The sequence below is a fragment of the Myotis yumanensis genome, unplaced genomic scaffold, assembly GCF_028538775.1.
Source record: "Myotis yumanensis isolate MYYU_CA2020_CCGP unplaced genomic scaffold, mMyoYum1.0.hap1 SCAF_5, whole genome shotgun sequence".
Taxonomy (NCBI): domain Eukaryota; kingdom Metazoa; phylum Chordata; class Mammalia; order Chiroptera; family Vespertilionidae; genus Myotis; species Myotis yumanensis.
This window is the reverse complement of record NW_027223756.1, coordinates 2,914,428-3,043,023: the sequence shown is the minus strand read 5'-3', so window position 1 is coordinate 3,043,023 and position 128,596 is coordinate 2,914,428. Positions and strand designations below refer to the sequence as shown.

At 51.6% G+C, this 128,596-nt stretch overlaps 2 protein-coding genes across 6 annotated transcripts; one reads left to right on the top strand and one right to left on the bottom strand.

Annotated features, from left to right (window-relative positions):
• The first annotated feature begins 16,417 nt into the window (after nt 1-16,417).
• On the top strand, nt 16,418-53,319 carry USP42 (ubiquitin specific peptidase 42). Of its 5 annotated transcripts, none has more exons than XR_011471480.1 (18): nt 19,023-19,266; nt 20,651-20,900; nt 23,889-24,089; nt 32,995-33,105; nt 34,360-34,462; nt 34,593-34,660; nt 35,887-35,957; nt 37,369-37,451; nt 38,293-38,404; nt 39,158-39,298; nt 39,484-39,584; nt 41,313-41,466; nt 43,988-44,707; nt 44,806-44,900; nt 46,559-48,046; nt 49,334-50,632; nt 51,369-51,411; nt 52,317-53,319. XR_011471480.1 is itself a non-coding variant. In XM_070414332.1 (18 exons), exons 2-17 carry the CDS (start codon nt 20,660-20,662, stop codon nt 51,374-51,376), a joined length of 3,999 nt encoding a protein of 1,332 aa, XP_070270433.1. In that variant the 5' UTR covers nt 19,023-19,266; nt 20,651-20,659; the 3' UTR covers nt 51,377-51,411; nt 52,317-53,319. The 5 variants fall into 5 exon arrangements, 1 of the variants encoding a protein (XP_070270433.1); XM_070414332.1 differs by having other exon boundaries at nt 49,334-49,635; XR_011471478.1 differs by lacking the exon at nt 19,023-19,266 and adding an exon at nt 16,418-16,449 and having other exon boundaries at nt 49,334-51,411.
• Nucleotides 53,320-53,522: 203 nt separating this feature from the next.
• Nucleotides 53,523-106,018, bottom strand: CYTH3 (cytohesin 3). Its single transcript, XM_070414333.1, has 13 exons — nt 105,913-106,018; nt 65,425-65,507; nt 63,413-63,477; nt 63,085-63,151; nt 60,656-60,774; nt 60,254-60,334; nt 59,541-59,653; nt 59,263-59,411; nt 58,941-59,052; nt 57,495-57,571; nt 57,338-57,409; nt 57,052-57,206; nt 53,523-56,207 (listed from the first exon to the last, which is right to left on the bottom strand). The coding sequence occupies exons 1-13, from the start codon at nt 105,947-105,949 to the stop codon at nt 56,135-56,137; spliced, it is 1,203 nt and encodes a 400-aa protein (XP_070270434.1). The 5' UTR covers nt 105,950-106,018; the 3' UTR covers nt 53,523-56,134.
• Nucleotides 106,019-128,596: the final 22,578 nt, after the last annotated feature.

The window sequence follows — 128,596 nt, the reverse complement described above, 5'->3', positions numbered from 1 at the left end:
GCCAGGGCCGCCCTAGGGTCATTAGTCAATGCAGCTGGTCCCAAGGCAGCCACAGCCTCGCTTGTCTTGCTTTGGTGCTTTTCTGGGCCTGGAGCTGAAATACAACTGAGGCCTAGATGTTGTCCTCAGGGAGGAAAAGGTCAGGGTGTGTGAACCGCCTGAGCAGCGCTATGAAAGAAAGACCAGGGGTCCAAGCCAGTGAGCCGGTAGGGCGGGACAGGAGACCTGGGGGTGAGGTTCCTGTTTGGCCCCTGGCTAGGCATCAGGGAGTTTCCGCACCTGGACCATCGTCCTTGCTCTGCTCATGTCTAACATTACCCAACACCGTCATTCTCCTCGGTTCTCTCCGACCCTTAGGTCTTCGCTCCTGGGAGATTCGATTCTAGCTGCCGGGCGCTACACGCCATCTTCCCCAATCGGAGCAACTCTGAGCCTGGTGGGAGTGCCTGCCTCCGACATCCCTTATTCTCCTGCTTCAAGGGGACAGGATTTTCTGACGGCCGTGGCCGTTCCTTTCAACGGTTAACGGAGGTGAGTTGGACACACATTCCCCGACGCCCTCGGTACACAAGCGGTTCCCGCAGCTCGGCTCTCCACCCGAGCCGCTCGCCATCACGCCTGGGGTCCGAGCTTCTGCCGCCAAGTCGATGGCAGGCACCGCCCCCGCCGGGCCGCTGGCCGCTTGGCGCTCCCGGACCCAGAGCTGCCCCCCAGCACCCCCGGCCGCACCCCGTCTGCCAGTCCAGCGCCGCCTCACGCGGGTCCTGCCAGGCTCGCCAACAAACCCGGAAGTAGCTCCTTGGGAAGCGGAAATCCCGCCCCGGCCTTCCGCTGGCCGCTGTAGGGGGCGGGCCCTGCCGCAGGCTCCGCCCCTTCCGGGAGGGCAGGCTGGTCCCGCACAGACGCACCCGGGCGCAGGCTCCCTCCTGGGCTGGTCTTCGGGCGGCGTCGGGCGGGGTGGCGGGTCTGGGGCAGCGCCATGCTCTGGTCGGCCTCGGCCTGCACCCCGCGCTCCACTCTCGGCTCTCCATTGCATCCAATCTCGGTCTTTCTCCCCTCCCCAGAAGTAAGCAGTTTATCTGTTGGGTGTCCTCCTGGATTTTCTATTAACACACAAATATACGTATAAGCAACTAACTGGTCAGTACGTGAAATACCATGCCGCAAGACAATGAAAACACAGGCTCCAAGTCCTACGTACTTTCTGTTGGGATATGTGTGTGTGTACATACATAAATATATACCTATAGAGCAGTGGTTCTCAACCTTCCCAATGCGGCGACCCTTTAATACAGATCCTCATGTTGTGGTGACCCCCAATTTCACTGTTACAAATTGAACATAATTAAAGCATAGTGATTAATCACAAACAATATGTAATTATATATGTGTTTTCCGATGGTCTTAGGCGACCCCTGTGAAAAGGTCGTTCGACCCCCAAAGGGGTCTCGACCCACAGGTTGAGAACCGCTGCTACAGAGCATCTTGGCTCAGTGGTTGAGCATCGACCTATGAACCAGGAGGTCACAGTTCCATGCCTGGGTTGCTGGCTCAGATGATTCTCTCTCATCACTGATGTTCTTTTTTTTTTAAATATATTTTTATTGATTTTTTTTACAGAGAGGAAGGGAGAAGGATAGAGAGCCAGAAACATTGATGAGAGAGAAACATCGATCAGCCGCCTCCCGCACGCCCCCCACTGGGGATGTGCCCTCAATCAAGGCACATGCCCTTGACCGGGATCGAACCCGGGACCATTGAGCCTGCAGGCCAACGCTCTATCCACTGAGCCAAACCGGTTCTCATCACTGATGTTCTATCTCTCTCTCCCTTCCTCTCTGAAATCAATAAAAACAACTTTTAATTTAAAAATATATGCATATATAAATTTATAACATATACATACATATAAATATATTCATATGCACATACATAGACATATATGCACAAACTTTACGTCTCATATATGCATACAATCATATGCATACAAACCCAATACATATATGTATATGTCCATATATATGTTTTAATATATTTTTTATTGATTTCAGAGGGGAAGGGAGAGATAGAAACATCAATGCTGAGAGAGAGTCATCGATCAGTTGCCTCCTGCACACCCCACACTGGGGATTGAGCCCGCAACCTGGGCATGTGCCGCCGACCGAAATCAAACCTGGGACCCTTCAGTCAGCAGGCTGACGCTCTGTCCACTGAGCCAAACCAGCTAGGGCTGTCCATATATTTTTTACATATTTACATATAAGTATCCCCACAGAAGAGACATTATTTGGGGTTTCTGTTTTTATTGTCTTACAGTATGCTATTTTACATATTGTTCAGCAACTAGCCTTTCGCTGGCTCTTTGAGAGCTACCCACCTTAAAGTAGGTGCGTTCTTCTTCATTTTTTTTCATTTTGCTTCATGGTATCTCTCAAAGCACTTACTCAGAGCTGTTGGAAGAGAGGTTAGGAACCAAGAGGAAATGTTTTGAGATCTCTGCCTCATGTTCCTACCTGTGAAATGAAAGTATTAATAGTACGGCACTCCCAAGCTGGGTGTAGGTTGTCAGTGAGCTAAGGAAGATAAATCACATAGAAGAGTTACGTGGTCTGTTGAGTCTTTGGGTAACTTTTAGTCCTCCTAGAATTTTGCCAGAAAGAGTTCTTCTGAAAGTGTGTAATTGTGTATCTTCCTCACTCATCCAGGTGAGGTATATATGCCTCCCTTCTCTCCAGTTCTCCCCTCTGCTCCTCTCCCTGAAGCCTGCAGTGTCCTCAGAATGTACATGTTGGATACGGTACATTAAAGTTGGTGTAGCCACAGAAGGAAACAAGGAGGAGGTTTGGAAGGGATACATTTATTTTACTCTGAGGTCCCAGAGTAGGGGTTCACCCCCTGCCGTGCAGGGCCACAGAGGAAACACCAGGATTTGGTCAGGTGGCAGAAGACAGGAGAGAGGGATAGCCTGAGCCAGAGCCCATATTGGAGTTTCCATGGGAAAGGAAGGCAGAGCAGAGTAAGCCATTTAGGACTGGCTAGTTGGAATAATTCCAGCAGGCTCCGGACCATAGGGGTGGACTCTAGTTGCCTGGTACCCGGCCCCTGTGTGATTTGGAGCAGGGAGTTAGGGAAGGGGGAAGCTGGGTTTGTAGACTTGGGTGGGTTGGTTTCCACTGCTCTATGAAGACTTTTGCTATCTCTAAGAATGGGCTAGCCCTGGGAGGGACGGTCTCTTCCGACCAGCAATCTTTTTAAGATGTCAAAACATCGTAAAATACGGAAAAATTTAAAATCATTATTAGCCAAAACCGGTTTGGCTCAGTGGATAGAGCGTCGGCCTGCGGACTGAAAGGTCCCAGGTTCGATTCCGGTCAAGGGCATGTACCTGGGTTGCGGGCACATCCCCAGTAGGAGATGTGCAGGAGGCAGCTGATCGATGTTTCTAACTCTCTATCTCTCTCCCTTCCTCTCTGTAAAAAATCAATAAAATATATTTTTTAAAAAACACTAAAATCATTATTATATGCACATCTGGTTCCTTCTGCCCAGAACACTCCCCTGCCCCAGCCCCCACTTCACCTGACTTCCTATTACTCCTCCCTTCGTCTGCAATGAAACGTGACTTGGCACATAATAACATACTGCCTTTATTAGCTGGCTAGAGCCGCCACAACCACGCGCTACGGACTTGGTGGCTTCAACAACAGAAATGAATTTCCTCTCAGTTCTGGAGGCTGCAAGTCCAAGATCAATCAAGGTGTCAGCAGGATGGGTTTCTGCTGGGGCTGCCAGGGAGAATCTGTCCCAGGCCCCTCTCCTGGCTACTGGTGTTTTGCTGTCAATCTCTGGTGTTCTGTGACTTGTAGAAGTGTCACCCCAATCTCTGCCTTAATCTTCACACGCATTCTCTGTGTGTGGGGGTGTCTGTGTTCAAATTTCCCCCTTTTATAAGGACACCTGTCATTGGACTCAGGCCCATTTTAAGGACCTCATTGTAACTTGATCACCTCCATAAGGCCCCCCCCCCCCCTCTCCAAATAAGGTCACATTCTCAGGTAGTCGGGTTAGGACAGTGGTTCTCAACCTTCTGGCCCTTTAAATACAGTTCCTCATGTGGTGACCCAACCATACAATTATTTTCGTTGCTACTTGATAACTGTCATGTTGCCACTGTTATGAATCGTCATGTAAATATCTGATATGCAGGATGGTCTTAGGCGACCCCTGTGAAAGGGTCATTCGACCGCCAAAGGTTGAGAACCGCTGGGTTAGGACAACAACATACCTTTTTGAGGAAACACAGTTAAACCAGAACACTCCTCTCACAGTTTTCCTTCCACCCATATGCTAATGCCTCCCACTGTGCAATTCTTCGCACTGGTATCTACCCCCACAGCATTTAGCACACTTTGTGGTAGGTGTTACTTATTTGAACCATGTCCTTCCCCTCCCTCCATGTCCCCTCCCCCATAGAAACACAATGGGAATCCCATGTGTACGAGCACTGTTGATATGTCTCTAGACTGCTCATCATTTTTGTCTGTGTCATGCACACTTTCTTATGTTCATAGAATACTCATACACACTTCCTTGTGTTCATAGAATACTCAATGGAAAATTGATGAATGAAGGAGTGAACTGTTTGTGGGGGAAGATGGCCAGGGTGCATAGCTGCACTCATAGCTTAATGTGTTTATTGCCTAGAGAGCATTTATGACATTTTTACTAATTTCCAGAAGATATTCTCTTGGGATTCATTACATTACACTTGTAACTTAACTAGAAGGCATTTATTATGTATGTACCCTGTAAGCAATGTATTATGTTCTAGAAAGATTCCCTTTGGAATAAATTTCATCACAGTTGCCATCTAATTTGGGGACACATGACGCCTGTTCAATATTGAGCTACATGGCCCCTCATTCGGCAAGTCTTCTTGGTGATGTTTGATCATGTTCTTCATTTAAGCTCTACAAGTTATTTCAGCTTATTATTTATGATTTACTCTTTCGTTTCAGCCACTGTTGTATGAGTCACTGATTATAACATTTTCTAAGTTGTTATTGTTGATACATGGAGATCAGTTAACTTTACATATGTATCTTTTTAATTCATTCAACCTTTTATACTCTAATTGGGTTTCTATTGATTATATTGATTCTTTCTCACACCTTATTTTTATTCCTGTTTCTTTACCTTGGTCCAAAAAAAACAAGATCTATATCTAATCATTATGGAAATAACACACTTTACAGTTTTCTTCCTGAATGGTAGAAATTAAAGTTAAGGTCTTATATCTTTCTTTGTATGATTAGTCAGCCGGCTAAATCTTTACTTCTTAGTAAGCATGTTTTCATAACTATTTCTCATTCCTCATGTCCATCATCCCTGCCCTTTTCTTGGCTTTTGTCTTCTGTCTTCTGTGTCATTCCCTTATGTTCATGGGAAGGTTGTAGTCCCTGACTCAACTGAAATTATCACTCTCAATTTCAACATCTGGTGGATGACCAAACAACACGAAGTCGCTTTGATATATAGTTTTCACCATTTTTCCACGAAAGTGGTGAAAATAAAGCATTAGAATAACCAAGAGACTAGCAATTAATGCTCTTGGAACTTTCTTAAAACCCCCCAATGACCCTATCTCTCCTATTTCCCATATAATATAGAAGCGCCACTTATATATTACACCCAAGCAAAAATGATACAGTAGGGACCTCCAGGGATGGTCTCTCCCCAGAAACACTGAAAATCCTGGGGAAAGCTGTCAGAATCAACCTTATCAAAACTCTGGAAGGTGGCCCAAGGTTTACAGCAACGAAGCAAATGCTTAGTCACGAGAAAGGTCACTGAAACAGGCTGGGAGGAGGTCTGGCATTGAAACTTATCCCATCCCGTCCCAGCCCAGCAGTGATCCAGGTTCCCAGTGTGGGCACCTAGTCCAGGAGGAGAGCCGACCTCCATCTGGAAGAACTCTGCTGATGTGTTGTGACTTGCTCGTGGGTCCCCTGCAGGACTGACACAAGAGGGTGCCTTTGTCCTAACCCAGAGCTCTCTCAGGGTGGAAAATGGCTATGGCCACATGGAGATGTTCCTGAAAAACACCGAAAGCCAAAGAATGAACAAGCCACTGCTGTCTGGGGCAACAAACAAACAAACAAACAAACAGTTGAGACAAACAGTGGACATGCCTACGGCTGAGGAAGAAAAGCTGGGGAGTGAGACACTTGGAGAAAAGGGACTTTGAAAAACTTCCACATATGTGCCGAGCCAGCACGGCCAAGGGTGAACCTGAGGAGGGGCGGTGAAGGATTGAAGAAAAGACAGACGAGAGAATACAGCTGGGGCTCGGTGGATCTCCTGTGCCTGGATGAGGACACGAAAGACCCAGCCTGCAAGCTGATGCTTCATTTTATTTAAAACAAGAGTAGATTAACATGTATACAAATGTTCTTGTTTTCGCAACACTTGCAGCACCTCCCACAGCCCATTAGCTACTTCGGAAGGAATTAGGGAGGGTAAGAAGTCAGGCTTAATTACGCTAGGAGGGCTCTGCCCCCAGGCTGGGACTTGTTTGTGGCCCTGCCACAGGTCAGCCCGAGGCCTGACCCTAGAGCCGCTCCCTACGCACATATACTGAGGAATCTAGGAAGTCATGTGCAGGGCCAGGGAAGGATGCGTGCTCAGAAAAGACTTGCTAAGACCATAGGTTTTCACCGCCGCTGGCCTTTAGGTTCTGCATAAGCAGGAAGTGAAGGCTAAGGCAGAGTTGGAAACAGCCTGACTAGTGTCGAAGGAATGCCCCGACACAGATCCAACCTGCAAAGAACTAGTTTCTCGGGTCTATCAAACCATATCTCGAGTGTTCAATCGCTCTACGTGGCGAGCGGCTGGTGGATGACTCTGTTGGACAGCACGGGACTTTATCAGCATTGCAGAAAGTTCTCCTGGACAGTGCTGGCCTAGAGCATTTAAGAACATGGATTCTGTCACTTAGTAGCTTGTGTGATCTTGAACAAGTGAGCCTCTCTTGGCCTCAGTTAACGCATTGATAAAAGGGAAATGCTTATAGAACCTACCGCACACCGTAGTTGCAAGAATTACCTGCACCCTCCCCTCCTCCTTCCCCCAGGCAGGTTTTGCTTGCCCCTCTCTTGCTCCTAAGCTCCAAGGGCCCTTCTTTGCCTCTGTAACTTGTTCTCTGAGCCCACGCAGCTCAGCTGGCTCACTTCTTCCTTGGCTCACTTCTACCTCTGTGACTTCCTAAATAAGCTTTTCAAAAAAAAAAAAAAAGAGCCCAGCTGGCATAGCTCAGTGGTTGAGCATTGACCTATGAACCAGTTGCTCACAGTATGATTGCCAGTCAGGGCATATGCCTGGTTGTGGGCTCGATCCCCAGTGTGGGGCGTGCAGGAGGCAGCTGATCAATGATTCTCTCTCATCGTTGCTGTTTCTATCTCTATCTCTATCTCTTTCTCCCTCTCCCTTCCTCTCTGAAATCATGTCCATCATCGCTGCCCTTTTCTCGGCTTTTAAAAAAGAAAGTTAACATGCATAAACCTTTAGAAGTAGAGTCTAGTACAGGGGTGGGCAAACTTTTTGACTCGAGGGCCACAATGGGTTCTTAAACTGGACCGGAGGGCCGGAACAAAAGCATGGATGGAGTGTCTGTGTGAACTAATATAAATTCAAAGTAAACATCATTACATAAAAGGGTACGGTCTTTTTTTTTTTTTAGTTTTATTCATTTCAAACGGGCCGAATCCGGCCCGCGGGCCATAGTTTGCCCACGGCTGGTCTAGTACATAATACCTTCTATTTAACTGTTAACAATGACTAATATTATTTGTAAACTCTCTTGAGACTTGAGTCAACTATCAGACATTGTTGGCATCTCTCAGGTCAGAAACTCTGAGCCTGGTGGCAGCCTCTTCCTTGGCATCCTTCACTTTGTTTAGCGCCTACATTGTGACATTTTTCTGATAAAGTTGTGACTTGTTTCCTTCAAATAGACATCAAGGCGGATTAGGCGTTAAGCTCTCCTCTCCTCTCCGGAGTGTCTCTGCCGTCCCTGTCCCTGTCTCCGAGTCTCTCCTCTGAGTTGTCCTCGTCCTCAATGCACTTGCTCATTGCCACTCAGTGGTCAGGGTTCGATCTCAAGGTGCCTTCCCTCAGGGAAACTCTGAATGACCCCCTCCTTCTAACTGCTTCCCCCATTGTGTTATTTCCTCCCAACCTTCCCTCCTGGAATATTGCCTTTAATTGCTTGACGGCTTAATGCAAATGCCCTGAGATGAGAGCTAACCGAGGGCAGGGGTGCTTTGGGACCTATCTCTGGCCCGGACTTCCAGAAGAGATTGTGAGGTTGGGTATTTGCTGAATGAAGTGTGAACGGTTTCCAGAGAAAGGAGCTACATGCAGCTAAAGCGTTGAGTGTATTAATTGATGGTTTTATGTCCCAGGTGCACATTCAAAGCATTTTAGTAAGTGTCAGAAGTCCTTTAAGGACGAGCTGCTTTGCATTTGTAAACTTAATTTTCATTCTATGGGCATTTCATTAAGTGCCAGGGAGCATCTCTTTGGACATCAGTTTTACTTCACATCTTCACAAACGGAAGTATGACTCTTCATTCAGAAAGTCTCTCCTGCTGCCCTTTTCCCACATTTGTTATTTATTCCTTAGTATTTTGTTTTGGCTCTTGTAATGATTATTTTTTTCTAATTAGATATTGCTGGTATATAGATTTCAATGGACATTTTACTGTGGTAAAATATATATGAGATTTATCATGTTAACCATTTTCAAGCGTATAGTTCACTGGCGTTAGGGACATTCACATTTAATTGACTTTTTAAAATATTCCCACTTTAATCAGCCATTTTCTTGAAAACTCTTAAATGGGTCTCATGGATTTTCTTTTTTCAAATCCTATATAATAAAACCCTAATATGCAAATCGACCGAAGGACGGAGCAACCAGTCGCTATGATGCGCACTAACCACCAGGGGGAAGACGCTCAATGCAGCTCAATGCAGGAGCTGCCCCCTGGTGGTCAGTGCACTCCCACAGGGGGAGCACCCTCAGCCAGAAGCCGGGCTCACGGCTGGTGGCTAGCGAGCACAGCAGCAGTGGCAGGAGCCTCTCCGCCTCAGCGGCTGTGGCAGTGCTAAGGACTCCTAGGGGGATGTCCGCCTGCCAGCTTAGGCCTGCTCCCCGCACCAGGCCTCTAGTAGATGTATAATATGCAAAGGAAATGAGTGTCTCCATTCTGATAGAAACATTTGTTTTGATGGGCGCGGGGGGGGGGGGGGGGGCAAATTGCCAGGACCGTGTTTAATCATTATTTAGGATAGCATATATTATTGTTCATGAATTGGACAAGTATGGGTTTCTGTTATTTAAATTTGGAAGGGACACTTTCCCTTATAGGCTCAACCAACCAGTTCGATCTATTCCTCTCTGAGTTTCTTCTTTTTCCTTTGAAACCTCAAGTCTACTGAATCAAACTCCATGCTGAACCTTCTCCTTGTTATCAACAGTGTTATCAGTCTTCATCTTTGCACATTTCCAAGGGCAACAGATTTCTAAGAATGGGACAGACTTTATTTGCTTCTCAGTGTCATTTGCTCCTGAAATCCTGGCACCCTTTCCTACCCCTTATTTGCCTGGGAAAAAAGTATACTTAATCCTCAAGGACCCATTCCAAGTGTCACCACTTGGTACAATCTGTTTCCTGAATGGCATGTACTTCAGAGTTAAACCCAGCCACTGGCCCCCTGAGCTGTACCGTCCTCTTTTGGAACATTGTCACAATGTGGGCTAACCAATAACGGGTAACTCTGTACCCCAAACAGATGCTCTCTGGACCCTAGGCACAGCATCTCTAAAGCATGGCTCGTTTCCCATTCTACCTTGATATTTTGGCACTACGTAAAGGAGTGATGTGGGATCCATCACCTGAAGATAAACTAGGTCTAAGATTTGGTGAGCCGCGGTCTCAGGTTCCCGTAGGAGACAGTGGTCCTCAGAAACTCAAATCTGTCCCTCCTTGACGACTCTCGGCTCTACTGCTTTATGTTGGGTCGGTGGGAAGGGGTGTGTGCATTATCTATCAGCACAAGGTTGGCTTTGATACGTTAAGCAAGCCTTTCATTTCATGCGAGTCCAAAGAAAGGCCCAAAGAACCCACTACTGAACACAGGCTGGAGCTGTATTTATACCGAGTCCGTCTGTCTCTAAACAGCACGCTGTAATGGCTGCGTCTCAGCCCAGGCCGCGGGGACAAGTCTATTGATGGTTTCATCTGGACACTCTAATAGTGAAAGGTAGGTATTCTTTTTCCTTCCCCCCTTTTTTTTTTTTTTTTTTTTTTTTTTTTTTTTTAAATATATTTTATTGATTTTTTACAGAGAGGAAGGGAGAGAGATAGAGAGTTAGAAACATCGATGAGAGAGAAACATCGATCAGCCGCCTCCTGCACATCTCCCACTGGGGACGTGCCCGCAACCCAGGCACATGCCCTTGACCGGAATCGAACCCGGGACCCCTGAGTCCGCAGGCCGACGCTCTATTCACTGAGCCAAACCGGTTTTGGCGTCCTTCCCCCCTTTCTTCTTCCTCCTCCTCCTCCTCCTCCTCCTCCTCCTCCTCCTCCTCTTCTTCCTCCTTTTTTCTTATGGTAGGCACTTTTTGGAATATGCTTTGTAACTATCCATTTTTGGGGGGTGTTTATGTTATTTCTTCTTTGTTCACAGTGATTATGAGTAAAACCTATGAGAAGTCAGGGGCTTGGCTTATGTTTGCCCAGAAGGGCTCAGAGTGAGGACGAAGATATTCTAAGCACGATTCCATTCTCTCTCGGGTGTAGAACTCCAGCGGGTGGAGCGGGTAGTGGTGGGATTGAGCCACCGGTGCTAGATGGTTCTTGATTGTTGAGTGTGCAGAGGCCTATTGCCAGGATCCACCCACTGTTGGCAGTGGTCAGGCTGGTGAGTTAAATGGGCACGTGATGGAGACCACAGCCCTGCATCCTATCCTCTCTGAGCAGAGCTTCATTCCGGGCCTCCCCCCCTCCCCCCTGCCCCCCAACAGTTACTCTCTTGGCCAGAGAGGGCAGTATCGGGGCTTCCGCGTGGCTGTGTCTACTACCATAGGGCGCAGCCTACAAGTCAGGGAACCAGTGTGAGGATTCCGACAGCTGCTAAGACCATTTGGATATTAGATTTGGCAACCAGGACAATGACCAGCACGGGCCCAATGGACCCGCTGAGGGGCCCAGTGACCTCCTGGACCCTCTATGTTCACACTCCCTTAGCGAAAGGGGATCCCTGTGGGCCCTTTAGGTCCCATCCATCTGCATTCAAGTGGACTTTGTATCCAATAACCGGGAGATAGCTGAGTATCCCTCTTTGCCGGTGTATGGTTACTGAGTCAATTAAATGGCCAGAGCTCTCTTTGGGGCAGGATTTGAAGAATCACTACTGTGTATCCTTGCCGTGGGCCTGGTCTCTTACTGAATGGGTGTTTGGTCTGAGAACTGTCTCAGGGAAGGAAGCTGGGCAGGAGACTGACTTTCCCACGGGACAGCTGGCCTCGGTCTCCTGCACGCCCAGATGTGACATGTCTGCCTGCATATCACTTGATTATATGCATTGTGCCTTTGGTGACCGCCCGTCTATCTTGGCCCACGTTCGGTCAGCCATCTCCATGGGTCTCTGCGAGTCAGCTGCCCCCCTCTGCCGTTCGGACCCTGCCGCCCACGACAGCAATCACGCCCAGCTCGCGTCTGATAAGTGCCGGCCCCCAGCCTCTGTCCCGCCAGCCTCCCGTCCTCTGCCCCTTGTCCCTAGAGAGCCCCATTCTGTAACAGCGCCCCTGTCGTCAGGCCTGGCCTACAGATGGCAGCCACCACCGACGTTCTCAACAGAGCTGCAAGCGCGCCCAACGCCCATGGCCTTGGCAAACCGTGCCCTCGGGCCTTCTCGGGCAGTAAGTCGGCTGGTAGTGTCCGGTCCAGCAGGTGCACTTCCCTGAGCCGAGTGTCCCTCCCTCCACCGGAAGCCATGGCATCTCAGCTTCAGTCCATGTGACCCCTTCCTCTCGCCGAGTGCCGTCCATGCCGTGTGTCTGAAGCAGCCCACACTGGTCCTTGACACAGTGTCCGGCCTATGTGACGGGGGTGTTGCCATATCGGCAAACTCTCTGTAATTCCTCCCCCTTGGTTCAGTCCCTTTGGGACCCATTTTCAGCCTTATTTACAGCCCTGCTGGTCTCTGTTAGCCACGTCCTGCAGCTCCTTCAACGCGCAACGCCTCCCGAGGCAGGCCCAACACTGCCCGGTCAGGCCGGACCGAGCCCTAACCTTAGAGGACGGTCTGGTGGCCAGGAGGATTATGGGGCAGAGCCTGAAGAAGGCATTGTCTTGTAGGTGCCTGCCTTATGTGTGGCTTCTGCACAGACCTCCGATTGCGGGGGGCAGGGGGAGCGGCCACTTCAGCAGGCTCAGGTAGTTCTGAGGAGTGTGAAGTTCTCCTGTGGTTGGAGTCCCATCCTCAGTCTCGGGGTTCCACCTCTTCTTTATCGGGGCCCTGATTTCGGTGTAGGTGATGGGCCCTGGCCGAGGAGTCACCGTTTCTGAAGTTCTGCTCCTTTGAAAGGAACCCGAACCTGCCCTCAGGCCTGCCGGCCCTCACACTGCAGGTGCTGGTAGCAGCAGGCTGTCCAGGAGGCCCCGGCTTCAACGCTTTGCTTCATATTGATGACGGATTGCCTAGGGCCTGTTACTTCCCCTCGTGAAAGCATCCATGGCCGCCTGGTTCCACGCTTCTTTTAGTTACTCTTTCCCCCACGTCCTCAAACATGAGAGATCGAATACGCCAGTGTGTGCCCTTCTCCCATCTCCCATCCCCGTCCCCCCCGGTGGGAGCCTTGCACCGTCACGCAGCTGCCAGCATCCCACCTGTCACCCAGACCCTCTCCTTGGACTCTGCTTCTTCGGACCATTCCTGGTAACTGTCTTAAGCTGGGCCGCAGGCTTTGAGATGGAACTCAGGTGCCCGTGCCGCATTGAGGGAGCTCTCTGGGGAGAGAGTATGAAGGGAGAGGTCAGGGAGAGGTCAGGGAGAGGCGTGAGCGAGGCTGGAGCCTCAGTGGGAGAGGAGCTGCGTTCTGGTCCCACTGGAGCGTGAACTCTTGCACAAGACTGGTCACAAGCTGAGGCCAGGCCTTTCTGAACCCCGGTCAGCGAGCCATTGCTATAGCCTGTGAGTGGAAGGGGGGCACCTAACCTCCCCACAGAGCAGCTCCCCTGCGGCCAAGGACAGGTGCCAGGAGGAGGGGGCAGCTGAGTCCGCAGGTAACAGGCAGAGCAGCTGGGAGGGGAAAGGGCGTGTCAGCCGTGGGGGGTCTGATTAGGGCAACACCAGGCCTAAGGCTTCCTAAGTGCCTGCAGGTCCCCAGAGAATCCAATTATTCCCCCTGTAACACCTTTGGCTCTTTGATCATGTAATTACCCAGATTAGGAGGCTGCGGTGCTCCAGGCACAGAGACAAGTGTGGTAAAGACCACTGGCTAATGAATGGCTGGAGGTCACAGGCTTGTTAGAAGTGAAGTGAAATCTTTCCCAACAGCGTTCACTTGGGATTCATCTCTTGTTGGAGCAAAAGGAGTTTCTGTATCTCAGCCAAAGGCACCGCTGCTGGAAGGCAGGGGCTTCCTGATCCCCCTTCCTGCTGTCACTTTGCTATCGTAAGTGGCACTGAAACGCGTTAGAGCCGGGGTGGGGGACGTGCGGCCTGGGGGCTGCATAAAGCCCTCACAATCGTTTGGCCTGGCCCTGACAAGGTAATTAGCGGAGAGGTAATTAAGTGTTTGACCAAATACTGCAGGCTCATTTTTAAGTTGGTAATTTTGTCTGGCCCCCAAATGATGTTATAAATATCCCAGTGGCCCTGGGCAGGAAAAAAGGTTCCCCATCCCTCCCCCTACCCCACCCCGCTTTATAGGAAAAAGGCCTGTTTGCTTTCAAGGCACAGAGGAAGGTGGAGGGGGCTGTGCTGTCCGCCCTCCGAGAACCTGTTCTGGGTGGAGAATGCTAAGGGGTGTGTCTTAAAAAAAAAAAAAAATCCCTTTTCCTACCCAGGTCGCTCAGGCACTGTATGAAAACACTGGTTGCAGGCACAGTTTTTCAATAGAATGGAAAATTAAATTAGAAGGCAAACTTTTTAATTTTTATTTACTTCAGAGAGGGAGAGGAAGAGAGAGATATAGAAACATCAATGATGAAAGGGAATCATTCATTGGCTGTCTCCTGCACGTGTGACAGAGCCGCAACCCAGGCATGTGCCCTTGACCAGAATTGAACCTAGGACCCTTGGGTCCGCAGGCCGACGCTCTCTCCACTGAGCCAAACCAGCTAGGGCTAGAAGCCAACCTTTTTAAATGTGAAGCATTAGAAAGGAAGAATTTAAAATACCACAAAGCTCAGGTGATTATTAAGGATTTGGCCCCTTGATTCCTTCTCATAATGTATTTAATCATCTGAAAGTCATTTGGAAAAAGCAAGCAAATTACTGAGTCCATCCCTATGGCTGGCCTGTTCTTATAAATCGCGCTCTCTCTCTCTCTCTCTCTAAACATCAACATGAGAGAGAGACATCCATTCCTTGCCTCTCCATCACACGGGAATTGAAGCCGGGACTTGAACCCGGGACCCTCCGGCCTGAGGACAGGGCCATGGCCTTACAAGTCTCTTAACAGTGTTGAAAGGGCCATGAGGGTGAAGTCCCGTAGCTGTTACTCATCAGGAGGTAAGTTGTGCTGTCAATTTTGAAAGTGTGCACTGAATTTGGGAGGTTTGAAACCCACCTTGTCCTTTTTTGTTTCCTCAGAAAATGTCAGTGTTCTGCTCCAAACACACAACTGATATTTTATCACTTTAGTGATTCCTTTCCATAATCATAGTGAAGTAAGGGCTACCATAAAAGACTTGTGCAATCTGTAGTAAGATTGTGATGGGCGGGACTCAAGCGGGGTTTTGTGGGAGGGGCCCGAGGTAGGAGTTCTATAAGGCTTGGTTCTCAACCTTCTGGCCCTTTAAATACAGTTCTTCATGTTGTGACCCCCAACCATACAATTATTTTCGTTGCTACTTCATAACTGTAATGTTGCTACTGTGATGAACCGTCATGTAAATATCTGATATGCAGGATGGTCTTAGGCGACCCCTGTGAAAGGGTCGCTCGACCGCCAAAGGGGTCGCGACCCGCAGGTTGAGAACCGCTGATTAGCCAATGTCGGAATGGCGTGTTTGTAGGGAAAAGTCTGCAACTGGAGGCTTCCCTGCCAGGCGAAGGAATTTTAGACTTTTTTGTGGCTCTGAGCCCTGAGCCTCTGTCCTGCGCTTCCGAACGATCGTCCCGCGGTCGGAAGGTTGAAAGGGAGGGAGAGACTCGTCTAGTCACCAGAAGGAAGCGCGGAGAGAACGTGGGGACGGGCGCGCAGGAAGGTCGCCTGGGGGGCGGAGGTCGGATCGCACCCCTGGGCAGGTGGGACTGGGCGGTAAGGGGTGAGGCCTGTGAGAGGGCGGGAGAGGGACCCAGGTTAGGGAGGTGAGTGCCCCGTCCCGAACTCAGCAGGGACCCACAGGGAGGAGCGAGGTGGTGGCGGAGGAGATGCTAGGATGCATCACCGCGCCCTCCGCGGGGCCCGCGCTAGAGACCTCCGATCAGTAGGAGGGACCTGGCGCTCGGGAGTCGCGCTGGTTTCGTGGCCCCCAAAGTCAGCGGAACGCTGGGACCCGAGAGGAGGAACCCGTGCCGGTAAGGGTCCGGCCTTGCTGCGGACTCAGGTACCGTACCCTCCGCTTCCCGTAACCGGTTAGTCTGCGGCCGCGGGCGCACCGCTGGGTTCCGGCGTGGCCGCCGTCCGGGCGGAGGAGCGCACGGAGGAGGCTTTCCCGGAGCCGCGGCCGTTTGGCGGCCCGCACAGCCCGCGCTCAGCGTGCACCCGCGCGGATCGGACCGGGCGCAGACACCGAGGGGGTGTCCCGGGCCTGCCCCGGCCCCGCGGACGCCGCCGACCGCTCCGGGGAGGACCTCGCGCGGCCTAGGCCAGCCAATCAGCGCGCTCCTCGCGGCGCCCGGCGCGGCAGTGACGCGCGCCCGCCTGCGCCCGGGGCGCCCCGGCGCCGGCCCCTCCCGCGCTCGCCGGCCCGTTAACTGCGCGCCGCGCCTCTTGCGCGACGGCCCCTGGGCGGCGGCGCGGGCGGACGCAGCCTCGGCGCGCCCCCTGGCGGCCCGGCGGGGCGCGGCGGGCGCGGCGCTGACCCGGAGGCGGCGGCGGCGGTGCCCGGATGGAGGCACGTCATTGTCCCCCGCCGGGCGGCTGGGCTGTGTGCGGCGGCTGCGGCGGCGGCCGAGGGGGATGGAGCGAGCGCCGAGCCGGGTCAGGTAAGCTCCCGCCTCCTTCCCGCCCGCCGCCGGCCAGCGTGGGGCCCGCGGAGCGCTCCGCCCGCCTCGGCCGCGGCTGGCCCGGCCGCCCTGCTGCCGGCGCGGCCCGCCGGGGGCTGGCGCGGCCCCTCGCCCGCCGCCCCCTCCGCCACCGCGGGCCGCCCGGGACCCCGCCGCGCCGGTGGCCGCGCCGCCACCGCCGGCCGAGCCAGGCCGCTGGGGAGGGGGCGGCGGCCACGGCGGCCGGGCGCCCCGAGAGCCGGGCGGCGCCGGGAGGCCGGACCCCCTGGTTGCCATGGACACTGTCCTCCCACCCCCACCCGGCCCCCGTCCGCCCCCTCGGCCCGGGGGCCGGGCCCGGCGGGCGTCTCCGGGGCGGCCTGGCCCGCATGGGTCTGCCCGGGGTGGGCGTGTGCCGGCCGCGGAGCCGGGCGTCCCCCGGCCGCCTGCCGCCCCACGCGTGGTGCCGCCTCCCGCCCCCGAGCGCCCCTCGGAGCCCGGGACTCGCCTCCCCGCCCCCATCCCACCCCCAAAGATGCAAACTTTCCCACCCGGGCGCCCCTCGGCGGGCCGCCCTCGCGGGGCCGTCCCCCCGGCTGCTCCGTCGAGTGTCCGAGCTGCCCGCGCCGGCCGCCGGGCTGAGCGGAGCGGTGCCTCCGGGGAGGGGGCGGCCCGGCGGTGCGTCCCCCCGGCGCGTTCCTCTGGGCCGAGTCCTTTTTCTCCGGGGTGGGACGGGGAGAGCCCGCTTGCCCGGCGGGGCCGGGGGAGGAGGGAGCGGTCAGAGGCAGGTGTTCGGGATGGAAACGGGCCGGGCCGGGCCGGGCCCGAAGTTTCGGGTCGCAGGACTTGAACCTGCTGGTGTGCGTGCAGCTGGGAGGACTTGGTTGCCTCGCTCCCGCACAGTTAGCAAGGCCCCGGGCTGGCTTGTTCCCGCAGAACACGTTGATTGTTTAAACGCGAAAACACTAAACTCACAGCAAAGCTGGTGGGAAAACTAGTTACCGCCTCTTTTTTCCAAGGTAACAGCGATATTCTCAGGCATTTTTGTGGGGACTGAGTTTTTCTTTTTTTAAAGAGCTGTACATGTGAAACCGTTCTCCTGACATTCATTCAGAGCGCACTCGGCATGGGCATAGTCAGTTTCAATTATTTTCACTTGAGGTCAGTTTCACTTTCTTTTCTATGTCATTGAACCGAGTCTACCCTGTTTTGTGAAGGTTTGAGGCTCAGTTGCTTGGCTGTCTTAGAAGATAACTAAAGTCAAGGCTGTGCCTGCTAACGCCCGTGCAGGAATGGGGGTTACATTGTGCACGAAGCAGCGGAGTGTAACAGTTTCTCTTTGCATGCATTGACATTGCCTCAACGTATGTGGGGTACCTTCATGTTTAGATAGCATAGACATATTAAAAGTTAAAAAAAAAAATAAAGGATCATGCATTCTGGCATTTGGTAGAAATACTGAGGAGGAAATACCATACAAGAGACTGAGAATTTTCGGGCTTTTGAATGAAACACTGGTGAAGTCCGTTTGTCTCATTCCTCCACACACATCCAGCCTGATTCTTGTAGCGCCTGCTTTTTTTTTTCCAGACAGGCGTTTGTAACTTCTTGTATATCACCAGGACGTGCTGAGAGAAATGGTAACTTTTCATGAAGTAGTTGCTTGAATGTCCGGAGGGTTGTGACTGATGCTGGGAAGCTTTGCTGAGCGCATGGCACCTGGAAGGGCGTGCGTCCCGGGCCTGCGCAGCGGTGCTGGGCGACCAGAAAGGGTTTCTCTCTGGGCCGGTGGGATCAGTTGGATGCCTCATGGTTTTAGGGTGAGAATTCATCGGCGGAATGGACACATGGAAACGAATGGATGGTTCTGGTTTGTTTTCCCAAAAGTATAATGCTGTACGGTTATTGACGACCGACTGGTATGCATTCCTTCACTTTTTTTTCCCCATATAAGAACCCCCCTACTCCCCTCCAAAAAGGCATTTGAGCCAGTAGAATGGTTTTACTTGGTCAGTTGTTAATGATTGTCCTGAAAGGATGTCTATCCAGGGAAAACCAAGGTTTTTGCTGTTTAACGGCATTGTAAGTAAGCCTTTCTTTATTGCTGTTTTGCTTTCTTTCTTTACCTCCTCCTTCCCTTCCTCTTCCTCTTTTGTTTTCTTACTCTTGTCTCCAAACTGTTTCATAATTTCTTTGGACTCTTCGATGAGAAAAATGTGAATTTGTTGTGGATAATATGGCTCAAGTTTTCTTCCTGAATGAAGGTCCAGTACCTTATTTTTCTTTCTTTTTCTTTTTACCTTTTGTTTGTGGTTTCCTTTTTCTCAGTATCTGAGATTGACTTAAAATTCCAGTTCAGTTTTTATTTTATTAGATCTAAATAACATCTTCTGTTTTTATGTAAGAGCCCAAAAAGTTTTTTAAGGTTATACTTTTGGGGGAGAAGTAATCATGCCTTCATTTAAAATTATAACACAAATTTGAGGCTTAAAATAAAAACTTCTTATGAGCAGATAGTGCATTGTAACATTTGTTGAGGTGGCACGTACGTGGGTATTTATTATCCGTTTACTGTATTGAATATTTTTAAAACAAGTTTTAAAGGCTATTCCAACTTCGTAGTTTTTAAAGGATTAAATGAGATACTGTATGTGAATCACTCAGCACAAACTGGTGCTAAAGCAAACACGGGTTATTTTCTGTCTACAGAATTCATTCATTTGTTCAACGCCTGCATGGAAAGCTTTCTGTGTGTCAAGCCAGGGGGTACCAGTGAGGACTTGATGGAGAGCAGCACGTGAACTTGCTGTGCAGTAGGTGCTGAAGGGCTGCTGTAGAAATCAGCGCAGGGTGCTGGGGAGCCTGGAGGAGGGGTTTTAACTCAGCTCTTGGGGGAGGAGGTTGTCAAGGAAAGTGTCCCAGAGGAAATGAATTGAGTCGTGGAAGTGTTAACTGGCTGGAGGTGGAAGGATGGAGAAGAGAGGTGAAAGGAGCAGCATGTGCAGAGCCCAGGGAGAGCAGGTGGGGATGGACCGGAGGGTGTGTGTGCAGAGGTCCTTCGGCCAGGCGGTGCCCAGGCCGGGTGCTGGGCGGATGTGCTGGGGCAGTCAGGGCACACCGACAGGTTACCCACTGAGCAGTGGCATACCAGATTTGGTTGCTACCTGGCAGTTTCAGAAACATTCTTGAAAGTAGTCTATTGACAGGTTGGTATAGCCAGAAGGAACCCCAGTCAGGAATGTTGGACCTGGTCCCTAGTCCCAGTTGCTGACTAGTCTGGGTTGTAGTTGGTGCATTTTATAGATCCTGTGATTTCTGTTCCAATGTCTCATAGGTCCATTATGAAAATTAAATAAGTTACTGTATAAAAAGTATAAAAGTGCGTAATTATATTGGGCTTCCTTGTACAAGTCATATATACCAAATAAATGAGTCTCTTCAGAAAAATGTGCTTCAGAGGTGAGACTTCCTATACTTTAAAAATGCAGTGTATTTCAGACAGTGTCTTTTGGACTTTATGCTCAACATTAAAGCTAGATTTTCTCTCTGTGTAGTTGAGACTTTTCCCTGGAGAATCATATACAGATTGAAAATTGAGTCGCATGCATTAGTGCATTTCACATTCTAGTTCTAAGCAATGGAAAGAAAGAATATAGGTACTTGGTAAATTTAGAGAATTAGAAATTGAGGTACCTGATTATAAATTGAAATAATTTTAAGAGGCATGGAATAGAATGATAAGATGTAATCAAATATTTCATTGAAGTTTTTAAAAAAATGTATCTTTATTGATTTCAGAGAGGAAAGGAGAGGAAGAGAGAGATAGAAACATCACTGATGAAGAGAATCATTGATCGGCTGCCTCCTGCACACTCCCCACTGGGGATCAAGTCTGCAACCAGGCATGTGCCCTTGACCAGAATAGAACCCGGGACCCTTCAGTCTGCAGGCGGATGACTGAGCCAAACTGGCTAGGCCCATTGAAAGTTTTATAATTAAGTATTGTTGCTATGTAGACAATTGTTGCAGAGTAGACAATACTAAATGTCCTGAGGAAATTATTACAAAGTGAAAAATACTGTTACTTTTATATTTGAAGATACTCAAAAGTTGCTAGAATAACTTTCCGAGATCTAAAGGTAGAATAAGTAGGTTACTTTCCTAATCTTCTGAAAGAAATGTGTGCTTTTGTCTTTTGCAGAGCTGAACAATGACCATAGTTGACAAAGCTTCTGAATCTTCGGGCCCTTCGACCTATCAGAACCAGCCTGGCAGCTCCGAGGCCGTCTCACCTGGAGACATGGATGCAGGGTCAGCCGGCTGGGGTGCTGTGTCTTCCTTAAGTGAGGTTTCAAATCACACGCTTTCTTTAGGACCAGTGCCTGGTGCTGTAGTGTATTCAAGTTCATCTGTACCTGATAAGTCAAAACCATCACCGCAGAAGGATCAAGGTACTAGACTCCAAGAAACTCCTGTGTCAGTGCTGTCAGTGGGTTGGTAGGTTCAGAGGGCTTCTTATTTTGCACGATATATTGCTGCCTGAGTGGCCGGCCAGTCACATTATGATGGGCTTCATTTTCCTCTGCTGCTTATTTATGATTAACATACGTATCATAACAAGGGAGATTATTTTTAATTACTATGATATTTGTAGTTTTTTATTTTATTTTATTTTATTTATTTTTTTTAGAATTCTTTTTTTATTTTTATTTTTTATTTTTTTTAATTTTATTTATTTATTTATTTTTTATTAAATCTTTATTGTTCAGATTATTAGATTTATTCCTCTTTTTTCCCCCCACAACTCCCCTCCTTCCAGCTCCCACCCCACCCTCCGCCTTCACTCCCCACCCACTGTCCTCATCCATATGTGTACGCTTTTTGTCCAGTCTCTTCCCGCATCTCCCACACCCCTTTTCCCCCCAAGTATAGTCAGTCCATTCCCTTTCTATGTCCCTGATTCTATTATAATCACCAGTTCATTCTGTACATCAGGTTATTTATTCACTTGATTCTTAGATTCATTTGTTGATAGATGCATATTTGTTGTTCATAATTTGTATCTTTACCTTTTTCTTCTTCTTCCTCTTCTTAAAGGATACCTTTCAGCATTTCATATAATACTGGTTTGGTGGTGATGAACTCCTTTAGCTTTTCCTTATCTGTGAAGCTCTTTATCTGACCTTCAATTCTGAATGATAGCTTTGCTGGATAAAGTAATCTTGGTTGTAGGTTCTTGCTATTCATCACTTTGAATATTTCTTGCCACTCCCTTCTGGCCTGCAAAGTTTCTGTTGAGAAATCAGCTGACAGTCGTATGGGTATTCCCTTGTAAGTAACTGAGTTTCTTTCTCTTGCTGCTTTTAAGATTCTCTCTTTGTCTTTTGCTCTTGGCATTTTAATTATGATGTGTCTTGGTGTGGTCCTCTTTGGATTCCTTTTGTTTGGGGTTCTCTGCGCTTCCTGGACCTGGAAGTCTATTTCTTTCACCAGGTGGGGGAAGTTTTCTGTCATTATTTCTTCAAATAGGTTTTCAATATCTTGCTCTCTCTCATCTTCTGGTACCCCTATAATTCTGATGTTGGTACGTTTGAAGCTGTCCTAGAGGCTCCTTACACTATCTTCGTATTTTGGGGTTCTTTTTTCATTTTGCTTTTCCGGTTGGGTGTTTCTCGCTTCTTCGCATTTCAAATCTTTGACTTGATTCTTGCGCTCCTCTGGTCTGCTGTTGGGAGTCTGTATAATATTCTTTATTTCAGTCAGTGTATGCTTACTTTCTAGATGGTCCTTTATCACACCATCGAGGGTCTCATTAGATTTCCTGTACATCTCATCAAGTTTATCGACAGATTCTAGAAGCCTCTTGAGAGACCTCAAAAGTGTGGTTCTGAACTCAATATCCTCCCTTGATAGTTTTGTCCTGTTTCTTTGTCTCCGCATTTTTTATGCTTTCTTGGTACACCCCCTAGTGGTCTTTGTGCGCAGTCTTGTTGTAGTTAAGCCTTGATTGATATAGTTAATACTAGAGGGATTTGACCTCCAGGCCGACTGGCTGTGATAATCAGCTGTGTCTGCAGTGGAAGAACTTGTGTCCACTAGGGAGGTGCTAATCTAGCCTTTGCCTGAGGCTATCTGGCAAATGCCTCTGTGCAGGGCTTGGGTGGGGCGGGTCCCACAGGATCAACAGGGCGGAGGGAGCAGTTATGGCTGCTCTCAGTCCATCCCCAGGGGCTCTGCCTCTCTGTCCCAGCAACCGCTGCAAACCTCAGAGGGACCAAAGCCAGACAGTCCCGCTTCTCCCGTTTGAGTCTGGGTCCCTAGAGACTCGCCCGGATCTGGAGCTCTGAGTCTGAGGCTCCCTCCGGATTGAAACAGACAACCGCGCCCTCAGCCACCAGCCCGCGCCGCGCGCACTCCGCACCTTAGCATTTTACTTCAGCACTGCGCCTCCTCTGATTCTCGGTTCCTCCTAGTTGTAGAACTTCCATTCAGCCAGCCTTCCTGTGGTTCTGGATGATGTCCGTTCCATCTTTTAGTTGTATTTTTGAAGTGGTTGTTCGAGGCAGCAAACTCCGACGTTAACCTATGCCGCCATCTTGGTTTCTCTCTTATTTTATTTTTTAAAAATATGTTTTCATTGGTTTTTACAGAGAGAGGAAGTGAAAGGGATAGAGAGATAGAGAAACATTGATGAAAGAAACATCATCAGTTGGCTGCCTTGTGCACGCCCCCTACTGGGGATGGAGCCCACAACCCAGGCATGTGCCCTGTCTGGGAATCGCACCAGTGACCTCTTGGTTCACGGGTTGAGCAACTACTGAGCCACACTGGTTGGATGTTATTTGTAGTTTTTAAATTTCTAATTTGTTGAAGGATAAACTTTATTTTGGTGAGAATTGAAATGGACAAGCATTTCATTAACTTTTCAATTAACTATAGTTCTCTAGATGTCTGTCTTTTAAACATTTAAAGATGTTTTTAAAAATACTGGGTGGTGTTTGTTTATTTGCTTTTTAATATATTTTTTATTGATTTCAGAGAACAAGGGAGAGAGAGAGAGAGAGAGAGAGAGAGAAACATCAATGATGAGAATCATTGATCGGCTGCCTCCTACATGCCCCCAACTGGGGATCGAGCCCACAACCAAGGCATGTGCCCTTGACCGGAATGAAATCGGGATCCTTCAGTCTATAGTCTGACACTATCCACTGAGCCAAACCAGTTAGAGCATTTCTTTTATTAGTATATATTTTTATTGAAGAGGCCAAATCATTTAGAGTTTCCCACATTCTGAGTTCTGCCTTTCTCCTCTGTGTTCCTGGTTAGCTGGTAAAAAGATTTAGAATCTTCATCAGATTCAGGTTTGATATATTGCTATTTATTTAGCTTCAAAAGCATGTGGAGCTTTGTTATTAAATATTTGTTCTTTATTTTTCTAGCCCTAGGTGATGGCATTGCTCCTCCGCAAAAAGTTCTTTTCCCATCTGAGAAGATTTGTCTTAAGTGGCAACAAACTCATAGAGTTGGAGCTGGGCTCCAGAATTTGGGCAATACCTGCTTTGCCAATGCAGCATTGCAGTGCTTAACATACACGCCACCTCTTGCCAATTACATGCTATCGCACGAACACTCCAAGACATGTAAGTCTTCTGTTTTATGTTACATGGGTTTCGTTGTGGTATCTAACCTATTTTCATTTTTTCTCTGAAATGAAAGGAATTAAGCCAAGAATTCTATGATCACTAAGCAGTTGGCTTATTCTTTTAGAAACCATGCAGGAAGACTGTAAGATTTGTATTCAGATTGTATAAGAAGCATTTTGCACCTAATTTGACCTGTGAAGTTATTTTAAAAGAAACATATTTTACCTTTGTAATACTTATTATATTTTTTTAAAAAGAATAATAAAAAAAAAAGAAACATATTTTATCAGCATTTGGCTAAAAATGTGGCATAAATGTCTGCCACCAAGCGGGATTCAAACCCTGCCTCTGCTGGTGTCCATCCTGTGTTGTAGGCTTGATTCACGTACAGGCTTCCAGCCTCAGGGGCAAGGAACCTCTCATCACTGCCCCAGCCTCCCGGAAACTCATTCAGGACTTTCCCTTCAGCACGAGAGAGCTCGGGTTTCAGCCTAAAGGGTAGGAAATCAGTTAAAACATATGATGGTCCTTAATTTGGTGAAAGCCAACTCAGTGGTTGACTAGCAAAATTCAGAATTTAGAACATACCCATTGTTTTGAGGTTTTGACCTTCTACACATATTGTAAATATCCTTCAGCCTTTGTAAATGAAGTCTCCCTGTTCTTTGATCTACATTAAGCTTAGATTTGACTGTGTATGTTCAGGTGGCTGTTCATCAATTATCAGTGTGAGAAAAGCCCCTTAGTTTCTTTTTGAATAGTTCTCAATGGAGAATTTGAACTGGTTCTTTTAAAATTGCCCCCTCCCCCCCAAGAGCAAAATAATGCTTCTAAAGAATTTGGAAAGTACAGAAAATTTAAATAAACCAAAGGAAAATCACCTAGAGCCTCACTGCCTAGAGTTGTTTGTTATGCCAAAGGGTTTTAAATTACAGAATGAACGTTCTGCTTGCCCGCATTTTCTCCCTTTCTAAGTCCATAATTCATTCCCCACAGAGGGCCTTCCTATCACTTTGTGCTTAATGAAAGGGGTGTGGGGGGAAACCTAGCCCTGGCACCTGGACATCAAGAGAGACGCCAAGACAAAAATTCAGAAGCTCCCGGTGTCCACAATTAGGTGCTCCCTGTTTTTTATGCTGTTGATGGTTTTCTCTCTTCTCTCTGTTTGCCCTGCTTTATTGAGGTCCTAGAGGCCTGATGCACGAAAATTCGTGCAAGAGCAGGCCTTCCTTCCCCTGGCTGCTGGTGTACCGGCTTCCCTCCGGCACCCGGGACCTGGGCTTCCCTCCTGCAGCTGCTGGCAGGCACCCGGGACCCAGGCTGGCTTCCCCCCAGCCCTGGCTTCGTTAGGAAGGATGTCCTGAATGACGTCCAGTCTAATTAGCATATTACCCTTTTATTATAGAAGATAATTGATATATAATAAAGTGCACATATTTAAAATATACAGTTTGGTGCATTTGACATTTGTATACCCATGGAACTATCACCACAATTAAAGTAATGCACCTAGCCGGTGTGGCTCAGAGGTTGAACCAGGAGGTCATGGTTTGATTCTCAGTCAGGGCATATGTGGGATTGATTCCCCAGTGTGGGGCGTGCAGGAGGCAACCAGTCAGTGGTTCTCTCTCACCGTTGATGTTTCTCCCTCCCTCTCCCTTCCTCTCTGAAGTCAATAGGAATATATTTAAAAAGATGATGCGCCTTTCCATCACCCCCCAGAGTTTCCCATTGCTCCTTGAAGTCACTCCCTTGTGCCCTTTCCTACCTCTCAGCCCCTCCATCCCAGGCAGCCACCTGATGTGCTTTCCGTCTATTAGAGATTAGCTTGCATTTTCTAGAATGTCATATAAGTGGAATTATATACAGTATATGTTCTCATATTTCCTGGTCTCTTTCACTCAACACAATTATTTCTACATTATTGCATGTTGCATGTGTCGATAATTAATATTTATTGCTACGTAGTATCCGCTGTATGGACGTACCACAGTCTGTTTCTTCGTTCACCTATTGATGGGCGTCTGGGTTATTTCCCATTTGGGGCCATCGTGAGTTAAGCTGCCAGGAACGTTTGTAAACAGGTCTTCATAGGACATGTTTTCATTTCTCTTGGGTAAACATCCAGGAATGGGATGGCTTGGTCCTATAGTTGTCTGTGTTTAATTTTAAGATACTTTCAGACTGTTTCCCAAAGGGATTGTGGTATTTACATTCCCACCAGCAGTGAATGAAAATTCCATTTTGCTCAGTGCCTCGCCTAATACTTGGTGTGACCTTTCCAATTTCTGCCATTCTAATAGGTATGCTGTATAGTAATACCTCCTTGTAGCTTTAATTTGCACTTTCCTAATGAATAATGTTGAACATCTTACCACATGATTATTTTCCATCCATATATTTGCTTTGCTGAAACACCTGTTCATATCTTTTGCCTGATTTAAAATTGGATTCTTTTCTAATTGTTGAATTTTGAGAGTTCTTTATAGTTCCTGGATAGAGGCTCATTATCAGATATGTAATTTGAAAATATTATCTCCCAGCCTGGAGAAAAGTATTCTCTTCACACTGACTTTGGAAGAGCATGTTTTTAGGTTTGAAGAATTCCACCTCAGTTATCCTTTAGGTGTTGTATGAAGAAATCTGCTTAACCAGAGGTCACAAAGATATCCTCTGTATTTTCTTTTTTATTTAAATATATTTTTATTGCTTTCAGAGAGGAAGGAAGAGAGAGAGAGCGAGAGAGAGAGAGAGAGAGAGAGAAACATCAATGATGAGAGAGAATCATTGATTGGCTGCCTCTTGGACGGGCCCCTACTGGGGATCGAGCCCACAACCCAGGCATGTGCCCTTGACCAGAATCAAACCTGGGACCCTTCAGTCCACAGGCTGACACTCTATCCACTGAGCTAAACCGGCTAGGGCTCCTCTATAGAAGTTTCATAGTTTTACAATTAATCCATTTTGAGTTGATTTTTGTTTATGATGTAAAGAATGGTTTGAAGTTAATATTTTTCAATATGGATATCCAGTTGTTCCAGCACTATTTGTTCAAAATATAGTCCTTTCTCTACTGATTTGTCTTTTCACTTTTGTCAAAAATCACTTGACCATGTACATATGACTCTATTTCTGAACTCGCTATTCTGTTACATTGATCCATTATTTATCTTGACACCATAACACAGTGTCTTGATTACTGTATATTTAAGTTTTGAAATTAGGTAAGTCCTTCAACTTTGTTCTTCTTTTTCAAAGTTGTTTTGGCCATGCTTGGTTCTTTGCATTTCCAAATGAATTTTTGAACCACTTTGTCAATTTCTCCAAAAAAGCTTTCTGGAATTTTGATTGGGGTCGTGTTGAATCTACTAGTAGAAATCAAGCATGTCAAACTCCAAGGCTAACACAGGCCAAATAAACAAGGTTTACGTGGATGTGGCCCCCCCCCAAAAAGCTTCAATTTTCATACAAACATAGGTTTATTTCGATAGAGACATGCCGAATACAAAGTGCTGAAATAAAGAATTGTTAATATAAAATAATAGAACATTTTAATAAAAATTAATATTTTTTTCTTGAACATTAACTTACCAGACACTAAATAACTGCACAGATTAATAAGAGTAACACAAATAAACCTATTTTTCTTGTTCTCTGAAAGCGAAATATTTCCTGTTGCACACACCAAACAAGTCAGTACAAGACTAATGACGTGGCAGTTGGCTGCTAAAATATTCACTGCTAGTATTAGTGTAGAGAAATGGTGCACCTGCACGTAAGGCGCATAAAGGAAATGAACGCAACACAATTATAGTATCAGTCATTAGCGAACGTTGTAGTTTGTTATTAATGATTATGTATAACAGGATATTGTAAACATTGTTACGAAATTTTTATTAAAATGTTTCTTACATACCGTTATATTGGCTGGGCCGCAAAAATATTTGTTGTGGGCCACATGGGTTTGACATGCTTGCTATAAGTCAATTTGGGATAAATTGACATCTAAACAATATTGTCTTCTGACCCACAAACAAGGTATGCCTCTCCATTTATTTAGGTGATCTTTAATTTTTCTTAGCAATGTTGTATATAATGTACACATTTTAAATCAGATTTATGCCAAAGTATTTTAGTTTTTGAAAGTTATTATAAATGATAATAGTTTTTTAATTTCAGTTTCTGATTATTGCTGAATATAGAAATGGAATTGATATTTGGATATTGATCTTATATACTGCAGTTTTGCTAAACTCACTTAATTTTTTTTTTTTTTTAATCTTTCACTCCTTTTTTTTTTTGGTCCAAATATATTTTTATTGATTTCAGAGAGAGGTAGAGAGAGATGGAAACATCAGTGATGATAGAGAATAACTGATCAGCTGCCTCCTGCATGCCTCACACTGAGGATCAAGCCACAACCTGGGCATGTGCCCCGCCCGAGACTCGAACGGAACTGTGACCTCCAGGTTCATAGGTTGACACTCAACCACTGAGCCACACCTGCTGGGCTAATTCCAGTAGTGTTTTTAAAAAGGATTCCTTAAGATTTTATATAGAGATGGTCAGGTGGTCTGTGAATAAGGAAAATTGTACTTCATTTCTAGATGCACTCAAAAAACATTATAAATAAATCAAATTACAGTAATTTAAAACATTCAAGTAACTCACAGGAAGGCAAGGATAAGAAAACAAATGAAAAACAAAAAGAACAAACAAAAAGCAAAATATAAATTGTCAGATTTAACTTATAATACATACCTAGTCCTATCTTAAATATAAATATTCTAAAAATGCCCAAAAGGCCCAGATTAAGAAAGTAGATTTAAAAACATGACTCATACAAGAATCAACCGGCAGTGCCCTCCGAGGTCCCGGATCCGTCTCTTGCTTCCACAGTGTTTGGACGGAACAGACCCAGGGACGCCCCTTCTCCCAGCCTCCAGCCACTCTCCTGCGTCTCATCCAGTCACCACCTCAGAACCACCTCCGGGACCAGCCAACACCGGTTTTTTCTACCTTCACTCCTTATTGCCGAGCAGCCATGACCTCCCGCATTCGTCAGAATGATTCCACCGAGTTGGAGGCTGCGGTCAGCTGCCTGGCCAGCCTGCATCTGGGGCCTCCCACACCCACCTCTCTCTGGGCTACTATTTCCACGGGGAAGATGTGGCTCTGGAGGGCGGCGGCCTCTTCTGCGAGTTGGCGGAGAAGAAGCGCGAGGGGCACTGAGCATCTCTTAAAGTTGCAAAACAAGCGTGGCGGCAGCATTCTCTTCCAGGACGTGCAGAAACCTTCCCAAGATGAGGGGGGGCCAAACTCAGGACGCCATGGAAGCCGCCCTGGCCTTGGAGAGGAACCTGACCCACACCCCTTTGGAGCTGCAGGCCCTGACCCTCATCTCTGTGACTTTCTGGAGAACCACTTCCTGGATGAGGAGGCGAAACTGATCAAGAAGATGGGCAACACCTGACTCACCTCCGCAGGCTGCCGCCCCCCAGGCTGGGCTGGGCGAGTGTCTCTTCGAAAGGCTCCCCCTCAAGCACGACCAGGAGCCTGTGGAGCCCAGAGGCCTTTCCGAGGCCTCTCTGCATCCCCTGGCGTCTCTGGCTTTTACCTGAGCCTCTTCCTGAAACTACTAGCCATTCTTTTAACCACCCTGGAGCCCTCTCCCATGCATCGGGCCAAATGAAGCAATAAAGCCTTTTGCAGCGCAAAAAAAAAAAAAAAAGAAGAAGAAGCAATAGCCCTGGCTGGTGTTCCTTAGTGGTTAGAGCATTGGCCTGCACACTGCAGGGTCTCAGGTTCTATTCCTGGTCAAGGGCAACATACCTGGGTTGCAGGTTTGATCCCCAGCCCTGGTTGGGGTGTGTGTGGGAGGCAACCAGTCAATTGATGTGTGTCTCTCACATCGATGTTTCTTTTTCTCTCTCGCTCCCCCCCCCCCCCCCCCCCGCCTTCCCTCTCTCCCACTTTCTCTAAAAATTAATGGAAAAAATGTTCTCAGGTGAGGATTAACAACAACAAAAAGAATCAACCAATGAATGCATAAATAAGTGGATCAACAAATCAGTGTTTCCTTCCCCTTTCCACTTTCTTTATAAATTCTGTAATAATAAAAACATAATATGCTAATTAGACCAGATGTCCTTCTGGACAAAGCCAGGGCTGCGAGGGAAGCCTGGGTCCCGGGTGCCGGAGGGAGGCCGGTGCCGGCAGCCAGGGGAAGGAAGGCCTACTCTTGCACGAATTTTGTGCATCAAGCCTCTAGTCAGTAAATAAAAAGGTAAAAAAATTTATTTGATCACTGTTTTAAGCAATTTGAGTGTTTCTTTGTGTTGGTTTCATGTTTCTGTTTAGGGTTTGTTGAGGTTCTTACATTTGTGGTGTACTGTTTCAAATTTGTATGACTTTCAGTTATTGAAACACTTTTAATTTTTATATTTAACATAAAGTCAACATTTTTTGGCATACAGTTCTGTGAATTCTAGCACAGTTCTATGAATTCAAGTTTCTTATAACCACCAGTTCAAGTCAGGACACAAAACCGTTCTATCACTGTAAAAACTCCCTTGTGTTGTACCTTTGTAGACAATCATTCTTTCTTTTCTTTTTTTAAAAATATATTTTTATGACTTTAGAGAGGAAGGGAGAGGGAGAGAGATAGAAACATCAGTGATGAGAGAACATTGATCGGCAGCCTCCTCCACGTCCCCCACTAGGCATCGAGCCCGCAACCCAGGCATGTGCCCTTGACTGGACTCGAACCTGGGACCCTTCAGTCCACAGGCCGACGCTCTATCCACTGAGCCAAACCAGCTAGGGCGACAATCACTATTTCTTGAAAGATTTTATTTACATGCATATTAGGGACAACTTGATGTAGTCCCACTGCTCAGTGATATGCTTATGTTTTCTGTTATTTTGAGTTTTTTGTTTTTCTATGTTTCATTATGGATAATTTATACTGCTCAATCTAATCTGTTAGTAATCCTACCTGGTGTATTTTTCATCTCAGAAATTCTGCTTTTCAGTTGTAAAGTACAAATGGGCCGGTTTCCTCATCTGTTCTTAACATGCTCTTGCTTTTTCTCTGCCTCCTTGAACATATAAACGTGTATACTGTCTTTCTAAAGGTCTTTGATTCTATTGTGTGTCAGTTCTGGGTCTGTTTATGTTTATTTCTTCTTGTTCTTGGTCATTCCTGCTTCTTTACATGCCTTGTACTCCTAGTTTAGAATTTTATGTGGTCGGGTGCTAGATTATTAAAATTATATTATTTCTAGAAGGAAAAATATTCCTATAAATATTTTTCAGCTTTGTTCAGGGACCCAGTTATGTTCATTGGAAATAGTTTCGGTCCTTTGTAGACTTTTAAAGCTTTGTTAGGCAGGTCTGAGCAGCCTTTAGTTTAAGAAAGTGTTTCTCAGCCTCAACACTGGTGGCGTTTGGGACCAGGAAGTTCTTGTTGAGGGGCTGTCCTGTGCTTTGCTGGATGCTCAGCAGCACTTGTGGCCTCTACCCCCTGGATGCCAGTAGCACCACATAGTCATGAGCGAAGAGTGGTTTTCAGCCTTTAAAAAGTGGGAGACCCCTAGCCGGTTTGGCTCAGTGAATAGACTCTGTTCAATAGCGTCCGACTGAAGGGCCCTGGGTTCAATTCCGGTCAAGGGCTCCATCCCCAGTAGGTGGCGTGCAGTCGATCAATGATTCTCTCTCATCATTGATGTTTCTCTCTCTCTCTCTCCCTCTCCCTTCCTCTCTGAAATCAATAAAAATAAAGTAAGGCCCTGGCCAGGTAGCTCAGTTGGTTAGAGCAGTGGTCGGCAAACTGCAGCTCGCGAGCCACATACGGTTCTTTAGCTCCTTGAGTGTGGCTCTTCCACAAAATACCGACTTCTGCGCATGGGCCACGAAGTTTCAATCGCACTGTACGTGCGCGCCTGCACGTGGTATTATGTGGAAGAGCCACACTCAAGGGGCCAAAGAGCCGCATGTGGCTCGCGAGCTGTAGTTTGCCGACCACTGGGTTAGAGCATCATCCCAATATGCCAAGGTTGTGGGTTCGATCCCCAGTCAGGGCACATACAAAAATCAACCAATGAATGCATAAATAAGTGGAACAAAAATCAGTCTCTCTCTCTCTCTGGAAATCAATAAATAAAATACTTAAAAAATAATAAATAAATAAATAAATAAATAAAAAGTTGTAGAAAGAAGAAAAAAAAAGCAACAGCAGCAATGAGACCACCGTATGTGGCCAAAAAAGCCAAATATTTATAGAGAGATTTCCAATCCCCAGTATGGGAGACATTCTTTTCCTGTGTGAGGCAAATGGCAGTGTGTGAAAAATACCATTTTTCCAGTATAGAGAGTAGTTAACGCAGGCCTTGAAGAGTATGATTTGATTGTTATATGTCTGCCACTTAATAACTTTTTGACATGGGGAAAAATTATTTTTAATCCTCACCCAAGTATATGTTTTTATTGATTTTTAGAGAGAGAGAAACATCGATGTGAGAAAGAAACATAGATTGGTCTCCTCCCATATGTGCCCTGACCAGGACTCGAACCCGAAACCTGGGTATGTGCCCTGACTGGGAATCGAACCTGGAACCTTTTGGTGTATGGGATGACACTCCACCCAACTGAGCACCCACCCAGGGCATGACATTGGGCAAGTTTTTAACTCTTAACTTCAGTTTCCTCTCTTGTAGAATAGAGTCAGTATATACTTATCAGTTAGATTTTGGGAGAATTCAATGACAGTGAACAAAAGCATATGGTTCAGTGCATGACACATGATAGCTGTTACTATTATTTCATTTCAGGAGTGTAGTATCTCGATGTGTATGTAGAGTCATATTTTACTAATTTGGAGGATTATTATCTTATCTTTCAGGTCATGCAGAAGGATTTTGTATGATGTGTACAATGCAAGCACATATCACCCAGGCACTCAGTAATCCTGGGGATGTTATTAAACCAATGTTTGTCATTAATGAGATGCGGCGTAAGTATCATCTATAGTTGTTTATATTAGTATTTATTAGCTAATTGGTCTTAATGGCCTACCTGGTAAAAGATGAGCCTGTTTATTATAAAAACAAGCCAATATATTTTATCATATGTGTAGATGCCTTTAATAACACTCTTAGTCAGACATTTACTATATAAACAGATTTTGAAACCTTAAAGCAAAAGATAGCAATATAAAAAGAAAATAGTATTCAGTTTAATGTAAACAAATGAAAAAAATTTTAACTCAATTTGTTAATAACATCATTGGTAATTTTACAATGAGTTTTTCCCCTAGATATTTGGATTTTTATGCTGAGTAATACTAATTCTAATATTGTCCTACATGTTTCTTTAAATTGGTTTGAATTAGTTTTAATTCAGTTAATGATTACACTATACAGAGTGACAGTAATTGCCAAAATAAACTACACTTTTAAAGAAAGATTTATACTCCTACCTTAGCAAATTTGTAGATAAATTTTATTTTTTCTATTTAATTTTTAAATGACTTTTAAATCTTTCTCTTGCATTGTAATGATACAGATTGCACAAAATTTTCTTAATCTGATATCTGGCTAGATAATTACAGGGGTGGATAGTCATACAGTTACAAATATTTACAATGTAAACATTTTTTAAACATCATTGGATCCTGGCAAAATTTTAGCTGAGGATGATTTTTTTGTTGTTTAATTAATAAATTTATAATAAATAAATAAATAAATATAAGGCATGATTAACACTTTTCAACCTAAATCTTTAAGAAAATGTAATTTCTGTGTGTTTGTGTGTACTTACATCCATGAATGTACATATACACACACCTCCACACACACATCCATGGTTATCAGGATAGAATTTGGATAGGTTTTGACATTGATGTGTTCTGCATGGATTCTCTTAGACTTAGGGAGATTAGCACCAAATTTAAGATGTGTGTAGTAACATAACATTGTGGACAAATTTTGAGGCAATATAGCTAAAGTTGAATTTATTCAAGTACAACTTCATTAACTCACTAAAGCCATGGATAGCATCTCTGTGCCCCCTCTCTGGGCTTTCAAACTCTAGTCCATGTGGACTTTTAATGGTCTAACTCTTCTCAGAATAGCTGGTGTTAGTGCTGTTTCCCCATATAATGATTATCAGGTGTTTTCTAACTAATGTATCGTCATAAGATACAACTTTTGGGAGTTACGGCCTGGGCCTCTTGGGTGATGATAAAGCTTTGTCTTACACTTCATAGGTATAGCTAGGCACTTCCGCTTTGGAAACCAAGAAGATGCCCATGAATTCCTTCAATACACTGTTGATGCTATGCAAAAGGCGTGCTTGAATGGCAGCAATAAGTAAGTACTGACGTCTCCTTAACCCGTCTGAATTCTTGCTCTTCTGTAGATGTGTGTGCTTTGAGATCTCGTGTAGCATATGTAGTTTCTGTAGAATCTTCTCTCACGTCACCGTCCGACTGTTTTTCAGATTAGACAGACACACCCAGGCTACCACGCTCGTTTGTCAGATATTTGGAGGATACCTGAGATCTAGAGGTAAACTTTCATTTAAAACTTTTATTAAAGTGGCCCTGGCCAGTGTGGCTCAGTTGGTTGGAGTGTCATCCTGGGCGTCCCGTGCATTGGAAGGTAGCAGGTTTGAGTCCCAGTCACGGCACATATCTAGATTGCAGGTTCAATCCTTGATTGGCAACCGATCTATGTTTCTCTCTCATATTGATGTTTCACTCTCTCTCCCTCTCCCTTCCCTCTCTCTTAAGTAAATAAAAAACATATCCTCAGGAGAGAATTAAGAAAGAAAGAAAAGAAAGAAAGAAAGAAAGAAAGAAAGAAAGAATTTTTTAAATAGTTGATAAGATGATCCATGCATATGGTTAAAAAAAGCCAACTGTAGAAAGGATTAAGAATGGAAGTGTGTCTCATCAATCCAGCCCAGACTCCCGTCCCCCTCTCAGCCCCACGCTAGCTTCTGGTGTCCTTCCAGTGGCTTCCTGAGCTGTTAGGTATGCCCTTTCAGTTTCTCCTAACGTAAAAGTGTTTTTACACTTCAGCACACACAGGTCTAACATTCTCTTGCACAGTTGTGTTGTTTTCCATTTATTTTAGTCCCCTATCAAGGAATACTTAGGTCACTTCTAATTTTTATATTTTTTATTTATTTTTAAAAATATATATATTTTATTGATTTTTCACAGAGAGGAAAGGAAAGGAATAGAAAGTTAGAAACATCAAAGAGAGAAACATCAATCAGCTGCCTCCTGCACGCCCCCTACTGGGGATGTGCCTGCAACCAAGGTACATGCCCTTGACCGGAATCAAACCTGGGACCCTTCAGTCCGCAGTCTGACGCTCTATCCACTGAGCCAAACCGGTTAGGACACTTCTAATTTTTAAATGATCATCAATGCTCATGAATATCCTTGTGCACATGCCTTTATGTCCATGCAAAAGTGTATGTAGGATAAATTCTTAGCATTAGAATTTCTGCATAAAAGGCTGGTATGTAATCTGACACCGACCGCCATGTCATCCTTCCAGAGGTTATACCAGCTTACATTCCAACCAACTGTGTGTGGGAGCCAGATTCATGGCACTTAGATTCACACTGTGTAGTATTAAAATTTTTTGCCCAATCTGATAGGAGAAACTGTACCTTGTTTTAATTTTTTATTTGTAATAGTATTTTGTGTTCAGTCATCTTAACAGTTGGGATGCCATAACGATTGCACTCTGCTTATCTTTGCATTTTGTTTTTATTTCAGTCAAATGTTTAAATTGCAAAGGCGTTTCAGATACTTTTGACCCGTATCTCGATATAACACTGGAGATCAAGGTAAGCTGGATCACTGTTGTGACAGCGAAGTTTAAAAACCGGTTAGACTTGACATAACTTGATGTATTTGTAGTCCACTTACAATTAAGACTGACTTGTTAGAGAACATGAATTAAAAATTTTAATATGCCAAGGCTTATGTACAGGTGATTAATTGAATTTTGTAGTCGGCATCATAATCTTAAAACACCTCATCTTTTTATTACCTTTTGATGTTTCACTTAATAAATCTTAATAAAATCAGATCCTGATAACTATATTAGCCAAAGTAGACGGTGGTTACTATTTAGAAATTGTTTGCTTCCTGCCTGATCTAAAGTCTTATTTTTTTGTTGTTCTGAAGCTTTATTTTTTCTGATTTCGAATGTAATATGTGTTTATGATAAATGAGGAATATTGCAGATACATATGGTCCGTTCTGCAGCATGAGCTGTTCCTGTCTCTGATACACCCTGTCCCAGAGTGTTATTACTGTTTCTACACATGGGGTCACACCTCACCTCTGACCACTTGCTGTTTTCCTTTCAATCTGCTTGGCGTTTATGTGATGGTCCAGTGAGTGGATAGACCAGTTCCCATGCCTGATTCCAAGCTGGTAGACACTTGGTTTGTTTCCGTTTCTAGACTATTTTATTTATTTATTTTTTAAATATATTTTATTGATTTTTTACCGAGAGGAAGGAAGAGGGATAGAGAGTTAGAAACATCAATGAGAGAGAAACATCGATCAGCTGCCTCTTGCACACCCCCGACTGGGGATGTACCCACAACCAAGGTACCTGCCCTTGACCGGAATCGAACCTGGGACCCTTCAGTCCGCAGGCCGATGCTCTATCCACTGAGCCAAACCGGTTAGGGCTTTAGACTATTTTAAAGAATGCTTCAGCCAGCAGCCTCTTCACATATTTTTTTTTTTTTCTTTTTTTCGAACTGACAATTATAATAAATTTCAAAATCTGAGCAGCAACATGAATGTGTTTCTTGAAAAAAGAACAGGGAACAGGGTGGGTGCCCGGCCGCTGCCCGCTGCATCCTGGCCCGCGGCTCCCCAGTGGCGCAATAAATAGAATCCAAACCGGACCCTAAGGGCGCGAGGGCTGCACGTGGCGTCGGGGGCTCTTCACATATTTTTATTCACTTTAATCTGATCATTTTTAATGGGAGGGGAAATAACTTGATGTGTCCACGTATAAAAATGAATGCCATAGTAAAAGAACATTTCCTTTTTTAAAAATTGATTTGAGAGAGAAAGGTAGAGGGAGAGAGAGAGACAACATGGATCGGCTGCCTTCTGCACGCCCCCTACTGGGGAATGAGCCCACACCCGGGCTTGTGCCCTGACCAGGAATCAAACCAGTGACTTCTTGGTTCACGGCAGTGAGAGGTAACGTGTGCTGCCTTCTCTTCCCAGGCTGCTCAGAGTGTGAACAAGGCGCTGGAGCAGTTTGTGAAGCCCGAACAGCTGGACGGCGAGAACTCGTACAAGTGCAGCAAGTACGACAGGGTGCCGCCCGGGTGGGAAAAGTCCCTTAGCTGCCGATGCCATCTGGGGAGATACTGCATCTCTGTCCTCCAGGGCCAAGGCGTGTCCTCTCTAGGAGATGTGGGTCTCCCTGCTGGGGGGTGCAGGGAGAGCAGAGGTAAGCCCAGCAGCGGTGTTGTCATCCGCTCTGTTGGAAAGGGCGGGCTAGAGGGCAGCCACTTCTCCTTGGACCTTCTCTGTGGTTCTTACCAGGATTGCTGGTGGTGTCTACTAGAAACCTCTTAATTTTTATTATTTCTCACTGTGTTTCCCCCTGAAGTCAAGAGTGCCTGTTTTCAGAAGGCCTTGCGTTGTATGTTTAAGTCGAGTTTCATTTTAGAGTCAGGTGATACTTGTTCTTATCAAATATTCATTTTGGGGGAAGAAGGCTCCCTTCTGTCCGAGCCACAGGGGTTCCTCTGTGTTAAACTCCATGGACATTTCTAATCATTAGGTTTCTTCCTTTTGTACCTGATAGGTCTTTGCTTTCACAGAATTATACCAGCCTGGAAATCTGTTTGTTTTTCAGTTTGTTTTGAGTTGACAGAAACTTGTATTAACCTACTTTGAGAATATCAGTGACCTGTGTGGCTATCAGCTCAGAATTATCCCAGCTTCCTGTCCCTGTCATGCTAATTAAGCAGTTTCTCTGTATTTTAAAGTTTTGTATTTTCACTGTTGGTTGAAAGGGTTGTTTTTCTCATCTAGTACCCTTTGGAAACTTAATTTAGAATGTTTAGAGAAATAACAAGGGAAAGGCTAAAATACAAAAAACATACTTAATCTTAATTATTTGTTTTTGTTTATTTCAAGATGTAAAAAGATGGTTCCAGCTTCAAAGAGATTCACCATACACAGATCCTCCAATGTTCTCACACTTTCTCTGAAACGCTTTGCCAATTTTACTGGCGGGAAAATTGCTAAGGTTTGTAGACATTAGTAACCTTTACGCCGAGCCTTTCAGGGCTCAGTGTCATTAGCTGTTACGGGTTATAAACAATCTAACTGAACAGTTTTGTTACCTGATTTTCTGAATTCTTCCAGCACTTGGTAATGGGAGAAAATGTCAAAGTATTGAGCCAGTAGTGTATTTTGTGTGTTTATGAGGGTGGGTGTGTTTCTATATCCTATAGCTGGTTAGACTTTCTGATGATAAAATTGGTAACTTACCTGAGTTGAACTCCATAGTCAGTGAGGTAGAGAGAGTGTGTCGTTTGAAATCCTGCTGTGTCTGGCCACTCTTCCAAGTTGGTTTTCTTGGTTGGTTGTTTTCTGATTGGTAATACATTGATTTCCCCATTTCCTTTCCACTTTCTGAAGATTAAAAGTGGTAAAAAAGTCAGTGACATGCAAAAGAAATAAATAATCCATTCCTGAATTACTAAAAATAAAAGATGATGAAAGCCCAGAATTGTCATTCTATAACTGTCTCTTTTGATTAATTTGAAGAATTCACTTAATATGGATCCTTAATTGTTCAAAGAAAATAAAGAATACAGTGGGATTGCATTAAACACACTTAGATTCAAATATGTTCCAGGTTCATTATGTCTTTTGAAATGGGGTTCAATGAATTAGGTTTCTGCTACACCGCCCCTACATACCCCTTACCCAAACACGTGGAATGATCTGTGCTTCCAGAAACAATGCTCCTTTTCCTCCTCCCGTTTCTGTTTAGGATGTAAAATATCCGGAATATCTTGATATTCGACCATACATGTCTCAACCAAACGGAGAACCGATTATTTATGTTTTATATGCAGTACTGGTACACACTGGTTTTAACTGCCACGCCGGCCATTACTTCTGCTACATAAAGGTAAGCTGTGTGGATTTGCTAATGTCTTTTATTTACAATACACTGTAAGGGAGCACTGGTGTTCTTGGGGGGAAGGTGAGACTTTTACAGTTAAAATGTGCAATTGCATTTTTCTTACATTTCTCTGGCCCAGTGTTCCCTGTTTCCCTAATCATATTGAATCTCTCTTTTATTGGCTCTTGCAGGCTAGCAATGGCCTCTGGTATCAGATGAATGACTCCATCGTATCTACCAGTGATATCAGATCGGTACTCAGTCAACAAGCGTATGTTCTCTTTTATATCAGGTATTGTCAGGAGAACAGATTCTCAAGTTTTCTGCTATTTTATTTCTGTTCATCTCATCAACGTATTTAAATTCACTTAATGTGGATCCTTACTGGGTTCTTTTTAGAACTGCGGCTTGAAGCTTGGGAGCGTAAGGATGGGCTTTTGCGGGTGGGTCCTGAGTGTGCGTTAGCTTCCAGCTGTTCGGCAGGTTAACCACAGACACATTCAGAGGAAGGGAAAGGCGATGGCTGAGGAGGGCAGGCTTCTGCTGCCGGCCTCACACTGGGTGACCTGGGGCTGTGGGGGCCTCGGGAAGGGGCTCAGAGCACTGGGTGTGGTCCCCTCTCAGCTGCTGAGCACAGGCGGGCAGCCACCTTCCTGGATCAGCCTGGGCAGCACCAGCACCTCTGCTCCTTTTTCTCCTGCTCTTGCTGAAGACTGTTTCGCTCATTCCATTGCTGGAAGGGCGTGGCCTTGGAGAAACTGAGGTGTGCTTCAAGGTATTCATTTGTAACAGCTGATCAGTCGTAGAATGATCAGATAAATCATAGCAAATCCATATGTTGAAATATGCAGTTGTTAAAAGTGATTTGTATGAAACCTTTTTTTTTTTTTTAGTGATATGAGAATGTGCTCAATAAATATGGCGGAAAAAGCAGTTTGAAATGTTATACTGTTGAAAAACCAGTGTAGGCTAAAGTGTAGAGCAGCGGTCGCCAACCTTTCGGACCTCACAGACCACCGGTTGGTGACTGCTGGTGTAGAAGATACTCTTACATCTGAATAGCAGGTGCCTCTAAGGCAGCGGTTCTCAACCTGTGGGTCGCAACCCCTTTGGGGGTCGAAGGACCCTTTCACAGAGGTTGACTAAGACCATCGGAAAACATATATAATTACATATTGTTTTGTGATTAATCACTATGCTTTAATTATGTTCAATTTGTAACAATGAAAATACATCCTGCATATCAGATATTTACATTATGATTCATAACAGTAGCAAAATTATAGTTATGAAGTAGCAACGAAAATAATTTTATAGTTGAGGGTCACCACAACATGAGGAACAGTGTTAAAGGGTCGTGGCATTAGGAAGGTTGAGAACCACTGCTCTAAGGGGTGAGATGCAGCACAGTGCTTGAGCATCGATCTATGAACCAGGAGGTCACGATTCAATTCACATGCCTTGGTTGTGGGCTCAATACCCAGTAGGAGGCGTGCAGGAGGCAGCTGATCAATGATTCTCATATTGATGTTTCTATCTCTCTCCTTCTCCCTCTCTGAAATCAATAAAAATATTTTTTAAAAAGTACCATTTGCCAAAACCGGTTTGGCTCAGTGGATAGAGCGTCGGCCTGCGGACTCAGGGGTCCCGGGTTCGATTCCGGTCAAGGGCATGTACCTGGGTTGCGGGCACATCCCCAGTGGGAGATGTGCAGGAGGCAGCTGGTCGATGTTTCTCTCTCATCGATGTTTCTAACTCTCTATCTCTCTCCTTTCCTCTCTGTAAAAAATCAATAAAATATATTTAAAAAAATAAAAAATAAAAAAAAAATAAAAAGTACCATTTGCCCAATTACCCTGGTGGTCTCCCAATCTGAGCACCTGACATTGACCTTGACCTAAAAGCCCGTGTGCAGCTCTGTTCGCTGCAGCAGGTTGGTCTGTTACCTGAGAGTCATAAATGAATCTCTTCTAAGGAGATGTCCTGTGTAACCCTAAGCAATGTCACTCTCTGTCCCCAGGTCCCATGATGTGAAAAATGGAGGTGAACTTACTCATTCCGCCCACAGCCCCGGCCAGTCCTCTCCCCGACCTGTAATCAGTCAGCGTGTCGTCAATAACAAACAGGCCACGTCAGGGTTCATCGGACCACAGCTTCCTTCTCACATGATAAAGGTAACTCTGTTCCATAGAGAGAATGTAACCTTTATGTTAATTTAAAATGTATCATTCAAACCTTCAGGCTAGCATTGCAGTAGTTGCCATGGCCTCATATGCAAATGAATTTCTTGTCAAAATAGTATATTCAAGCCATCTATTTATATAAAAGGCTAAGTGACCGACCAGCCGGTACATACGATGTGCACTGGCAATTTAAAAATAAACATTGACTTGTGCATGTGTGATACATATAAAGCTTCACTGGTGCAAATCGCACGCATGTGTTTTGATCTGTCATTGTCGATCCTGAATTTGGTTGTTTTTGTTGACATTCAACATGAACCACATCGCGATTTATTCACCGACAGGCCGGTACGTATGATGTGTACTGGCAGTCCTCTATAATAAAAGCCCAATAAGCAAATTGTCCCCTCAGGTGGTTCAACCAAGACAGGGAGTTCGACAGCTCACTATGATGTGCGCTGACCACCAGTGGGTGGCACGGAACATGGCGGGCGTTGGAGACATGCTGTGACCTCTCGCTGGCTACCTGGGGGCGGGGGTGAGGGGGACGGAGGTGCGGTAAGAATGTGGGGTGTCCGCCAAGCTTGCGTTTACTCCCCCTAGTACCCTCCCCTGGGACGCCAGGGCTGGTGTGCCGGGAAAGCTCAGGTGCTGGGTGCCCGTGAGGAGCCTGCCCTGTACCAGTGCAGCCTCTTCCAGTTGAGTCAGGCCGCAGCCACCAGGACCACGGGCTGGTCGGGCTCCCTGTGGGTTCACGTAGGAGCCAGTCTGCGAGGCCCGCCAGGAGAGAGTGTGCTGCCCACCTGGCTTCTGTGTGGCATCGCTGGGCAGACCAGAGGCCCACGCTGTGCCCGGGCCTGTGGGATCTGGCCTGCTCACTGCATCTCCGTGTGGGGACTTGGGCGGAGGGGGGCGCGTGGGGACCCAGATGCTGCCCAGGGCCCAGAGATCAGCTGGGACCTGCCCTTCCATGCCAGACGCTCACGCTTTGATCACCGGCCAGGCCTAGGGACCGCACCCATGTATGAATTTCGTGCACCGGGCCTCTCGTTTAAAAATCAATGCTGACTGGTGCATACACGATACATATAAAGCTCTCACTGGTGCCAATCGCACGCATGTTTTAATTTTATAATACTATATGTACTATTTTGACATGTAATTTTTTGCAGTAACGTAATTACCACATGAATCTTTCTTCTAATTTCTTTTCAATGTGCATGAATCTGTGCACCAGGCCACTGGTTCATTATAAAATATTTCAAGTGCACAGTATGGATGTAATGTGAAGAAGCAGATCCCGGGTATAAGGGTATTTAAACGCTAGAGAGTTTAGCTCTCGCGCTGGACTTCCATTCACTTGATGAAATACTTGGGGACCCTTATTAATGCTGGACTGCAGGAAAGTGGCCCCGAACCGACAGGACACTTGCATTATGTCTGCTCAGCCCTTTCACGAGTGTGGCGCTTTCTGTGTCCAGCTGGGTGTGGCCACACTTCCAGGTGGCCTCTTGGGGAGAACTGATGACAGGCCTGGGCCTTGAGACGCTTTGTGGAACCGAGGCCCACCTTTTGGTAGACTTCCGTGTGAGGTCGCGGACGGCTTGTCCACATGTTGGAATAATCCCTGGTCCCCTGTGCTGCAGTGTGTTAACAGCCTTTCGGTTTGAGTTCCTTTGGTTTTGAACCAGCAGATTGTCCAGTTGTGTGCTGTGTCCTGTGGACGTGGGGCAGTGTGTGGATTATGGCAGGAGTTATACCTCTAAGGCCTCTGGGAGCTGGGCAGGCAGCAGGCTCCTGAATTGGACTCTTCGTGAGGGTGACATCAGGAGAGCACATGTCCTATGCTGAGCGGTGGCTGCTACTCATTTTTCAAGAGTTTCCCCCCGCCATCTCCACCCCATGAAATCTTTCAATGTTAAGATAGGAACTAATTCAGATATTTAGCAAAACATTGTGAAGGCCAAACAGAATTCATCTGTGAACGAGATTTCACCCATGACCTCCAGTTTGCAGCCTCTAGGGTGTAGCAGCAGTAGTTGGAATCTGAGATTCAGAGATATTGTTGGGGGAGGGGATGGGCGGGCCACTGGTGCCTGAAGGCACTCTTCTCTGTCTGCTCACGTGACCAGCTCCCTAGCTACCATGGCCAGCGGCCGTTCCCTGCTGGCTGGCACTTCCTTCTGCTTGTACAGCTCTGGGCTCCCAAGAAAACCAAGGAGAACATGTGAGACTCCTCAGAGGGGCCTGTTCACTCTGCCCGATTGGAGGGTCTGGGCCATGTTTTCTGGGCAGAAATAGTTGTCGCTGTTTGTTGCTTAATTATCAGAAAACGATGACCTGTGAAAGGTTTGTGCAGGCAGGAGTGGGTGAGGAGAGGGCGTGTTTCTAGGTGTGTAAAGCTTGTAACTTATAAAAAGAAAAAGACCCCCTGGGAAGGGTCTGTAGCCAGAGTAGGTTCTCTGCCTGTGACTCTGAATGCTCACCAGGGCTGTGGTCTTCTTGCTTCCAGAACCCACCCCACTTGAATGGGACCGGACCCTTGAAAGAAACGCCCAGCAGCTCCGTGTCGAGTCCTAATGGAAATTCCAATGTCAGCAGGGCTGGTGCTGTTAACGCTTCAACTTCTGTTCAAAACTGGTCAGTTAACAGGGCCTCAGTTATCCCGGAACATCCCAAGAAACAAAAAATCACCATCAGTATTCACAACAAGTTACCTGTTCGCCAAGGTCAGTCTCAGCCTAACCTTCACAACAATGGTTTGGAGAACCCTACCAAGCCTGTTCCCTCTTCTACCATTACCACTTCTTCTGCAATACAGTCTACCTCGAGTGCACCCACCACGTCAGTTCCCAGTAAAGTCACAAAGCCGACGGCCCCGAGTGAGTCCTGCTCTAAGCCAGTGATGAACGGCAAGTCCAAGCTGAACTCCAGCGTCCTGGTCCCCTACGGTGCCGAGTCTTCGGAAGAGTCTGACGAGGAGGCCAAGGGCCTCGGCAGGGAGAACGGTCTGGGCACGGTCGAGAGCTCGAACTCTTCTGCTCTGGATGCTGAAGCTGACGAGGCCTCTCAGCACGAGCTTCGAGAACCTGTGACTCTAAATGGTGCTAATGTCAGTACAGACAGTGACCCGGAAGAGAACGGTCTGTCCTTCGATGGTGCCAGCTGCCAAGTCCAGCCTGACCTACACTCAGAAAACCCCTTTTCTAAGGCAAATGGTCTCCCTGGAAAGGTGAGTGGGGTTGGGCGGGGGGGGGCGGGTCGCTGGCTAGACTTCAGGAGGTGGGGAGTAGCGACTACAGTTGGAGCATCTTTGTTTTTTTATCGTAGTTGATGCCCGCTCCTTTGCCACCGCTCCCGGAAGACAAAATATTAGAGACTTTCAAGCTCGGCAACAAAGGGAAAGGCTCGACGGATGAGACAAGGTAACAGTAACTCAGGAGGAAGTCCCAGTGGTGTCCTGGGCCTGTCACTAGTTTAACTCTGTACATGTCTTGACTCCTGGGATGACTTGAGTGATCTATGGCATTTGTTCTTTTGCTTTTGTAAAAAGTAAAGAAAAATGTATCAGCTGATAGTCCAGGAAAGCTTGCTGCCCTCAGCTAGCGTGTCCTCCTCAGGGCTGCCGTCAGCACACTGCTGCCTGGGCACCTGGCCCGCCCACGTCCTCCGCCCAGGACAGGGCCGTGGTTCTCAGCTGTCGGCAGCACATGTTTGGTCTTGCCCCCTCCAGAATTCTGAAACCAAATTTATGGAAAAGATAGTCCTGCTTCCACGTGGTCATTTTAAAAAACCAGGATATTGACCTAAATGTAATGGGAATAGGAGGAAAGGAATGTGTAATGCAGTTGTATTTCAACATGTAGCAGCCAGGCGAGCCTGCACTGCGCGAGGCCGCAACGCAGCGGGGCCGGGTTTGCTGCGATGTGACAGCGTAAAGTGCGGCCTGAGGTCCTGAGGTCGGGAGCCCCGCGCCACACGCAGCCACCACCAGGGAAATGAGTCCTCGCGGCAGCTTAAGTGACGCTCAGACCGTGGCGGGCAGCTTAGTGACGCTCAGACCCGCTAGCTGTGTTCCTGGAAAAGCTGTTTCCCTGGAGCTGCCCGGCACTGGCCTGTTCCGTGGGCCTGCCTGCCTCTCCCCCGCCTGCTAGTGCCAGCGGGGCTCCCTTCATTGTGACAACCCAGAAATGCCCCCGTTTTCCGAATGGCCCTGGCAGTGCCGCCTCACTGGCCAGTGCAGGGAAGGCTGGCGGAGCCGAGGGGAATGGAGTCAATCCTGGAGGCAGGGAACGCCCAGTCCTGGGCTCCCTGGAAGATGGAACAGTGGGAGCACTGGTCACAGGCATACAGGTCCCTCTGTTACCGCCCTAGTCTAGCTCAGCGTGTCCGCACGCGTATGTGCACGGGAGTGACCACAGCTCGCTGCGTGAGCCAGGCCGTGCGTGGAGCGTAACCGGTGTGTTGCGCCACGTGCTGACTTGAGAATCTCACTGCCACGCTCTAGAAAACGTGTAGTGACCTCGTATGTATACCCTCTCCCAGACACCGTCCTGCGAGAAGTGGGGCCCCTGTCGGGTTCTGAGGTCTCTTGGCAGCTTTCATTGACCTCACATCCATCGCAGCTCCCAGCGATCAAGGGCAGAGCCGTTTCCCGAAGCCCAGTGACCCCTCACCGATGCTGAGTCACTGCAGGAGCTCGGCCCTGTCGGGTGGAAAGGGGTCCAGAGGAACAGTCGAGCCTCCCCTGTCATCTGACCGGTTGGACGTTCAGACTTAGTTGTGACGGAGGCGAGTCTCCCTGGGAACAGAAGCGGCCTAGGACCTCAGCATTGTTGTTGCTAAAGAATGGATAGCAGATGGGCTTGATAGAACATTTTATATTTTTACTTAACGAGGGAAGGACAGTTTTACGTTTCAGAAAACGGTAAGTTCACTATTGGGTTTCAACCAGATATATTAAAGGCATAAAACACTTAGTAAATGGCTGTTTTGAAGTGTTTGTCTCTGTGAGCCAATGACAGTAACCCGTAAAGCAATCTGGCGAATGACTAATTTGTTATTTGTTTTGGTCGGGCTGCAGTGCACCTGGAACAGACGGGAGCCAGACAGAGCATCCTGAGGCAGGACTGGAGCCCGGCAGTCCCACTCCTGACTCCCGGGAGGAACTGGAGATGGCCACGGGTCTTAGCAGCAAACTGAAGAAGGCTTCGCCGCTCCCGGACCCCGGCATCCAATCTACATCTACCAAAGAACAAGTCCCTGAGAGCATCTCAGCAAAACCCGAGGAGTCCGTGCCCAGCGTCAACCACCTCTGTAACGCCAACAAGAACACCGCTGGGGACGACGCCCTCTCTAAACTGTGCGACCCTGGGAATGGAACAGGGGAGGAGAGCAGAGCGTCCCAGGATACAGCGGGGACGTTAGCAGAGAGTCCCCGGGACTCGGCAGCAGGGGACGCCACGGGGAGGCTGAGCCCGAGCCCCGCGGCATGTCCCGAGGGTGACGGCGAGCAGGACTCCGTCCACGGCAGCCGAGACCAGTGCACGGATGCAGAAGACGTTTCTAAAGTCTCAGACATTTCTAAAATCTCGGGGGCACCTACAGACGATCCGCCCTCTTCTCAGTTGGACAAAGTCACGGAAAACCATTCAGAAGGGGTTGGGGCTCCCGAGCAAAGCCCCGGGGAGCCACGTGAAGAAAACAAGGCTGGGCAGAAAGGCCAGGCCCGGTCTCCGGTGAAGGAGAAGATCAGCAGCCTCCGCAAGGTTGACCGAGGACACTATCGCACCCGAAGGGAGCGCTCGTCCAGCGGGGAGCATGCGCGGGACAGCAGGAGCCAGACCGAGGACCGTTACCGCCGGCGGCGGCACTCCTACACGCGCGAGCGCACCCTGCAGGGGCGCCGGCCCGAGCACTGCAGCGGGGGCCCGCACCACGCCTGCGAGCACCGCGGCCTGGCCCGGCACCGCCACCACCACTCCCGGAGCAGAGGCGGGTCCGACCACGACTGGAGCAGGTACCACCACTCGGAAAGCGAGCACTCCTGGGGCCGGGAGAAGTACTACCTGGACAGAACGAGGTGGGACAAATGCAGGTATTACCACGACAGATACGCCCCGTACACGGCCAGGGAGGCGTGGGAGTGGAGGCCTTTGCACGGGGACCGAGACTATGACCATGTGGGTCAGTACGGCGGCCGGCCCTACAAGGACTATAAAAGCAGGAAGGGCTACGAGCTGGGTGCCAAAGAGAGGGAACGGCACCACTTGAGCGGCCCCCGGGCGGGCCCCCCCCACGCCCTGCCGCCCCACCCTGAGAAGTCCGCTGAGAAGATTGCACTTGCACCTGAAGGCAGCAGCTGTCACCTCGCTGATCGCTTTCATGACCACGAAAATGTGAAGTCACACAAACGGAGGTACGATAGTACAGAACATGGTGACGCCCACGTAGAAAAGAAAGCCTGGAGGAGCGTACAGAGGGACCCTTTAGAAGAACCTAAAGTGAAGAAGCACAAAAAGTCAAAGAAGAAAAAGAAATCCAAAGACAAACACCGAGAGCGAGACTCCAGGTGAGGGCGTGGCCGCGCTCGGCTGCGGTGGGGTCGCTGCCTCGGCTCCGCTGTCTCCGACCCGCTCAGCGACAGGTGGGGTGGGGCGTGGTGGTCTGATTTGTATTCCTCATCTGTGGATTCTGAGATTTCATGGTTTTTACAGATTTCTAAAATTTAGCTCTGCTTTTAAGCTGTATCTTACTTTACAGGATTATAAAATGCCGACAAACCTCATTTTTCAAACATCCCCATGTGAATGCTTACGCCTTAGGAGTAAGTGTGTGATGCGCTGGACAGGAAGGCTCGAGGGCTTTGCCTTCACCGCTGGCGTTAGCACCCTTCCTGGTCGGATGTACTTATTGTCACGTCTGTTCATACTTCCTTCAACCTCCTGGCTGCCAGGTGACAGAATGGGAGGCCGAAGTGGCATTGACACTTCCCACCCTAAGTGGGATCTGAGACGCATCTTTTGTTGCCTTTGTTTTTGTCTGTTTCTCTGTCTCCATTTCTCAATTTGAAATCTAACTGGGAAATATCTTTTTGTATTTTGAAAAAGCTAAATTGGCCAGTGAGTGTCCTAGAAATGACTTATCAGTGATGACACGAATGAGCACAAACAGAATTACTCACACATCTTATACTGTATACCTTTGACATCCTTAGAATTGCAACCTTGGGAAAACAATACCATGAGCCCTTGGTAAATAGTGGTTCCTGGGGCAAGGGGCTCGCCCTTGTGGCGGCACCCCATGTGGTGGCACCTGCAGGAGGGCTTCTCCCTCAGCCACCAGGTTCAGGAGAAGCAGCTCGGTCGGTCCTGCCTCAGGGATTTTGGCTGAACACCTTAGGGCAGTGATGGCGAACCTATGACACGCGTGTCAGAGGTGACACTCGAACTCATTTTTTTGGTTGATTTTTCTTTGTTAAATGGCATTTAAATATATACAATAAATATCAAAAATATAAGTCTTTGTTTTACTATGGTTGCAAATATAAAAAGTTTCTATATGTGACATGGCACCAGAGTTAAGTTAGGGTTTTTCAAAACGCTGACACACCGAGCTCAAAAGGTTCACCATCACTGCCTTAGGGCCTGAGCAAAGCTAACGCAGCAGTGGGAGGGGTTTCAGTGGGTTATTTATGGCCTGGACTTTAAGAGATCCTTCCAGTGCATTTTAAATCAGACAAAGATTTTACCTGCATTTGCATCATGAGTGCCCACAGTGTGGGTGGAAACGCCGAGGGCCAGCTCTCGTCGAGGTGGCTGTTTGGTGGTGGTCTGAGTTCTGGCTTATTCCCCCGCAGGCATCAGCAGGACTCAGATCTCTCGGCAGCATGCTCGGATGCTGACCTCCACAGACACAGGAAGAAGAAGAAGAAAAAGAAGAGACACTCAAGGAAATCGGAGGACTGTGGGCGAGACTCAGGACTGCACTTAGCTAAGGCCGCCAGCTCTGAGGCTCTTGACCGCTTCCGGAGAGCCGACGGCAGCCCCCCCCTCACTGACGGCCTGCCTCTGGAAGGCGCTGGACCTTTTCTCGAGAAAACAAAACGTTTAAGGATGGACAGCAGGGATGACAGGTGTCATCTGTCTGAGTGTGGCCAGGGTAAGAGGAGACACTTGGACTTAAGAATGTAGGAGCTGGTCTTTTTAGAAAAGGGGATTGACACCTGGGAGGAAGGCCCAATGGCACGGGGGGGCGGGGCTTCAGCAGGAGCCCCTCCCACCCGCTTTCTCCACCCCCCACCCTGAGGGCGGCATGGAGCATGGCCCCCTTAGCATTTTGGGGAGCCCCGGTTACATGGACCAGGCCTCACAGAACCTGATACACACCTGGAATTTAGGGCTCCAGGTACCATTTTCCTCGGGAAGGGCCAGAACTTTCCTTTTCAGACCATTTTTATATTCTTCTCTCCGGAATCCTTAGACCTCGGGCGTTCTGAGCATAACCTAGGAGTCAGTGTGATGACTTGGGTCATTAGGGACGTCAGCTGTCGCACCTGTCGTGCGAGGCTCTGGCTCCTGGGGAGTGGATCACTCTGGGTGTCCGGTCTTGTCTGCTCTGCACAGCTCTGCCCCTGTAATGGTGTGGTCCTTTCTGTCGCTAATTGCACTTAAAGCTGCCCCCTCCTCGCCCCTTCTACTCTGTGCCAGTGACCTTTGCCCCTGGCGAGCAGCACGGAGCCTGCGAGAAAGCGTGATGTAGGCAGCGCCCCAGAGCGGCCGCGAACTGCAGCCCGGGGCAGGGCCAGCCAGTTAGAATGGCTTCAACATCTCAAGAGGTTGGAAAAGTCCAGAGAAGATTCCATTTCCCATGAAAAGTACATGGAATTGAAATGTCGGTGTGTCGAGCGCAGTGGAGCACAGCCCAGCTTTTACGGCCTTTTGTGGAGAGTTTGCTGACCGCCCTGGACCCGAGGTGTCCTCCTGTGACTGTCGCCCTGGTTGCCCAGAGGCCTTTGGGTTCCTGACGGTGTCCTGGGCTCGGCCGAGGTGACCTGTGGGGGCGGTCAGCCTGTGATGGTTGGCTAGGAGGGCACCTGGGCCCCAGTGTTGGCGAGGAGAGAACAGCACCGTGAGGCATGGCGTGTTCCATCGGGAGGGTGAGTGTGGTGGGAGCTGGCAGCCCTCTGCAGCAAGAAAGTGGAGCTGAAGTGGTATTTGCTGTTTTTAAGGGATTAATATGTGTCCCTTCAGATTGGTTTCCTGTGAACATGTCAGTGTCGGGGGAAGTCCCTCTCCCTCGAGCAGGGAGGGGCTGTGTGCACCGGTCCCAGGCAGCGCACACGGTTGCCAGACTCCTCCGCAGCGGGTGGGGCCGCCCAGGGCTCTGGAGGGGGGGAGGCCGAGTGCCCACCTCGCTGGTGGCGTGTGCAGCTCTGCTCTGTCTCCAGGGGCTGCCGTCAGGCCGGTGGTCCTGTCCCCAATCCAGCACTTTCCACTCTGAGCAGCCCGGCACTGTCCCCGCCTATCCCCTCAGGAAAGGCCAGTCACCTGGCCTTCAAGCATCCCCGTCAACTGTCGGGACACGTGTCCTCTGTCCTGGTGCCTTGACCGCTGACCTGTCCTTCAGCCTCGCTGTCTCTGGTGTAAAGCCTGCCCCTCCTCATGTGACAAGGCTGACGACCATGTCCGCGGGCGTGCGTGGCTTTCCCGGCTTCTCCCTGCGGCGACGGTCTCCCTAACACCCGGAGAAAGGGCCCCCTCCGCACCCCCCTGCGCACCCTGGGCCTGGTGTGGTGTGATTTCCCGTGGAACTGTGAGCCTGCCACGCACCCGGCACAGGACCAGACACCATGAGACCATTAAACTGTCTCTTAACCTTTGCTTGCGTTTTAGGTGACTGAAAGCTTGGCCTCAAACACAGAATTCACTAGTTATGGTAAGCTGTTTTCACGTCTGTCTACCCATGACTGTTGGCAGAGGACTGTGGGGACAGAGTTTGGGACACGGGTGTGGGGGACCCTGTCCTCCAGGCTGGCCTTGCGCTGAACACTCCCTCCTCGTCAGTATCCTAGCTCGGGGACACTCCAGCCCTCCTTCCTCCCTCCTAAGAAAATGAGGGTATTTAAAGCGTCAGAATAATAGGGAAACGTTTGGAGAGATGGAAAATCCAGCCTCCTCTACCCAGACCTCCCGGGTGCCTGAGAGGGGCCCCTGGAATCTCCACCCTCCACACACACCAGGGCCAGAACACCCACAGAGGTGTCTGGCCCCACCCCCCATTTTCGACAAAAGGGTTTGCTTGATTTGAATGAGATTTAGGTGTTTTAGAGCAGATCCAAACCTGGTCAGTGCCACGCAGCTGACGTGGGAGACGGACTCGTGTCTCAAACCTGCCCTCGCTGCGGGAAAGGGGAGGCAGCCATTTTGCCCAAATGTCTAACTCTGGTCAGCGAGAGGGACTTACACACACTTCAGTGATGTGTCCACAGGTTAACGTGCAGTTAGTCCGCATGACTTACCAGTGTGTCCTCGGGAAGGCCTGAGCCTAGCTAAGGGCTTCCGGGGTGGAGACGGATTAGCCAGTTGGGGTTCGGTGGGCACGGTCCATGCCCAGCAGAGGGCGCCCTCGTGCTGAGCTGCCTGCTGGCTCGGCCGTCGGGCACGACTGTCTGGCCTGTGTGTCTGGAACCGCCCAGTCCCGTTACAGCCATTCAGAAAGGCAGGCAGTGCAGGAAGGAAGAGCTTCCCGAGACCCGGGCTGTCCTGGTGTGACGTGTGCCACAGCGAGGCCTGCGGGCTCCTTAGACCCTCTGCTCCAGCTTCCTGCCTCTTGTCTTTCAGATTCAACATGTCCAACAGAAGCCATCCCCAACCCAGCTTCCATTATAAACATAGAAAATAACTTTGTTCAGATCTGCGTGGTGCTTCTTTAGTAAATACTGTACAGATTTTACCATGGAGAACTTCTTTTTTAGTTTTTACCTTTTCTTAATTACCCTTATTCCAAATGGACGAACACTTTCTACAACTGCTGAGCATTGTAAAATACGTGTATATAAATCACATTAAAAGTGACGCCCTGGACTAGAACATCTCAATGCTGCTTAATCACAGACTCAGGTTGATCTCTTGTATTCCATGTAATGCTCCTCCAATCAGACCTCCGGTGCAAGGCCAGCCGGGACCCTGGGATTGTTCACGTACAAACAGCTGACAGTGTGCATATTTAATTTAAAGACTATTTAAGCTCCCACGAGCTCTCAGCTGACTCGAGAGCAGTGTTTTCTGTAATGTCTGATACTAGAAACGAACGTGCTTCATGTTTCAGTTTATTCAAGATTGGAAGGTGTATTTTATAGACAAGTTCTGTTTTTGAACTTTGTGGAACTATTCCAATCAACTTACCAGTTATGATGAGTATTTACATTATGAATGTATAATCCAGACATTATTTGTAAAGCCTACAGTACGTTTTTTATTACATAACACTTTTTATACAGTTTCTCTTGTCTTGACTATGATATTGGAGTCTGAGTTATCAGCTTGGTCCCTGAAAAGTTTCTAGTTACAGACAAAATCATACTGTGATTTTATTTTTAATATGGATATGCTATCAAACTGTGATACACTTATAATTCACTGGTCCTGCATCAGGAGACGGAGTGGGGACAACTGTATTTAATACAGTTTGTATCTGAATAATCTGTATGGTTTATACAGTTTGTGTTGTTCAGAGATGTCTAAAGTTTGATCTTTGTTTTTTTAAAGATTAAAAAAGCACTTGCCCCACTGTAAATATACAGCATGTAAAATTTATATAGTATATAAATGGCAGCAAATTAAACATTTGTGTCTTCTTTTTTACTGCTGTTTGCCCCGTTTGCTTACGGACACGCCGCATGACTTCGTCCTGTTGCCTTTACTTTTTAAAAACTGCCAAAGCTCAGGGCGGGAGGTGCAAATGGGGGTGGGGGGTGGGGGTGGGGAGATGGGGGCGGGGTTGCTGGCCCCCGCAATCTGTTTCAAAGAACCAAGTCTTCGGCAGTCTTGTAACAATGCATTTCCTTTTATTCCGTGAACATAGTATTTGACAGCCACACCCCCTCCAGTTTTACTATTTACAACAAAATACTGATGTATGATATTTCTTCATGCAAATTGTGGGAGTATATACATTGAATAAACACTCCAGGAATCAACATATATGTACATTATTTACATACTAACGATATTTACTGTAAATAGAAACGTCTTCTAAGAAAACAAATCACGTGTGGCTTCTGGTCTACACCAGACCTAACTTTTCGGCCAAGTGCATCTACGTAGGTCTTTGCATCTTAACTTGAAAAATAGGCATGGCTTCACCTAGAAATAGCTTCTGTCTGGACTCAGTTTGGTACCACGTTAAACTGCTCAAAATGTCCTGTGATCCTGAGGACGCTTGCTTGTCTGGGTCTCTGCCAACAGAGGCTGTGGCTGGGGGGCTGCTGCGTCTGCCCAGCGCCCCTCGCCGCCTGCCCTGGGTCTCAGGGAGCATGTCTTTGGCCAGAGTGGGGATAATTCAGCACTGAGCACGGGAGGGGGGCGGGGGGAGGAAGGGGATGAACATGATCATATTGGCCCAGGCACCGGGCGGCGAGCTCCATGTCTGGTGGGTTTTTCAGACCAGGCCTGCCTGAGGGCTCAGGGGTGATGGCTTCGTGCCTGTTAGGTTAATACTGTCACAACGAAACCGGGAACTGGGTGGTTTCCCGTAGCTCTGAGGCAAGCACACAGCTTAAGCACCATGGCTTTCTGCACCGAGTCCCCCTCACAGGCGGCCAGAGAAACATCCCTCCAGGGTTTCCCGTCCACTCCTCCCAGCCCCGCTGAGGCCACACCCGAGAGACAGAAAGCCCGTCTCCCCAGGGTCCTACCTGGGTCACAGGACAATGTCCACGCGTGGGGACTGATGGAGCGGGCAGTCCTGGGCATGCGGCCAGCCGGGGGGGGGGGGTGGGGGGGGGGGCGGGCGGGGGGGGGGGGGGCGCTGCCGCGTCTGTGTGTGGAGGCCGGAGTTGCACATGCAGCAGCCGGGCATTTTGAGAACGAAGACTTGCCTTTCTCAAAAACTAAAGCTTCGAATTTGAGGTATCGGTACAATAACAAAGCCGAAGAGCTTGGGAATCAGCCAGAAGAGCCAGTCTGATGCATGTCGGAGGGCCATGGGCTCAGCCCTTTGTAGTCTAGTGTGACTTAAAGCTACATCAGATCAGCAGCTCAAGGCCCAGGCCCAGGCCCACGGCCACGCAGTCTCAGCAAGGCCGCGCCCAGGAAGTTCCTGCCGTCGGATCTCCACGTCCGTGCACAGGTCAGTCGGCTTCTCCTCGGGCTGGGCTTTCACGGGGAAGACCTCTAAAGGGTGCAAGTCCAGGGTATGCCCAAGCGGACGGGCAGGGGGAGGAGCTGGCGGGGGAGGGGCCCACCACCAGAACAGCCCCGTGGGCAAGGCCGTCCTGGCGATGGGAACAAAGCCCCAAGGAAAAGAAAGGCGTGTGTCCCAGAGAGCCGGCACGGCTCCAGCCCCGCCACCTGTGCGCCACGGTCGGTCTGGGATGTGCTGGGGCCCGGCCAGCGCCCAGTCCTGGGCCTGCGAGGTACCCCACGGCGTGCACCTGGGGCTGTACACCGTTTACAGGAAACCCTAAGCGCCACACCCCGCTCCGCAACGGGCAGTGAGCGTGTCTCTCGTTACTTCCATGCCTTCGATCCTAGTGAGGAGCCTGGTCAACGGTCAGAGCAGAAACACAAGCATCCTCTCTGCACGAAGGTTCTCAGTAGTGAAGGCAGTGGCCGCAGGCTGAACCAGCCCCGTGTTCAGTGGAACCGATGAAACTGCGGCTTGTGGGCGTCCCACACGGGCAGTTTCATCTGGTTCCACACAGGTCTGTGCTGGGGCTCTGAGTTATGGGACAAATGCCCCCAATCATCAACGGTACTGATTGGCCTTTTTAGAAAGTGCCTGGGGGGCCACCAGGCCTGAGCTGAGGGGTCCCCAGGGAATCGGACCCTCCCTGTCTCAGGAGGGATGAGGGCGCCCCCCGCGCGGTGCCCGCCCGGCTGCTGCATATATAGTGTCTACATCACTTCTGTTCAGTGCACAGTACATACTTGTGGCGGGAGTTACGTTTATAGCTGCCATTCTAAAAATACTATCAGAAAGTAAGTCTCTCTCATAATTTCAGAATATAAAAAGGCATATAAAAGCTAGAGTCCTATATATCTGAGAAAAAAATCTGAATAAAAAAGTGGTAGCTTTTCTTTCCTGTTTTGATATAAAACAGAAGCTTCTAGAACAGTGAACACCATCACGAATGAGCATGTGTGGCGACTGGAGCAAGCGAGGTTCCCCGGCAAACCTCACGCCCGAGTCCACTGCGTGGATGGTCCCGGCTCAACTCCCAGGCGCCGCTGCCACAGGAACCGCGAGGACGACGAGTGGACACGGCTGCGAGGCCCAGGTTGGCGGGAGGGAAACGCCCGGTGTCGCTCAACAGACGCGTGCGTGAGGCTTCGGAGGGCCCGTGGGCCGCGCTGGCGCACCACTTCCTGGGCTGCCTCGCCCGGCCCCTGTGCTGTGGGGTTTTGGTTTTACTTTTTACCTGTTCCGGCGAGGAAAGCTACTTTTTATTGGCAATCCTCCTTTTCCGAGTGGCCAGCATGTCGTAGAAAGGGTCCCTGCTGATGCTCGCTCTGGGGACACGGAAACACGCAGTCAGGTGCGCCCCTCCGCCGCGGGCTCTCCAACCAGACAGGTGCGCCTCCGAGTGCAGAGGTGCCCGCAGCAGACCCGTGCACACGTGTACACACACACACACACACACGCCTCCGAGTGCAGAGGTGCCCGAAGCAGACCCGTGCACACGTGTACACACACACACACACACACACGCCTCCGAGTGCAGAGGTGCCCGAAGCAGACCCGTGCACACGTGTACACACACACACACACACACACACACGCGCGCGCGCGCCTCCCAGTGCAGAGGTGCCCGCAGCAGACCCGTGCGGGCCTGGAGCCTGTGCTGTCAGCCCCGCCGTCTGCGCCTCTAACTCATAACACAAGGCCTGACTCCACTGTGACAGCAAGGCCGCCATCCACCCCAAGGACGCTGCTGCGGCCAGACCCGGCCAGTCCACCCCGTGCTCCTGGGTGTCAGAGATCTCGATTTCAGGAGACGACCATTTAGGCTACTTGCTTGTTTTCTCCTGCGCTTTGAATTCCCACTCGTACGAGAGTATTAATTTTCACCAATAAAGAGTGAACCCTCAAAACTCTAGGCTCCCACCCTCGCCCCCAATAAAAGCAGCTCCCAGGCCTGTGTGACACTATCCCCGCCCCCTGCCCCGCCAGCTGTGTCATTTCCGGGCCTTGTAAGTAAGAACTCTGCATCTTTTCAAAGCTTTCTGATGGTTACTGAAGGGCGTCCTGCGATCCTAAGAATCACGAGGCTTTCACCAATAACCACACTGTATTGACAGCCCAAGCCTGGTCCACAGCCTGGGCGCCGGCAGCACCGGCCCGGGGCCCCCTCACCTGATGGACTTCATCCACTCCTCCTTCTCCTCCGGGCTGGGCGCCGAGATGCGGTACACCACGTGGTTGCCCTCCACCACGCGGCCGTCCGCCTCCGTCTTGCAGGCTTTGATGACCTGCCCCTTGTGGCTTGGGTTATAAAGCTCGAAACAGTTCTGGTGGGACAGAGAGGGACCGTCAGGAGGGCCGGGGAGGTGGTCATATTGCGCCCACGCCCCTCCCCCCCCCAGCCCCGGCGGCCGGAGCGGGCAGAGGGACAGACGGTGGCAGGAGCAAGGCAGCTTACGGGCTTCCGGGGGTCCTCCACCTCCCGGATGCTGAGGTTTTCCAGCGGGATGATCCCCCGCGGCTCCTTGTCCTGCGAGAGAGGAGCGCACAGCCAGCTTCACGGGCTGCCCCGGGCCCTGCGCGGAGGGAGGGAGCCGGCCACCGCCCTCGCTTACCGTCGTGTATTCGAAGTAATAGAGGCAGTTGTCCGTGAGGATGAACCATCGCCGCTTCCAGGTCTTCACGCGCCCCCCTGTAAGCAGAGGGCCGTGAGCAGAGCCGCGCAGGCAGGAGCCTGGCCCAGCCCTACCAACGACCGTCGTCAGAGGGTCACCAGGAGCCAAGCTTGGTTTTGTTTCCTCCCTCGTGAAAATGCACAACCGTCCGTCCAACACTCAGCCGAGTCCTGACAAGCCCTGTGGTCTGGGCCATTCGGACGGCTCCCGCCCACCTGGCGACACGTGGGTGCGCGGCCCGGTGCTCTGCTGGGTCCGTGGGCACCCCACCCAGGCCTGCCCCTGCCCTCTCAGCCCCCTGGGGCACCCAGACAACTCAACTGCTTTCCCAACGCGCCTCCTGGAAATTAGTCGTGATGAATGGGCTTAATTTCCCCACATGGAGATGACACGATGGCAGCGGGCCGCCCGCCCAGGGCTCAATCCCTTCCCTCAGGGCTCTGGTCACATGACCGAGCTCTGCGCGGCCCTGGGATCCATCAAAGTCAATTACTCCTCGGCCCGGGGAATTATTAGATTGAATTAATCTCTTAACAAGATCTGGGACACGCACGTAAACACACACACACAGCTCATCTGTGTCTACGCCTTTCTCTACGGAAGAGAAATGTTTTTCACCCTTAAGTATTCAGCAGAGAAAACTGGCTTCACATTAGCCCCTGCTCCTGACAAGCTTACAACAATGAGGAGAAACGCGCAGGGGTGGGAACTGACACGCGACCACGGGCAGAGGGAGGAGGGCTCTTCCTGCCCCGCGGCTCCCAAGGCAGACGGTCCTCGGGGCGCGGCCCCTTCCCCCCAGCACACATGCAAGCAGGTGCGGGCCATCGGGCTGACTCACGGGCCATCCCTGCACGGAGGCGTGGGGGCACAGGGGACATGGGGGGACACTGGCCCAGCCCCTGGTCATCCCGGGGCTGAGGCACGAGGGCTCCCCGCCTCTGAGGTTGCAGAGGTCCAGGGGGAGGCGGCTTCGGGAGGGAGCCCCAACAGCTGGAATTTGGTGTCCGTGGGCAGACCTTGGAGAGCCCTCGGGGACCCTCACTGATGGGACATCTGTCCTCCTGAGGCCAGGCCTGGGGAGGGCCTAGGCCATGCTGTGAAGGCAGGTGTGGCTGGGTCTCCCCTTCTCCCTGACAGGCTGCCCAGCCCCCGGGTCCCTGTCCCAAGGGTCTGACCATGTGCCTCTCCAAGATTCTTGCTGCTCCCTCCAAGGACCTTGGGCCCACCCCAGCTCCCAAATTGGGCCCCAGGGCCTTTGCTCCAGCTGCTCCTCAGCCCAGAGCCACCTGTCTCCCCCCCGACCTCTCTGGCCCTGGGCTGGGCTCTTGCCCCCACCCCCCGCCCCCCATGCAGCCTCCTCAGGCCCCTCTCAGCCCCACTCACCCAGCTTCAGCAGCCAGCCCTCGCGGTCGGGGTTGAAGAACGTGTGAGTCAGGTCGTTGCCGTCGTCCTCCGGGATCTTGAATGGCTCGTTCTTGATGCTCTCGTACAAGTTCTGCCAGGACAGCAGCGGCGCCCGGTTCAGCGGAGGCCTGTCCTTCCCAGCCGGCCGGCCCCGGGGACAGGGGCAGCAGCCAGCCCAGGGGACGGGGCGGCGAGGGACGCGCTGGAGATGCTTTCAGGTCCGTGGACTGGGGCTGCCCACGCTCACGGGGACCCCGAGGACCGAGGCCGCGCAGGGCGGGGAGGGCAGGGCTCGGCTCACCCGCAGCAGCTCCTCGGGCAGGTCCCCGCCCTCGTTGATGCCTCGGTTCATGGTGACGAAACGCTCCGCCGTGGGCTTGTCCCGCACGTTGTGGTTGTGCAGGCTGGTGTTGAGCATGATGATGGCGAAGGACAGCACGTAGCACGTGTCTACGAGGTCAGAGGGCGGGGTCAGCGGCGGGAGCGGGAGGCTGGTCTGGGTGCTGTCAGAGGCCACCGTGTGCAGGAGAGCGGCCTGGGGGTGGCCCCACGGCACACACGCCGCCGACCATCACTGACCTGTGGACTGGAAGACGCCGGGGTTGCACAGGCAGTAGCGGGACGCGAACGCCTCCATCATGCGGTCGATTTTCTGGGCCTCCCCGGGGAGCCGGAAGCTCCACAGGAACTGCCTGGAGAGAGACGAGACCAGAACGGCCGTCAGGGTCCAGTCCTGGCCTCCCCACGGGCCAGGAGGACCTGCCGCGTGGGGTTGGGGGGGGGATTGGGGGCAGCGCCCTCTGGGCCTCAGTGCCTACAGCGCCCCCCAGTGCAGGGCTCCTCCCCTGGGCGGGACAGGACGGGGTGAGGAAGACAGCAGAGCCCGAGGACCCACCGAGCCGCCTGGGTTCCGGCCTCACCACCCACTGACACCTGCCCCAGTCAAGACCCTGAGGCTCTGGCCAGAGGCTGAGCAGCCACGAGAAATGGCATCCCAGCCACTGGGTCTGCACCCCCAGACCCGCCCCGACGGGCCCGGCCTGCACCTCCCTACCAGGCAGTTTTCCAAAACAGAAACTCGGAATCTGCTGCAGCATCCGATGGGATCCAGCACAGGGCGCCACACCCCAGTCCGCACGGAGGACCGTCCCTGGAGGCCAGCACAGCCCCGCCCCTGCGCCTGCCCCTCTCCCAGTGCTCCCAGCACAGGAGTGGCGTCTGGACCAGGACACAGTGACCTGGGGACTCCCAACCACACCTGCTCCTCTCAGACAGCAGCTGCCGACACTCACCTTAAGGCTTGGACGAGGTTGAGATCAGCAAACTCGTGGAGTTCGACAAAAGCCTGGAGCACTTTAATGTTAAACTCGTCCCTGGAGGGAGAGAGGAAGGTGCTTTGCGGCCCCTGCAGACTATGCCCATCATTTTAAGACAAGGTTTTGTGGTTTCCACTTTCTGCGACGAAGAGTTAAGATCTCCGGTGTGTAGGCTTGGTGCAGAGGGGGCTCTAGGGGGCTGACTGCGTCGCAGCTGCCAGAGTGAGGGTGGCAGACGGTCATCTGACCCCGAAGGTGTGCTGGGCGGAAGGCACGTCCCGGGGCCGGGAGGCCGGCACCCACAGCGCTGCCGTCAGGGCTGGGAGCTCAGGGGGAAGCACCCTGAGGGGCAGGTTGGCGGCGCAGCCCCCTACTCACCGCTCCCCCAGGTAGTCCCCGATGACGGTCTTGTTCAGGCCCTCGCCCTTGTACAGGAACTGCGCCACGTCCTCCGGGGCGCCCTGCAGCAGGCCGTTCTCCATCAGAAACTGGATGCCCTGAGGAGCGGGAGGGGAGGCGTGACCGGGCCGGACACAGCGAAAGTAACCAGGGCCCTGGCCGGGGCTCAGGCGGTTGGAGCCCCAGTTCCCGTTTGTCCTGGAGCTGCCCAGGGACCGGCCAAGGGGCAGGAGACGCAGGTGGGTGCGCAGCAGCGGGCCTGGCTGTGCTTCTCCTCAGTGATTCGCCCAGAGGGCAGGGCCTGGCTCGTGGGCCACGGATCGATTCCCCCACCCAGCCCTCTGCCGAGCACACGCACCATCGCCACCCTCTGAGCCAGAGGACGGGGGACACTCCCCAGCGAGCGCCCTGCAGCCTGCACAGGCCCCGGCGTCCAGGGAGCCACGTGATCACCAGCGAGTGGTGGAGGGGACGAACGTTGACCCTTTCAGAGCCTCGGCGAAGGGGGAGGCAGAGCCAGCCCGAGGTGCCACTGCCGCAGCCCTGGCGCCACGAGACCGCCCTTCCCACGGCGCCTGTGGGCACACAGGTGGGCTGGGCTCCGGGACGCCCGGCTGTTCTCGGCCCCCTGCACACTCCGAGGGGCAGTGACTCCGGCTCCCTGGCTGCTCTGTGCCTCCGTTTCCCCAGCAGTGAAATGGGAAATAAAATGGAACCTACCTCAGCTGGTCGTTGTGAAGGACTGAGCACATTAATTAAAGTGCCTCCTTCGCACAGTTCTCCATAGACGTTAACCCTGATCACTAACTGGACAATGTCTGGACAGAGAGGACCTGTGTGGAGCCCTAGCCCCGCCTACACATGTATGTCCACATGCGTTTCACGAGCAAGATGTGAACTAAGCCTGGCCGGCGTGGCTCAGTGGTTGAGCACCGACCTAGGAACCAGGAGGTCACAGTTCAATTCCCGGTCAGGGCACATGCCTGGGTTGCAGGCTCGATCCTCAGTAAGGGGCGTGCAGGAGGCGGCCGATGGATGCTTCTCCCTCATCATTGATGTTTCCCTCTCTCTCTCCCTCTCCCTCTCTGAAATAAAATTTAAAAAGATGTGAACTCATCCGTGAACTTATTGGGGCGCTACCTGTGCTGCTCTTTGAAGCGCAAGGCCCAGTTTTTGCAACATCCACTTGTTGAAGGGCCTCTCCCGGGAGCTCATGCCACCTGCTCACAATTCAACTCTAAACCTAGCTTCTCAGGAAGGAAAACCCATTCCTGACCCCAAGTCTCACATCGTCACCGAGTGCGCTCGCACCCACTGACCGAGCGGGGCCAACGGACGCCCCACGAGCGGCTCAGGCCCGCGGAGGGCGGGACAGTGGCGGGAACACACCCGGCTGCACACAGGCTGGACCTGAAGGACCGGCATCTGCACCCACGGACGCAACAGACACGCATTTCTCTCCGTGACGCCGGCAACTGCGCCTGCACCTGTGAGCGCACGTCTACAGGTCGGACGGCGCAACCAGCAACCACTTATTGAATGAACAAATCCTTAACCAGTGAGAACAGAGACTCCACGCCACACACACACACGCACACACACGCACACGCACGCACGCACATACACTCGCACACATACACACATGCACACACATGCGCACGCGCACACACACACATACACGCACGCGCACACACGCACACACACGCGCACACGCACACGCACACAGATGTGAAAAGCCAGTGCCGTCATAAAAAAAAAAAAAAAAAAAAAAAAAAAAAAAAAAGAAAAGCCAGTGCCGTCTACAGTCCAGTGAGGCACGGGAGGAGCCAGCTCGGAGTCTGCCGTCGCCGGAGGCCCACTGTCCTCTGAGCCACGGGCTCCAGGCTTCACGGTTCTGCTCAGCCCTTTAGCTCGAGCTCAGAACAAGCAGCGACACGTGGCAGGTGCCATGATGTTGGGGCGTTTTTGTAGGAAATCCACTCTGGGGAGAGACCAAGGCCCTGGCTGCAGTTTGGGCAGAGCCTGGGTCTTTCCCAGGGACTTAAGGCGAAGAAAGGAAAAGCATCCTTGTACTTGGACCACCTGGTCCCCGCAGACCAGAGTCGGCTGTTCTGCCCACAGGATCCCCTCTGCCCGAGCCTCGCCACCGGCCTGGCTCCCCCGGGAGTCAGGGGACCCGGCTCCAGGAGACCCATCCTCGCTCGGAACCTCCGTGGAAAGGCCTTTCGGTCCCAGGACCAGTTCAAAGGGCGCTTTTGTCCTCCCCGTTCACTGGCAGCCTTTCCCTCAATAAACACTGACACCAAGTCTGTCGTTTTAAGAGGCGGAACGGCCACCTTTACCCAAGAGGGAGGCGCCTTTCAGTCAGTCCGTCAGCGTCTCGCAGCCAGACACGGACACGCTCTTACCTTCTTGGGGTCCATGTTGAACTTCTTCCTTCCCATGGCGATGTGCTTGTTCCTCTGAGACGTTTTGCTGTGCGTGGAAACATCAGGACACGGTGAGCGGATACTGCACCCAGCGCTGCAGCCCCTGGCCCCCAAAGCCCGCCCGGGAGGTGGCAGCAGCCGGGGCGGCTGCCAGGGCCCCTGCTCCCATCTGATGTCTTCAGGGATCGCTACTGTGCGAGGCAGCGCCTTGAAGCAGCACGTCCCGTCACACGAAGGTTCCCGCTGCTCCCGGGCAGAGAGGGACTAAGGGCCCGGTTCCAGCCTCCGCCCACCCCAGGCCGCTTACCTCTCCTCCACGGATGTCAGGTTGTCGATCTCGGTCATGACTTCGGCGATTTCGTACTTCAGTCTCTGCAAGAGGCAGGATTGGGAGGTGGGTGGGGGTGGGGGTGAGGGTGGGGGTGGGCCCTGCCCTTCCTCTCCTGGCCTCAGGGATGCGGCCTCAAGCGCTGCTTCCCCTTCCCCTGGGCACCGGGTGGACAAGAACTACTGATGGACACGCCACCCCAACACAGGAGAGAGAGGCACTGCGCCCGGCCGCCGCGTCGCTAGGTGGGTTCTGCAGTGTTCGTGGTGACATCAGGAAGGGACACTGGGGCCCGGCGGCGTGGCTCCGTGGTTGAGCATTGACCCACGAACCGGGAGGTCACGATTCCATTCCGGTCAAGGGCACATGCTCGGGTTGCAGGCTCAATCACAGTGGGGCGTGTGCAGGAAGCAGCCGATCCATGATTCTCTCTCATCATGGATGTTTCTCTCTCTCTCTCTCCCTTGCTCTCTCTCTAAAATCAATAATAAAGAAGGGACACTGCGGAGGACATCAAGGTGTAAATGACAGAACAGCGAGAGGAGAGCAATGATACTCGGTCACTTGCTGCAGCCATGAACGTCAGCTCACATGCCACCTGCCTTCTCCTCCCTCTGCGGTGCAGAAGGGGGGGGTGGGGGGGGGAGGCGAAGCTCAAAGGCATTTAGAACAGTGTCCCTGCCCACCCGCCCAGTCTGAGGCTGACCCATCGCTTTCCATGGCTTTGCCTGAGACGAAGCACCATGGACAGAGCCGGGGGTGACAACAGAGCTTGCCCGTGGCCCTCGGACACGCCAAGGACACCAGAAGGGACACTCCCGGTCCCTCCACGTGGCTCCACCACCTACTGACCGAGAGACCTTCGTCACCCTCTTAACCTCCCAGGCCTCAGCACCCTCAACTCAAAACCCGGTGGTGAGAGCTCCACTAGACTCCACGGGCACCAGCGTTGTAACGGCCACACGGTCACCGTGGAACGGTCTCACTCTGCAGCCGCAGCACCTCCGCTGGGGCCTGTGTCTCCGAGGACGAAGGGTCACCTCGGAAGAAAAAGCCCCGTAGTTTCTGTCCGGCACAGGACAGCTTTGAGGATCCCTCCCATGCTGTGTGCCACCACCCTCAGACTGACCTGAGGGCTCCGGGAGGGAGGGGCTGTCTGGGCCGGCCTGCTGGTGGCCAGGGCCTGGAGGCCGCATTTCTTTGGCCTGGCAGCGACGGAGGCTCCGCAAAGGAGCTCCACGTGCCCGCCTGACTCCCAGGGCAGCCCGAGGGCAGCAGCGAGCCGTCTTCTGAATAATTTTTGCAATGGCTGCAGCTCACCCTCGCTGCTCCTGCGGCCGCCCCCGCCCCGAGGACACAGTGTGAGGGGGGACACGGTTTATCTGTGTGTTTTCTCGTCATGCTGCTCGCACAGCTGGCAGGCACTGTGCACAGCTGGAACCCAGAGCGGTGCACTCCCTCAAAAGGTGCTGGTGCCCAAAATCGGCAGGCGAAACGGCCTCACCGCCGATTTAGAGAGCAATGCGCCTGCAGGTGGCTGCGGCTGTTTAAACAGACTTTCTGTTGTTGGTAATCCTCACCTGAGGATGTTTTACCATTGATTTTCAGAGAGCGTGGAAGAGAGAGGGAGAGAGAGGGAGACAGAGAGAGAGAGAGAGAGAGAGAGAGGGAGAGAGAGAAACATCCATGTGAGAGAGACACAGGAATCAAACCTGGGAGCCTTCAGTCTATGGGCCAACGCTCTATCCACTGAGCCAAACCAGCGAGCGCTAGAAAAGACTTTTGGGACCCTGGCGCCAGGTGTCACTTCCTGCTGCTCCCGTGTGTGTGTGTTTGCCGGGGTCTGTGGGTGAGCAGGGCTGCCCCCCCACCTGGAGGCTCTCTGCTCCATCCTGCGTGGCCCCGATAGGGACACACTAGGTACCCAGTGTTTACATGTTCATGAAGCTATGTGATTTACTAAGAGCAAAAACGAGAAGATTTATTTTTACCTCGATGTCATCAATAAGTTCCTTTTTCCTTCGACGAATGTCTAGGAGCTCTTCCCGCTCTTCTAAGGAGAGGTCCTCAGGCACTGAAAGGAAAGCACAGGAAGCCGTGAATGGCCGCCTGGACAGCGGGGCCCTGTCCGAGGTGCAGCCGCCGCTCCGCACGCAGGTGTCCCCAGGCTCCGGCGCCGCGCTGGCCCCAACAGACACCACCCCCCTCCCGCCCCCCACTCCCACGGGCAAGAGGCAGAATCACGGTGCTTGTCCAGCAGAACCCCATGCAGTGAGGAAAAGGCTCAGCTCCGTCTGACAGAGACGAGCCTCACGAGCGAGATGGGGCGAGAGCAGCGGTGACGTCCCTGCCGCGACACCTGCCACAGGGCGGGCGGCACGGCTCTGAGTGTTCGGGAAATGTGTGTACGTACAGCGGGGCGTGGATGCATGTACAGGGAGGAGGAACACCGAAATCTTGGTGGCGGTCCCTCCTGAGAAGGCGGGTACCCTTGGAGGATGGGTGTCGGGTACCCTCGGGGGATGGGTGGTGGGTACCCTCGGAGGACTGGGAACCCCAGTGCAGCGGTGAGGGTGGCCGGGGCGTGGAATGTGGACCATCGCTGAATGTTTTTTTTTTTAAATAAATCTTTATTGTTCAGATTATTACAGTTGTTCCCCCCCCCCCCATAGCTCCTCTCCATCCAGTTCCCACCCCACCCTCTGCCCTTACCCCCCCACTGTCCTCATCCATAGGTGTACGCTTTTTGTTGCCGGGTCAAAGGTCATTCACATGGAAAATGTAGCTATTTCCATCCGCGACGTGTCCCTGTGTTCAGAAAGGTCTCTCACGACTTGTTCACGCTCTACTCAGAAAGGGTACGGAGACATGTAGTGGCTTTTTAAAATAATGTGTCCTCTTATGTTTAAAGTGAGGATTTCGCTACCAAAAGTGAGGAGAAAGCAACACTACAGCTGCTCTCGCCCCTCTCACCCTTCGGGTGATAGTTGTGAGTGGGGCCGCGCGATGGTTCGTGGGCCGTCGACGAAGCCGTCTGGGCGGCTCGCGAGGTTCCGCCGGCTTCCGAGGGGCCGTCTCAGCCTCACAGCAGGGGCCGTCGCAGCCTCACAGGGGGCGCTGCATCCCACGTTGAGGGTGAAGGTGCGAGACAGAAGCTCCTCTCGCTGTCTCTCCTGCTGCTCCCTTGCCTGTCGCTGATGCTGTAAGTTTCTGAGAGCAGTCTGCAGGTGCTGGACATCATACTTTAACTGGTCAACATGAAGTTTGGCATTCTGTCTTTTGTTGGGTGGTTCCTTGCTGGATAGAATCTCCAGGCGTTCTAGCTGGCTGAATATCTGGTATGCTTGCTTGGATTTCGTTTTCTACAAAGTGCACAGATTGCTTATCTGCCGTCTCCCGGCGTCCCATGTGAAACTGGATCTGGTGGACCTGCTTGTGCGTTTGCTGGTACAGCGGTTCCATGTCACCGGCCCAGCCGGGTCCAGCTCTGGCTTCCACCGAACCTGATTCTGCTTCTTGAGTGTGTCCCTTATGGATGCGAGGAGTTGAAATCTACAGTTTGTTGGGTTGAGCTGCAAAAGTGCAGGTGGTTCCTTTTGTGCCACTGGCACAGCTTGGGCGGGGCTGTAAATTGAGTAGGGCCGGGTCTCAGGGAGTCACCAGGGCGGAGCAAACAGCAATGGCATCTCCTCGACTCCTCGCCTCTCCACTACTCCGCGTCCCCGAGTGCCGGCGAGCAGCTCCGCGAGAAAGCCACCCTCGCTTTCCAACCCACTGCAAGGCCGTCTCGCCTCTCCCCGTAGGGGTCTGGGACCTCAGAATCCCGCCCCAAACAAGCTCAGTGGATTCGAGAGTTTGTAACCCCTTCCGATTGAAAAAAACCGCGCCTCCAGTTGCAGCCCGCCTGGCGTGCGACTCCGTACCTCTGTTCTTGGTGCCTCTGCACCTCCTACTCAGTCTCAATGCTCTTCTTTCTTTCCTTCCAGTTGTAGAACTTCCACTGGGCCAGCTTTCCCATGGTTCTGAATGACAGCTGTTTTGTCTTATAGTTGGTAGTTTCAATGTTGTTGTGGGAGGCAGCACACACAGGTCTATACCTTACGCCGCCATCTTGGGTCTCCTGAATGTTTTTATTGGCACAGAGTTGTCCACAACAGCCTCTTACTAATGAGTAACCTCTGCGGCATTCGCCATTCCTGCTCGTCTGTATTCCTCTTTCTTTGGTCACAGTCATGAACTGCTTAACGGTGGATGGAGTCTTTGTCCACGTGGAAGCCAGACTGGCTCTGGGACTTCCTCTGACCAAGAGAAGGTGGTCCCTTTTAAGGGACACTGTGTGGGGTCCAGAGCCTCTGCTACCCTGGAACCCCGAACCACGTGCTCAGGGGAAGCCTGGCCAGTGGCCTGGGCGTGACATCTATTGTGGAAAGAAACCACTGGCAGAGAGAGGCCCAGACACCCCAGCTGTCACAGCCTCCTCGACTAAGGCCGCAGACAGGTGAGCGAGGACCCCTGGGAGGAGCTCGGCCACCTGGCCGCTGGCTGACTGCATCCAGGTGCGAAGACCCCAACCAGCAGAGCCCCGACCAGCAGGGCCCCTAACCAGCAGGGCCCCCGACCAGCAGGCCCCCCGACCAGCAGGCCCCCCGACCAGCAGGCCCCCCGACCAGCAGGGCCCCCCGACCAGCAGGCCCCCCGACCAGCAGGGCCCCCCGACCAGCAGGCCCCCCGACCAGCAGGCCCCCTAACCAGCAGGCCCCCTAACCAGCAGGCCCCCTAACCAGCAGGCCCCCCCGACCAGCAGGCCCCCCCGACCAGCAGGCCCCCCGACCAGCAGGCCCCCCGACCAGCAGGGCCCCCGACCAGCAGGCCCCCCGACCAGCAGGCCCCCCGACCAGCAGGCCCCCCGACCAGCAGGCCCCCCCGACCAGCAGGCCCCCCCAACCAGCAGGCCCCCTAACCAGCAGGGCCCCTAACCAGCAGGCCCCCCGACCAGCAGGGCCCCCCGACCAGCAGGCCCCCCGACCAGCAGGGCCCCCGACCAGCAGGCCCCCCCGACCAGCAGGCCCCCCCAACCAGCAGGCCCCCTAACCAGCAGGGCCCCTAACCAGCAGGCCCCCTAACCAGCAGGGCCCCTAACCAGCAGGCCCCCCGACCAGCAGGGCCCCCCGACCAGCAGGCCCCCCAACCAGCAGGCCCCCCAACCAGCAGGGCCCCCCGACCAGCAGGCCCCCTAACCAGCAGGGCCCCTAACCAGCAGGCCCCCCGACCAGCAGGGCCCCCTAACCAGCAGGCCCCCTAACCAGCAGGGCCCCTAACCAGCAGGCCCCCTAACCAGCAGGGCCCCTAACCAGCAGGCCCCCCGACCAGCAGGGCCCCCCGACCAGCAGGCCCCCCGACCAGCAGGCCCCCCGACCAGCAGGGCCCCTAACCAGCAGGCCCCCTAACCAGCAGGCCCCCCCAACCAGCAGGCCCCCCAACCAGCAGGCCCCCCAACCAGCAGGGCCCCCGACCAGCAGGGCCCCTAACCAGCAGGCCCCCTAACCAGCAGGCCCCCTAACCAGCAGGGCCCCCCGACCAGCAGGGCCCCCCGACCAGCAGGGCCCCCCGACCAGCAGGGCCCCCCGACCAGCAGGGCCCGACCAGCAGGGCCCCCCGACCAGCAGGGCCCGACCAGCAGGGCCCCCCGACCAGCAGGGCCCCCCGACCAGCAGGCCCCCCGACCAGCAGGGCCCGACCAGCAGGGCCCGACCAGCAGGCCCCCTAACCAGCAGGACCCCTAACCAGCAGGACCCCTAACCAGCAGGACCCCTAACCAGCAGGGCCCCCCGACCAGCAGGCCCCCGACCAGCAGGCCCCCCGACCAGCAGCCAACACACAGGCCCGAGAGGAAGGTAACCCAGTGTTGTTGTAAGCCAATCACTTTGTAATACTTTGTTGCGTGATCAAAAACAACTGATACATTTACAATGAACACAGATGGAAAAAGTACCAAGGTTTAAAACCTGAACATAAAGAAGCAAACAACAATGACAATTATAAACAACATGTTTAAAACCTAAGAATAGCTAACAACTGAAGGAAGAGGGTAGAGACAGATACACCAGACAAACCTCACTAAAAGGAAGGTGGCCCCGTTAACACGGGCAAACCAGGGTAAGAAAAAGTCACTAGACAGTCACACATTTAATTAACCACGCAACGAACAAGTCTGAATTTATACGCATCTAACAAAATGGCCTCCAAATATATAAAGCAAAAACCGACAGATGTACATGTAAAAATGTAATTTTCCCATCAAAGGCAAAAGAAGGGGGGCCGATATAGACTTGACTAACATAATTAACAAGCTTGAGCTAGTGGGCATAACGTGCTTCATTAACTCTGAGACAGCCACGGAAAACATCTCTGAAATCAATGGACACACAGAGGTCCCTGCCTTCGCATCCGCAAACACGCGTGTCACCGCCCGAGGCACGCGGACCTGCGCTCCTCGAGGCTCTGTCCCAAACACAACTCGGGAAGCGACGGTCCGATGGGGCGACGCGGCCTGGCTAGTGCTGCCAGCCGCCTGCTGGGTAAGGCCCGGAAAGTGTCGGCATAAGAATCTACAGAATCTGGAAAACTCCAGAAACAATAAAGGCAAAGCTTTCTTTTAAGAAAGTGTGTCCTGGGCCTCTGGTGGCCCCGAGGACAACACCGCGCAGAACAACACAAATCCCAACCACGCAGACGACGGGGCGCCGGCTGTGCAGTTACACTGGGCCAACGTATTTGGCTCACATTTTGCTTTTTATATGTACATACAAGAGTAAAGTCTATACAAAAACCAAAGCTGAAATACACTTAAAGAATTCTTTCCGTCAGCATAAATGAAAATTCTCAGTGAGAAGAAATTAAGTCTGGTTCTATGGGCAGCTTTTTTCTTCTTCGTGGAACATAAGATAATGCTGCATCTGGTAGTGATGGAGGGGACTCCACCAGGTCAGCAGGCCCGACAGCTGCGCAGCAGGCACTCCGGGCGGGGAGCAGCCAGGCCCCGGTCCGTTACCAAGCCTGGGCCTGGTGCTGGGACAGGGCTGGCTCTGCTCAGCCTCCGCGGGCGCCTTCCTGGAAGGCAGAGGTGAGTTCATCCACCTCTTCATTTGTTTCACTTGTCACTGAATTGACTGGGGTGACACTGGTTCGCAGAACCACACGAGTTTCGAGTGCACGCTCAGTGAGACGTCATCCGCACACGGCGTCGCGCCCATTGCCCACAGCCAAGCCTTCCGGCGCCATTCACCCCCTTCGCCTCTTCCGCGCCCACCTCCTTCCTCTGTGGCTGTCGCCACGCTGCTGTCTGCATCTGTGTGTGTTTTTCGATGTACAGACAGACAGAAAGATCGAGAGATATTTTTTGCTTAATCCCTTCACCTTTTCTCACCCAGCTCCCAAGCCCCTCCCTCTGACAGCTGTCAGTCTGTTCTATGTATCTATGTTTCTATCTCTATTTTGTTTGTTAAATTGTTTTGTTCATTAGAGTCCACATGGAAGTGAGATCACGTGGTCCTTGTCTTTCTCTGCGTGGCCATTCCACTGAGCGCCATGCTCTCCGGCCCCCATGCTGTCGCCAGAAGCCCGTTGACAGCGGGGCTTGCGAGGAGTGAGGCTCTACCCAAAGGACGCGAGTGCGAGACTGTGGGTCGGCGGTGAAGCGGGTCCCCTTCCTGCCTGCTGGCGGGGCCTCCGAGGGCTTGGTCCCCAGGCTCCCTCCCCCCCCAACAGGCGCTGAGCAGCAGGGGTTCCCGTTCCTATGGCACCAGAGACCCGGGGCGCCCGCAGGAGCTCCACCCAGCGGCCACCCCTCCTGCAGCACCGGTTCCAGCACTCAGTCCCTTCCACTCAAACACGCAGCGTGCCTGACGCTTTCGGAGCAGAACTTTTTTATTTAATGTTTTTATTGATTTTTTTTAGAGAGGAAGGGGGAGGGATAGAGAGAGAGAAACATCGATGAGAGAGAAACATCGACCAGCTGCCTCCGGCACGCCCCCGACTGAAGATGGTGCTGCACCTGGGCCTGTGCCCTGACCGAGAAGCAAACCGTGACCTCCTGGTTCATAGGTCAGCGCTCAACCACTGAGCCACCCCGGCCGGGCCCAGGAGAACATTTTAAAAAGCCGTTCCACGCAACCTCCGGCAGGCCTGCTCATAACCGTCAATGAGTCAGTTAGTAAATTGAACATGAACTGAATCCTCACGGGCAGCTTTCACCGACAGGCAAGTAACTTTCTCCACTTTTGGAAGTGAGCAAAAGTGTAGAGGAATCTTTCCGTCCCCTCCACCTGCGTGGAGGCCGGGTGCTTACACACAAATCAATTCTCCAGAAACACAGGGACAGAGGGTGTGTGACGACAGCCCACACCATCAAAGCCCATGGAAGATGCCAATACTGTGCTTCAAAATCCACACACGATGCTCACCGACTCGCACAGCTCTACCTATTCACCGTCCTTCACATTTTACTGCACAAAAGGCAGAAACACGTGCTTGTGCAGAAAAGCAAATGAGAAGCAGAAGAAAAGCGAAGCAGCTCCAATCCCACACAGAGACAGCCGGTTAACACTCAGTCCTTCCCGAACAGAGACATGTGCCCAGAGACACGGAAAGAAATGCAGAGGTAAACAGTACTGTTTTAAAATTGATTTCCGAGAGGAAGGGAGAGGGAGAGAGAGAGAGAGAGAGAGAAGCATCAGTGCTGAGAGAATCACTGATCAGCCGCCTCCCACACTGGGGATCGGCCCCCCCACTGGGGATGGAGCCGCAACCCAGCATGTGCCCTGACGGGAGCCGAACCCTTCCGCCCGCGGGCCGAGGCTCTACCCACTGAGCCTGAGGATGGCCCTGAGGATGGAGACTGAGGCCCGGCCGCGGGGGGCCTGGCGGCACCGGGGGGCCCATCCTCTCTCAGGGCCACTTTCTTACAGTGAGCACCTCACGCGATCGCTCCTCCTCTCGACCACGCAAGCCAGCCCTTTATAAAACACCGTCTGCCCTGTCTTAGAGCAACTCGGTGAAGATGTGGCCATCCACAAAAACAAAATAAAGACTCCAAGCGATAGGACTAAGGCGTGCCTTATGTGAAAACCAGGTTTCTTGGGTCATTTCACCGCAATCCTTCTTAGTTTATTTTAAATCCAAACTTACTCCCACAGAAAATAGAGCGCACCCATTAAAGCACAAATTAAGCTCCATCGCAAGCTCTGGCGGAGGGAGAATGAGAGCTTTCACGTCCACTCGACCTCAGCGCCTACATCGCAAGTGGCTTCCAGGCCCTGAGCCCTGCACACTTAGTTCACAAAAGCCAGGGCCACGGATGTTTCCCCTCCGCCCGCAACTTAACTGGCCAGCAGTGAGCACGGGGGCTGGGGGGCTGGGGGGCTGGGGGGGCGCGGGGGGGGGGCTGCTGCCCTTCAGCACAGAAGCCTGCCCTGGATTTCCCCTTCCTCCTCCCACAACTCACTCCCTACGCCACACCCTCCTCTCATCTTCAGCTGCTCTCTTCCCAGGGCTTCTTCTCATCAACCCATAAACACAAACACACTCCGCTCCCCCTTCGGAGCCGGAGCCGCATTCCTGCAGGGTATCCCCGCCCCGCTCTCTCCTCCGGGATAAACTAGTGGAGTAGTTTCTTCCACAAAGACCAGGACCTAAACGCCAGCCGCCCGGCCTGAGCCTGGGAGGGCAGACCCCATGCACGAAGCGCTCAGGACAATGTGGGACCAGCACAGAAAGGTAGGAAGCTCAGTGGAACAGGACACAGAGCCTGGAAAGAGAATCGCCTATAAAAGTCTTTCAGAGAAGCCCGGCCGGCGTGGCTCAGTGGTTGAGCATCAATCAACCCATGAATCAGGAGGTCACTGGTTTGATTCCTGGTCAGGGCTCATATATATTTCTCTTCAAACACATGGTGCTGGACAATGGGGGATCCACATGTAAACAAGTGAAGGTGGGCTCCTACCTCATACTACAGACCAGTGATGGTGAACCTTTTGAGCTCGGCGTGTCAGCATTTTGAAAAACCCTAACTTAACTCTGGTGCCGTGTCACATATAGAAATTTTTTGATATTTGCAACCATAGTAAAACAAAGACTTATATTTTTGATATTTATTTTATATATTTAAATGCCATTTAACAAAGAAAAATCAACCAAAAAAATGAGTTCGCTTGTCACCTCTGACACGTGTGTCATAGGTTCGCCATCACTGCTATAGACAAATATTAACTCCAAACGGATCAGTGAGCTAAAGGGAACAGCTAAACCCATACAACTCTTAGAAGAAGATATAGGGGTAAATCTTCATGACTCTGGGTTTGGTGATGCATTTTTAGACATGACACCAAAGCACCGGCAACAAAAGGAAAAATAGGCTGGGCTCCAGAATTAAATGATGAAGTCGGTGTTGCTCCGTGGTTGGAGCATCGGCCTGCAAACCGAAGGGTCTAAAGTTAGGTTCCCAGTCAAGGGCAGGTACCTGGGTTGCAGGTTCAATCCCCAACCCCGGTCGGGGTGCATGCGGGAGGCAACCAATCAATGTGTCTTCTCACATCAATGTTTCTCTCTCTCTCCCTCCCTCCCTCCCTCCCTCTCTACCTAAAATCAATGGAAAATTACCCTCGGGTGAGGATTAACAACAACAAAATTTAAAACTTTTGTGCATCAAAGGACACCAACAAGTGAAATAGACAACCTACAGAACAGAATGGGAGCAAACATCTGCAAATCGTCTGTCTCCTACGAGTCTAGCACCCAGAATCCATAAAGAACTCCTACAACTCAGTGACAACCCAAATTAAAGTCCAAAGGACATGAATAAACACTTCTCTAAAGATACACAACAGCCAACCAGTACACGGAAGGACGCTCCTGGTCACTGGGAAACGCAGATAAAACCAGTGAGACTGCACGTCGGCCCCAGTGGGACGGCCGCAATCCTATTCCTGAAGGACTGGGAACTTGCTGGCAAGGTGTGGAGACGCAGGAACGCGCACTGTGCTGGCAGGAATGTAAAACGGCCCAGCAGCTCTGGGAAACGTGTTAGCCGCTTCTCAAAAGTTAAGTATAGAATTACTGTATGACCCAGCAATGCTTAGAGCAGGTGTTTACACACGCGCTGCACACAGATGTTCCCAGCAGCACGGTTCACAGTTAGTCAACGAGGTGGAAACAACCCAAATGCACATCAGCAGATGAGGGATGAGCGAGCGGTGGCACGTCCACACAAAGGAATATCACTCTTTTTTTAAATAACTCTTTATTGTTTAAAGTATTACCTATGTCCCCTCTCCCCCATCGACGCTCCCAGGCCCTCACTGCCCCACTGTCTGTGTCCATGGGCCATGCACACAAGGTCCTTGGTTGATTACCTCCCGCCCACCCACCCTCCCCACCCACCCTCTGAGGAGTTTTCACACTGTTAATGGAATATTATTCTGTAAGAAACAAGAAAGGAACTACTGATACCTGCTACCACACATATGGAAGAAACCAGATGCAAAAGACCACACACTACATGATTCAGTTTATGTTAAACTAGAGGCCCGGTGCACGAAATTCATGCACAGGTGGGGTCCCTGGGGGTGGCCTGGGGAGATCGGGCCCTAGCTCACGCCCCCAGCCTCACAGTCCCAGCTCGAGCCCCAGACTCGCTTTGCACCCCGCCTTGGCCTGAGGTGACCCGCTGACACCCTCCCCTCCCCCGCTGGCTGCCTTCTGCGGGGTGATCGGGCCCCCGCCTTGGCCTAGTGCTGCCCACTCCCTTGCTCCACCATCCCACCATGGTCCCACTGTCATAGGGGCCCATGGGGCCAGCAGTGCCTCCATTGCCGCCTGCTGCCAGCGTTGCATCGCCAGCCCCCACCATGTTCCGTGCTGCCCCCTGGTGGTCAGCACACGTCATAGCGAGCAGCTGAACTCCTGGTCGGCCAATGACCGCCCGAGGGGACACTCTGCGTATTAGGCTCTTATTACATAGGATGTCCAGCAAAGGTAAAGCTATAGTGACAAAAAGATCAGTGGCGGCTGGGCTGGTGCACGAACTGACTGCACACAGGCCTAGGAGTCTTGTCGGGGGATGAAGCTGGTCTAACACCCACTGGGTGGTGGCTGCAGGACTCTAAACTCACTGGAAGTCAGCAAATCGCACAGTGTAAGTGGGAGAACTGCATGTGCATAAGCTGGGCTCGGAGCACGCTGCAGGGAGCTTCCTTCTGTTTTGGAATGCTGCACCATGGCCTCAGCTCCCACCCTGCAGTGTGGGCCTGTTTTTCGATTTCACTTTCTGTGTTTTCCAACAGAAGTAGGAAAACCAGCCTGGCTGGTATGGCTCAGTGGCTGAGCACTGACCGATGAACCAGGCAGCCAGGGTTCCATGCCCAGTCAGGGCACATGCCCAGGTTGTGGGCTCCATCCCAGTAGGAGGCGTGTAGGAGGCGTGTAGGAGGCGTGCAGGAGGCAGCCTACTGATGACTCTTTTTCATTATTTATTTATTGTCTAAAGTTTTACATGTCTCCTTTTTCCTCGATTGATCCCCCATCTCTCATTATTAATGTTTCTATCTCTCCCTCTCCCTTCCTCTCTGAAATCAATAAACATATATTTTTTAAAAAGTATGGGATAAATATTTCCCGAATAGGGCTTCTCTTACTACAAAACTTGGAAAAATTACAGGTGGAGAAAGCCTATGCTGAAAATGTATTTTTTTACAGGTTTGGATGTTATTTACATTAGCACAGTCATGTGAACATGGGAGTGGCTGCGCCAGCAAGAGTAGTCACGTCAACTCGGGGCACGGCCACATAAACACACAAGAGTAGCCACGTGCACAAGGGGGCTGGGCCACGTGAACAGGCGTGGCCACGTGAACAAGGGGCGGAGCCACATAAACGTGAGTAGTCACGTAAACAAGGGGCGGGGCCACGTGAACAGGCAGGAGCGGTCACGAACATGGAGGAGGGTCGGGTTAACACAGTGTGAGGCCAGGGGAAGATGGAGGCTGAGACTGAAGCGATGGGGCCAGGGGCGCCCAGAACCGGAAGAGGCAGGAAGGACCCTCCCTGGAGCCCTCTGAGGAGCACAGCCCCCGACACCCCGATTTCAGGTTCTGGCCCCAGAACGGGGAGAGCCATGTTCCTGTTGGGTTAGGCCAGTCTGTCATCGGAGCAGCAGCCGCAGGAAACGGGCCGCTCCTTGCCCCTCCTGTTGGGGCTTTGACCGGGTTTTGGGGACAGCTGAGCCCTGTGCTCCGGCAGGGAGACCCCCTAGACCTCTCACTGCCGGGCTCACAGGGAGACCATCCGTGTCTGTGACTGGGTCCTGCCTCCCGCTCCCCGGGCTCCTCGGCAGCGACAGTGCAGTGAGCGCACCAGGCAGGCTGCTGGGTGGGAAGCGCGGGCCACGTGGCTCAGGGACCCCCCAGCGGCAGGAGGTGCAGGGCCTCCCCAGCCCCGCCTTCCCTCCCGGGCCTTCCCCCTCGTGAGCCCAGCCTGGGCCTCGGCTTCCTGGAGCCCCTGGGCTGACTTGTACCCATGTTCTAGATGCCAACACTGAGGCTCAGAGAGGAAGGCAGAGGTCCCTACCCCCAGCCCACCTCCCCCTCAGCTCAGTCCCGCTCACAGGCAGCTCACAGCTGCCCCCTGGTTGCCATGGTGTCGGAGGAGGAGGAGCTGAAAATATTTTTTTTATTGATTTCAGAGAGGAAGGGAGGGAGAGAAACATCAGTGATGAGAGAGAATCATTGATCTGTTGCCTCCTACACGCCCCCTGCTGGGGATCGAGCCCACAACCTGGGCATGTGCCCTTGACCAGAATTGAATCCGGGACCCTTCAGTCCGCAGGGCGACGCTCTACCCACTGAACCACACCGGTCGGGGCTGAAAATATTTTTAAAAAGGAAAGTGGTAAGCCCTGTCCCTCTCTCACATCCATGTTGTGTTTCTTTTCTCTCCGGCCCCACCCCCCCAACCCCCTCTAAAACCAGTGAAAACAGCCTTGGGTGAGGATTTTTTTCTTAAGGTAATTTTGTCTCTAAATTAAGAAAAGGTGATTTGAAATGTTTGTCACCAGGTGGCCCCCATCAGCCTGGTCGCTGGCTGCCCACCCGCCAGATGGAGGCTGTGTCTTAAACCCGTGAGTCTGTGCTTGGCTCTGCTTGAAGCTGGGAGACGGGGCGTCTCCACCGAAAGACCCCGAGTTCCTGCCTCCCCTGCCCACAGCCACACCTGCAGGCGCCACTCCGTGTCCTCGCCACACGCTCCCTCACCCCCGTGGAGCCCACGCGTCCCTCTGTGCAGATGGGACACAGCTGCTGACCCCGACACTGCCGTGGAAGTGGCAGAAGGTGAGGAATTTAATGTTAAGTGGGGGGGGGGGTCCCTGTGGTCTGTGTCTCGGTCCAGGCAGGAGGCGAGGCCGGCCGGTGACTATCCCAGCGCAGGAGAGCCTTCCGCTGCTCGTGCCGAGGTCCTGGGGACCTGTTCGTGGTCACTGGGAATTTCGGCCGAGCTGTGGGGTTCTGTGGGGTTCTGTGATGCAGTTCCACACTCTGACCTGCAGTCAGAGCCCTTGACGGTTCCTCCAGGGCAGCCCGTGGCCACGGAGGGGGCAGTTCAAGTCCCTGAGCCTACGCTCGGAGGGCAGAGGGCGCACCCTCTCCTCCGAACCCAAGCCGGGGAGTGGCAGAGGCTTTCGAGTCAGGAGAAGTCGCTCACAGTCTGAAAGGCTGAACCGCTACCAGGAAAGCAAGCGACAAGCGACGGGAACAGGCAGCGGAGGAAGCAGACGGGCGGCGGGACAGAGCCCAGGGCTTGGCTGGAGGAGGTCAGGCCTCGAGTCAGTGGTTTGCTGCCTGCAAACGGCTCAAAACCAGGCGAGCACCACAGAAAGGCTTATCATGGGAAACATATGACCAGCCCCATAGATGGAAAAACAGCATTTGATAAAATTCAACAGCCCTTCCTGGTTAAGAAAAACACACACAAAAAACCGCAGTGAACTAAGAATAGACTCAGCCTCTGAAGGCTCAGACCCGGGAGCGTCCCCACCGAGGACACAACCGGACGAGGAGGCACCTCCCGGCCGCTCGCACGGAAGCCTGGCCGGCTCCACGGCTGAGAACCGGGCCGGGCCCTGGTCAGGGAAGCATTCGAATCCACTACGTTCTCCATAACTAGCCAGCGTGCACTTCCCCGCCCAATTCTCTGTGTATCTTCCAAGCCGACAGTGTCTCCTGCACTTGACTTAAATGTACGATTCCTCCCTCGAGCAGGAAGCTGCACCGAGAACGTGAGCAGGAGAGGACGTAGCAGCTGTCCCTCGTGGCCCTGACCGTGTGGCTGGGCGGCGTCCTGGGCACCGAAGGGCTGCGGACTCCATCCCTGGCGTGGGGCATGCTCATCGATGTTCTGCTCTCACATCCATGTTTCTCTTTCTCAAAATCGATAAAAATGTTAGAAAATAGTTGTTTTGGGGGACACGGTAAGAAGCCCTCATCTTTGCATCCGTCTCTTTCATCATGAAAATATGGGACTAGATTTCAACAGCCAGATCCCCACTCGGTTGACTTGACTCGGATTCTCGATTTGGAAAAGGATTTGTGAATAATGGTGTGAAAATGTGCCGCTTCCCTGATTTCCTATGATGGTCTCGAGGCTCCGTTCCTCCTCATTACCTCGAGCCTCTGCCGCCTGCCCATCTCCTCTGTCCAGCTGCGAAGAGGCGGGTTCCAGAGACCAGGTCACATGGCAGGGCACATCTGGAAAGGAAGCCGCGTGTCCCTGCCTCCCGGGCACATTCCATTCGGACACGCGCGCTGACGCTCACCCTCCTCACGTCCAGGGCCAGAGCCACATGCTTGGCGCCCTGGGCCAGCTCGGCCAGACCCTTCGCCCAGCAGGGAGGGTGGGGGCGGGCGGGACTGGAAAGAAGGCTTTGTGAGGGAAGAATGAGCCCGGGCTGTGGGAGAGTGGGCTCCCGGGTCAGGCCACGCCGAAAGGGCCAGGCTGGCAGCACAGACTCCCCCCAAATGACCTTAAAAATAAAAAATGAACAGTTTTAAAGTGAGGAGAGAAGGCAAAAGAACTTCTCATCTGCACCCCAGCTGCTCAACTTTAACATTTAGCTTCTGGAAGCCGGGCTGCTTCCCTCGGAGAAGCCTCCCGCCCCGCCCCCCCCCACCCCCCCCCCCCCCCCCCAGCCACAGGAGGAGGCTCTCACTCAGGAACCCTGGCCGTTGAGGAATGTAAACCGCCCTTCTCTATGGACTTCCCCCTCCCACTGTCTTCTTTCCTTTATTCCTGTGATGGGAAGAAGCACCTAAGTTATGGTGTCGCTGAGGATTCAGGGACAAGAAAACACGAGACCCCGTGCAGCCGGTTGGAGGCCTTCATTCCGAAGGCTCCGGGGCGCAAGCGGACAGGGCCCGGAGCCGCGTGTACGCACCACGGCCGCACGTCCTCAGAGCCTCACAGATGTTGCACAGCTGTCGGGCAACAGGATGAAACAAGAGCAGGAGGTAAAACTTGAATCAGCCAAAGAAAGTGTCGCGGGAAATGCAGGGAGGAAATGTGCAGTCATAAAGGAAAGCTGGCCGGGGCGCCAGACCACCTGACGGATGATTCAGACGGCGGAGCGGTTACATCTGAATTTTAAACATGCCCCAAAATGATAAACGTTTCTGCTTCTACTTTTAAAAATACAGTGTTGCCAAGCAGATCCCAGGAAAAGGCCAGGGCGGGTCCACGGCTCCACGCCGCCCTTACAAGGCTGTGGAAGTTACTTTCTCTAGGTAAGCCTCAGTTTCCTCATCCGTGCAGTGGGCTTCAGCACCCATCCCAAGGACTGTCGTGAGAAGACAAATGAGCTAATACGCCAAATGCAAAATGCTTAGCGCACCCTCTGGCACACAGACAGTAAGTGGTAACCACTGGTACTGCTGCCCTCTGATTGTGATTATTCCATCAGTTACTACTAACACCCTTCACCTAGAATCTTACCAGAGTTAAGTCTTTCTCCGTAAGATGAAGCCTCAGGCCCCTAATTCTAAGAATACCTCCTCCCATTCTGCTAGGGAGAAAAGAACTCGGGGGGCTTCTCTTTCTGATCTACCATCAGGTGACTAACGTGACTCCCAAACAGGCCGGTGAGTCAAAAATACAGCCCTGGCACCCCATCGCATGCCGCTCTATCAGCCAGCAGACTTCAGGAAAGTTCTGTGCCGTGGAGGGCGACACGACCATCTGGAGGGTGTTCATCACATGCCACGGACACGCAAAACCACTGATGACTCTACGTGTCACAGGAGGGGACCGGCACGTACTCAGAGGATGGAACACAGGCCGCCATTCAATGACCACGCAGGCCTGACAGGAGGGTGTCAGTGTAATTACATGCGCAGAGCGGGGCAAGAAACCCTAAGTACAGACAACCCTGTTCATGTCTTGAAAATACATACATTCACTCACAGGAAAGTCAAGGCATACAAACCGAAACGGCAGTAAGGGCAGGACTACAGGTGGTTTCATCTCCTCTCTGTGATTTTCTGAGAAACCTGAGGAGCTGTGCTCACATTCGGGAGGGTGGCCAGTGCTCGCTGACTGAGGTAAGCGACTCCCCGGTGGCTGAGCAGGTAGCGGGCACGCGGGCTCCCAGCCCGGCCTTCGCCTCCCTGGCGCAGGCCCCCCCACTGTCCCCTGCAGGGACCTGGCCTCAGGGTGCCTTGGGGTCCCCCAGGCCTCTTCCCCTTTAATCCAAGTACAAGCCCGAGAACTGAACAAACCGGAGGCAGGGCCCCTGGGGCTAAGCACGGCCGGTCTGTCTGCTGAGCTTGGGGACATAGGGTTGGGTCTCCCCACAAGAGGGAGACCAGGGATTGAGACCTGGCCCTCCTGCTTCCCGCCCTCTACTTCCTCTTCTCCCACTGCTGTCCCCGTCCCTGCTGAGCCACCGAGAGCACAGAGACGCTGACCCCCAGATAGAGACACTGATCCCCAACACAGAGACACTGACCCCGAGCACAGAGACGCTGACCCCGAGCACAGAGACGCTGACCCCCGAGCACAGAGATGCTGACCCTGAACACAGAGACGCTGAACCCTGAGCACAGAGACGCTGACCCCCAGCACAGAGACGCAGCACCCCCGAGCACAGAGACGCAGGACCCCCAAGCACAGAGACACTGACCCCCGAGCACAGAGACGCTGACCCCCAGCACAGAGACGCTGACCCCCGAGCACAGAGACGCAGCACCCCGAGCACAGAGACGCTGACCCCCAGCACAGAGACGCTGACCCCCAGCACAGAGACGCAGGACCCCCAAGCACAGAGACACTGACCCCCGAGCACAGAGACGCTGACCCCCAGCACAGAGACGCAGGACCCCCAGCACAGAGACACTGACCCCCCAGCACAGAGACGCTGACCCCCCAGCACAGAGACGCTGACCACCAGCACAGAGACGCAGGACCCCCAGCACAGAGATGCTGACCCCCGAGCACAGGGACGCTGACCCCCCAGCACAGAGACGCTGGCCCCCCAGCACAGAGACGCTGGCCCCTCTGTGCGAGGACCCCTGCCATCGGGAAGCAGAGGGGCGTGCTGCCCTGGGCTCTGACCAAGTTTGACACAGAAACAGGCAATGAGAACCGCTCTGCCAGGGCCAGTCCCAGCAGGCCCAGCGGTGACAGCGCAGTGGCAGCCATGGGCACCTAAGCCAGCCTGGTCCCGTGGCCTGGCTGTGGCTGTGGCTGCCCAGCTTCCTTTGGCTTGGGTCCGTTTTCTGGGCGAGGCTCTAGACTTCCCGTAGGTCTGTAACTCCCCATATCTTTGTAATAATTGCTAATATGCTTAAATTAGCCAGAGTCACATTCTGTGGCCGGACGTCAGGTGCCGGCCGCGGACGGTGGGAGCGGGCACCCTGATCCCCGACTGCATTGCCAGGCAGGCTCCTCTGCTCACCGGAAACCACTCTCCCACCGCGTCTGCTCCACTTCCCTAGCCCGTCCCTCTCGGTCCCCGGGCCCAGGAGTCCTCTCCCCGGTTCCTTAAACCATGCTGCTCCCTGAGAGTCACGCCCAGCACCCACTCCCTCCCTCTGCGCCTGCACGTCTCACCGAGGGGCTCGCTCCAGCCCAGTTTCCTGCCTGCCACAGCGTCAGCAGCACGGCCCAGGCTGACCGACGTGTCTGAACGCCGCTCACTTTATCACCTTCTCCTCTACACACCGTTGTCCGGGGCCACGCCTTGACTCGTCTCCACCGCGCAGCACGGTAGACAAGCCGGGTGAGCTTCGACCTACGAACCAGGAGGTCACGGTTCAATTCCCAGTCAGGGCACATGCCCGGGTTGCGGGCTCCATCCCCAGTAGGGGGCGTGCAGGAGGCAGCTGATCAATGATTCTCCCTCATCATTGATGTTTCTCTCTCTCTCCCTCTCCCTCTCCCTTCTTCTCTCTGAAATCAGTGAAGACATATTTATTAAAAAACAAAGGAACGACAATTAGTATGATTATTTAATTCTTTGTTAAAACCTTTTATCCTCCAAGCGCTCAGCCTGGGCTCTACTACCTTCTGGCAGTGGTGCAGCAAAGCCACACCCACCCTGACCTTTCCTGCTTTGCAAGTAGCCCCACCCCGTCTTCCCCTCCACTGACTGTCAGGTACTTTCTTTATTCTTGAAATTTAACATTTTCACCAGCAACAGTTGTCCGTCCCACTGACTTCATCTAATGCGGAAGGAGCCCTTCCAACAGGGGGAGGCAGGTGGAGGGTGGGTTTTTGTTTGTTTTCGGCACAAAAAGATACTTTTCCCCTCACATTTATTACTGTTTCTATTCTATTTGTTTCCCAGCATCTTCGGACCACAGCGCGACTTTAACTTCCCACACTGTAATGCTTGCTCTTCCCGATCCTAATCAGCTTACAATTCTGCAAATGCAATTAGTGTGTTCCCGCCCATTCACTTCATCTCCCTGCCTCTCGCCCCGCCTGGCAGCCGCCTCCCCTCCTCTCTCCATCACTGATGTCAGAGTCTTCCTTGACTGTGTTGTAAACAACACAAAGCAGATTCGATCTGAAATTTACCTCTGGTTTCTCTAATCTTTTTCAAAATTATACTTTTCCTCTGCCTCCAAAAGCACACCCTCCCTTCACTGTGACTGTGCTCTTTTCTTTTTACTTATACTGACCTCTGACACCCCGGCCCTGTATGTCTTCACTCTGGTCCATCGCTCATGATTCAGTTTCTCCTCCTTTCCCTAAAACAGAACGGCTGGCCCTCCCCAGGACGCTGTGTTTGGAGGGCCCTGATGCGAGCGTGCATCGCAGCACCGTCCTGGGTGGTCCAGCTTAGGGGTCATCTCTGCACCTCTGCTTCTATCCTGCTGGTTCTGCGATGCCGTTTCTGTACGAAATTCTGCCTGGCCGGCTTCTGCCCCAGACAGACGGGGTGCTGCCCTGGCCCGGGAGGCGGTGCCCGGCAGGGAGAACCTCCTGTGCCAACCACGTGGAGGCCTGCGTGCCCTCCCCCCAGGTCATGCTCCCAGGTGCCACCGCCCCACTCACCCTCCTCTGTGCTACATGGTGCTTCTCACCAGGTTCCTGTCTCGGATGGAAGGTACGATAGGTTCTCTGGTCCGTGAGCACAGCCTGCCCACTGGCAGGCTTCACTTTGGGATGAAAAGTCAGGGAACCGGCCTTGGGGCTGAAAAGCCCTGAAAAGCCAGCAGGAAAAAGCTTTACTTGGGGTTCACACCCACGGAGCCCCAAGCCCACCTGGCAGAGAGGTGGCCCCAACCCACGAGGGAGGGGGACAGGAGAATCCTCTGGCACGGAGGCCCCACGACAGCCTGCAATTGTCCTGCTTTGTAGCCCACGTCCACGCATGTCCACGTGCTTCCCGCTGCTGCCTGGGCAGAGCCACTGAGGGGTGGCCAGAGCCCTTCTGCTCACTCAGCTCTTCATTCTATCTGTTCATAGGCGTCCAACATCTTGTTTATTCCAAAGCTTATAAAGCTCTCTCCTCTACTAAAGGCCCCCCCAGGCTCTGCTGCTGCTATCGCTTCCTTGCCAAGGGTCTGGGGGAGCGGCCGCTGGAGGAGGGCAGCCACACTGCGCGCACTGCAAGCCTCGAGTCCCGGAGACGCGCCTGCGTGCCCCTGTGAACAAGCCTCAGCACAGCTCGCTGGGGAATGGGCTCTGAACCACAGATCGGCCTTCAGAGAGGAAACTTCCGCAGACAGCAGGCCGCTCCCCCCGCGGCTGTGCCCGACGCTGTAAACTGAGCGTTTCGACAGCAAGGATCCCTTCATTCCTCCAAGCAACAGGGCTGGAGAGAAACGTCACCGTCCCGTGCAGACTGGAACCTCCGCGGCAGCACACGAGCGAGACAATGAGAGAAGCTCCCTTGCTGGCTCAGAGGAGCAAGCTGGCAGGGAAGGGTCTGGGGGCTGGGGCCTGCGGGCACCCTCCAGAAACTCCGTGACCCCACCCAACAGCCAGCGAGAGAGAGAGCGCCTGCCAGAGACGCATGAGCTTGCCAAGGGCCCCGAGCAGCGTTGTCAGTGCAGCCACGGGAGACCCTGGGCAGAGGCCTCGGTGACTTCCTGGCCCTGGAAACGATAAAATGATAAATGTGTGCTATTTCGAGCTGCTACAAAAAGAAAAAAAAAGACAGCACACAAGCCACAAATCCAACCATGTGACCGAGTGAGTAAACGCTCAACCACTAAAACCAGTCCAAGTCTCACCTCCACTCCCAGGACAAGCACAGGTACCTTCTACTCAACCACGTTACAACGCAACGGCCCTGGAAAACCGAATCACGTGACAACGTGGAGGGACCTGCCGAGGGACAGCAGCCAGACACAAGCCACATATTAGATCAGCGGTTCTCAACCTGTGGGTCGCGACCCCTTTGGCGGTCGAACGACCCTTTCACAGGGGTTGCCTAAGACCATCCTGCGTATCAGATATTTACATGACGATTCATAACAGTAGCAACATTACAGTTATGAAGTAGCAACAAAAATAATTTTATGGTTGGGTCCCAACATGAGGAACTGTATTTAAAGGGCCAGAAGGTTGAGAACCACTGCATTAGATGATCCCCAGGCATGAGACGTTCAGAAGAGGCAAATCCACAGGGCACAGGTTGGCAGCTGCCAGGGGCTGGGAGAATGGCTGCTGGTGGGGAGAGGGTCTTTCTTTCTTTTTCTTAAACACTATTAATAGGTGATGTCTTTTATATATATATATTGATTTATTGGTGTATATATGTTGATATATAATATATATTATTTTATTGACTTTTCACAGAGAGGAAGGGATAGAGAGTTAGAAACATTGATGAAAGAGAAACATTGATCAGCTGCCTCCTGCACACCCCTTACTGGGGATGTGCCTGCAACCAAGGTACATGCCCTTGACCAGAACTGAACCTGGGACCCTTCAGTCCTCAGGCCGACGCTCTATCCACTGAGCCACACCGGCCAGGGCGAGAGGATCTTTCTGAGGAGATGAAAGCGTTCTAAAAGGAGCAGGTGGCAATGGCTGCACAGCTACAGGAACACACTGAAAACCACTAATTATGTGCTTTTAAAGGGCGACTATTATGTGAATTACAGTTCAATTTTTTGAAAAGAGAATAGGTACTTTATCACCAAATCAGATCAAGGCTCACAGCCCCTCGGTCCTGTACTAACAACAACAGATCAAACAATTCAGGGCAGAAGGGTCTCTGATACGCAACAGTGCAGCAAACCAACCACGTATAAAGCTAAGAAGCCACCAGGCTGGTTTTAAGTAAAAGCAATACCTATGGCCCTGGCAGGTGGGGCTCAGTGGTTAATGCCGGCCCACGCACCTAATGGTCATGTGTTCAATTCCTGATCAAGGGCTTGCAGGTTTAATTCGCAGCCCCAGTCGGGGCGCATGTGGGGGGCAACCAATTGATGTGTGTCTCTCACATCGATGTGTGTGTATCTCCCCCCTCCCGCCCCCCGCCAAAAAAATCAATGGAAACAATATACTCAGGTGAGAATTAACAAAATTTTTTTTTAAAAATCTGTGAGAATGGGGCAGGAGAGAGTTGGAGGAGACATGTGAGAAGTTACTTGAGGGGTTACCACAGCGTGTCCCTCAGGGGGAGGCAGAGAAGAGTCCGTGTGAGAACCCAGGAGCCCAGCCAGGCCAGTGTGAGACAGGCAGACAGCGGCCACCTGCAAACACACGGTTCTCTTCCTGCCTTCGGCGCTCAAGGACGACCCCCACTACAGCGACGCCTATGAAGCTGAAACACCCTTAAGACATCCGGCGGTATTCTTGTGCTGAAATAAGCACAGTTATTACTGATTGATGCCTGGAAGCCCAGAAATGTAAAGAGATCATCTAAAAATAGAGCATGGATTTCACGGAATCCTGCGAAAAACCCAACGTCGGGGAACAACGAGGACTGCCGCAGAGCCGCTTGCTTCTTCCCAGGCCGCGCAGCTCACAGCACCCAAACAGGATGTCTGGCTGCAATTAGGCGAAATCTGAGAAATCTGACCTCCCGGGCAGAAAAAACGAAAAACAAAATGTTCGAGACGCACAAGTATGTGAGAACCACTGGCCTTACGAAAAGGACATTCATGGCCAAGGCTGCTGGAGGCTCGGACTCCACCTGGGGCTGCACGGTGCTGGTGTGCGCGGTCCCCGGAGGCAGAGCCCATCAAAGACGCTGGGCTCCGCGGGCAGGACCTCGCCGAGACGGCAAAGCTGAGGCTTAGCCGTGGTTACTGCCGGGTTAGCTCTCTGGTAAACGCATACACAGGAGCTCTGCTGAGCGGACCTGAGAGAGAGCTCAGCCCCGGGGCTGCTGGCCCCGGTCGCGGCCACCTGTGTGTGCGTGAGCGATTCGGACGAGTCCATCAGGAGGGTCCGGTCCTCTGGGTTCTTTCTCACAGTGGCTATTTTCTGCTGCCTCACGTATGGGCTCTGGTTACATGGTTACATACACAATATGATTATAAGGGAAAAACCAAAACGCCCACGAGGCTAGTCGCAAACAGGGCGGAACCTAATCCAGCCGTCTGCAAGGGAGGCTCCCAGACCTGCCCCTGTTGCCTGAATACTTTTATAGGGTGTCACTTTTTTCCCACCCTGCCCTTTCCTTTCTTGAATTCTCATACAATGAGTTTGCTATGACCATCCCCGGATACGCTAGCAACAACCAAGAAGTTACAGCTGGATCCTGTATTGGACTCAGCTGCGGCTGGAGTTTAAAAATGTCTCCGGCCAATAGGAAAGCGCTGAGTGAGGGAAGAAAAAGCCAGGCTCATTCCAGAGAGATTTAAGGCTGGCTCTCCATCCAGGGAGCTGGCAGCTAAAGCGGCTCTTCTGTATTATGTAAATACAGTTTGTCTCCCCACGTTTCCAATGCTGAAGTTCTTGTCTTTATGAAGCCATGGCCAAATATTAAAATAAAACCCTTACTGCACGAAGCCAGATCGCTAATCACCTCCATGTGGGGGCAGGACCACTGTGCATGTCTGCTCCAAGTTCACCCACGCACACAGCCCACGGATATCCGAGCCGCTCAGTAACTCCCTTTGGTTAACAATCAAATCCACATTTACCAAAGAACAAGAAAAATGCATGTGACTTTGACTTTGAATCAAGTAAATGCTTTTAACCTATTCATAAAAATTTAAGCTCTAGCTGGTTTGGCTCAGTGGACAGAGCATCGGCCTGCAGACTGAAGGGTCCCGGGTTTGATTCTGGTCAAGGGCACATGCCCGGGTTTCAGGCTCGATCCCCAGTAGGGGGTGTGCAGGAGACAGCCGATCAATGATTCTTTCTCATCGTTTATGTTTCTCTCTCTTTCCCTCCCTCTCTCTTCCTCTCTGAAATCAATTAAAACATTTAAAAAAAAATTAAAATGACATTAAGTAAACAAAGCACTTCTCTCTCCAGCCTTTACATGCCATCTAGACCAGTGATGGCGAACCTTTTGAGCTTGGCGTGTCAGCATTTTGAAAAACCCTAACTTAACTCTGGTGCTATGTCACATATAGAAATTTTTTGATATTTGCAACCATGGTAAAACAAAGATTTATATATTTTTTAAATATATTTTATTGATTTTTTTACATAGAGGAAGGGAGAGGGATAGAGAGTTGGAAACATCGATGAGAAACATCAATCCGCTGCCTCCTGCACACCCCTGACTGGGGATGTGCCTGCAACCCAGGTACATGCCCTTGACTGGAATCGAACCTGGGACCCTTCAGTTCGCAGGCCGACGCTCCATCCACTGAGCCAAAACGGTCAAGGCAAGATTTATATTTTTGATATTTATTTTATATATTTAAATGCCATTTAACAAAGAAAAATCAACCAAAAAAATGAGTTCGTGTGTCACCTCTGACACGCGTGTCATAGGTTCGCCATCACTGATCTAGACTGTAGGAGGCAAATCATATTAGGCAACGAGCATGGACGGCTCTTCAGAGTCACTGTCACCATGAAAAAGTCTTTTAAAGGCTCAGGAGACATAACTAAATGCAAGACGTTAACCTGGTCAGAGGCTAGACAGGTAGGAAAAACAGCTGCTATAGACATTTTGGGAATAAGGGGGAAGCAGTACTTGGACTATAAATGTGAAATGCGAATAGGATCCCTGTTGTTCTTCTCAGTATGGGAATGGCTGTGGTTAAGGAGCACAAGTCTTTAGAAGATGAATGTTAAGTATTTAGGGGTAAATGTTATGATGTATGTAACTTACTTTCAAATGGTTCAGAAAAGAAAAAAAAAATTGTAGGCCTGGCCGGGTAGCTCAGTTGGTTAGAGCATCATCCATATACCCCAAGGTTGCGGGTTCGATCCTCACATACAAGAAGCAACCAATGAATGCATAAATAAGTGGAACAACAAATCGATCTCTCTCTCAAATTAATAAATAAAAAAATGTTTGTTTTTCCAAACAGACAACCAAAATGAGGAAACAAAGAAACAACCCCCAAATGAAACAACTAGCGAATTCTCCAAAAGAAGAGATAAATGAAGCAGAGATAAGAAATTTATCTGAAACAGAGTTCAGAGTAATGATGGTAAAAATGCTCAACAGTATGAAAAAAGATATAGTAGCTATGGAAAAAAAAACAGTCTGAGATAAAAAATGACATAACACAAATAAAGAACACATTGGAAGGAATACACAGCAGATTTGGGGAAGCCAAGGATCGAATTAGTGAATTAGAAGACAGAGTTGAAAATATCACTCAATTAGAGAACCAAAAAAGAAAAAAACAATTAAGAAACAGGAGGACAGCTTAAGGGAGCTGTGGGACAATGTGAAACATAACAATATTAGAATAGCAGGTGAGCCAGAAGAGGCAGAAAGGGAGGAATAGAGAAGGTGTTTGAAGAAATAATGGTAGAAAACTTCCCTAACCTGGTAAAGGAAAAAGTCACACAAGTTCAGGAGGCACAGAGACCCACAAACAAGAAGAACCCAAACAGACCCACACCCAGACATGACATAATTAAAATGCCAAAAACTAAAGACAAAGAGAGAATCTTAAAGGCAGCAAGAGAAAACTGTTACCTACAAAGGAGTTCCCATAGGCTGACACCTGATTTCTCACCAGAAACTCTACATGCCAGAGGGAATGGCATGAAGTACTCATGATAATGGAAAGCAAGGACCTGAAACCAAGATTACTATATCCACCAAGGCTATCATTCAAAATAGACGGTCAAATAAAGAGCTTCCCAGACAAAAAAAAAGGTTAAGGAGTTCATCACCACCAAGCCAGCATTACAAGAAATGCTAAAGGGACTGCTGTAAGGGATTGCTGAGAAGAAGAAACAGAGAAACCTAGCCATACAGAACTAAAATGGCTGTGAATAAGTACCTCTCAATAATAACCCTAAATGTAAATGGATTAAATGCTCCAGTAAAAGGCATAGGGTAGCTGAATGGATACAAAAACATGACCCAAGTATATGCTGTCTACAAGAGACCCACCTCAAAACAAAAGACACACACAGGATGAAAGTGAAGGGATGGAAAATTTTTTTCCATGCAAATGGAAAAGAAAAAAAAGCTGGAGTAGCAATACTCATACCTTACAAAATAGACTTTAAAAGCATCATGCTAAGCGAAATAAGTTGGAGAAAGGTAAATATCATATGATCTCACTCATTTGTGGAATATAATGAACATAAACTAATGAACAAAAATAGAGCCAGAGGGGAAAAAATATTCTAGAATATAATAGAAGTAATCCTGTTATTTGCAGACTTTTAATATTTCCTACAACTTTTGCGGTATCATACTATGTTAGTACAGTTTTGGTAATACTATATTTAAAATCCTTTTATTCTTGAAATATTAATGTTTATTGCATGTAATATTATATGTAAAATCATTTTTCTTGAATAACTGGTGTTTGTTGTATGTAACATTTTCATATTTAAAATCACTTTTTTGAGATATTGTTTACTGCATTTAACATTATATTTAAGATAGTTTTTCTTGAAATATTAATGTTTATTGCATGTAACATATTTAAAAGCGTTCTTCTTGAAATAAAAAACTGGGGGGAAAAAAGCAAAACATTTGTTTTTAATTAAAATATGTATTAGAGAGAGAGAAAGCAAATGTGGCAAAATGCCCGCAGTGATGAATTTGGGTGAAGGACATACAGGTATTCATTGCACTATTCTTTCAACTTTCCTGTAGACTTGAAATTTTCAAAATGCAAAGCTGGGGGAGAAAGGATACAATACTCACACCGCCGACCACAAGTTACTCCTAAACCCAAATACGACCGCCCTTCCGAGCTGCTCTGCGCAGAGGGAAGGAGGACGAGGGGCCACGTGTGTGGGGGACAGGGTTCAATGCCGACCCAAGTGTTGGGATTTTTGATAAATTATTCACTAAGTCATTCCACTTGGGTTTTTTAACGTCCATTTTACATGTGAGGAGCCTGACACTTAAGGAGATCCGGTATCTCACACAAGGACTCTGGCTGGAAGTGCCCGGAGTGCACATATTTACTTAAAAATATGTCAACAACAAATAACAGTCGGGTCAGATGTTTAAACAAACCTCAGCCAGTATACAGAGAGCAGAGACACAGTCCTCGGAAAACCACGAGCACTCAGCGGACTGCGTTCCGCCCTCAACTGGGGGTCATCGGAGATCTCCTTCAGCGGCTGCCCTGACAGCAAACAGGCAAAGGCTCTGAGATCTCTGTTCCCACAGACCACGGGCTCCATGACCTGGGAAGGGATGCTGTGTGGTTATCTCTGCATGACTCACCCCAGCGAAGTCGGCCTGAAGGGGCATCGGCCCAGAACAAGAAAGGCAGCACACCAGGACTGCGAGGTCCCACAGTCCAGAGCCCAAGGAACAGATGGAAGTAGCATTCTAGGGAGGGAGGGAGGGCAGGGCTAGGAACTAGGGAAAAGGAGCTTCAATGAAACAGGCAGAAACAGTCTCATAAACGAACAGCCCAGCCCTAGCCGGTTTGGCTCAGTGGACAGAGCGTCGGCCTGGGGACTGAAGAGTCCCAGGTTCAATTCCGGTCAAGGGCATGTACCTTGGTTGTGGGCACATCCCCAGTAGGGGGTGTGCAGGAAGCAGCTGATTGATGCTTCTCTCATTGATGTTTCTGACTATCTATCCCTCTCCCTTCCTCTTTGTAAGAAATCAATAAAATATATATATTTTTAAAATGAACAGCCCATCCTAAAAGACAGGCTCCCCTTTCTAGTGTTTGGGAAGATGTGGGTGAGGATTACCACCGCAAGCTTAGCCTTTTGATCTTTTTAACCAGTGAAGTTGGAATGGCCTTGACTATCAGTAGCTTTACAGCTTTAAGGGCATTCCCCGTCACCAACCTCACCGTGTCTCCTGATGGCTAAAACCAAGCTACCGGGTTAGAAAGCCGGGGTCCATCCAAAGGGAGGCAGCCGGTGAGGCGGTGGGCAGGGCAGGGCTCCGCCCTCGGCCTCCTGGGCACACCTGCCCCACCCTCCAGGCGCCCGCAGCTAGGATGAGACTCTTCTCTCAGGAGTGGGTCTTTGTCCCCTACCTCAAACCTGCACAGGTAGCACGGAAATGGGAAATAAGACGTCTAAGGCAGAACAAGCCAGAACACTTCTGAAACCGTCTTTATTATCTCTACGTGCAGGACAGTCCGCTCTTGGCTGGATCACAATGCCTGCGGGAAGACAGGCAGAACGGCAGCCCCAGGATGGGGGGGGGGGGGGGGAGTAGGAGTGTGGAGTTGGCGAGGAGGGCCACAGAGAGCTTAAACCCTACAACCCAACGCCTAAGCACCAAGCGCAGCAGAACCCAGAAGAAATGTCTGTTTATGCTCTTTCCAGATTTAAAAAAAATGAGTCATGTCCAGCATGCCCAGCCAAATTACTGGGCATCTGTGAGGCAGAGCCGCAAGGGTGAGGGTGCCAACCGGGTGTGGGGCCCCCACCCCACCCAGACTCGCTCTCTGTCTGCCGCCACCAGCGGGCAGTGCCCCCAGAAGGGCTAATGAGCAAGATTTTGAGTCAAGACCAGTCTGACCCCAGGAAGGAGGAAGGAAGCAGCTGGCATCCGAGTTTCTTTTGTAAAATGGAAACATCAGGGCAACCACTGACCAGTCTTCAGCGTCACTGCTCTGCATGAAAAAGCGACGTCCTAGAAACATGTCTTAGACATCAACCAAAGGACTTGTATGCATGCATCTAAGCCACACCAATGGACATGGACAACAGGGGGATGAGAGCATGAGGGGGGGCGGTTAATGGGGGGGAATGAGGACACATTTGTAATTCCTTAACTAATAAAGAATTTAAAGATTAAAAAAAAAAAAGAAACGTGTCTTAGAAACACATCACTTTGGGGAATGCCCAGGAGACGCTGCGATTCCCGGGAAAGTGTAACGTTTTGGAACATTCGTCTGATATCAGGGTTCTTTTGACATAAGCCAATGAAAGCCCCATTTTCCTCTCAAGATGTTTCCTCTCTCGGGAGCAGGAGATACTGAGTCAGGCTGCAGTCACGGGCCTCCCACACAAGGGCTTCGGCCTCGGCGAGTGAACCGGCCACACAGTTGAAAGTCACTGCCATGGCCAGTCTTCCCATACTTCCAACACAAACAGAAGGGAATTCACTCTGTCTCAATTCAAAAAATTTTCATCTAATTACTGAAACTTGGGGGGGGGGGGGGGAGAAACCCTTCTTGATCATTTTATTTCCTCTCTGCTAAAAACTGAAAGAAGTCCTAATTCTAACAGAATAAAAGGCCAACGTCGCCACTTTCAAGGACTGCATTTTAAAAACGTGTTAAAAATACATGTACTTAGAGGAACTGCTGAATGAACCTATTAACGGGTTTGTAAGCATGTGAAAATATATTTCGTCTTATTCAAAGTAGGAGAACGTGTTAGCCTCAAAAAGAAAATATAACCTAACTCAGTTCTTAACAGTGACACACATGGGGTGGGCAGCAGCAGGTCTGAACCCCAGGCGTCAGGAGGCAGGGCTGGCCCGGCAGGTCCCTGGATTCAGGCTCGCTTTCTGATCCTCAAGTCCACGAGGATGTGCGATAATGCTGGTCGGTGATGGAGCGCTGACGAGGTGGTACCACGTGCCCTGCGCCACGGTGACCTTCTGAGTGGATTAAGCCACAGTGATCAGCAGGAACGGCACGTCTCTTCCCATACGAGCCACTGCAGGCCGGCGTGGCCGCCCCGGGGTGCTCAATGACTACACGTGCCCTCCGTGGCGGTGGGATCCTGGCTGAGCGGATGAGAATGAAACCAGCAGCGGCTGCAGCCGGGATCAGGCCGGAAGCGTCGGCTCCGGGTTACAGGGAGCCTCTACCCGGCCTTGTAAACAAGGAGGCATTCACTGTCCCCGACAGGAAGTGCGGAGACAGGCAGGCTCCTGGGTGGGTGACAGCTCAACCACTGGGCCGAGGACCCAGCTGGTCACAGCCTGCGAGCCGGGGCTGCCAGACCTGAGGGTCATTGTGGGTGTCAGTTGGCTACCCAACAGGCCCAGCCACGTCCGTGGTAAGGAGAGGGACCGTCTCCGCCTTATTTTTCTAGGAAGGAAGACACCCTTCCAGGAAGAACCCTGCAAACTGCCCTCAAGCTCGCTGGCCAGACCTGGGTTACACGCCCCTCCTCCAATCGGAGACAAGGAAAAAGGGGCCACCTTGCCTGGCTTCAGCATTTAAGACTCACTCCCTGGTGGTGCCCTCCCCCGGGAGTGCACATCTGTATGAACCAGAATCAGGGCTCTTTTTTTTAAAATATATATTTTTATTGATTTTTTACAGAGAGGAAGGGAGAGGGATAGAGAGTTAGAAACATCGATGAGAGGAGAAACATCAATCAGCTGCCTCCTGCACACTCCCTACTGGGGATGTGCCCGCAACCAAGGTACATACCATTGACTGGAATTGAACCTGGGACCCTTGAGTCCGCAGGCTGACGCTCTATGCACTGAGGCAAACCGGTTAGGGCCAGAATCAGGGCTCTTTACAAGGACGAGGGGGGATGGTCCTGTTTAGGGGCAGATACAGCCCCGCACGGCCACACACTGCACCGCCGTGGGCAGCCGGGAGTAAACCGGGTGACCAATCCTTCCCCCCAAAATATCTAGATCCCATTTTATGGTTTAAAACCAAGGGCTGACATTTGAAAGTTACATTTTGTAGAAAAGAAAACAATTTTTTAATATTTTTTTTTAAAACTACCAGCCACCCTAGCACTTAATTTAATTACAGAAACAGCTAGTTACTGCTTTAATGAACCCTCACATTATCAAATTGTGGCTTTAAAAAGAACCTCTAGAATGTAAAATAATAAATGCAACCCAGATGTTCACTGAAAAATGAAAACAAGATTGTTTTTACTTCATAGCAACCAAATAGGTCAACCCATTTCCTCCTCCAGAGAATTCTCAGAGGACCACAAACTCCACGCGGAGAGCATGTGTTTCATATGTATCTGTCCACACAAGAAGGAAACTGCCGTCCAAAACAAACGGAGAACATGACATGTTCCCATGGAAGCGGGTCTGAGGCTGCAGCCAGGCCCTGACTGCACGGTGCCAGACATCTGGATGAAGACTGGAAAAGAAATCACTAATTACCCAGATATTGGGAAATACTTCTCCATCATCATTAAAATGTCCAGTTTTTATAGCAAGCTGCTGTTTTTATAGATCAATTACAGGACGAAGCTTTTCAAGAAGAAGAGGCAGTAATTAAAAATAGCTCGGCCGAGGGTTTCCGATGGGCTGACTGTCCCGTCCGAGCAGGGGTCCCGGTGTCTTACCGAGAACACGTCAGCTCAAAGTAAATTTGCTCAACCCGAGGGACTCAGGTGAGCCTTTCTAAGATTTACGTAATGCTGAGAGATACTTATCAAAAACAAACAAGCACGCGCTGAACTGCCTGCAGCCAAACTGTAAGACACTGCAGAGTCGCATGCCCACTCCGTTCTGTCTACCGGGGCATTGGCATTAACTATGAAAAGTGTATAAGCTTAACTTCAAAAGTCAGGATGGGGACCATGTATTTTCTTCTCTTAATCTTCACCTGAGGACACGCTGAGGGGAACATCCATCAGTTGCCTTCCTTGCACCTTACGCTTCCCAACTGGCGATCAAACCCACAAGCCTGGCATGTGCCCTGACTGGGAATCGAGCCAGCAACCCTTCGGCACACAGGATGATGCTCAACCCACTGAGCACTCAGGCCGGGCACACCCATGTATTTTCTACTCTCACTTACATGAGTTACTATTTTCCCCCAATTTCAAAATATTTTTAAACAGCTTTTAGGAAACTTTAGTAAAACCTATTTTTTCGCCCTGACCGGTTTGGCTCAGTGGATAGAGCGTCGGCCTGCGGACTGAGGGGTCCCAGGTTCGATTCCGGCCAAGGGCATGTGCCTTGGTTGTGGGCACATCCCCAGTAGGAGGTGTGCAAGAGGCAGCTGATCGATGTTTCTAACTCTATCCCTCTCTCTTCCTCTCTGTAAAAAATCAATAAAATATTTTTAAAAAACACCTATTTTTTCACTTCATTTTGCTTCAAAAGTGTCAATAGTCCTAGTCCACACTCGATAAGCCTGCTTCCCAAAGGCTCTGCCAGTAACTTCCTCAAACTAAGCTCTCTCTCCCGGCGTTATTCACCCGAGTGTGTGTGCCGGCAACGTGGCTGCTCTCACTCACCTGATGGGAAGCAGGCTGGCCTCCACCAGAAGATTCGCTGAGAAACATGTGGTTCCCTTTCCCCTCTCAGTCCCCACAGCGCTGGCTTCCTTACCTCTACTCTTAACAAACACCCACGAAGGGCCATGGCACATGCTTTCGTCCCACCAGGAGCGATCTCCTTAGCCCACTGTGGCCTAGCCTGCCTTCTCTACACCTTTCACCAAATTGGATGGTTTTTTAAAAAATATTTTTTCTTGATTTCAGAAAGGAAGGGAACGGAGAGAGATAATCATTGATCAGCTGCCTCCTGTATGGTCTCCGCTGGGGATGATCGAGCCCCCAACTGGACATGTGCCCCGACCGGGAATCGAACCATGACTTTCTAGTTCATAGGTCGATGCTCAACCACCGAGCCACGCCGGTTGGGCCAAACTGGTTTGTTCAAGTCACCAAATCCAGGAGACACTATCCTCATTGCCCTCCGCTTCTCGAGGACATTCAGCACAGCCGGCCACTACCTTTTCCTAAAACACTCCCGCTCCCTTAACACCGGCAATACCGCACAGACCTCCCGGTCTCCTCCACACACTGGGACCGTTTCTCCATCTCCTTCGCTGGGTTGTCCTCAGTCCTGGGGGTTTTCTCCTGCCCCTCAACGCTCCCCACCACGCCATCTCATTCATCCCTCCCCATGACTTAAGAGTCGTCTCCATGTTCATCTCCTACCCAGATGCGTCTTCTAAGCCGCGGACCCACACACAGCAAGTGCCTCCCTGCCAGCCCCACCGGGATCGCTCCCGGGCACGTCCAACCTTGAAGACCAGACGGGAACTCCTGGGGCCCACTTCTGGTAACAGCTGACGGGCTTGCTGCGGACCAGTCCCTCCGCCAAGGACAACGGAAAGAGCCGAACAAATTACAAGCAGCAACTGCCTGAGGCATCGGAGCGCTACCCACGCAGCCGGGACTCGGGAGCCCCCTAACCTGAGCCACCTTTCCCCTCGACACATTTGCCGACTCACAGCAGAAACCGAGAGGTCAAAAGCTAAGCAGAAACAAGTGGCTGAGAATCTGAGCAGGAGGCCGAATCTCCCGCAGCCTTAGGGGGCTGGGGGACAAGAATTAGAGCTGGGGGGCTGCCAAGTAGAAGAGGCCCCGGAAACACCCTGGCTATGAGCTAGGCCCACCGGAGAGCTAGACCCTCGGAGAAGGGTAAACCAGGGTGACCCGATCCTCACAACCTTAAAGTGAATATTTCCCTCCTTAACTGCCTGCCAGAAGGCTCTCTGGAGGAAGAGAGCCAGAGTCTCAAAGTCTCTCTTCACATTGTCACACACATTGTGACAATTTAATTAAAGCTTAACAGGCGCCCGGCCAGTGCTGCTCAGTAGTTGAGCACTGACCCATGAACCAAGAGGTCACTGGTTCAATTCCCAGTCAGGGCACATGCCCGGCGTTTCAGGCTCGATGCCCAAGTTGCAGTTTCTCCCTCATCGCTGTTTTTATCTCTCTGTCCCTCTCCCTGAAATAAATTTTAAAAACATTAAAAAAAAAGAGAGATAGAAGCTTAACAGGCAATCTAAAATCAAGATAAGCTGTAACCAGTTTGGCTCAGTGGATAGAGCGTCGGCCTGCGGACTCAAGGGTCCCAGGTTCGATTCCGGTCAAGGGCATGTACCTTGGTTGCGGGAACATCCCCAGTGGGGGGTGTGCAGGAGGCAGCTGATCGATGTTTCTCTCTCATCGATGTTTCTAACTCTCTATCCCTCTCCCTTCCTCTCTCTTAAAATAAAATAAATAAAATAAAATCAAGATAATATGAATGAAAACCAAGGGTAAACTAGATAATGGAATATGTATCAGACAGACTTACAATAATTGTAATTAAAGTTGTCAAGATGAAATTTTTTAGCAGTAAAGAATTAAGAAAACTGAAAAAGACAATAAGTGAAATTAAGAACTTAATCAACAGGTTTAACAGCAGATTAGATAGAGCTAAAGAGAAAATTAATACACTGGAATATAGGTCAGAAGAAAATACACAGAGTGGAGAATGGAGAGATGGAGACAGGAGTCTGAGAGACATACAGGACATGATGAGAGAGTCCAAGAAGGAGAACAGATAAGGAAAGTAGCAAAAGAAGAGATAATGACCAAGGATACTCCAGGTCTAATGTGCGAGCAAGCCTTGTCATGGTGCTGCCCAAAGCAAGAACCACCACCAGTCACCCCCAAGCAGCACAGACTCAAAGAAAACCACACCTGGACACACCACAGTAACACGGCTGAAAACCAAAGGCAAAGCAGCCAGAGACACAACGCCTTCAAAAGAACAAGGCAGCCCGGCCAGTTTAGCTCAGTGGACAGAGCTCCAGCCCGCGGACTGAGGGGTCGTGCATTCGATTCCGGTCCAGGGCACGCATCTTGGTTGCAGGTTCCCCAGCCCTGGTCTGGGCACGTGCTGGAGGCAACCAATCGATGTGTTTCTCTCACATCGATGTTTCTCTCTGTCTCTCCCTCCCCCTTCCACTCTCTCTAAAAAATCAATGGAAAAATATCCTCGGGTGAGGATTAACCAAAAAAATAAAAGTTGCTTCTAAAAAAAAAAAAAGAAAGAAAGAAAAAAAGAACAAGACATACAGCTGATTTCTCAACAAAAACAACGGAAGCGAGAAGCCAAAGAAATGACATGTCAGAGCACCGACAACTGTACACCCAGTGACAATATCCTTTAAAGTGAGGACAAAATAATGACATCTTCACAAGAAACACAAATGGACCCCCGGAATGGCCTTCTCTCCATCGCTAAGCAGCAGCACCACCCACAGACGCACCACCAGAAACCTAGACACTGATTCCCACAGTCCCTTCACCTCCAACCTCCAAGCTGTCACGTCCATTTGATTCTCCAAAAATACATCTCGCGGCTCGTAAAGCAATGCAAATTAAAACAGCACATCGCTCTCACTCGCGGGCAAGCGCCAAGAGCCGATTAGCATGCTGAGGGCTCCCGGGGAGGAAGCAATCTGTCCGTATCTAGGGAAACCGAGAGCAAACCTGGAACCCGCAACCGCGATGCTAGAGACACGCTGGAGACAGCTTTCGCGCCTCCGCAAAAGGAAGCGAGGCTGAGGGCCCACCTTACTGTTTGTAACAACAGCGCGTGATCAACACTAAAGTCCAACCCAGGGCGAGGTCAACAGAACGTTACAGTAGTTGAAAGAAGAAACAGGGGCTACCACTCTCAGCTGAACCCCAGCCCCTGCTTCCTCACTGGTGTCCCCGGTCCTCCCAACCCTCCTCCACTCCTCCAACCCACTGTCCGCTCCGTAGCCAGGAACACTTCTTAGAGGCTTTGTGCGGGGGTGTGTGGGGGGGGGGCGGTGGCTACAAACACGGCCCCTGAGGCCCAAATGCCTGGGTCGGAATCGCAGCTCCACCCGCCGCTGGCTGGGAAAGTTGAAGCAAGTCACTCAGCTTCCCCATGCCTCCGTGCTCCACTCCTTTCTGTAAATATTAAGAACCTAAGAGGGTTGCTTTGAAGAGTGAGCAGGTTAACTCCGTAAAGCACACAGGGCAGAACCCAGCACAGAGCAGGATGTAAGTATTAGCTACTCACTGAAAGGTAATCAATGTCGCGGAAGACCCTTCCCTTCTCACTGAAGCCACCTGAGGTGGCCCCGGGCCTGCCCCCTCCCCCCCTTCATTCCCTGCTCAGGCCACACAAAGCTTCAAGCCTCTGGGCACACTCAGCTCCCTCCAGCCCAGTGCCTGCCCTCGGCCCTGTCACTATACCCTTCAGGTTGCATCTGAGAAGCTTCCCCCACCAGGCCTTCCCTGGCCACCTGGCTGTGCCCACACTTCTCCTGCCCCCCATGCCCCACCCACCCTCACTCTCCCCCTCAGCCCCTCACAGATTCCCTTCAACACACTCTCTGCATAATTTGCATCCATTTTACATATCCCTTTCTGTCCCTCCCATCTAAACAGAAGCTCCATGCACACGGGCAATTCACCTGCCGTGTTCACAATGCTCCCTCCAGCCGAGCACAGGACCGGCATGGGTGGGGGAGCTGTCATACTCGCTGAGTAAGTAAACACTCCAGGAAAGAACTCTCTCAGCGCTCTCATGGCGCCTGCCATGTCACTGCGAACGCTCAAAGGAATGATGGTTATTCATGCCCTGTGCACAGTCTGGAAACACAACCCTGTCGTTATCACTGTCTACATGTTAAAGGGTGTTTTCTTACCAGTTACTGCTGCTCCCACTTGGGGAAAAGTAAAGGCAGACTTCAACTTCTTTCTATTTCAAAAAAATTTAAAGCACAGAGCGAGAAGTTTCCTCTGCACCCACACTCCCACCTGCCCAGTTCCCATCCCCCTCCCCAGCAAGTAACCCTGTTATTAGTTCCTTGTATAGGCTTCCCGAGAATTTGCATGCACTTCCTCTCTCCCTCTCTCTCTCTTTCTCACTCACACACACACACACACACACACACACACACACGGAAATGGTAGCACACACTGGACATTTTCCCACACTTGGCTTCTCTAACTCTTTCTAATGAATCCACACGGAGCCTCCGGTTCCTTTCCACAAGCTCCCCACCTGTGCACAGGAAGGGTTAGGCGGCCAGTGTCCTGGGGAGCCCTCCAGTCACTTCCCACCGTTTACCTTCACCAAAAGGCAGGGAATCATCTCGTACCTGTGGCATCTCACACATGTACGCATATACCTACAGGTTAAATTCCTAGACCTGGCTTGGCTGGGTCAAAGGATTTATACGTCTGCCACTTTAAAAGCTGCTGTCCGATGCCCCTTTACTGATGGGATTCACCCACAGAAACACAATTCCTCTGAGCAGCTGAAATAAGGGAATGTCATACAAGGAATTGGTTGCGCGCATGACGGAGAAGCTGGGAGTGAAACTGGAAATGGTAAGGAATGCACACATGAGCAAGAGCTGGACGCCCTGACCACCGCTAAGTTGGAGGGCCAAAGGGAGGAGGTATTTTCAAAGCTCAGGGCCTCGGTCCACTGGCCGCACAAGCTGGAGCCCAAGGAGACCAAGCAAAGGAGAGGCACTGAGGCAGAACCGGCGAGAGAACCTGGGTTCTCCCTCCTCCTGCCAACCTCCCACCCGAGGCCCCACCGGCCAAGCCCACCCCAAGCCAGCGGACCCACGGGTTTGGGAAATGCTGCCTGCGGGGCCAGTCCCTCCCCAGGGGGAGGCAGGCTGTGGATCCGAGCCAACAGGACCGGGCTGGCGCTGCCTCCTTAAGAGCCGGAACTAATTTACACTCCCAGGGCCAACAGATGCTTTCAGATGTGGGGGTTGTCGCTTGCCTGACAGGTGAAACCCGGACCCCCACCCTGTGCTCATGTATTTTATTGAGTGAGACACAGACTTAACCCTCATCTACACAGACTGGGCGGTGGGGGGGGGGGGGAGGGAGGCGGGGGGGAAGCCAGCAAAGTCCTTCACCTCCTCTGCCACAGATGGTCCATTCAGGAACATCAATCAGACAGATTCCCAAACTGAGCACCATGATGCTGGCAACGAGCCCAACCGGCCAGTCACCTGCCAAGTAGAGACACATCTCAAGAATCGTTTTAGAAAAACTGAATGGCAACCAAGCCCCAAAGGAACCAGCCATACCTTAACTGCACCCTGCACACACTGTAAGCAACAATGTGTTCCTGTAATCTCATCCCCCCCACTTCCTCCTTGGCACTGCCTTCCAACCATTCATGCCACCCTCCCTTCTCCTTATCTCACTCTGAGAGAACAAATAATAATACCCTGGACCAAATTTAAATTATGAAAACAGCAAAGTAGGAGTCATTTTTAAAGTCTTTTAACCCAACCAGCACATTAGCAAAAAGCTTTTAAGTTATCTGTCGCCCCGGCTGTAACTGTTTGAATAGATTATTTACCCCGTCTGGTAAACAACCCGAGACTGACTTCCCGTATACAGGGCTGTGCGATTACTCTGAAATATACCCCCCAAAAAAGTGATGTTTTACAACTGCTGACAAATGACTTTATGGCCTTTCCAAAGGCCGTACTTTATTTTCTGAAACATGAATTTTATTGTTTGTTTTTAACGTATTTATTTTTTATTTTTTTTATTTTGTTTTATTGCTTAAAATATTACAAATAGTACATATGTCTCCTTTTTGTTTTCCCCCTTGACCTTCCCCCGACTTCCCCTACCCCCCAGTGTCTTGTGTCCATTGGTTATGCTTATCTGCATGCATACAAGTCCTTTGGTTGATCTCTTACCCCCAACGCCTAAAACATGAACTTTAAAGCAAAGCATTATTTTTGGAAATATAAATGGTAGTAATAACTAAAGAAATGTAAAGATGTTCATTTCAAACTCTCCAGTAATCAAGTTATATATGAGCACACCTAATGCATACAATCATCACTTATTCAAAAACCGACTTATCCTAAGATTGCCAAACATATTTTTAAGTGTCTTCCGTAATGCAAGGAAGAAAGATCTTAATAAACCGTATCAGTAAAGGTTCAATGTTGTTTTCCAGGCCCTCGCATGCTGCCTGGCATCTCAGTAGACAACCAGTAAGTTACCTGTTCATTCTCGACTGTTCCATGAGCTGGATTAAATCATACATTTAAATAGTCAGACCCTTTTCCTACTGCAGGGAACATTTTTTATAAGTTCTTTCGTTCAAATTTCAAGGTAACACACACCATTCAGAAACTTGAGTACAAAAACTAAGTAAATAAAACACAGTATCACTATTTTTACACTGTTTAGACCATGACACACAGAACTGCTTTATTTTTTAATGATTGTAAAACAATTCATCCAATAAACTCCCCACAGCCTACCTCACCCGTCTCCTACTGGGCACTGCTGTTTCCAATTTTCTACTATTAGAATGCAATGCACATCTCCCCACGTGAAGTCTTTCTTCTGAATTTCAAGATTGTATTCCCAGGAGAGACAGGAACCGCCCCAAGAAAGTCTTAAGACTTTGGATACTTTTAACACCATCCTTTGCTACAGTACTAAAGACCTGTAAACTGCTGGGGCCCACTGGATTCCTTTTCTAAATCTTTAAACCTACTTTTACTTTCAAGCCTTCTGCATTCCTTGACTCAAAGAGTCAGAAACATCTCCCAAACAAAACCGCCAACAGGGTACAGAGTCTCTAGTATAACATGGTAATAGCTAGTAACTGTGTATGGTGCCAGGTGGGCACTAGAATGACCAAGGGATAACACTTCGTAAATTATATAACTGCCTACCCTATGCTGTACACCGGAAACAAATACAAAATACTGAATACCAACTGTAATTGAAAAATAAAAATTTGGGGGGGAAAGGTACATCATTTTTTTTGGTGTGTTTTTTTTTCCAAATATATTTTATTGATTTTTTACAGAGAGGAAGGGAGAGGGATAGAGTCAGAAACATCGATGAGAGAGAAACATCGACCAGCTGCCTCCTGCACACCCCTCACTGGGGATGTGCCCTCAACCAAGGTACATGCCCTTGACCGGAATAGAACCCGGGACCCTTCAGTCCGCAGGCCGACGCTCTATCCACTGAGCCAAACCGGCAGGGGCAGTACATCATGTTTTTAAACTTGGAAATGGGTGAAATGTTTTTATTGTGAAATCCAGATTCCCCAAAGGAAATCTCACCACCCGGGTCACACACGTCTCAGCCTTTTTCAAGACAAGACTGACTGACGATTGTCCACAGTTCCTAAGATTGAGCACATAAACAAAAATAAAACTTTGTAAATTTTTTTTAAAAAAAGAAAAATTAAAAAAAAAAAGATGTTTGTCAAACATCACAAAACTTTTTTTTAATATATAAATAGAAGTAAAAGTCACCCATAACACACACCACCACCCAAAAGTCACCAAGCCAGCTGGCCACTTGGCCTCAAACGCCCATCGCCTCCCTATTCCCGCTGCTGGTCTTCATTTTCTCACCAGGAGCAGCCGCTGGGAGCCGTGCTGCACCCCCACTCCGAGCGCCCCAGGCTCGGGCTGCAGACGGGCCGCCTGGCGGGAGGGTTGCAAGGGGGCGCCTTCCCGGGGCGCCTTCTTTCCCGAACAGCAGCCCCCGCGGAGCCACTCGCTCCCCCGGCTCCGGCCGCCCCCTCCCCGCCCGCGCGGGCCCCGTGCTGCTGGGCGCCGACCCACCTGAGCGGCGCGGAGGCTCTGAAAGCACCTGGACCGGCCGCTTCGCCGGGAGCCCTCCGGGTGCCGACTGGCACCGGCAGCTGCTCGCCGGAGCCTGTAATTAAGGTTTTTTTGTTTTGTTTTTTCAAAACGCTCCCTTATGACAAGGGGTTCCGGCGGTTCGGTCTGTCAGCAGAAAGGAGGGCTTGAGTCAAAATACAGAGATCCTCAACTCGGGGTCCTCCCGGAGACTGCGGGCGAAGTGGGAGGGATCCTGTGCTTCCCAAACCAAGGACCCCCCCCCCCCCCCCCCCCCCCCGGCGCGCTATCCTTCTTACAGGCGTAACTCGCAACCCGACACGCCAGTCATCTGTGTCCACCGAGTGATTCACGACAGACGCGGCTCCCGCAGCGGCAGGGACCGGGCGGCTGGGGGGGTCCCCGCTCCGGGCGGGCGGCTCCTGACCGAGGTTTCGCGAACTCGGCCGCGGGTCCCGTTTCCGAAAACGCGTGCGCTCCCGCGGCCCCTCCTCGCCGGAGCGACCTCCCCGGCCACTTCGGACCCAACGCCGAGGAAACCGTCCCGACGCCCCACCCTCTCCCGGCGCCCGCGCCCCTGGCACCCGAGGGTCCCCAATTCAAAACTTTCCCCTGCTCACCTCCCGGGGCTCCCCACTTCCCACCGCTGGGAACGGCGCTGAGGGCGCTCCCGCGGCCGGGCTCCGGAGGGCGTGGACGCCCTTGGTGACAAGAGGCGGGGAAGGTCGCCCCAAGGCGCCCGGCCCCCGGAGAGGGACCCCCGAGCCCGGCCAGAGGCCCCGAGCTGCTCCCACCGGCTCGGCGGCGACCCCGCCCGTCCCTCCCCGAAGCCCCCGGACCCTCGACTCGGTCGCCGGGCCCGGCGCGCCGCGGGCCTGGGCGGTCGCCAGCCGGCACCGGCGCTGCCGGGACCCCGTCTCCCCGGGCGGTCCAGGACCCTCCGACCCCCGACCCGCGCGTCCGCGAGCCCCACCCCAGGCCGCCAGCCCGGCCGGCCACACCTCCGACACTCACCGCCGCCCTCCCCGCCGCCGCCGCCGCCTTCGTCCATCTTGAGGCCGCTCCCGCTGCCGGCGAGCCCGGAGCCGGCGCGCGAGGGGCCGCGGGCGGGGGCGCCGCGGGTGCAGAGCGCGCGGGCGGCCGGGCGGCTCCAGCAGCGCGCGGGCCGGGTCGCGGCCGGACTCCTCCCGCCGGGCGGGGCGCTCGCGCTGGGCGCCGCCGTCACGTGACGCTCAGGGCCCGCCCCCGGTCGCGGTGGGCGGGGCCTGCGCCGCGCCGCCACGCCCTGCCCTCCGGGTGCCGGCCGGGCGACGCTGGGACGCGCCCCCTGAAGGCAAAACCGCGCGCGGGGACACCTGCCCGGCCCCCGCCGGGGCGCAGCCTGGGGGCGGCCGTGGGGTCCGGACACGGGGACGCCCACTCTACAAAACCCGGCGGCGAGGGCTCCTCCTCGCACGTGCGCTCAGGAGAAAAGGTCCAGACGCGCACGTCTTCCAAAGTCAGGCCTTCCTCCTGCGACTCCGAGACGTTTTCAGGGAAATTCCAGCCTTTCGGCTCTGGCATAGGATGGAGGCGCTCCTTTGCTGGCGAGGAGTGCGCTTTCCAATGGGCCCAGGGGAGGCTCTGGAATGAGCGTCACCATGAGGTCCCCATCCGGCGCCCTGGGCCCACCCTGGGCGGCTCCGCAGGCCCTGGCCAGTGTGGCCTCGGATGCCCTTGCAGTTTCCCTCCCGGCTCCCTGGGCAGCTGCCAGCTGCCCTGGATTGTGGTGCAGAAGGAGCTCTGAATCCAGCTTCCCGTGCGCACAGCCGGGGTCCTTGGCGCAGGCCTCCTGGACAGAAGGCCGGGCTGGCCCCCGCCCCGGGTCTTCTGTGAATCACCTTTTCACTGCACGGCTCGCCTCCAAGAACCCCTCGGAAGCAGCAGCCAGTGCGGCCCTCCCTCCGAGCCTTTCTGTTCTTTCTGCTTGAACTAAATTGCATTAAAGAAAAGAAAACATCGTCATGGGGGAGTTAATTCATCTCTAACATAATTTTCCAGCAACTGTTTCATATTTACAAAATGGCCCATGGAGTGGAAGGATCCTGCTGTCATTCATCAAAGTGGACAGTTTTCACCTTTTTGTTGGAGGCTGTGGGATGAGTCCAAAGAACTCAGTCTCCTGATATCTCGGGAATTACACGGCCCAGCTTCTGAAACCACCACGCACACTTCTGCGTGCAGATAAAATGTCTGGCGGCTTATGTGACCAACAGGCAACTGAAAACGGGTCTGAGCATCAGGAGATGTAGGTTTGAGGTTTGGCTTCCGGCTCTGATTCCCTCAGATTGGTAGTCTTGGAGATAACACTGTACTTACTGAGAAAAACGATAGCATACATGGAACTTGTGGCCACTGGAAAGAACGCTCTAACCAACTGAACTAACTACCCAGCCAGGCCAGAACCTGATGATGTGATATGTGGAGCTTTGACACTATGGATTATAAATGCTTTTTAAGTGTCAATTCCTAATTCTTTAGGTTTCTTAGCATGTGATCCATTGGTGCTTCTCTCGGAGTTTGAATCTGAAAATTGCTTAATTTCCATCAGAATAGAGCACAGCCCAGTTATGTGTAGACAGAATATTATATTATCCCCACAGCCCACCCTGAGCTTCCATTTCGACAAAGCCTGCAAAAATGTTGGGAGAATAGGGCTTTCAGTGTCATGTCTGCACTTGAGTGGAGAAACTGGAAGACTTCAAAGCCTTCGCTACTCAAATGAGTTAATATCTAATGGAAAAGTTGCCTCGTCAGCTCACACGCAGGTTGCCCTCACATACAGGAACATCAAGAATCCTAGTTATCCACCAAGACAGGCACTCACTTTATAGCCAGCTTATGGGTGGTTGACTCAGATGTTGAAAGCTTTATAAGTACATGTTTAAGGAAAACAACTCATGCAGGAGACATCACCCCGAGATAACGTGTTAAATAAATCCTGGTTACAGCCTGGCCTGTGTGGCTCAGTGGTTGATCATGGACCTATGAGCCAGGAGGTCAAAGTTCAATTCCTGGTCAGGACACATGCCTGGGTTGCAGGCTCGATCTCCCAGTGTGCAGCCGATCCATGATTCTCTCCCATCATTGATGTTTCTCTCTCTCCCTCTCATTTTCTCTCTGACATCAATAAAAAAAAAATATATATATATATATATATATATATATATTTTTTTTTTTTTTAAGAAAAAGAAAACAGCCTGCTGAGGTCAGTTTCTTCCTGGTTGGCTGGGAAGAGGCTGCCCCCCGCTGCTCCCAGACCCTGGACAGACCAGCTCCCATCGCCTCGGATGCTGGTCAAATGCACAGACCGCAGTGGCCGTTAGCAGATGGGAACCTTGACTAATCCCTCACATCTGCTCGGGGTTCTGGCCTAGCCCGGGGAAGGCGCACACAGCAGCGGGCTCATGGCCGGCTCGCGGTCATGAAAGGAAAGCAATGTTTCCTGAAATCTAATTTCATCTCGGACAGAACACATCTCATGGAATAGGGATGATCTTGTGCAGATCAGCCCTCTCCACTCGGCTGGGTCCAAGTGTCAAGTCACATACGCATTAAATTTTCAAAAGTCCAGACGTGGCGTCCTTCCCAGCGTCCCGTCTCCCTGCCCTGTCGTTCGATGCCCCCTGCCCACCCCCCCCGCAACCCACACAACTGACATCAGGCCTCTGGCCTCACGTGACCAAGGGCAGCTTCATTCCTTTTAGATTGATTAGTAGCTCTGATGGCTTTTGCAAGAACAAAAGCGGTCAAATTCCTCATTAGTGGTAAACTTGGAAAAAATGATTTGGCCACCATGTCAAGCTGTTTGCCTTCAGAAAGGAAGCAGTATACCCACTCGAAGCAGCATCCGTCTTAAGAGTTACTCCACACAAGGGTCTTCTGTAGTCATCAGAAGCTGGGTTGTTTTTACCTAGTTCTTCACCTTTATAGTATGTCCCTGACCTGCTAGAAACAAAAACATCTTTTCCTTTGTGCCACGGAGAAACATCCCCTTCCGAAGGCGGCCTGGACCTGCAGTGAGCAGCTTAAAGTCATCAGGAAAATCCCTCATGGGGGCAGAGCGCCCTCTCGGACGGATGGACAATTAAAAAGAAAAAGGGTGAAAGTGATCAACTGGAGGCCACAGAACAGCTGTCTGTGGTCACGGCCTCCGAGCAGTGCTCCCAGCCAGCCAGTGGCCGGGTGACAGCGCAGCACCCATCACGGAGCTGTGTGACCCAGAGTCCCACCGTGTCCAATAAACGTGGCTGCAACTCGCTGGGGTGGGGAGAGCCAGCCATGCGGTCGGGTCAGCTGTTACCTTTGTAAGAGGGTGCGTAGCCCCCAGTAAGGCCATGAGGCCCCAGCCCTGACGCATCACAGCCCGCACACCTCTGGTAACTGGATGATGCAGGCACTGCCCTGCCTTGACTGTGTGACCTTGGGCAAGTGGCCTCACCTCTCTGTGCCCTGGTGTCAGCAAAAAGGGGAGGGCGCGCCTGGACCTCCACCCTCCTTGAGTAGAAAGGCAGCGTCCCAGTGCCCCGCTCCCCGGAGCTATCAGCGATCGGAGAAGGCGGGCTTGCATGGCAGCCCGGCAGCAGGAACGGGCCCTCTCCCCCATGGCTGCTGCAGGAGGCGGTCCAGTGAGGACTCTGACCCCGAGCAGAGACGAGGCCACCTGCCCTGTGGTCTCAGTGGAGGCCATGTGGGGAAGCAGTAATGAAGCCCCCCAGCCCCTCCCAGCCAGGGGAGATCAGCAGAGGCCGGCAGGGGGGGGGGGGGCGGGGGGGCCTGAACTTCGCTCTCTTCTCAGCAATACGGAGGGGCCCTTCCCCCAAACCAGATGTCCACAGGGGCCCCGGGGAGAACCCAGACTTCCACCCCACCTGGGACAAGGGCAGTCCTTCCCTGGGGCTCCCCGTGGAGCGGCCTTCTCCTGTCCCTTCCCAGGGGGCTGACCTGGTCTCTGAAGGTCCCTGCCTCTTGCTCTCCCCCCGCCCCTCCCCCCCCCCCCCCGCCTCCCCCTACACTGCCCCAGAGGGTGGAGCTGACTGTGAAGGGGCACAGGGAGCTACAGAAGTTTTAACCTCATGAAAAAGACCCCACAAAATGTAGTCGCTCTTAAAGGAGAAGGAGGGGACCGCAGTGGTCTGGCTTTGACTGTGCTTCTGTGTGTCAGGTTCGTGCATGGAGGATTTGGGGATCCCTGCTGTCATTCGGAGTTTCTGTTTATGCATCGAGTTGAATAGCCCCAAATTCAAGTCCACCCGGACCCTCAGGATGCAACTGCATTTGGAGGTGGCGTCTTTGCAGACATAGTGAGGTGATAGGGGGTCACACTGGATAGGGGTGGGCCCAGATCCAAGGACTGGTGTCCTGATGAGATGAGGAGAGGACACCCCCAGGGAGACAGCCAGGGGAAGACCGAGACAGGGTCTGGAGTGATGTGCGCCAGCCAAGGACACTGGGGCCCCAGAGGCCGGGGAGAGGCACCCGGCGACGCCTCGATTTCAGACGTCTGGCCTCCAGAGCGGTCAGAGAATAAATGCCGCTGCTTTGAAGCCACCCAGTTCATGGTCATTTGCGTCTGCAGCTCTAGGACTCGGACATGTGGGTCTTGCTTCTCCCGGGGGAGTCTCGCTCAGGGGGCTGGAGGGAGGGAGGTCTCCGCCCTCCCCAGGCAGCCAGCGGCTTCCTCAGCAGAAGGCACTGCAGATGCTACTTGGTTGCTGAGGAACTGTCTCCCGCACAGGAACACAGAGACCGCCGAGCATTCTCCCGGTGCAGGAGCTGGGAGCGAGCAAACCAAAGCCACATTCCTGCTGGGCCACTTGGACGCCGCTGTGGGCACGGGCTCCCGCCGGGCACCTGCTGGCTCAGCAGAGGCCCGGGGTCTGCTGGCTGGGACCTCAGTCACGGCCTTTCACACCCTCCGCAGCCTCCGAGTCCCCAGGAGAGGAGAAACGAGGCGCCCTGGGCCTTGCTGGGGAGACAGCCTCCGGGACGGGGGAGTCAGGGGAAGGCAGCCTCCATTGCCGACAGGCTTGCAAGTTCTCAGGCTTCTCTGAGTGAGGAGGCAGATTCCTCCAGCGTCTCCCCCTCGTTCTTCGCCTCTCCCTCTCTCCTCTCCTGGACTTGGGGTAAGGACAGGCCCCGGGGGTGCCTCCATCATCGACAACCCCAACACCATCCTCACCACCATCGCCATCGCCATCTGCATCACAGAACAGGTACCATGTACAGTAACTACCTTTATAGACATTTTTTGAAAATATTTTTTATGGATTTCAGGGAAGAAGGGAGAGGGAGAGAGAGATAGAAACAGTAATAATGAGAGAGAATCACTGATCGGCTGCCTCCTGCACACCCCACACTGGGGATCGAGCTCGCAACCCGGGCCTGTGCCCTTGACCGGGAATTGAACCATGACCTCCTGGTTCATAGGTTGACGACGCTCAACCACTGAGCCACACCAGCCGGGCTACAGTAACTACCTTTAAGTACCTACTGTGTGCTGGCTTCAGTACGAAGTGCCCTCAAATCTGCCCGGGAGCGCTCCCAGCACCTGATCAGGCAGAGATTGTCAGTCCCCGGGAGAGACTAGCAGGCTGAGGCTCAGAGGGACATTAACTTGCCTGAGACCACACACGTAGCTGCCCTGTCCCCGCCTCCTCCCCACCCCTCCCCGCTCTGTGCTGTCAACACCAGGCCGTCTCTGATACCAACATGTAAACATTCCAGTTACGCCTAGGACAGCACACGCCCTGGGAGTCCCCAGCCTGCGCCTGGACACATCGAGTGTCCTCACCTGTCCACCCACCTTCTCTTCCTGTCTTCTGCCCCATCTTTGTTGTTGGTGTGTGTGTGTGTATGTGTGTGTTGGTTTGTGTGTGTGTGTATGTGTGTGTGTTTTAAATATATTCTTATTGATTTCAGAGAGGAAGGGAAAGGAGGAGATAGAAACATCAATGATGAGAGAATCATTGACCAGCTGCCTTCTGCACGCCCCACACTGGGTATCGAGCCCGCAACCCAGGCCTGTGCCCTGACCAGGAATGGAACCGTGACCTCCTGGTTCATAGGTGGACCCTCAACCACGGAGCCACGCCGGCCGGCTGTCCTGTTGAGCCGCTCCCACGAGGTGGCCTAGGCGCCGGTCGGGGCCAGCTTCAAAGTGACAGCTGGGTTTTCAAGTGACTCTGGTCAAAGGGTGTGGGTTGGGGGGCGGCTGTGACATGGGTACGGGGTCTCCTCTTGGGGTGACGCAGATGCTTTGGGACTGGGCAGAGGTCCTGGTGGCGCAACCCCGGGAACGCACTAAGTGCACCGGCTGCACACGCTAACATGGGCTGTGAGTTTCACCCACACGCGTGGAAGAGGTTTGGGCATCTCACAGGAAAGGGACTCCGTGGAGGAGTATTTGTACCTGCCCCGGCGGAAAGCCCGGCGCGCCGGTTCCTTCGCTGGAGCCTCGCTCTCGGACGGACGTGCCCGGGCGGCCCGAGACCCCATGCTGCGGAGGGTCCTCAGGGGGCCTGAGCTGGGGCAGGGTTTCGGCGGCACTGCCCTCCCCTCCCCGGTTGGCACCCCCATGTTTTTTTTTTTTCCGAGTGAAAGCAAAGGTTTATTACAGTGAAGCGTCCTGCTGCAAGGAGGGGACCCAGCAGGTTGCCCGGCCTGCCCGAGCCTTACACGCCTTACACGCCTTACACGCCTTATACGCCTGCCCACACTAAAGCTGAGGCTCGACTTGAAGGGCAGCTCCCCAAAAGGTGACTCAGGAAGATGGACTCTCAGTCTCCCCCCCTCTCCCCGCCAGGCTGTGATTTTCCCTCCGGTGGTGCTTCTAGAAAACCGGTGACAGGCGGCACTGCCTGGCCACATTCCTGGCACCCTCCCCTGGCACATTCCTGGCAGCTCCTTAATTGCCGGGTGGCCACTGCATGCCGTGACCTCTGAGACGTGCCACCCAGCAGGTTCTCCAAGAGGTGCTGCTTGTCCCACAAGCTGCGGGAGGTCACAGCAGGACCAACCGGCCACAGGCGAGGAGGGAGCTTCAAGCCTTCCGGGCAAGGAGAGGAGGAAACAGAGCCGAAAGCCCCCAACGGCGCCTGCAGAGGGCCCCGCCGGCCCCTGTGCGCACACGGCCGCGCAGCACGATCCCCAGCAGCCGCAGTGGACACGTCCCGGGTGGCCGTCAGCGGGTAAGAAGCTGTGGCAGGTTCCTCCCACGGAATATTACTGAGCCATGAAAAGGCAGGAAGCCTGTCGGGTGCTGCGATGTGGCTGAATCCCCCCAGCCGTTACGCCCTGAAAGAAGGCAGACACAAGTGTCCCCGTGTGGCTGGCCTCGTTTACACGAAGCCTCTAGAATCAGTAAGCACACAGACACAGAAGGCGGACGGGTGGTGGCCAGGGGCAGGGGGCGGGCGTAGTGGAATGAGGAGTGGCTGTTTACTGGGTATGAAGTTCCCTTTGAGGTGATGAAAATGGAACTAGTTTGAGGCGGTGGTGCTAAATGCCAATGAACGAGGCACTTCTTGCAAATGGTAGTTTTTTTCAGTTGCATAAATATTTTTGTGGTCAAATCTACATGAAAATTTAAATTTACCAGCTCACGCCCTTTTCAATGTATAGTTCAGTGTTTTCCCAACCGGGAACTCCGTCCTTGCTAAACACTAACCCCTCCTCCCTGTGCCCCAGCAACCCTCCTGCTTTCTGTCTCTATGAATATGACCCCTCAAAGTACCTCTTATAAGTGGAATCATACAATCATCTGCCCTGAGACTAAAGTGGTTCATTTTATGTTATACTAGAGGTCCGGTGCACGAATTCGTGCACAGGTGGGGTCCAGACGGGGGCTCATCGGGCCAGGCCAGTGGGAGGGAGGGGCCATGAGCGGTTGGCCGGCTGGCCCCACCCCCGATTGGGTGGGGGGGCCTATCGGGGCCCGGATCAGGCTGGTTGGCTGCTTCAGTGGGCGTCATAGCCACCGGTCGTTCTGGTTGTTCTGGTCATTCCACCATCCCAGTCACTGGGCTTTTATATATATAGATGAACTTCACTCCAGTTGAAAGAAAGAAAGAGAGAGAAAGAGAGAGAGAGAGGGGAAGACAGAGAAAGAGAAAGGAAGAGAAACCACCTAGGCACCTCTTCTTCCTGCCGGTTTTAGCCAAGAGCTGAGCCTGAGTTGTGACCACAGCCCCACACCCTTCCCCCTTGATTGGCAGGAGGTTAAAATACACCCTCCTGCCCCCGCAGGAGGCCAGTTGCAGCCTTAGGTGGCCTGTGAGGTGCCGGTGTGAGAAAATCCCCTCCTGGGCCTCAGACAACAGCTCCAGGAGCAAACCTCACGTTTAAGTGCACGAGGAGGCGTCTGGGCTGTGGTTTTCTCTCTAAGTGTTCGAGAGCGGGCAGCTCATTCCTGCTAATGGAAAGGCCGGTATCGCTTCCTGGATTTGTGAATGGGCTCAAGACCCAGGAGAGAACGCTCCCACCAAACACCGCCCATGGCACCACGTCCATTGGTTTTCTGAGCGCAACGTCGGGTTAATTATTTACGACGAATCTCCAGATGAAGTGCTAGCAGGAGGCTGGCTTCCTCTTCTAATTGCCAGGTTTCTGAGAAGGAGCCTCAGCCGGGGAGTTTGTGATTAGAATGAAAGGAAACATAAAAAAGCAAAGTGTCCACAAAAACCAGCCCGCGGACGGGCAATTAAAAGGGAAAATCCATTATTCATAACCAGATTATGGAAAGAGAGGAGGGCAGGGAAGATGGCTTCCCAGAAGCCCTGGGCTGCCTGGCCCGCACCTGAATCCCCACAGCAGGGGACCAGGTCAGCTGACCCTGGGGTCGGGGTGGAGCCCGCCCGCCCGAAGCAGATTGGTTGTTAATTCTGAAGGCGATTCAGCGGGAGCCTGTCTTCCGGTGAACTTGACTTTCCCGAAGACGGCACGTGTGACACATTCTATTAACGTCTACCCGTGGTCCGCAAACTGCGGCTCTCGAGCCACATGCGGCTCTTTGGCCCCTTGAGTGTGGCTCTTCCTAAGCCTTAGGAGTACCCTAATTAAGTTAATAACAATGTACCTACCTATATAGTTTAAGTTTAAAAAATTTGGCTCTCAAAAGAAATGTCAATCGTTGTACTGTTGATATTTGGTTCTGTTGACTAATGAGTTTGCCGACCACTGGTCTAGCCACTTCCTCGCAGAGGCCCGCCTCTACGGTTCCCACAGCTGCTTCTCACGCAGGCCACCGGGCCATTCACAAGGTAAGAGAAAAAATAAACAGGAAAAAAGGAACCCGCTTCCAAATGCTTCTGTTTTGCCGTTTAAAGAAATGTCCCGATAGAGGGAGAAACTATAATGAGATTGACCGAGAGGCGGTTTGGGTGCCGCCTGTTCATCTCTGTATCCCCCGTGTCCCCAGGTGACACTGGCAACTCCGCGTTGACTTATGTCTCAGTTGAAACCCAGGCGCTCTTCCTGGGGAGCAGGAAGCGGTGGATCAGGACACAATGAGACGCTGGGGGGGGGGGGGGGACGCAGCGCTGGGTCCCTGGAGCATTTTCCTTTCCCTCCGGGCGGCCCGGGGTTTCCGAGGCGCATTCCGCTGCCTGGTGTTGCGCCCCAGGCCCCTCAGCGAGAAGCACTCCTTAGGGTGTGGGGTTTTATAACAGACACGGTTAATGACAGACCTTGCACTGGCCTGTCCTGGAGGATTGAAAAGTGTCCCTAGAAAACCCAAGCGTCCAGCCGGCGTGGCTCAGTGGCTGAGCGCTGACCTGTGAACCAGGAGGTCACGTTCGATTGCTGGTCAGGACACAGGCCAGGGTTTCGTGCTCGATCCCCAGTGTGGGGCGTGAAGGAGGCAACCGACCCATGATTCTCCCCCATCATTGATGTTTCTCTCTCTCTCTCTCCCTCTTCCTTCCTCTCTGAAGTTAATAAAAAATATGTATTTTTTTAAAAAAGGAAAACCGAAGACAGGGAGTGAAGAGGTGCTCAGACTCGTAGGCCAAGAGGAAATGGACAGATGAGAGAGCAGGGAGCGGCTGCTTGGGGCTGGAATCTTCCAGGCTGTCCACCTCAGGGCCACCGACGAGGCCGCTGCGCGCCAGCACCATCGCACCCAGGGCCAGGCCGGAAACGTGGCTGTGACTTTTCCTCTGCTGGCAGCATACCTGCCTGGTGCTTTCCCTGGTCAACTCGGCCTCCCCAAGCGCTGCTCAGGCGCCGGCTCCAGGGAGCCTCCTGTGAACCTCCACTTGCAAAGACATGGATCTGTGCTCCAGAGAAAGGAGACAGTTGTCCAGCGACGCATTGTCCACCCGGGGCCAGGAGCACCCGTCACAGGGAGCACCAGCAGAGACAGGAGTAGTTACGCCTGAACGATGTTTTCAAGTTCACGGGACTGAGGGTCGTTACCAGAGCACAATAGCTGCTCCTCCGCCAGCATTCCATCCTGGGAATTAGCAGTAAAGGTTATCGAGCCCGGCCAGTGGCGGGGGGCTCAGTGGTTGAGCATCGACCTATGAACCAGGAGGTCACGGTTCAATTGCCAGTCAGGGCATGTGCCCGGGTTGTGGGCTTGATCCCTGGTGTGGGGCGTGTAGGAGGCAGCTGATTCTTGATTCTCTCTCATCATTGATGTTTCTTGTGGGGCGCGGCTACAGTGTTTGCACAGGTTCAAGCCTTGAACTGATGAGAGGGCACAGTCCTCTCGTAGCCACGTGCAAGTCCCAGCTTGGAGGGCAGGGCCTTCCCAGCACAATGAGCCAACAGCTGTAGCTGTAAGCTTGACTTATGGTCGAACACGCGGTCCGTACTACCACGTGCCTGAGGGATAGAGTCCAGGTGCATGTAGTTGAGTGGGATTGAAACCCACGAGAATGCTGTAAGCATCTTGATCACGCCCTTACTTTGCCTGGTGGCACCTGCTGTAAAATAAAGACACGGCTTGTGGGCGCGGGCGCTGTCCATCAGAGGGGCAGCGTCCCACTGAGACCCAGCTCTCATTCTCTTGTCTGTCTTTTCTAAGCCTTTCACTGCCCCCACTCGGGGTCACTGAACCAGGCTGAGCTGGCATGAGTATGCCATGGCCGTGCCGGCTTCCCAGTTTCTATCTCTCTCTCCCTCTCCCTTCTTCTCTGAAATCAATTTTTAAAAAAGGTTATCAGAACTAAAGATGGGTGACCAAGGATGAGAGAGGGCCCCCCAGCTTCCAGACACAGTCCCCATGGGAGGATGCGGGGAACCGGCCTTGCTGGTGGGGATTAATGCAGCCGCTGTGGGAAACAGTGTGACAGTTCCTCCAAAAGGTATCCTCTCTCAGGTACATGGCCCCACGGAGCGGAAGGCAGGTATTGAAACAAATCTGTATACACATGCGAGTAGCAGCATTCTTCACAATAGCAAAAAGATGGAAACCATCCACACGCCATCGATGGATGAATGGATAAACAAATGTGGTGTATAGATCATATGTTAATATGTCATATGCCTCATTATGTATGTAATATGACTATATGTTACATGTGTTAATACATAATGATATACCTAAATATAATGGACTATTTTTTAAAATATTTTTTTCTTGATTTCAGAGAGGAAGGGAGAGAGATAGAAACATCAGTAATGAGAGAGAATCATCGCTCGGCTGCCTCCTGCACACTCCGACTGGGGATCCAGACCGCAACCCGGGCATGTGCCCTGACTGGGAATCACACCGTGACCTCCTGGTTCATAGGCCGACCTCAACTGCTGAGCCACACCCGTCAGGCTGCTATCGTGGGCATTTTTCAGCCGTAAAAAGAAGTGCTCCACCGTGCTGCGGGGTGGGACCCCGAAAACATTACACCGAGTGAAAGAAGGCAGGCACGAAGTCACGCGTCGTATGAGTCCATTTATACGAACTACCCAGGTTGCCGATGCTGGAGGGAGGACGGGAGACATGAGGAGGGACTGCCTACGGGGCCCAGGTCTCCTGTGGGGGTGATGGAAATGTCTGGCACGAGACAGCAGTGGTGGGACACACCACTACGAATACACCGAGTGGCACTGAACTGTCGCTTGAACATAATGAATTTCATGTGTGAATTTCGCCCCCATTGAAAATATGTGTGTGGCCCCCAGGCGAAGCCCAGAATGAAGAGAGGCCACTGCAGCTGCCCTGCTGTGTGTCGGGGGAGCAAGCCACAGACCTCTCTGAGCCCCCGTTTTCTGGGCTGATTAACGGGAGACAGGAACACCTGCCTTTCAGAGTTGCTCTCAGGATTGGATTACATCATGTGCCCGGCACATACTATTATTTTTTTAAAAATTGAGCTGTGTCTGTGTTGCATTTCTCAGAGACACCTGCTACGAGTGCGTTAGTGCCGGAAGGCAGAGCCGGGCTCCTCGCTGACACGCTCAGATCAATGAGATGGGCGGTCCGGTTGTAAGAATCTACTGCTTCCCTCCTGAGAATCGGTGCGTAAGGGAGAGGACAATCTTTACCACCTTATGACATTCTGCTTACGCTATTGCCAAAGATGGACTCGCCGGGTCGGAGCTCAGCGCTTTCCGTGTGCCTGCGGGAGGCTTCACACTCACTATCTGAGCGCCAGGGACCCTCCAGGCTCTAAACGTGTGCAGTTCTCCCTGGGGGCGGGGCGGGGGGCTCGGTGAGCCCTGGGGGTGGGGGAGACAGAGAAGTGATTAGCTGCCCACAGTCACTCAGCTTAGGGCCCCGTCTGGGCTGCTTCAGCAGATCCCTTTCTATCTCTACAAAGGGGCAGGCCAGGCAGCTCAGAAACGTGTTGGAAAGCAGAGAAATCCCACGTGGGACATTTCACGGTCAGGATGGTAAATGTATGTCATGTAGATTTTACCACCAAAAATAAACAGGATAAAAAATTACATCTATGAGAAGATCCTAACCACCCAAGGAGGAGAAGGGCCACCTATAAAAATATTACCAACACAACAGACCAACATAGTAAAGTGGACTTCCTTTCGGGAAGAGGTCTACCGGTGACTTTCAGTTCCCCGCCTCTACTTGTCTGCATTTTCTATCTATTCTGGTACGTGGATGTATATTGCAAGATTCGGGAAAAGGTAAGCTTTCGTTTTTAAACGCATCCTGATGGGCTGTTCCCCGTGGTGAGAGCAGGCCCACGTTCACACCACACCAACGCTCGCAAACACAGCGACGCGCCCTCCGCCTTCCTTCCCAAGCCGAGCAGCTGTTCTAGAAAACAGTTCTACAACCCAGCGTTTCAGAAAAGCAGATTCCTGACAGTAAACCCACGCGTTCCTGGTGTCTTCATTTGCCCTCGTGTTCAGCCCCTTATTCCCTCCGGTTCCCCGTGAACTCAGAAGACGCCGCCCTTGCTCCTAACTCGGTTTATGAACGCTATAAATATCACCCATCCGTCTGGGAGAAAGCACATTCTTGGCAAAAGCCACGTCTCTTAAGATGGGCTTAATTAAAACAACATACTCCCTGCATAGACGACCTCGTCGGCACGCAAGAAGGTTGCAGAAGTCCGACCTGGCAGAGTGGGCCTAGAGACCCCGCTTCTGGGAGGCAGGCGCTCCCTGGGAGAGCCCCAGAATGCGTCTCAGGCTGCGGGCGAAGTCCAGCCGGCAGAACAAAGGGTCTGTGTCTGAAACTCTCATAGGCGCATGAAAAGGACCAAGAAATACGACTGTAATCTGGGCGAGATTAGACAAAACCAGGAAGGGGATAAGATCGCAGGAGGAAGTGCCTGTCAGCGGAAGAATTTTAGCTTTTGCACGGCCCGGAGCTCCGAGAAATGACAGTAGCGAGGAGCCACACGCCAGCCCAAGTTCCACGGTCAGGGGACAAAGGCACTTCCAAAAGTTATCGTTTCCACGTTCCCACGTGGAGGTCTTTTCGTTCGCTCGGTTTACTAGGAAATTTTTTCCTGATGGTCCCGGCCACATGCAGCATTTGGCTCTAAAACAGCTCCACTCGATGGGCCACGGAACGGACCCGCCCAGTCCAAAGGGTCCGTCAAGCAAACAAGACCAGCAGCCCTGAGCATGTATTGGCCAGAAAGCAGGCGTCCCGCCTCCAGGCCCGAGGGTTATCTGTTCCGTGGGCCGAGGCTCACAAGGTGAATTTGGGAAAAGGCCGGGGGGCCAGTCTGTGGGCGACGTTTGTTGGGAAGGACCCGGGAGGCCTGGGCCCGCTCATGGGCTTTGCTGCCCAGCGTCCGGCCCAGGCCTGGCCCTGGGCTGTTGACCCCGAGAGCCGCTGTGCGATGGAGAACTAAATTAGCCTTAACGTTTCCAGATGCCATTCAATTACTAGCTCAACAATTTATCATTTTTTGTGTGTACATAGACCTGGACTTCTTGGGGCTTTCATATAATTTTCCAGAGATGGATATTTACATGTTTCCCAAGTAAAAAACCTACTTTCTGCTTTCCGGTGAGCGCATCACATTCTTGATCTTCTTTTTCCCAGGCAGCGCTGGAGAGCGCTGGGCTCCAGCCAGGGACAGTGCCGTGCAGTGAGGCACATTCCTTAAATCAGGGGTCCTCAAACCACATGCGGCCCACTGAAAAACATTTCTCCGGCCCGCCGGGTGTTTTTGCCGCCGCTGTGTGCATAGGAATTTGTTCATAGTTTTTTTTTAAACTATAGTCCGGCCCTCCAACGGTCTGAGGGACAGTGAACTGGCCCCCTGTTTAAAAAGTTTGAGGACCCCTGCCCTAAATCATGAGTCTCTGTTGGTTCTCCGTGTGCTGTTTGTTTGTGTTTGTTAACCCTCACCGGAGGGTATTTTTCCCGTTGATTTTTTTAAAGAGAGTGGAAGGGAGGAGGAGAGACAGAGAGAGAGAGAAACATCGATGTGAGAGACACATCGGATTGGTTGCCTCCTACACTCCTCTGACCACTGGGCCAGGAATTTAGTCTGCAACTGAGGTACATGCCCTTGATTGGAATCGAACCCGAGACCCTTCAGTCTGTGGGCCGACGCTCGAGCCAGTGAGCAACTGGCTGGGGCTAAATCTTTGAATGCTGTGACTAATCTCTCCAGACTTTACTTTTGGTGCCAAAGAGCCATTACTTGCCTAAGGACTGGGCACGGTGACTGGGCCGTGTTTACGTTTTGGAAAGATCAGTGTGGGGCGGGGAGGGTTGGGAGGTCAGGCCTGGAAGCAGATAAACAAGTCTGGAATCTGATGCAGGTAGAAGATAGGGCCCAGGCTGAGCTGGTGGAAATGGGAATGGACGGGGAGAAGGGGCCAATCAGGCACAGACAGGTCCGGGGATGGCCCTGGCAAGTCAGCATCCTTATCACTGTTCTAGTCACTGCTGCTGTGGGACACCCAGTCCAACACCTGAAGGCATGAACAACCGCTGTGCTCTGCTGACGGGTTCTGTGGGAGAGGGGTCAGCACTGGGCACAGCCAGGAGGGCCGGTCCCTGCCCCACGGTGGCCCGAGCTGCAGCTGGGAGGACTCAAAGGTTCAGAGGGGCCCAGCCGGCGTGGCTCAGTGGTTTAGCGTCAACCTATGAACCGGGAGGTCAGGGTTCGATTCCCGGTCAAGGCATATGCCCAGGTTGCAGGCTCGATCCCCAGTGTGGGGTATGTAGGAGGCAGCCGATCAATGATTCTCTCTCATCATTGTTATCTCTCTCCCTCTCCCTTCCTCTTTGAAATAAAAATACATATATATTAAATAAATAAGTAAGTAAATAAAGGCTCCGAGGGGTGGGGCCACGCGATGACTCTTGTAAGGTCTGTGATGTGAGGAGGACGCGGGGCTCCAGGTCCAAGTGTCCCAGCGAAGGAGACAAGAGCTGCACGGCCTCTCCTGACCCAGCCTGGAGGTCGTGCAGCGTGCTGTGTGTCACCAGTGAGTTACCAGGGAGTCCTAGGTCTGCCCAGGTTCAAGGTGGGCCATCAAGCCATCTCCTGATGAGGCGACGAGGTGCCAAAGGAGCAGGAGGACAGCGGACATCGCCGGGGCCGTCTTAGTTACTACGGCCCGTCCAATGCTAACCATTTCTCTGCACCAGCCACCGGGCTGAGCCCCTCCCCCACCTCACCTCACCTCACCGAGACCAGGAGGCAGCCGTGAGCATCTGTGACGCATATGGCTCCCCCAAGTGGATTTGGCCAAGTGGCTCAGTGGTTGAGCATCGACCCATGACAGGAGGCCACGCTTTGATTCCCGGTCAGGGCACGTGCCCGGGTTGTGGGCTCGATCCCCAGTGCAGGAGGCAGCTGATCAATGATTCTCTCTCATCATTGATGTTTCTATCTCTCTCTTTCCCTTCTTCTCTAAAATCAATAAATTTCTAAAAATAATAAAAAAATAAAAGACCCAAACACAGATGGTCTGACTCTGACTCCCTCCTCCATTCTCCGGTCATGAGGGGCCACTGAGGGTTGGGATGGGAAGGAAGTCAAGGCCAGGAGGCAGCTAGGTGAGGCAGAGGCCAGGGTAGAGGCAAACGGCTGGCCCAGGAGTGCCCGGAGAGCCGGGGTGGGAGCTGTAGGCCCCGAAGAGGGTGAGGAGGAGGAGGGGAGAGGAAGCAGCTGAGCCCTGGAGCATGGGCCCTGGGCTGGGAGAGCCGCTGGGGTAGGAAGAGAGGCAGGGCCAGGAGGTGCTGGGAGGTGGGGTGCTGGAGGACCCCGAGGAATGCAGACTGTCACTGCAGGGCCAGGGGTCTGACCGACAAATCTGTCATCTGAAACTTCACGCTGAGTGAGAGAAGCCAGACACAAAGGCCAAGGCGTACTGTACGGTTCCATTTAGCTAGGAAATGCCGGTGTCAGCAAAGCCATAGAGAGAACGCAGGAGCTGCGGGGAGGGGGAGGAGAGAGGGAGGGTGAGGGGAGGGGGAGGGGGGTGGGGAGGGGACCTCCTATGGGGCTGATGGAAATGCTCTGGAACGAGGCATGGGGGCCGTTGCACAACACTGTGAACATACTAAATGCCATGAATGGTTTTTGTTTTTTTTTACTACAAAAAAAACCCCCCATCATCCCATATCTAAAAGGAAAAATTCCTAAGTTGGACCTCATTAGAAAATCATTTGCTCTGGGAAAGACTCTGATAAGAGGATGAGGAGACAAACCCCAGACTGGAGAAACTGTTTGCAAATCACATCGCCAACAGAAGACTCGTACCTAGAAAATATAAAGAGCTTCCGAAACTTGACAGCGACAGCGGGGAGGGGACGGGGACGGCCTTTGGGTGGCTCTTCCCCAAGAAGCCCATGTGCTTCTCTGACTCGGGTCTGTGTGTCCCCGAGCAGAGCCCAGACAAGCAGGGACAGGGCCCGGCTGTGTTCGCCAAGTGTCCCGTGCCCGGCCCAGGGCCTCGCACATAGTAGGAGCAGAATAGACATTCACCGAAGGAACGGAGCCTCGCCTCAGACGATAGGAGAACATTCATTCATGCGGGGAGTCGCTGTTCCGTACCCATGATGCACCAGGCTGCTTTAAGTGCATGACATGGGTCAACGGTCAAAGACAACCATCTCTGCCCTCCTGGGACCCAATTTTATGTTAAAAGACCAAAAGGCATCATCCACAATCGCCCCAAAGTGGGAGCAACCTGAATGAGTGACGACGAAATGGGTCTCCCCATGCGACAGGTGCGCTTCAGCCTGAACGAAGGGCGTTCCGACACAGGCCTCAACGTGCAGGGACCCTGAGGGTAGTATAGGAAGTGCAACACGCCAGTCACAGAAAGACACACAGGGTAAGAGTCCCCGTATATGAGGTCCCTAGAGAAGTCAGGTTCAGAGAGACAGAAAGGAGGAGGGGGGTGTCAGGGCCGGGGGGTGGGCAGTGAGTGTTTAATGGGGCGGAGTCTCAACTTGGCGAAGATGGAAAAGCTCTGGAGATGAGGGTGGTGATTGCAGCACAACAGCGCGCACGTGCTCAACGCCAGGGAACTGTGTGCTTAAAAATGGTTGAAACTGTGAGCTTTATGTTACGGGCATTTTACCACAATTTAAAAAAGAAGAAGAAGGCTGCGGAGAAAGGAAACTTGGGAGCGAGATGACCACTTTAAAGAGGACTCTTCTATGGATACTCACTCGATAAGAGGATTTGCAGCTGCTCTTCAGAGATGGAATCACAGTGGGGCCTTGACTTACGAGTGTCCGACTAACGAGTTTTTCGAGATACGAGCCGTCTCTCGGCCAATTTTTTGCTTTGAGTTGTGAGCTAAAATTCGGGTTACGAGCCAGCTTCAGATACCCCACCGCTAGTTGGAGCAGCAAACGTCACAGTGAACGCCACAACATCAGCCCAGCATCACGTGTCTCACTCATTCACTTTTGATTTGATGTATGAATAATTTGAGTTACGAGCTCCGTCATGGAACGAATTAAACTTGTACGTCAAGGCCCCACTGTATGTTATAAATTATTGGGGAAGGGAAAACATCTGTGCAAAGAAGATCATTTAATTTCTATCCTTCTGTTATCCAGAATGAAAAAAGGTGATTGGTCTAGATTTTCAAGAGCTATGCCTTCTATTGCAGAAACATTTCCCCCAAACTTTTCTATAGAAATATGTGTAAGTGGGGACTCCTTAACACATACACTATGCTTAAGTTTTTTATAAGGGAACAAATCCATCTCATTTACTTACTTTTCATCAAGTTCAAACCCTTGGGCGCAGCATTCATGGACTCTGTGTCCAATGGCCTGAGCAGGAAGGTCACTGTGGAATTTAGCACAAACCCCCACTGTTTCCCTGGGCACCTTTCCCCAGGAGACCTGGTTTTGTTCGGTTTGCCACCAGGAGTCACTGTGATGATTGTTGCTTCGTACATATAAGCATAGCTCCTGCCCGGATCGAATTCGGTTTCATCTTGAGCATAAACACCTTCAATTTTAAGCAGAGCTGTGTGCTCCCTCTGGTTCCGGAGACCCCGCTTAGAGCAGCACAATTGGCTTTGGAGCACAGCCTTCCAGACACATCTGTCCTTACAGCGTTCTGTTCCCTCCACAGGCCCCAGGTAGGCCTAATGGTTGCCAGATGAGAGGGAGTGGGGGGTGGGCGAAAAAGGTGAAGGGATTAAGAAGTAAAATTGGTAGTTACAGAATAGTCATGGGGATGTAAAGTACAGCATAGGGATATAGCCAACAATCCTATATAATAAAAGGCTAATATACAAATTGACCGAAGGGTGTAATGACCGGTCGCTATGACGTGCACTGACCACCAGGGGGCAGACGCTCAACGCAGGAGCTTCCCCCTTGTGGTCAGTGCGCTCCCACAGGGGGAGCACTGCTCAGTCAGAAGCCCTGAGCCAGGCTCACGGCTGGCGAGCACAGCAAGCATGGGGAGTGGGCCTAAGCCATCAGTCAGACATCCCCCGAGGGCTCCCAGACTGTGAGAGGGCACAGGCCGGGCTGAGGGACCCCACCCCTGAGTGCACGAATTTTGTGCACTGGGCCTCTAGTATTCTAATAACTGTGTATGGTGTCAGATGGCTTTGAGATTTATCGGGATGATCACTTAGTAAGTTATGTAATGTCTAATAGCTGCAGTGTAGCCCTGAAACTAAGAAAAAGTGATAAAATGTTAAAAGAAGAAAGAAAGGAAGGAAGAGGAGGAGGAGGATGAGAAAGAAAAGAAACAAAGCCAGGAGCAAAGACCTGAAGGGGTGAAGGAGTGAGCCAAGGGGTGGAGGGAAAGGGAGGAGGAGGGAGAGAAGCGGAGGGAGGGAGGAGGAGGTAGAGTGGCCCCAAGGAGCGCAGAGTGCAGGCCTGCAGCCCACAGTGAACCTGGCCTTGGGGAAGGTCAGGTGGCGGGTGCGGCTGGATCAGAGGCAGGAGGCCGAGCGGAGTTCAGGGAAACAGGGAGCAGAGGACACAGGCCTGGAAGCAGAGTTGAGACTTTGACATTTAATCTGAGTCCCAAGGAGAGGCAGGAGCTTTTGTGCCAAATATCAGATCAATCTCCACCGAGCAGCAAAGGAAATGCCCCGAAGCGATGTTCCCAGGGCTGAGGGGAGCCTGACACCGGAGCTGCTTTTCCCTGACGCTTACATCACACCAGGACCCACGGCTCCGGCTCCGGGAGGAGAGCTGGAGGAGAGGGTTACAGCCCAGCAAGAAGACATGACCAGCGATGATGGTCAGACCCGTGCTGGGATGGCAGAGGGCTTTCCATTCTGTATCAGATACGACTGAAGGGCTGGCATTGAGAAGAACCAGCATGGCCGTGGCTGGTGTGGCTCAGTGGATAGAGCGTCAGCCTTTGGACTGAAGGGTCCCGGGTTTGATTTTGACTTGGGGGGCATGCAGGAGGCAGTGGGTCAAGAATTCTATTTCTCTCATCATTGATGTTTCTCTCTCTCTGTCTCTCCCTTCCTCTCTGAAATCAATAATAATATATTTTAAAAAAAAGAAGGAGCATGTACCATCTCTGTAATCAGAAAAGGCAACGAAGGTGTTTTTAATGGAATATCTAGGACACAAAGTATCTCTCAAAGTTCAACAGTAAAGAAACAATCTACATAATAAAATAAATAAAACAACCTAATTTTAAAATGGGCAAAAAACACGTACAGATATTTCACCAGAAAGGATAGACAGATGCAAATAAGCACATGGAAAAATGTTTAACATCATTAGTTATCAAGGAAATAATGCAAGTGAAGGCCACAGGGAGATACCATCTATCCGACCGGCTAAGATGAAAAAGCAACCTACGAAACACGGTGAGGACATGGAGAAATGGATCACGCACACATTGCTGATGGGAATATGCAATGGTGCAGTCCTCAGTGTCATAGTCTGGTGGTTTCTTACAATACTAATATGCACTTAACCATATAACCCAGCAATTATACTGGGAAATGTTTGCACAAACTGTGGCGTGTCTATACCGTGGAATACTATGCATCAATAAAAGGAATAACGTCTTACTACACTGCAGCAACTTGGGTGAATTGCCAGGGAATTATGCCAAATGAAAAAAAAGCCAATCTCAGAAAGTGACATACTGTGTGATGACAGAAAACAGATCAGGGCTAGGGTTGCCAGGGTTGGGACCAGGGGCAGGGAGAAGGGTAGGGATATCATGAGGTATCGGGAGGGAGCCTGCAGTGATGGGCAGCTCTGTGTCTTGTGATTTATATAAAAACTGGATGAACCTTATAAGCATAATTAATGGACATAAGACACTGGGGGGTAAGAGAGGGCAGGGATTTGTCACGGGCGGGGGGGGGGAAGGACACTTATGTAATACCCTTTGTAATACTTTTAGCGAAAAATTAAAAAGAATGTAAAAAAAATTAAAAATTTAAAATTTAAAAAAAAAAAACTGGATGAAGGGTCCAGGGGACCTCCCTGTGTATTTTTAGTAGCTTCTTATGAACCTATAAATAACATTTTTATTTTTAATCCTCACCTGAGGATATGTTTTTATTTATTTTTAGAGAAAGAGGAAGGGAGAGAGAGAAACATCGATGTGAGAGAGAAACATCAATTGGTTGCCTCCTGTACGTACCCTGACCAGGGATTGAACCTACAACCTAGGTATGTGCCCCATCCAGGAACCCCCAACTGTTTTGGTAAACAGGACAATGCTCCAACCAACTGAGCCACCTGGGACGAACCTATAGTAGTAATAATTATTTTTTAAAGATATGTTTTGTTATGTTTTTTATTTCAGAGAGGAAAGGAGAGGGAGAGCGATAGAAACATCAATGATGAGAGAAAGCTCACTGATCGGCTGTCTCCTGCACACCCCCTCTTGGGGATGGAGCCTACAACCCGGGCATGTGCCCTAACTGGGAATCCAACTGTGACCTCCTGGTTCATAGGTCGATGCTCAATCACTGAGCCACACCGGCTGGGCTATAAATTTTTTTTTTTTAACTAAAATAATTATATGGGGGCAGACAGAAAGTTCCTCTGGTCTAACAAAACCCACTTTCATCAAAAATGTTGAAGTCTTTCTTCCATTTTCATTTAGCATCTATCTTATGATGATGGGTTCTTTGAGATTTGAATGAATTATTTTAAACGTATCTTTTAACGTAGTCTGTCTAGAAAAGTTCCATCATCCGATCTGATGGGTTTTTACTGGGTAATTCACACTTCTGTGTAGGCCACCGTTTCACCAAGTGCAGTGTACACACCACGTGTGGCACACGAATAGATGCAGATTCCTGGGGCCCACCCAGCCTGTCGGGATCAGCGGCCTGGGGACCGGGCCTGGCCACCTGTCCTTCTATGAAGCATTTCCAGTGGTTCCTACGGCCACACCAGCTTGAAAGCTTCTGGTACAGTTAGAGAAAGCTCCAAAGAAAACAAATAGTTTGCATGGTTGAGAATAAAATACTAGGGAATCGACCAAAGTGACAATGACCTTATGTAACTTTCTGATGTTAAAAAAGAGCAGAGTCTTCCAAATGTCAAATATAAAAAAGGATCCGAGGCAAACACAAGTCCCTGAAGAGTCATAATTTACAAACTCCAGATCTAGGAACTGCAGGGAAAGGCGTGTTCGCTCACTGAACTTCACGCTCCACAACTGTTCTGGCACATAAAGAAGAAAAGGTGGCGAGACGGGCGCGGGCGGGGGCATCTGGCTGTCCGCCGTCACAGCACGGTGCCCAGGGCCAGTCAGGCCGGTGGAAACCCCCAAATGTGCATCACGGGATGAAGGGATTG

What these genes read in the sequence shown, in the direction of transcription:
- USP42 (XM_070414332.1), top strand. Translation starts at nt 20,660, where the DNA reads ATGACCATAGTTGACAAAGCTTCTGAATCTTCGGGCCCTTCGACCTAT. An exon ending in TGCTTGAATGGCAGCAATAA is followed by an intron (nt 34,463 to 34,592) that starts GTAAGTACTGAC and finishes ACTGTTTTTCAG; the next exon opens with ATTAGACAGACACACCCAGG. An exon ending in CAAATGGTCTCCCTGGAAAG is followed by an intron (nt 44,708 to 44,805) that starts GTGAGTGGGGTT and finishes TTTTTATCGTAG; the next exon opens with TTGATGCCCGCTCCTTTGCC.
- CYTH3 (XM_070414333.1), bottom strand. Translation starts at nt 105,949, where the DNA reads ATGGACGAAGGCGGCGGCGGCGGCGGGGAGGGCGGCG. An exon ending in GGGGACTACCTGGGGGAGCG is followed by an intron (nt 60,335 to 60,655) that starts GTGAGTAGGGGG and finishes CTCTCCCTCCAG; the next exon opens with GGACGAGTTTAACATTAAAG. An exon ending in CGGCGTCTTCCAGTCCACAG is followed by an intron (nt 59,412 to 59,540) that starts GTCAGTGATGGT and finishes CTGACCTCGTAG; the next exon opens with ACACGTGCTACGTGCTGTCC.